Consider the following 144,179-nt stretch of genomic DNA (forward strand, 5'->3'; position numbering starts at 1 on the left):
TCGCTTAAAAACCACCTCAGTCCCAAACTGCGACATCATATCACCATACAGTAAAGCGACTTTCGTCACGGAAACTCAACACCAGCGTTGGAAAGAGAACATCTTTCGAGTGCCCAGCTCACTTTTAAGAACTATTATTCGTCCTAATAATGCAGGTTATTCAAGAAGCGTATGACAGGAATAGTAATTTCTGCAGCCCTACATTGCATATCGTCAGAAGCTCCGACCACAAAATTAGATTAGATGTACTTTTTGTCCCACAAATCCATAGTGAGGAGATCCTCAAGAATCCTCATCTCTTAAAACGAGAATACGAAATACATACTTGCAGCACAAAAGAGATTTGCTAATGTCCTTTCCACAGATTCCAAGTGTAAATGGTGAGCAAAAAGTAAAACAAAAGTTGAACTCATTTTCATTTAAGAGGTAATAAATAATTTGCCACAAAACATGTAAATGTGGTGCATGTACTAATGCTTTAATTATTTTAACCATGCATCATCAAAGATAAAATCAATTTATGATACTTATTTACAATGACCATGTTACTGTTGCACTGAAGATATGTAGGTCAGATTTTATGTAACACTCAGTTTATTTGATATGATAAATCGTCATCATTTGCTGGGGCCTTTGTCCCACTGCAATGTAGGGTTGGCCTTGTTTCTATGGATTTGGCGATGTTAGTGTTGCAGGGTGGCCAGATGGCCAGATGCACTTTCTGTCGCCACTCAGTACCCCCCCCCCCCCCCCCCCGGGACGGAAGTAGCCATCTAGTGTAAGCCATGGCGGGACATGGGGACCAGCCCAGTATTCACCTAGTGGGATGTGGAAAACCGCCTAAAAACGACATCCAGGCCGGCTGGCACACCGGCCCTCGTCGTTAATTCGCTGGATGGATTCGATCCGGGAGCAGCGCGCCTACCTGAGTCGAGAAAGCTAACCTGGCTGGTTATTCGATATGATCAATAATAAATATGTATCATTAAGGTCTACTCAATGGCGTAGAAGGAGTTGGCTGCCAATCATAGAAGGAGCTGGCCACCAATTAACCCCTTAGGCCTCTTTTAAACTTAATTGTAATAACAATTAAACTTTTAATGGCTTCTGGCAATTTACTGAAAATGCGTGCTCCTGAAAAATAGACACATTTCTGGACCGAAGTAAATTTTAAAGTAATTTACTTTAAATCCAAGTGAAGATTATTCTTATTTCTGGTATGATTCCATGAAATGAGTTGTTGATTTGAAAAGGGCGATTCAATCTTTGCCTTTTTTAAATTCAAATATGGCCCTTAAAATTTCTCAGTGGAACGTAAGGTTAACTCTTATTAACAGGAAATCTATAATGAAAGAAACAATGGGCCAACAGATTGCATTAGCAGTAATCAATCGGTGAAACGTGGTTTGTACTGAATATCCCTGTTCGCTTCAAAGAATGCAGACTTATACGAACGGACATTAAAATTGACAGAGGAGTAGTGCCTCTATCAATAAGGGATCCCACTGATTTTGGGAAGCTATAATTAAATCTTAATTTTTCATACACACTAGAACTGTTACTGAACTGCCAAGCTTAAGATGCGCTTTTCAGTGAAATCGCTATTCCAATTAAAATAGCCCTTGTACTTGAATTCAGCGTAAGGAGAAGCTGTTACTCCAACAACTTTGTAAATTCGGAACGTCTCTTGGTCTAAATACGAAGTTCTAATGGACAAAGAACTTGAAAAATGTGAGTCGATCTCTCATTAGAAGAAGCTTATTGCAATTTAATCAACTCAGTCAATAAAGAAACTTGAAAATCTGTATCAAGTCACAATAACTTTGCCTTGCTGTATGTTGTGAACGAGAGGAGTAGACCTTTGAACAATACCAAAAATGCAAACAAAGAGAACGTCGCCGTGCAAACATATCTTCAGCACAAAAAGAAATCTCAGATCGAATACTGCAGCAGAATGATCAGAGAAACTAGGCTCGTTAATGTCTGGAAGAAAGTCTGAGTCTTAGAAAACTGTGTAGAGAAATACTGCTGAACGTCGAGCCTCTGCTGGTGGAAAATTTTGTCGGTAAGTTTGCTCTTCCCTCTTGTCAGGTTCAACCAATATTTTGTCCGCAGGAAACACACATCATCCTCTCTCTAGTTCGTTCACCTGTCAAGAATTCGACAGTCCCATGTTAACTCTCCAAATACGTTGCGGCAGTTTAGTACTATTCGCTACGTTAATTCTCCAAACGAATTATTCGAAGTTGCCTTCCAGTGTACTTCACTTACTTTTGTGGATCTTTAATTGAACATAGACTAAGGAGGAAATCTAGAAAATAATACTATATTTTCCGTTCCTTGCACGCCAGTGACATTGTCTTAAAAGACTCGGTAAAATCATTTTAATCACTGCTTGGAATGCACGGAATTGCTAGCGAAGCGTTTGTCTGGTTTTCACGAAGGCCGAGGAACAACACATTTTTTATTTTTTAAATTGAGGCGAATGGGGCAACTGGAGTCGGATAATTGCAATCTCAGTGTACATTTAAAACAGGAAACTTATATACTACATCTAAAGCTAATAATTGGACCCAGGATTGTCATAAGCGATATACGATAAGGAGCTTTCTCAGTCTTTCGCTGTACGCTCGAATAAAAGACACCATGCATTTTAATTTTCCCTTTGTTCAGTACCGCGATGACGTACGTTTCCAAGCTTTAGGTGTCACGGCTAAATTTTATGCTGCTAATGTCTGCATTAAGATCGTTCTTAAAATCTACGAACTACTGTTTGACATTGAGTCTAACGTCTTAGTTGAGAACTTATTATTATTATACTGAAGAAGTGGCCAGTGACTTGCATTATTAAGTTCGAAATTAATACATACCCAGTCGAAACGACTACGAAGTTTCTGTGCATGCATTTCAATGCTCGTCTTTGCTGGATTTCATGCATAGTGAGGCTAATGGATTATATGACTAGCCACGAATTTGACTCATTCATTGGCCACAATATGGTGCAAGGCAACACCTAACAAGATACTGATTTTATATAGAGCCTTAATCAGACTGACGATTTATTATGGATAAATTTTAAACGATAATGCTAGTCTGAAACATCTTCATAAATGGGGCAAGCTTCAGTGCACTTGTTTTGTCTTGGCACAGACAGACCAACATCTACGAGTAAGTTCTTGGTGTAGCCCCTTCACTTTAGACTGAGTTGTATAAAAGTACATAACTGAGAAATTATTCTCTCAAAGAACTGAACACATTTATTTCGTTTCGATCAAAATGCATGTAAAAATCTACAGTAATACAGCAGTAAGTTGGCAAGAGAAGGTACCGCATCTGGAAGTCTCTTAACGTAACGTTGACATTTGTAGATGTATTGCGGTGCGCAAGGAACAACATTAGAAAGACTTTTAAGGAAAACTGATGCACGTAACATAAATGCAAAGGACAATTTTACATCTCAGTTCATCAGTATATAATTCTATGACTCTGGTATTACAACTCAACGGCACGTCGACAAGACATCAGATCAATTACACGTGTGGGATTTTACCATGATATTTTCCAACAACACCTCAATGCTGGAATTTAAGTGAAAATAATATATGCAGGTGCGGTGATCAGGAGGTGAGAGATGACGGTCATTTAATATTTAAATGCAATGAGTGTGCGAGAGACAGGTAACATTAACAAGGCGGAAGTACTGTATCCGATTAATATTCATTGTTTTTGGTATAGAATGTTTAATGACATTTATCATAGAAAGTTGCCTGAGGCTCTGAATTCCCTGTTGGTATTGTTAATTTCCGAGGGCACATTTTTGGTTACGAGTACGTTATTTCCAGCATTAGTCGAAAACTTTTTCTTAAATATTTCCAATTATTGTAACTTGTTTGTTATTGACGTGTTACACAGTTGAATAAGGTGTCGTGAATATTCTGAACATCAAAATCGACTGAGATTTTTGTTGTCAATGCCCTGGTTAGTTTGAATTTTGTCTTGCACGACGAAATGACAGATAAAATGTGGCTGTCGACTGTAGTGTCACGTATTACATCTTGGTTCACTGTATGTAAATGAAGTGAAGGAAGACGATGGAAGCTGACACCAAGACGTAGTCTTCTCTTGCCGAACAACGGGCCGTCAATATGGCATCCCAGAGGAATGATCGAAATACCACAAACAGTATCTCATTCGCTTATTTTGCAAAGACACTGCAGATGGGTCTAAGATTTCTCTAAAAATGCTGCCATTTGATTGTGTGAATTTCTTAAAGTGACGTACACAAACTAATGTGTATAATTTTTTCATCCTGTCGAATCGAGAGCCAGAGCTTCTTAGAATTTGGTGATTCCGGCAACGAAAGTATGATTTAAAGAGTGTGTTGTACTTATATTTGTCTAGATGGGAGTTTGCAAACCTTGCATGATATGTGGCGATCCTTCCTTGTTTCCAGGCGGGAGAAACGCGCTCGTGGAAATGCTACTGGAACTGAGCAGGGTCTGCTATTATCAGAGGCAGACTTGTCAGCGCGATCACCTGGCGGCCGCTACGCCGTGGACCTCAGCTCCATCTCTTTCTTGTCGAAAAAGGTGCACGTCGCTCCGTCCCAGCCTGCCATCAGCGATAATAATAGGAAGAAGATGCTGCCACAGGTAAGCAAGCTCAGCTACATTTTAAGCAACTATAATTTACTTTTTGCTAGGATAAAAGATGTGTGTATTAGAAGTCTTCTTGCAAATATTAATCATGGCTCATGTGTCACGCAAAATCTGTTGTTTCATTTAAGAACATAGGCTATTTTTGTTTAATTGCAAGCTGCGTGTGAGTGATGATATTTGTTTATGACTTGAATGGGAAAGGGCACTAGATGTGAGATTCAGGCAACGATTGGTTTTATAAATGTGTGAGGCACGACCGCGGTAGAAATGAGTACAAGCGCTGATCATGAGAAAAGTACCTATTTTTGAAGGAAACGCGTATTTCTGAAGATATAAGCATATATATGCACGGAATACCAAAAAAAATTGTATTTCAAAAATTGTGTGTTACAGTCGTATCTGATGCGCTCGTCACCAAAAAAGTACTTACTTTCATATGGATGCAAAGAAAAAGATCAATTAACTGCCTCAAATAAATTTTTTATCAAAAATGATGTATTGCATATGTATGCACGGAATTTCAAAAACATTTTTTGCAAAAAAGATGGAATTAATAACAAAATTTTCTCAAAAAATCATATTTGTTTACTTTGCACAGATATACATTAAACCTCGAATCACAGATTAGATAAAAACAGCTACCTCAAGTTAATTTGCAGCATTATGATAGATTTTTCGAACATGTTCAATGAAATTGTGGAATGGATTTTCCCCAAAACGTTGACGACAGAGAAATTCCGCCAGGTAGTTATTCAGCATAGCACGGTGAGTTCCGAAACGCCTTTTATTCTTTTCTTTAGTTTTTTGCCAGATTGACTCCACGTGATTTTTGGTTGCGGCATTTCCTATGGGTAAAGAACTCCGTGAAGAAATATATTAAAGTGTCTGCAGCATATTGGCATAGCAACATGAATAAGTTGGTGAAAGCAGACAGTTAGCTGATCTTTTTTTTTTTGCATCCATATGAAAATAAGTACTTTTTTGGTATTTCGTGCATATATATGCTTATATCTTCAGAAATAAGCGTTTCCTTCAAAAATAGGTGCTTTTCTCGTGATCAGCGCATGTACCTCCTAAACCGCATAAGTGCCAAACTAAATGTATGAGGCTTACGGAGACGGTTCAGTGAATTTATCAGTGGTTCATGGATGCAAATATTCAGTCCAGAAATTGTCAACTTTCACGGTGCATAGCAAAGTGGACAACTGTCAAAAGTGACAGAAGAAGCGAAAAGCGAAAAGAAAATAGCAGCTCCAAAATGCTGACATTTACTTTCCCTTTTTTATCTTTCACAAATAATTACTCTTGAAACCGTGGCTGTCGGACAACAGCTTCAGAAATTTCTCGAATGATTTCGATAATGATCAAAGAAGAGCAAGAAATGATACGTTGCACTGGACTTTCTACTTATGTTGTTGTTCGTTGTGGTCTTCACTCTGAAGACTGGGTTGATGCAGCTCTCCACACTAGGCTATCCTGTATAAACATTTTTACATTATCTGACATTTGTGTCCAATGTGATCAAGAAATATCACCGTTTAAGATTCGACAGGAATAATATATATGAGAATCTTCATACTGTGTGGTGAACATCTATTTCAACATAACAGATAACACTAGTTAACAAATTTAAATTTTTTTACTGCATCTGGTTTGTAAATGAGTGGATTTAACTAATTTTGGGGTGCCGAATACACTGCTGAAATCAGTTTTTCTCTATGACGTCACATCTCCTAGGTACACAGCAGAATAAAAAATCGTAATAGCGAAAATTGATACAATTAAGTCAAATAAAAATACACATTCAGAACGTTTGAAATCAATACTATTTTGTATGTATATATGGGCATGATGCCAATAAAAGGTCGAAATTAGTTTAAAAGATATTTTCACCTTTAATCGCCTTTGGTTTTTGAAAAATGCGATGACGGAGCTCTTCTTTTGTTCTCCGTTTCATCACTCTCCCTAACAAGACCCCAGCAGTAGTCACCCATCATCGAAGGGTTCCAGTGGCCTTGGTAACGGTGTTCCATGATAAGAATATCTTGGTGAAAGCGTTCACCATGTTCATCGCTTACGGCTCCCAAATTTTCTGGGAAGAAATCAAGCGACATTCTACACCCCATGTTCTTATAGTTGTCCAACAGATCATTCACAATGGTAACATAGTTTTTGACTTTTCTGTTACCCAAAAAGCCCTTCACAATTGTTTTAAAAGGAGACGAAGCAGCTAATTGTATATCTGTGAGTTTGGTATCAAAAGTTGGATCTTTCAGCAATTTTCTTATTTGTGGTCCAACAAATATACCCTCTTTCAGCTTTGCCTCACTTAATTTGGGAAACTTTTCTTTTAAGTGTTTGAAGGCCTCACCTTCTTTATCCAGAGCTTTTACAAAGTTCTTGATAAGCCCCAACTTGATATGAAGGGGAGACAAAATGATTTTATCGGGCTCAACCAGTGGGGTATTCTTCACATTTACGTTTCCAGGAACATATGTCTTCCTTGTAGGCCATCCCTTGACCCTACAGTGGTTCTTGGTGTCACGGCTGTCCCAAAGGCTCAAAAAGCAGCAGTATTTCGTGAATCCAGCCTGTAAACCTGTAAGGATTGCAACAACTTTTAAATCACAGCAAAGCTGCCATTCATGATCCTTATATTTGATTGCCTCTAGCAGCAAAGCCATGGTTTCATAATTTTCTTTCATGCCTGCTGCGTAAACCAAAGGTACCGGTGAAAATGGATTGCCATTATATAGTAGTACTGCTTTCAAGCTGGTTTTACTGGAGCCAATAAATAGTCGCCACTCCTGTGGATTATGTTGTACACCTAGCTGCATCATCTGACCATTGACATCTCTATATACAAACATTGAATTCTGCATATTGAAATATTGAGGAAGCATCTCTTGATATGAAACAGGGAATTTTGTCCCTGGAGTTAAAAGGTTCCGTTGTTGCAGTCTCGACCCCAAGAGTTCAGCTTGCTGTTTCGAAAGTTTTAGATCGCGAACCAAATCGTTCAGTTCCTTTCGATTAAAGAGCTGAGACGAAGTGTCTCGATATTGAGGGCAGTACTCTTCTATATGTTCAGTACTTTCTGATTCACTTGACATGTTGTTTGGTTGCGTGGCTTTCAAGTTACGGACAGGAACAGGCAACCCCTCATATGGAGCACAGACAAATGCACTGAAGATACATTTGGATACTTTATTTTATATCTAGTTTTTCTTGAATGTCACGAAATATTTGTAAGACTAGAAGTAACGGTCTGAATAATGGTCATTAGGTTCACACCACACCATCGGAACATCGAATGGCGTGGCTTGGGGTTTTCCTTTCAGCCACTCGGTTATGGTTGTAGTACAGGTTATGCAGGCAATATGAGGTGAAAGTTTTTATCTTGATCAATCAAATCAAAATACAATTTATATTCCTTCTTAACTAAATCAGTGATTGGTTTGCTTTGGGATTTTGGAGTGAATTTCCCACACACATAACAAAAGTTGTTGGGGTGGTTTAGACAGCAATGAGACTTACTAGTTGCCATTTTTCTTAGTGTAAGTTTTACACACAAAAAGTTTGCACTATCTTTCACAGGAAACACTCACTGAGGATCTCTTTCACACCACTGGATTATCACACCTACCATTTACTGACAATTTATAGATCTTCTAGCGCTCCTTTGCAAATCGCAAACAAACAATTCAACATCAGAACAGAAGAACAGCAAAAAGCGAAATACTGAATACGAAAATATAAAAATCTTTAAAACCTCAAAAATGGCACGTGACAGAACATTTTGATAGGTATATTTGGATTCCACTCACCAAAATACATACTAGTTGATGTATCACATTCTAGATGCAAGATGGCAGTTGACTAGTGTCATTTATAATTAACCCTCATGTCACTGATATAGAGATACATCATGTATGCCACTGTCTGCTCTCTACACGTAGATATTGTTTGGGTATCAAACATTTTAAATGTAGCTCATGGTGTTTACAAGACGCCCTTTAACTCATTTGTAACATTTTGTGTCTTATTTCCTAATACAACTATGTCAGCTTTTCCTGCTTTGATTCGACTACAGTCCATTACCCCTATTTTACTTGTGGTGATGCACATCTTACAAACTCTTTTTAAGAAATAATTCATTCTGTTCAACTGATCTTCCGAGTCCTATGCTGTCTCTGATAGAATCACAGTGTCATTGGCAACCCTCAAAGTTTTTATTTCTTCTCCCTGAACTTTAATTCCTTCTTCAAATTTTGCTTTGGTTTCCTTTACTGATTGCAGAGTGTAGAGATTGAATAACATCGGAAATGGCAACAACTCTGTCACACTCTCTTCCCAACCACTGCTTCCCTTTCATGCCCCTCGACTCTTATAACTGCAGTCTGGTTTCTCTACAAGCTGTAAAAACTTTTCACTTTTTATATTACGATCTTACAACCTTCAACATTTCAAAAATTTTAGTCCAGTCCATAGTGTCAACAGATTTCTCTAAATCTATGAAGATAGCTTTGCCTTTCATCAGACTATCATCTAAGATAAATCGTAGGATCAATACTGTCTCATGTGTTCCTATGTTTCTCCAGAACATAAAATTATCTTCCCCAAGATCAACTTATACCAATTTTTTCACTCCTCTGTAAGTAATTCGTGTCAGTATTTTGCAAACATTACCTATTAAACTGATGGTTCTGTGGTATCTGTCAGTACCTACCATCTTTGGAACTGGATTTATTACATTCTTCCTGAAGTCTAACAGTGTTTTGTCTATGTCATATAGCTTGCACATCAGGTGGAATTTTTGTTTCATGATTGGCTTTCGCAAGGATCTCAGTAATTCATAAGTTTCGTGAGTAGGACAGCAGTTGGTCACCAAAGGAAATATTGGGAGGGGAGTCATACCAAGAGGGGCGTTCAATAGGTAATGCAACACATTATTTTTCTCAGCCAATTTCGGTTGAAAAAATGCAGAATTTGTTGTAGGCCATCGTGGAATATTCCAACTTCAGCCCCTATAGTTTCATGAAGTTGCAATTGGTTTCAGCGCTATAGCCTTCAAAATGGCGTTTGTAACGGGGATGCGTCCCAAGCACAGAGCTGTCATTGAGTATCTTTTGTCGAAAAACCAGAGCATCGCAGATATTTTGGAGAATGTCTACGGAGACCTGCCGGTGAACAAAAGCAAGGTGAATCGTTATGAGGTGTTTGTCACCATTGTAACAAGTTCGCAAACGGGTCCGATCTCCCAACGTGACGGCCGACCGCACACAACTGTGATTCCTGCAGAGTTGGACTGTGCAGAAACTCTCTTTCAAAGTGATCGACGGATCACAGTGAAACACCCACTGCTCAACTGAATGTCTCTGTTGGTAGTGCTGACACATTCGTCCACTAGAAGGGGTTACTCAAAGGCGTGTGCCCGCTGCTTTCGCCACCGCCTGAAGGAAAACTATAAAGAGCAATGAAGGACCACCTGTGCGGAATTGCTTGCACACTACAAAGCTGATCGTGACAGTTTTCTGTCGAACATCGTCACAGGCGATGAAACATGGGTTCATCACTTAGGACAGGAAACAAAACACCAGTCCATGGAGTGACGCCATGCCAGCTCTACTCCAAATAAAATGTTCAAAGCCACACCCTCAGCCATTACAGTCATGGCGTCTTTCTTCTGGGACTCTGAAGAGGTTGTTCTGTTTGACGTCCTACCACATGGTGCAACGATCAACTCTCAAGTGTATTGTGGTGCTGTCAGAAAATTAAATAAACTACTTCAGTGTGTTCGTCGCCAAAAAAATGCAAACGAACTTTCCCTTCTCCATGACATCGCAAAGCCTCACAAAAGTCTGTGCACCAGAGAGGAGCTCACAAAATTTCGTTGGACTGTTTTTCCTCATCCATCCTGCAGTCCTGATCTCGCACCTTCCGACCTCCATCAGTTTGGCCCAATGAAGCCTACACTCTGCGGGAAGCAGAACATGGATGATGCAGAGGTTATTGATGCAGCAAGATGTTGGCTTTGACGCCGACCGTTATAGAGGTTCCATACAGACATACAGGCCCTCCCAGTAAGGTGGCATAAGGTCGTCGCATTGAACGGAGATTATATTGAAAAATAGAATTTGTAGCCAAACGAATGGGAAATTATATGGTGTATAGGAATTCTGAATTAAACCAACCTGCTTTCAGGTAAATAAAGTGTTGCATTACTTGCTGAATGCCTCTCATAGGTAACAGGACGCAGTAGGTGCTGGTTCATGTGTTTATGGATGCAAATGGAGAGGATGGATTCAAAGGCGTGTTTTGAAGAGAAACGAGAGTAAATGAGATAAATTGTAACTATTGAGCTACCATCCAAATTGGAAAATTTCTACATGGCAAATTATGAAGAAATGGTTATTAATGCTACATAAAAGCAAATGGAATTAACAGTGATATATAATTCCAAAAGAAATGTGTAGATCTTTTCCTGCTATATTGACAGCTGTTAGCATCAGTCTTTATTAAACAGTCATGTTCCAGAATTTGATCCAGGAAGCTGCTTATTATTAGCTAGATGTAGTGTTTATAAGGTGTCGAAAGTGTCCTCTTTTGTAACAGTCTTCTGTGGTATGCACATTAGTATTTGCGCAGGGGTCACAAATGTAGAATTCGTCTTTCCCAGGACTCATTTCATGCGTGAGTAGTTCCACAGCCACTATCCTATATGGTACCAGTTAAACTTGACCTGCAATGTGCTTGGAAGTTGGTGACCTTTATGTGCAGGTTTTGGTCATGCTCAACACGCTTTCAGAGGAGTTGATTTTTTTCTGTTACACAGGGTACTGTACAGTGGGTCGATTAGAAAGTGCCATTATTGGCCAGATTGATGCGCAGATAAATACAGGAATAACAACAATAAGTGGGTCTGTTTATTCAATCTACTCATTATCAGTTGATTTCTAGTACTTTTAAAAATTTACGAACGACAGATCCACAAGGGAACTTTTCTCTTTGACTCTGGCCCCCAGTAAAAGTTTCCACAAGATACTTGATGAAGTTTACTTGTGATTTTGATTTCCTTGCAATGTTTTATGAGTGAATTCAAAAAGATCGTTCTATCTAATGTGAATGGTATTTTGGGATCTTACTGTATCTTAATGTTCCCAGTTAAAAAAAAGTGGTCTTACCTGGTAAAATTTGACCTATGAAGAAGAATAGTTCTGTTTTAGCAGTGTTGTATTTGAGCCGCCATTTGGTGAAGTAATTTTACGGTTTGGGTAGGCTATTCTTGAGTTTACTTTCACAATTCTTGAAGTTTCTGCCTTGTGTGAAATTACAAAATCATCAGAATAATGCAATATGTAATTTGACAGATCAGCAACAACAATCACATAAAGCTTGAACAGAATTCGTGCGAGTGAGGATCACTGTCCATCTGCCAGCTGCATGTGTCATTGAGAGACACATAGGACCAGCTCTTAGATTTCTTAAGCAGTTACTTCTCAGCAGTATGCTTACCAGTCGTCAATTTCAAGAAGAAAATAAAATTAGGTCATGCGTTCTTAACTCGTCCCATTCCATAAAAACTATTTAAAGCCAAGGAGGTGTATGTGTAAAAATGTGGTTTCAGTGATACTGATTTCTGTCCTAAAGTCTGTGAATGGGCAATTGGATCAAGTACTGAAATTCTGAGACAGCATAAGATATTATACATCCAATAGTTTACGTGCGAAAGTAACAATAGAGTTCCTGTCACAATTCCTCAAAGCACACAAAAAAGTCACCTAATTTCTGATGGCGGCTCTGGGGCCAGGAGAAAACCTACCAGAATTCGATATTATAAATTACGCTGCACAAATGTGTTTTGTGGAACTTTATTCTCATCTCGAGCTTCATAACAGAACTGAATAGAAACGTTGGAATCGACCTGATTACCTTGTCCCGCTGGGAAGTGGTGTAGGGGAAGGTGAGGGAATTACATGCATGTGGGTAATCCCACGCAGGCTGATTTATGCAGTTTGAATATCACAAGCTGTTCCCAGTTGGTGCTACACCCTGCCGGCAGGAGTAACAACTACTATGCAGCTTACGCCAGCCATTTTCCAGTGCCATTGTTGGAGCAGTGAAGTATTGTTTATTTTCGGCGTGTCTGATGTAATTTTGGTCAGCTGTATTTTGCAAGGTAAGTGCTAGTATAAGTTGCTTTAATGTAATTCTTGCGTATCAACTACTAATCCTAGATGAAACCTTTAATTATATCTTAGATTTGTCCCGCTATTTGAATTAGGTGCCGAGTTATGCTTAGGTTAGTCATCGAACTTACGGTGGGGTAATCCCACGCAGCTGTTGAAGTGTGTGGTATTCCCCTTCCAGGTTATATTTTCAATACTAACGAGGTTTTTTTTAATTTCAGATGGGTAGATATTATAAAAGAAAAACCCAGAAAGCAAAATGGACGCAAGAAGAACTTTGTAAGGCTCTTGACGCCATCAAATCTGGAAGAAAAATAAGAGAAGTATCAAGAGCTTTCAGGATTCATGAAGCAACACTGCGAACGAGAATGAAGGTTAAAAATACCGAGGGTCCAAAACTTGGAAGAAACCCAACATTTTTGACAGAACAGGAAATTGAGATTAGGGATCATATTATTACAATGGCCAAACTGTTCTATGGCATTACATGCATCCAGCTGCGAAGATTGCATTTGAGTATGCAGAGGCTAACAACATTGCAAACAATTTTGATAAGTCATCTAGGTTAGCTGGAAAGGATTGGCTAGCTCTATTTTTAAAAAGAAACCCAAGTATTAGCATGAGAAAACCTGAAGCAACTAGCATTAACAGAATACAGGCATTTAATGAAGAAGAGGTTAATGCATATTTTAAAAATTTAGAACATGTCTTTGAAAAATGTAAATTTAAAGAGGGGCGAGTTTTCAATGTCGATGAAACGGGCATAAATACTGTACAAAAGCCTGACAGAATTTTGGCTCCTAAAGGTGTTAAACAAATAGGTGGGGCCATGTCTTGGGAAAGGGGGAAAAACGTGACTGTGATATGTTGTTTCAGTGCTGCTGGTACCTACATCCCCCCTATGTTTATCTTCCCCAGGAAGAGGATGTCAAATCTCTTAAGTAAAGGTGGACCAGTTGGAGCAATATATGGTTGTTCCGTCAATGGCTGGTCCAATGAGTCATTATTTTTCGAATGGATCCAACATTTTCAGAACAATGTAAAATCAACTATTGATGACCCTGTGCTGCTGATTTTAGATAATCACAGCAGCCACATTTCACTTGATATTTTTGAATTTTGTAAAAAACATACTATTGTCATAGTAACCATACCTCCACACACTTCTCACAAGCTTCAACCACTAGATGTAACATTCTTTTCCTCTTTGAAATCAGCCATCAATTGTGAATGTGACATGTATATGAAGTCACAGGTGTATCAAAAACTTACACCATATGAGTTAGCAGAACTTTTTAATAAGGCATATATTAAGGTCGCTACCATGGACAAAGGGCAGTCAAGGTTTAAGGCATGTGGGATTTGCCCTTTCAATCCAAACAAATTTCAGCATGACGACTTACAACAATGTGAGATCTTCAGAGATGTTGTCCTTGAAGATGAAGATGTTCCGAATGCAACAAATGGAAATGAAGTGATTGCATCTACAAACGAGCCGCATATCCCCAAAAGGAGTCAAGAACAGATTCCTGGCTCTTCAGCAGAAGATGTTCCACTTCTAGTAGGCCTAGAAGAGGTCACAACAACAACAACTAAAAGTGCATGTGTCAAGCACGTTAGTGTATTTGAAATATCTCCTGTTCCAAAACAAAAACAAGTTCTTCCTAAGACGAAACAAGCCAAGGGAAAGCCGAAGGGAAAGTCAGTTATCCTTATGGCAACTCCAGAGAAGAATAAACTGCTAACGGAGTTATCAATAAAGAAACGAAAAGAAGCCATGAAAAAGAAAGCTGAAGGAAACAAAAAAAGAAATCTTAAGGATAAAGCAGATAAGTGCAGAAATCTGCAACTTAGAAAAGTCTCAAAGAAGAAACAGACATTGTATAAGAAGAAACACCACCAAGAAAGTGAAAGTAACAGCGAGGATGACCTAAATCTGGACTTGCAGAACATTTGTGATGATGATGAAATGGATGATATTGATCCATTGGCGGTTTCAGAAGATGTCTGTTTAGTTTGTGGAGAGTTTGGGAAAGATGGGGAACTATGGTACCGATGTATTTATTGTAGCAGATGGAGTCATGAAGAATGTAGTGGCTGGAACACTCCAAAAGGTTACAAGTGCGATCTTTGTTGTATGAGAAAATGAACTCTTTTCACATCAATAAAAATGTAAAAAACGAAAATTATAAGAGATGTTTGTAGAATTACATTATTTCATTCTTAAATATACTGTTTACTATTTGTAGTAACTAATAAGCAAATAAAAATAGCAATTATTGTACATTTTTATGGTCTGTTTGTTTTACGTGTTATTACCAGTACTTTGCGTGTCATTACCCTCAGGTGTGGGGAATACCACGCATTTGCACTTTTTTTTATTTTAATGTTCAAAATTAAGGTACTGTATATAACAATTTACAGACGATTGGAATATGTGGAGAAATGTCCAGTCTATGGTATGTACTTATTTTCGTAGGTTTTAATGACGTAACGAATGGTTCACATCGATTTTTCCTTAGGTGCGTGTATTTCCCCCACTCTCCCCTATAACGAGTGTGTGATCCTTTCACTTATCAATATTTTCAGAGTCTGTCTTTGTCATTACGGAGTAGATTCTTGTGTTAGAATAGACTCTGAAACGATGCAGCTGTATGTATCAATTCGTCCGTTTTGAGTGTGGTACATCCACATCTTCCACTCAGGGAGGACACTTTTCTGTCTTAAAGTCTTTGATACAATACCTTTAACGTAAAGCCTAACATAGTTTCTGGCCTCATAGGCAGCTGTTTTCTCTTTCCTCTTTCGTCATGCTTAGGTGTGAGTTCTGCATAACTGAAGCAAGTCTATGAGTTTGATGTATTGTACTGGAAAAAATGCCTTATGGTTCTGCAACCATCCTCCAAGTCACTCACTCAGCTACAGTGATGTTGAACATCTATATCATGAAGTACAAGAAAATAGACATTTTCTGGGATACAATAAAGTATAGAAGAGAATAGCATTTAGAAGAACCAGTCCTCTTAGGATATGACCTTTTCATCTTACAGCTTAGATGAATTTTAAGAATGGATGGATATTACCAAACACGTCACTGAAGCGTTTCTCCTGCAGACAAAATGGATAACATAGTGTCAAGTTATAAAGTCCCCCCCTCCCATGAACCATGGACCTTGCCGTTGGTGGGGAGGCTTGAATGCCTCAACGACACATAGCCGTACCGTCGGTGCAACCACAACGGAGGGGTATCTGTTGAGAGGCCAGACAAATGTGTGGTTCCTGAAGAGGGGCAGCAGCCTTTTCAGTAGTTGCAGGGGCAACAGTCTGGATTATTGACTGATCTGGCCCTGTAACACTAACCAAAATGGCCTTGATGTTGTGGTACTGTGAACGGCTGAAAGCAAGGGGAAACTACATCCGTAATTTTTCACGAGGGCATGCAGCTTTACTGTATGATTAAATGATGATGGTGTCCTCTTGGGTAAAATATTCCGGAGGTAAAATAGACCCCAATTCGGATTTCCGGGCGGGGGCTACTCAGGAGGACCTCGTTATCAGGAGAAAGAAAACTGGCGTTCTACGGATCGGAGCGTGGAATGTCAGATCCCCTAATCGGGCAGGTAGGATAGAAAATTTAAAAAGGGAAATGGATAGGTTAAAGTTAGATATAGTGGGAATTTGCGAAGTTCGGTGGCAGGAGGAACAAGACTTTTGATCAGGTGAACACACGGTTATAAACACAAAATTAAATAGGGGTAATGCAGAAGTAGGTTTAATAATGAATAAAAAATAGGAGAGCGGGTTAGCTACTACAAACAGCATAGTGAACGCATTATTGTGGCCAAGATAGACACGAAGCCCATGCCTACTACAGTAGTACAAGTTTATATGCCAACAACCTCTGCAGATGATGAAGAAATTGATGAAATGTATCATGAGATAAAAGAAATTATTCAGGTAGCGAAGGGAGACGAAAATTTAATAGTCATGGGTGACTGGAATTCGAGAGTAGGAAAAGGGAGAGAAGGAAACATAGTAGGAAACCGCCTGGTAGAATTTTGCACAGAGCATAGCTTAATCATAGCTAACACTTGGTTCATGAATCATGAAAGAAGGTTGTATACATGGAAGGACCCTGGATATACTAGAAAGTTTCAGATAGATTATATAATGGTAAGACAGAGATTTAGGAACCAGGTTTTAAATTGTAAGACATTTCCAGGGGCGGATGTGGACTCTGACCACAATCTATTGATTATGAACTGTAGATTAAAACTCAAGAAACTGCAAAACGGTGGGAATTTAAGGAGATGGGACTTGGATAAACTGAAAGAACCAGAGGTTGTACAGAGTTTCAGGGAGAGCATAAGGTGACAATTGACAGGAATAGGGGAAAGAAATACAGTAGAAGAAGAATGGGTAGCTTTGAGGGATGAAATAGTGAAGGCTGCAGAGGATCAAGTAGGTAAAAAGACGAAGGCTAGTAGAAATCCTTGGGTAACAGAAGAGATACTGCATTTAGTTGATGAAAGGAGGAAGTACAAAAATGCAGAAAGTGAAGCAGGCAAAAAGAAATACTAGCGTCTCAAAAATGAGATCGACAGGAAGTGCAAAATGGCTAAGCAGGGATGGCTAGAGGACAAATGTAAGGATGTAGAGGCTTATCTCACTAGGGGTAAGGTAGATACCGCTTACAGCAAAATTAAAGAGACCTTTGGAGAAAAGAGGACCACTTACATGAATATCAAGAGCTCAGATGGAAACCCAGTTCTAAGCAAAGAAGGGAAAGCAGAAAGATGGAAGGAGTATATAGAGGGTCTATACAGGGGCAATGTTCTTGAGGACAATATTATGGAAATGGAAGAGGATGGAGATGAAGATGAAATGGGAGATACGATACCGCGTGAAGAGTTTGACAGAGCACTGAAAGACCTAAGTCAAAACAATTCCCCGGGAGTAGACAACATTCCATTAGAACTACTGACAGCCTTGGGAGAGCCAGTCCTGACAAAACTCTACCATCTGGTGAGCAAGATGCATGAGACAGGCGAAATTCCTTCAGGCTTCAAGAAGAATATAATAATTCCAATCCCAAAGAAAGCAGTTGTTGACACATGTGAAAATTACCGAACAATCAGTTTAATAAGTCACAGCTGCAAAATACTAACGCGAATTCTTTACAGACGAATGGAAAAACTGGTAGAAGCCAAGATCGGGGAAGATCAGTTTGGATTCCGTAGAAATGTTGGAACATGTGAGGCGATACTGACCCTACAACTTATCTTAGAAGAAAGATTAAGGAAAGACAAACCTATGTTTCTAGCATTTGTAGACTTAGAGAAAGCTTTTGACAATGTTGACTGGAATACTCTCTTTCAAATTCTGAAGGTGGCAGGGGTCAAATACAGGGAGCGAAAGGCTATTTACAATTTGTACAGAAACCAGATGGCAGTTATAAGAGTTGAGGGGCATGAAAGGGAAGCAGTGGTTGGGAAGGGAGTGAGACAGGGTTGTAGCCTATCCGCAATGTTATTCAATCTGTATATTGAGCCAGCAGTAAAGGAAACAAAAGAAAAATTTGGAGTAGGAATTAAAATCCATGGAGAAGAAATTAAAATTTGAGGTTCGCCGATGACATTGTAATTCTGTCAGAGACAGCAAAGGACTTGGAAGAGCAGTTGAACGGAATGGACAGTGTCTTGAAAGGAGGGTATAAGATGAACATCAACAAAAGCAAAACGAGGATAATGGAATGTAGTCTAATTAAGTTGGGTGATGCTGAGGGAATTAGATTAGGAAATGAGACACTTAAAGTAGTAAAGGAGTTTTGCTATTTGGGGAGCAAAATAACTGATGACGCTCGAAGTAGAGAGGATATAAAATGTAGACTGGCAATGACAAGGAAAGCGTTTCTGAAGACGAGAAATTTGTTAACATCGAGTTTTGATTTAAGTGTCAGGAAGTCGTTTCTGAAAGTATTTGTATGGAGTGTAGCCATGTATGGAAGTGAAACATGGACAATAAATAGTTTAGACAAGAAGAGAATAGAAGCTTTCGAAATGTGGTGCTACAGAAGAATGATGAAGATTAGATGGGTAGATCACTTAACTAATGAGTTGGTATTGAATAGAATTGGGGAGAAGAGGAGATTGTGGCACAACGTGACCAGAAGAAGGGATCGGTTGGTAGGACATGTTCTGAGGCATGAAGGGATCACCAATTTAGTACTGGAGGGCAGTGTGGAGGGTAAAAATCGTAGAGGGAGAACAAGAGATGAATACACTAAGCAGATTCAGAAGGATGTAGGCTGCAGTAGGTACTGGGAGATGAAGAAGCTTGCAGAGGATAGAGTAGCATGGAGAGCTGCATCAAACCAGTCTCAGGACTGAAGATCACAACAACAACAGTGTCAAGTACTGTAGAAAGAGATGCAGAAGCAGCTACTTGAAAATCGCAACTATTAGGGACGATGGGACAAAACCGGTGATGCTACGGGCTTAACATAGAAGAAGATTTCTTGGTATTTGTGAAATTATGTGAGAGAATTCATTGAAGGCGTCCAGTTTGCAGACATGGAGTGCCTTTAGTAAACTTAAAACGACTTTTGAAACTAAGCTTCAGATGTGTCTGAAAAGGAAAGTTTAGAATTAGTATATATTACTAGTTTTTAGATGCTGCAATGGGACCTCGGACTGCACAAGAGGAAACTATACGAAAAAAGTGTTTCCATTGAGCCCTAGAGAGATGAATCTTAGGAATTACGAGGAGAGAAAGGAAAATAAACACGTGTATTAGGAAATAGACTGGAACAGTAGTTGTATTGTGCGGACATTACACCGTGGCAGTCGGCCACGACCGTACACAAACGAGAACTTACACTCTCTGAGGGGAGAGGAGAGATGCGGGAGAATATGCCCTGCCTCCTTCTCGAAGGGCTCGCACCCTACATCAGCGTTCTGTCCTTCCATGAAAGCAGCACTTACATGACAGTCATAGGGATCACTGATTCCTTCTATTGTGGTGAGAGTCGCATTCGAATCCCTTTATGCACTAGGACTAGTCTCTTCACTCGTTTAAAAAAATAAAATAAAATAAAATAAAAATAAGCAGTCTGCACCACACAAAGGTTTTAATCGTGGCTACAACGCAATGGTTTGCTGCGGTTGGCAATGGTAGTTCAGGCCCGAATTCTACTGGTATCTTACGCAACCGTAGTTCAATACACTCCCCACCTAAAACTGCCACGATTTAGTGTCCACATAACACAGTAATTATGACTGTCGTAAAATAGGAATTGAAGTTAACGGGTCATGAAAACGGGCGTTTTGTTGGCATATCTACCGAACAAGTTTTTGCCTGATTCTAAGACATAAGAAACCATGGAGACGAGTGCGAAAAGTGCATGGATGATATTCATAAACATGCAGTAACTACATGAACGTTTGTATCTGTGGAATGTGATACTGGGAAAAGTTTAACGGAGGTCTTCATATCCAACAGCAGATGTCAAACGCCAGATGATGATGAAGGTTTGTTTCTCATCCACTCTTTCGTTAGTAACATACGTGCGGTCACCAAAACTTGAAGGAACTCTGTCCTATCTTCTTCGGTTTTTTTGGTGATGTATTCGTTTTTAAAACTGTTCTTTCTCTTTTAGTCCAAGTAACTCTCTTCCAAATTATCCATCGTGAATTCCACTTACTGGTGCCTCAGGGCAGACACTGATCTCATTTTTTTATTTCTTGTATCATTTCTAATAACACTGGCACTAGAGCCATCTGGAAAACAGCCACCGCTTCACTGTTCACAAAGTCGTGAAATAGTTAAAGCAAATTTATTTGCAAAATCTTACTCTCTTTCAATTATTTCTTTATAAATCACCATCCATATTTAACCGTCTACCATGCCTCATAACAAGTTGATAAATTCCATGTGCATAAGATTTTGCCACCTTAGACTGGAGGCACTACAAGACAGAATCTTGAAGTTCTTTGTGAGCACAAGTATTGGCAATAAAACCACTTTTTCATGTGCAAGTGGAATTTGAAAGCAATTGAAGTCAAGTCTAGACCTGTAGGGTAGATATTCAGAAAAGTTCCATTTGAACCAATGCAACAACTGAAGACTGAAACAGAAAATGCTGGAAGTGCCAAAATTGTGCAATGTCAGATTTATTGTGGAAATCATTGTGTGTGTCAATGCAAGTAACATGGAAAAGGTTAGTTCACAAGACATCTGATACATTGAAGAACCAAAGAAACTGGTTCACTTGCCTAATATTGTGTAGGGCCCCCGCGAACACACACAAGTGCCACAACACATGGCATGGCATGGAGGCGACTAATGTCTGAGGTAGTGTTGGAGAGAATGAATCTTGTAGGGCTAACCATAAACCCATAAGAGTACAAAGGGGTGAAGATCTCTTCTGAACAGCAAGGTGCAAGGCATCTCGGATATGTTCAATAATGTTCATGTCAGGGGAGCTCGGTGGCCAGCGTAAGTGTTTAAACTCAGAAAAGTGTTCTTGGAGCCAGTCTGTAGCAACTCTCAACGTGTGGGGTTTCGCATTGTCCTGCTGGAATTGCCCAAGTCCGTCGGAATGCACAATGGACATGAATGGATGCAGGTGATCAGACAGGATGCTTACATGTCACCTGTCAGAGTCGTTTCTAAACGTATCAGGGGTCCCATATCGTTCCAACTGCACACACCCCACACCATTACAGAGCCTCCACTAGCTTGAAAAGTCTGCTGCTGATGCAGGCTCCTTGGCTTCATGAGGTTGTCTCCATACCCGAACATGTCCATCTGCTCAATATAGTTTGAAACGAGACTTGTTTGACTAGGTGGCATGTTTCCAGTCATCAACAGTCCAATGTAGGTGTTGACAGGTCCAGGCGAGGTGTAAAAGCCTTGTGTCATGCTGTCATCAAGGGTACACGAGTGGGCCTTCAGCTCCGAAAGCCCATATCGATGATGTTTCTTGAATGGTTCGCATGTTGGCACATGTAGATGCCCTGCATTGAAATCTCCAGCAATTTGTGGAAAGGTTGCTCTTCCATCATGTTGAACGATTCTCTTCAGTTGTCATTGGTCCCATTCTTGCAGGATCTTTTTCCAGCTGCAGCAATGTCAGAGATTTGATGTTTTACTAGATTCCTGATATTCACAGTCCACTTATGAAATGTCATATGGGAAAATCACCATTTTATCCCTACCTTCGAGAAGCTGTGTCCCATCACGTCAACTATAACACCAAGTTCATACTCACTTAAATCTTGGCAACCTACCACTGTAGCAGCAGTAATCAGTCTAACAACTGCACCAAACACTTGTTGTCTTACATAGGTGTTGTTGATAGGAGTGCCGTATTCTGCCTGTTTACATAACTCTATATTTGAATATATATGTTCGTTTGGCACTTCAGTGTAGATGTAGGAGAATGGATGTTTCAGCATTAGTGATACGTCAACGCTGAACATGCCACATGCCTAAAGGCAGTGACTGCTTTAACCCTTGTCTCCCACCGGCGCATACGTCGCCTCAGGGAACTCTCAACCTCTTTCCCTCTCCTACCCTACCCCTTCTCATGATGTATTCCAAGATGGATACCTCAAAGTTGATGCTGATATTTAAACAATGTAATCAGTATTAAATAATTGCAGTACTTTTTTTCAATTCCAATAGCAAAAAGAACCACGTAATTACACTCTCACGGAATGTGCTATAAACATCTGAAAAATTTTCTAAGGGGTAATAGTGTGGCAAAGCCAGTACTGGTCCACTTTTGATATCAAATTGATATCAAATTAATTATGAAAATTAATTAATCGATCAATTAATTACCGCCTCCCCCTGATGATGTCATGGGTTTTCCCCAACCGGCACATGAGTCCCCTCAGGGAAATCCCCGCACCTCCCCTCCCCCTCCCGTAACGTAATCCAAGATGTCAGCCTGGAAAAAATGGCAGTAAATTCGCTCAGTTTGTGTTGAGCTGCTGGACTGGTAGCACCTCATGACAGCAAGCTAATATAGCATGCATAAGACATTGTTTAAACAATTTGTTTAATGAATATTGTTTATTTATTTCTGAAATCGCAATACACCTCGAAACTGATGCTGATGTTGAAACAATTTAGATGATGTTAAACAATTGCAGTACTTTTTTTAAATTCTGATAGCGAAAGAAGCCATGTCATTACACTTTCACAGATCACTTGTGCTCCATCCGCAGGAGCTGCAGCCGCTGGAAGGAGCCATGCGCTGGGCTTGTGGTACTGGCCGGGGTCCGAGATGCAGCAGCTGCAGGGCAGCATTAAGCACCTCCTCTCACGCTTGAAATACTTCAGCCTTCCTCCTCCCTGGTGCACTTTCTTTCTTTGTGACATGCCAATCATGCAACGTGGAGCCGACACCTCTCAGTAGCCATGCTGCCTTGCTCCCTGGGACGCTTCACACATTTTCGTGGGAAATACCCAAACCTTTCTTTGTGACACATATCACACACTTTTTGCAGAAAATACCTCATCCTTCATCTCTGACACACACTTTTTGTGGCACACTTGTGGGAAATACCCCACATTCCCCTTGTAGTTGAACATGAACTGCTTCAGGAGTTATTAAATCTGGTGTTTAAGCATTGTACAGAATATTGTCACATACTTATACTGAAGATGTCACAAATCTCCATGCATGTTGCTTCAGAAGATGTGCCACAGGAAACATTAATTTAACTATTCGCTTCACAACTTGAACACTTATCACAAAACTACTCCAAATACAACTGCACACAAAATACTGTGAGAGCCATAGTTGGAATATTTAAACAATTTGTGGGGATATAGTTTATGGAATATTGTATACTGTTTAAACAATTTGGACATTATGCTCCACTTCCTTGACTCTCTAAGTTAATGCAGACTTCACTCCAAAAACTTGTTGACACTCTACCTCGGAAGGATACACACATCATCAGATCTGCATACCCCAATGAGGAAAAGTTTCAACTTGTGACTAGGAAGGGACTTTTCCCTTATGAGTATCTGGATAGTGAGGTGAAACTTGGCAGGCTGCCCGATATATCTGAATTTACCAGTACTCTCACAAGCGAGGTCATGACTAGTGCAGATTATGAGTATGCTGTGACTGTCTGGTGGGAATGCAACATTGCCAGTTGGGGTGAATACGCAAGATTATATATGGACACTGACATGTGATTGCTTGCGAATGTTTTTAAAAAGTTCTGGAGTGTATGCATGGCCATGTATTCTCTGGACCCTGCCTTTTATTATACAGTATCTGGGTTGGCTTGGGACACAATTCTCAAGAAAATGAGGCGCAACATCAAACTATTGACCAATGCTGATGCTCTTCTTTTCTTTGTGCATGGGATTCACGGGGGACATTGCTAGTGTATCCATAGACGAGCCGATGCAAACAACCCATGTAAGTGTGTGGGGTTCAACACATTCCTCGATTAAAGTTATATTCTATATTTGGATCTGAATAACTTATAGGGGGACGCCATGATGCAGCCACTGCCAGTTGGTGGGTTTCAGTGGATGCTCGAACATGAATTAGAGGAGTTAGGTGGAAAAATAATGGGTCTGGTAGCTGGTTCTGATGTATGGTGTGTGGTGGACATATGTGGTGGAGGCAGACCTCATAAACCCTGTTAATGTGCATGAAATGACAAGCAAGTTGCCATTATGTCCAGAGCAACAAGTTCCCTGAGGAAGCACTGTCCCTAAACTGATGACAACTGTTGGCCACAAGCAGAGGTGTATAATTCATTATCATAATCTCCAACAGTGTCTCAGCTTAGGTACAATCACCTGGGCTATCTCATTCAATCAGTCTCCCTGGTTGAAGGAGTATGTTGAATTAAATACTAAAAAGAGGGCAGGGTTGAGTATTGATTTTGAAAAATATTTTTATTAGTTACAGAATAATTCCATTTTCAGTGAATCCATGCAGAATGTAAGAAGCAAATGTGATATTTTGATTAGGACCAAATGGGAGGGGCATTATGGCATAAGAAACTGCATCACCAGAATCAATTTCAAGTGGGTCACTATTTTCAATGAGAATTTCATTCCCATGGAGATGTTGAAGGTTTCAGTAGAGCTTACAAAACCTATATGGGGACATGTATACTGGACATTTCCAAACTCCACATGTACAAGTTCCACTATGTGTTTGCTAAAAGTCATTTCTTGGAACCAAAGTTACTTTATATGGAAAAAGATAGCTTCATCTATTGGGTGAAGAACTGCGATCCATGTGAACTAACAAGGTGTCACAGTATTGAATTTGACACATCTGGGTACACAGCCAGTAATCCTTTACAGTATTGTTCCTCAGAATGAGAAGGTTATTGACTTAACGAAAGATGAGTCAAATAGACTGCTGGTTGTGGAGTTCATGGGTCTAAAATCCAATATGTATGCATATAGGACAAGAGATGGGGCCACCCAGAGGCGGACGAAGGGTGTGCGACATGCGCTTTAGTACATTTTGGAGCACCTCCAATTAACTTATTATTAAATGGTGCTCTTGCCAACTACAGAAAGGGAAGTGGCACTAGTAGTACACCAACTAAAAAATAAAACTTCAGTAGGACTTGATGAAATCCCAGTCTGCGTAATTAAAGATTGTATAGACTCCATAAAGGGCCCATTAACAGACATAATTAATGAATCTTTTGAGTCTGGATACTTTCCGGAGTACCTAAAACAAGCAAAAGTTATACCTATCCTTAAAAACGGAGATGTGGAAAATGTAGAGAACTACAGGCCGATCTCTATACTGTCTATCATTTCTAAAATAATAGAAATACTAGTCAAAAAGAGACTGCTAAATTACCTGAATAAAAATAATCTTCTTCCCAATGACCAATTTGGTTTTAGGCCCGGAAAAGGCACACAATATGCTATAGCACAGTTCACTAAAGCAATTTTAGAAGCACTGGACAAAGGTGAAAATGTAAGTGGTATCTTTTTAGACTTGTCCAAGGCCTTTGATACAGTTGACCACAAAATCTTACTTCATAAATTAGGGCAAATAGGAATAAGAGGTGTGACAAAGAAGTGGTTCAAATCATACTTGGAAAACAGAGTTCAACGAGTTGAGATATCACAAGTTTCAAACAATTCCCTTATAAAACACCTGTCTGACCCAGAAAATGTGAATATAGGCGTCCCACAGGGAAGTGTATTAGGCCCAATATTGTTTCTTATATACATTAACGACTTCCCACAAAGTATCAGACATGGCGAAAAAATACTTTTTGCTGATGATAGCAACATAGTAATAACAGGTGAAAATCCAACACAACTGTCAGAAAGAGCAAACGAGGCTCTCAATGATGTCCACAACTGGTCATTAAAAAATAAAGTAACCCTAAATGTAAAGAAAACTAACTATATTAATTTCCAATTGAACAAAAAACACAATGCCACTAGAATAAAAGTTAATAATAATGAATTAGAATGTGTAACAAGTACCAAATTCTTAGGGATGAATGTAGACAGCCAACTGAAATGGACAAACCATGTCAACATTTTGGCAAAGAAATTATCCACAGCATGCTATGCTCTTAGAATCCTTGCACCGGTATGCAATAATACCTCTCTTAAAATAACATATTATGGATATCTACACTCAGTCCTCAGCTATGGGATCATGTTTTAGGGAACAAGTGCCAGTAACATACAAACTGTGTTCAAAGTACAAAAAAGAGCCATAAGGATAATAACAAATAGCAACAACAGGGCCCACTGTCTAGAATTATTTAGAAAGCTAGGAATTCTAACTGTTTCTTGTGAGTATATCTTTCAGAACATAATGTTCATTAAGAAAAATCTTAACATGTACAACACAAACAGCCTAATACATGACCATGAAACAAGAGCTTGTCACCACATCCATCTAGATAGAAAGAACAAGGCAAAGACGCAAAAAAGTATATTTTACAATGGGATAAAACTGTACAACAAATTACCACAAGAAATTAAAGAAATAAATGAGCCCCTCACTTTCAGACAAAAGCTTAAAACCTTTTTAGTAAGTAAAAGTTTTTATACTGTAAAAGAATATTTAACATAGATGTAGATTATTAGCAACATATGACATTATCACCAAAATATTATGTAATTATAAATATGTGTATGACTAGTTATAAAAACTACACAAAATATGAGAAACCTGTTTAATTGTAAATGTAAATGTGTGCTCATGTGTTGTAATCTGACGACATCCATACAATATTTATTGTTCCACGGATGAATAAATAAATAAATAAAATAAAATAAAAATAAAAAATTTTTCAGCTGCTTGAGATGGAAAACGTTTAGAGCCACTCATTTCAATGTATAAATTAAGTCTTCTGTTTGGGTGGAATTTTACTAGTAACAGTAGTGGCAATAATATTGGTATAAGAGAAACTGTATCTCTGCAGTAGCTGTAATCAGTGCTGCAATGTAATGTACAAATTTTCACCCAGTACTGGTAGTGATGTAGGAATATGCAATCAATACCGCAACATAAAGCAACAAAAAAATTTCAGCCGGTACCATTATCTGTAAAACCAAGAACTGTGAATATGTGTGTAGAAAAAATTTAAACGGTAATAAGAACTGCGAATTTAAAAGCAATATTGATTTGTGTATTGTAAAAACAAGATTTTTTAATGTAAAACAGTATTCTATTGTGAATATTTATGCCTAAATAAAAAATAAATTAATTGTTACCATACATCTGTTGTTATTTCACAAATTCATACCCTCAAAAGTGTGTATAAAGGTGGTGCCAGGTATTAGTTTGAAGCTTGAGGGAGGTGACGTTTAAGATGGTGAAAAACAAAATACATGAAATAGTGGTATGGGACTTTGCCTATTGTGGTGACCATATTGGGTTATGGGAGCAGACAGTGCATGTTCATGTACACTTCCAAACACACATAGCAAACACATATAAAATTATATTGCCAGTGCTCTAGGAAAATCACAGATGCAGTATCTGGGTTCAACTACATGGATCAAAGTGAAACCAGTAAAAAAAATACACACATATTATGAGGCAAAAATTCATTTATTTCTCATCCATGTTAAAAGTAATTCTACATTTTCATAAACAGACGTAGTAACACTATTTCCACACATCTTCTTCTTGAATCAATAGAGAGCAGAGCACCCATGGAATTCAAGGTCTTGAATAACAACAAACTTGAAGATTTGATGCATCCATGAGATCTTCTCCTTCCCCTTCATGTAGATGATGGTATCCATGTCGATAATAATTGAAGTGATGTCACCATATCTTTATAGGATATGCCAGGTTCAACCCAGTGAATTCCATGGTAGACGTATGTTAACCACTTTGCAGTCTTCCATGTTTCAGCACACTTCACATCCTTGAAAGACTTCCATGATGCAATGTTTGCTGAGAGTTATTTCAGCATCTTCTGTGTATGCCATGAATGCAACATCTTTAAATATGAACTGTCTGCGCTCATCATCAGAGAAAACCTGAGCACACCTTGAGATACCATTGTGGAATGCTCTGGGTATGCTGCAGCACATGTGCATTTATACAGCTCATTGCATAACACTGGTGAGCGGGGAGTAGTTAATCACACGTTCATTTAGCACTAGAGCATACACTGCAGTGTGTTCCAGGAAATTTGCCGAAGATTCAAATTCAATTCATACATCTATAGGACCAGATTTAATTATCTTGTTGTTTTGAGCTATCTGTTACAATGACCGGTGCCAGCTCCTTGAATTTCCATGGACTGTGTAAACATCCTCCTCCTTCTTCTTCAGCACTTTCAAAGTAAGAATCATGGAACCTTGCATACATGTCAAATGGTACTAGTTAGCTTGCAGTTGTCCGATACAGTGAAATCATTTGCTATATCCCCTCTTACATCAGTCTGAAATACAAGTTTGATGAATCTTGGTGTCTCCAGCTGAGAGGAGGTTTCAATAGCCTATGTTTGTCTGCTTGCAGTTGGAAGCAGTGGGTGCTCAATAAGCTTGTTGATTGTGATCATATTCTCTTCTTAAGCTCCTTGAAAGTATGAGTCATTATCTGTTGCACTTTGTACTAGAATGAGTACCCTTTTTTTTCTTGGGGGGGGGGGGGGGGGGGAGGGGCATCAGTCTTCTGATTGGTTTGATGCAGCCCACCACAAATTTCTCTCCTGTGCCAACCTCCACATCTCAGACTAGATTAGCACTTGCAACCTACGTCCTCAATTATCTGCTGGATGTATTCCAATGTTAGTCTTCCTCTACAGTTTTTGCCCTCTATAGCTCCCTCTAGTACCACAGAAGTTAGTTCCTCATGTCTTAACAGATGTCTTATCATCCTGTCCCTTCTCCTTGCCAGTGTTTTCCACATATTCCTTTCCTCTCCAATTCTGTGCACAACCTCCTCATTCCCTACCTTATCAGTCTACCAAATTTTCAACATTCATCTGTAGCACCACATTTCAAATCCTTCAATTCTCTTCAGTTCAGGTTTTCCCACAGTCCATGTTTCACTACCATACAATGCTGTGCTACAAACATATATGCCCAGAAATTTCTTCCTCAAAGTAGGATTTATGTTTGATAGTAGTAAACTTCTCTTGGCCAGGAATGCCCTTTATGCCAGTGCTATTCTACTTTTGATATCCTACTTGTTCTTTCTGTCATTGGTTATTTTACTGTCTAGGTAGCAGAATTCCTTAACTTCATTTACTTCATGACCATCAATCCTGATGTTAAGTTTCTCACTGATCTTTTTTCTGCCACTTCTCATTACTTTGGCTTTCTTTGATTTACTCTCAATCCATATTCTGTACTCATTAGACTGTCCATTCCATTCAACAGATCACATAATGCACTGGTGAATCATATCATTGTTACCCTTTCATCTTGAATTTTAATTCCACTCCTGAACGTTTCTTTCATTTCCATAATTGCTTCTTCGATGTACAGATAGAACAGTATGGGCGAAAGACTACATCCCTGTTGTACATCCTTTTTATCCAAGGATTATTATTCCCTCTTGGTTTTTGTACATATTGTATATTACCTGTCTCTCCCTATAGCTTACCTCTACTTTTCTCAGAATTTCGAACATCTTGCACCACTTTACACTGTTGAACGCCTTTTCTAGGTTGGCAAATTCTATGAATGTGTCTTTATTTTTCTTTAGTCTTGCTTCCATTATCAGCTGCAACAACAGGATTGCCTCTCTGATGCATTTACCCTTCCTAAAGCCAAAGTGATCGTCAACTAACAGATCTTCAATTTTCTTTTTCATTCTTCTGTATATTATTCATGTCAGCAACTTGGTAGCACGAGCTGTTAAGCTGATTTTGTGATAATTCTCGCGCTTGTCAGATCTTGGAGTCTTTGTTATTGTGTGGATGATATTTTTCGGAAAGTCAGATGCTATATTTCCAGACTCATAAAGTCAACACACCAACATGAATAGTCATTTTGTCGCCACTTCCCCTAATGATTTTATAAAGTCTGATGGAATGTTATTGGTCCCTTCTGCCTTATCTGATCTTAAGTCCTCCAAAGCTGTCTTAAATTCTGGATCCCATATCTCTTCTAAATTAAATCATGTTTCTTCTTCTATCATATCAGAGAAATCTTCTGCCTCACAGGGGAATTCAATGTAGTCTTTCCACCTACCTGCTCTCTCCTCAGCATTTAATAATGGAATTCTGGTTGCGCTCTTAATGTTACCTCCTTCCTTTTATTTTCACCAAAGGTTGTTTTGGCTTTCCTATATGCTGTGTCAGTCCTTCTGACAGTCTTTTTTTAGATTTCTCCACATTTTTCATTCAGTGATTTCATCTTAGCTTCCCTGTGAGATCGCCTGCTATACCCGCAGGACAGCACAGATAGTTTCATGTGTGGAAAGGGGCCAAAATGAGTGGCTGTAAGTTGCACTTGAACATACTACTTTATTCATGTGACAAACATTACAAGAGTAAAGAAAACATTAAAAACAGAGCAAGCCAAACATTAATTTTACAACTTAATTCCCAGATAAATGTGACATTCAATCTCACACCTCAAGGTCAAAACAACTTTAATTTAAAACCGGCTGAAGGCCAATCACTTAAGACTCAAAAACAAGAATTTGAATTTTAAAAGGCAGAAGGCCTCATCTTAAAACATTTATCTAAATTACGCTGGAGGCCCAAACAATCTCGTATCTTAAGGGCAAAACAACTTTCATTTAAAATTGGCTGAAGGCCAATAACGTAAGGCTCAAAACAAGAATTTGAATTTTAAAAGGCAGAAGGCCTTATCCTAAATTTCTTTAAATCAGGCTGAAGGCCCAAACAATCTCATGCCTTAAGGGCAAAGCAACTTTAATTTAAAATTGGCTAGAAGCCATACATAAACAAACAACAAGGACAAATAAGAAAAGGCAGCACATCAAACATTGCTCAGAAGTTTCCAAGGGTCGGCGTGCAATTCAAACACTAACGCTCGCTCAGGTGAGACTGGCAGTCGGCCCAACAATTCTCTATCCAATGGCAACCCAACCAACAGACAGTCAATGGAGCAAGTGACAGGAGAACTTCCACTCCACCTGACCAGCATACAACAGGAAGTTCAATGGAATAATGGAGAAGGTATGGGCACCCACAACGAATTACACATTCCGCCCCCAAGCTACACGCCATGCTGGACAGCCACAAAACAATGAGGAAAATACACTGCCTGAATTCAAGTCAATGGCCAGGGCAGGTAACCGGAATGTTAACGGTCACAAGGCAGAAGATTCAACTGGTGCACTTTAATTCCAAAATAATCAAGTTAAGTTAAACTTCATAGGAGGCGGCTAGAATTTCGTCAACTTGAAAACACACGTTGTTGCTCACGGAAATGTCCCAACAGCCCACAACAATATTAAAACAACACATTGTGAAGAGTTGGGGCTGACTGGAAGATTAAGTAAAGGCTCAACTTTTGTGTCCGAGATCGGTGAGCCACGGACCTCATAACAATGGGAACAGCCCCTCACACTCCGACCATGCGTGGACCCCGCCAGCGGCCCCAGCCAGACACACGCCACGGAGATTTCCTTGCTGCTCCACGCCAACTGACCAACTGCCCATCCACGGCCCAGCCGGAAACTATAAGCTCGATGCCTAATATACACTCCTGGAAATTGAAATAAGAACACCGTGAATTCATTGTCCCAGGAAGGGGAAACTTTATTGACACATTCCTGGGGTCAGATACATCACATGATCACACTGACAGAACCACAGGCACATAGACACAGGCAACAGAGCATGCACAATGTCGGCACTAGTACAGTGTATATCCACCTTTCGCAGCAATGCAGGCTGCTATTCTCCCATGGAGACGATCGTAGAGATGCTGGATGTAGTCCTGTGGAACGGCTTGCCATGCCATTTCCACCTGGCGCCTCAGTTGGACCAGCGTTCGTACTGGACGTGCAGACCGCGTGAGACGACGCTTCATCCAGTCCCAAACATGCTCAATGGGGGACAGATCCGGAGATCTTGCTGGCCAGGGTAGTTGACTTACACCTTCTAGAGCACGTTGGGTGGCACAGGATACATGCGGACGTGCATTGTCCTGTTGGAACAGCAAGTTCCCTTGCCGGTCTAGGAATGGTAGAACGATGGGTTCGATGACGGTTTGGATGTACCGTGCACTATTCAGTGTCCCCTCGACGATCACCAGTGGTGTACGGCCATGTAGGAGATCGCTCCCCACACCATGATGCCGGGTGTTGGCCCTGTGTGCCTCGGTCGTATGCAGTCCTGATTGTGGCGCTCACCTGTATGGCGCCAAACACGCATACGACCATCATTGGCACCAAGGCAGAAGCGACTCTCATTGCTGAAGACGACACGTCTCCATTCGTCCCTCCATTCACGCCTGTCGCGACACCACTGGAGGCGGGCTGCATGATGTTGGGGCGTGAGCGGAAGACGGCCTAATGGTGTGCGGGACCGTAGCCCAGCTTCATGGAGACGGTTGCGAATGGTCCTCGCCGATACCCCAGGAGCAACAGTGTCCCTAATTTGCTGGGAAGTGGCGGTGCGGTCCCCTACGGCACTGCGTAGGATCCTACGGTCTTGGCGTGCATCCGTGCGTCGCTGCGGTCCGGTCCCAGGTCGACGGGCACGTGCACCTTCTGCCGACCACTGGCGACAACATCGATGTACTGTGGAGACCTCACGCCCCACGTGTTGAGCAATTCGGCGGTACGTCCACCCGGCCTCCTGCATGCCCACTATACGCCCTCGCTCAAAGTCCGTCAACTGCACATACGGTTCACGTCCACGCTTTCGCGGCATGCTACCAGTGTTAAAGACTGTGATGGAGCTCCGTATGCCACGGCAAACTGGCTGACACTGACGGCGGCGGTGCACAAATGCTGCGCAGCTAGTGCCATTCGACGGCCAACACCGCGGTTCCTGGTGTGTCCGCTGTGCCGTGCGTGTGATCATTGCTTGTACAGCCCTCTCGCAGTGTCCGGAGCAAGTATGGTGGGTCTGACACACCGGTGTCAATGTGTTCTTTTTTCCATTTCCAGGAGTGTAGTGCAATGGTGTGAATATCAATACACGCTGCTGCTGCCACTTGCGGAGAGAGAGGATAACAGCATAATCGCAATAACGGTGGGAAACTAATCACAGAATAGCAACCAAGGTTTAATGCAAGGCATAACATGAGCCAGCCACAGCTCATGCTGCAATTTCTATTTATTATATTCCTTGTTGAATAGTATTCCTGTATTTTTCAATTCCCCTGAACATTTTGTACTTCTTTCTTTCATCAACCAGCTGAAGTATTTCTTCTGTTACTCATGGTTTCTTTGCAATTACCTTCTTTGTACCTATGTTTTTCTTTCCAGCTTCTTTGATTGTCCTTTTTGGAGATGTCCATTTCTCTTCAACTGTACTGCCTACTGGACTATTCTTTATTGCTGTGTCTACAGCCTTAAAGAACTTCAAGCATGTCTCATCATTCCTTAATACTTCCATATCTCACTCCTTTGCATTGCTTCTTCCTGACTAATCTCCTAAACTTCAGCCTACTCTTGACCACTACTACATTGTGATCCTGAGTACACCTTACAATCCAGAATCTGATTTCAGTATCTCTGTCTGACCATGATGATGTAATCTAACTGAAATCTTTGCTTATCACCCAGGCTTTTCCAAGCATACCACCTCCTCTTGTGATTCTCGAACAGAGTATTCGCTATTACTATCTGAAATTTATCACAGAACTCAGTAAGTCTTTCTCCTCTCTCATTCCTTGTCTCAAGCCAATATTCTCCTGTAACCTTTTCTTCTACTCCTTCCCCTACAACAGCATTCCAGTCCCCCATGACTGTTAAATTTTCATCTCCCTTTGCATATTGTATTACCCTTTCAATATCCTCATATACTTTTTCTCTATCTCCTCATCTTCAGCTTGTGACATCAGCATGTATACCTGAACTGTCATTGTCCTGGGACTATTCCGGAATCTTTTGTCAATTGAGAGATCATCATGACACTTTTCAATTACAGGCCACATGTCCTGTGGATACATGTTATGTGTCTTTAACGCAGTGGTGTCCATTGCCTTCTGCATCCTCAAGCCATTGATCGTTGCTGATTGTTCCGCCTTTAGGGGCAGCTTCCCACCCCGAGGGCAAGAGAGTGCCCTGAACAACTCTCCAATCCTCCACCTTCTTTGACAAGGCACTTTTCAGAATGAGGCCGACTTCTTATGCCAGAATTTTTCAGCTGCCATTGCTGATTATTAATCAAAATTTAAGCAGTGGCACATTTCAAACTGAGGACTGAGGATGTTTTGATTATGAATCAAAGATGCTGTTGTTTAACATTCATCTCCTCAAAGTAGCCCATAAGCATTTTTAGAGATATGCATGCAGAAAATCATTTGTACTATGCAAATGTTCTATCCACTCGATCATCTATGAACCATCCCAAATTTTCTAAACCTATCAAATCCATGGGTGATGTTATGCCAACAATGCATGTACAATCACTCTCAGACTCACCGAGTTCATAGTGTATCTCTTGAAACAGGAATGCTAAAGCAAATCATGTAGGCTCGGACCCCACTGTGGAGCTACCATCAATTTTCTTGAATGATCTCTCCAAATATATGAAACTCTTGGATGAAAGTGTCAGCGCATCTTGGTGAAATATATGAGTGCATAGCGTACAAACTGCCAGTGACCAACACAATTTTCTTCTTATTATTATCTATATTTTCTAACATGTAAACTACTTTTGAAGTGCCAAAATGTACTAGAACAAATAAACTGTCTACAAAACATCACACTGTGCAATGTACATCCAGTGAGACAGTCACAATTCCTCAGATTCATTGCCCATGGTCTTTGGCCTGCTGAGGAGCACCACAGTCCTGGGTCCGTGGATAAACCATGAAAATTTGCTCCATTACACCACACACAAACAGACCTGGCCTGCGGACAGATAGGTGCAACTAGATCTGATGGGGAGGGCCTGCACATTAGTGGGAACCAAAAGTCTTCAGATTGGCATGCCTGACCCATTACAGATACCCACAGAAACAGCCTTGGGTTTTGGCTCATTGTGAAAATCCACTCATGTGGCCAGCTGTTCACAAGCCACAGACAGCATGTTGATAAAATGAGACCATGGTGATCAATCCATGCAACACATAACTTGTTCAAATACTCTGAGAATAAATAATAATGAGGATAGGTAGCCCCTCACCATAAAGATGTTTTCTGAATTGCAGGCAGGTACATAGAAAAGACAATCACACTCTTAAAACTAGATTTTCAGCCATAGCTTTTGTCAGAAAATGAGAGCACACACAATCACTCAGACACAGCTCATGCACACATTACCACTGTTTCTGAGAATCAGATTCAAACAAACCACTCCTCAAGCCTCCCTGCCTCTCATCGGCAACTGCTAAGCTAGTGGCAAGAAGTGGTTGCAGCATTGACCACAAGCTGAGGTGGGTGCTAGGAAGGGGAGAAGTGGTAGGAATGAAGGAGTAGGGAAGTAACGCACATACTCAACTGCACCCAGCCAGTGGCAATGCGTGACACTAGAGTAAACAAACCATTTCATTTATTGAGACAAAAATGAGATTTTTCCAGTGTTTTTTTTCAAATTTCCCTGATTTGCCTGATGTGTTTTACACTCCCTGATATTCCCTGATTTCCAGAACCTGTGGCAACCCTGGTGTCAGACAGGACAAAAGTCATATGATGTTGATGGCTTTAATATTGTTTGTTTCAGAAGGTATCTCTGAAAGCGCTGGACTCAAGTTTTTAGTGTCTAGCCATAGTTCCTCGCCATGAGATCTTTGATATTATAGAGGAAAGGGGAAAAAATGTTAAATGCATGGTGCCTGAAGAAGTGGAAAATGTGGTGGCCCCAGCTAGAGCCAATAAAGGTGAAGGTGATTTCTTGGATCTGGCCTCCTTAGCAAATACACATCTTTAACACCAGTGAACTAAAGACAACCAAAGCTTCAGTAATATTTTTCACTTCAAGCTTCTAGTGAAAAATCATTTTGATGAAGCAGATTGTACTGGGCTGAGTTCTCCGTGTTCCAAAAGGGACAGAACTCTAGTGATCTGCCACCCTTATGAAAGGTGCCCAAACTTCCACTGTCAAGCAGATTAAGTGAAAAGAAAATAAGTAGCTGCTCACCATGATCCCATTTCTTGATTGAAATATAGAGCATCTTATGAATCTTTGTGAAAGTGGTATTGGAGTGTAAGAACTTGAGTGGGCATTCAGCATTTCCTTGGCTAAGTATCGTGGCACAGACAGACTTAACATTTTGATAAGTTTTATGGGAGGGGGTGCTCAATATCAAATGTTACTATTCAAAATGTGTGTAGGTGAAATGTCAAAAGTGTTTTCAAATGTCAAATTTATGTTTCATCAAATACAAATTATTTGTAATATAATTTCCAAAAGATTTTTCCCATTTTCCAAAATATTTATTTGTAGCACATTCAGTGTTTCCCACTTCCAATCTTCAATTCCAGTGTTAACCATGCAGAGAGTGGTTGATGATTGTTGTGGAGAAGCATGGTGCTGACAATCAACAGACAAGAGTGTCAGTTTCTTTGAATATTCTCAGTTTTCTTAATTTCTTAAAATACTCTTCAGAACTAATTGTATTTCTGCATTCCCTAAAATGCTCAAACAAGATTGCAATAGCATTCCTATACTGAGTAGCCATAAGATTTCTGGTAGACTTCAGATTGCTTGTTTTGGTTTGTTGGGCAATGCAGTACGTCCCCACACCCCCCAATTGTTGTTTTGTCTCTGCATAAGCATAGGAAATCTATGTCTCATCACCAGTCATGATTCTATTCAGTAGAACTGTTCATTCCATATTGTAATGAAAAAACAAGTACTGAGAAGCAATAATCCTTTTAGCTTTGTGGTTCTAAAAAATAAATTTAGGAATCCAACCAGCAGGCATACCAAGAAAACCAGGTTTTCATGAATTTGTCCATCAGTTTTCTGTATAAAACACAAGGACAGCCACCTTTGTCATCATCAGAATAATCATGATTCCACACTTAAACAAACGATACCACTTACTCATAATGCCTTCACTTACAATATACTGCCCTTAAGCGTCACAAAATTCATGTCGAATGTAAACATTGAGAGTTTTTGCTGCTAAAAACTGAGTAACAGGATGGATTTCATATTTGGTGGGATTTTTAATTGCACACCCATTTTGTACTCCTGCTGTATGCGAATGGGAAATGTAGCTTTCTCACATTGCATATGGCACAACCGATTCCAACACTGAACAAAGTATCACAGCTCCGAGAAGCAATGAAGGTGATCATCAGCAGGTTAATCATTACCGCAAGAGATCTATGACAACTGCACTATATGCAATTTGCTGACTTGCTCAATTTGTGAACTTCATTCTTTTGAATAAATCATCCAATTTTTGCTGTAATTATTTGTTTGTCTGTGCATGTACATCACATCTTCCAGTTTACATCCCATTCAGGTAATACTTTCACAGTGCATCACTTTTTTGTCCTAGAATGTATGTTAAGCATGATGGTCAATCTCTGGTAAGAGCAAGCAGATCATGAGGTTGCAGCTTGTATAATAGGATTACCTGTTGCATCAGGATAGGGTATTATTCACATCACCTACATCAAAGTAGGATTGTTTCCATTTTGCACTAAGACTGAAACTTTAATATTTTAATGTATTGCCCTGTTTTTTACACATTATTTATTAATAACACCAATTAGGAATTATTTTTGTGCTATAGATGTAATAAGTACATCAAAGGGGGAAAATTTAGCTATCATAGATAAGAAAAACAGTGGTCCAATTACAGTTATCATGCTAGTAAGAAGCACTTTATGTGTTGAAAATATCAAAAGACATTGTAAGAAATAGTTCATATGATAACATTAATTTATCTGACCACAGGGATACAAACTTACGCGACAAGTGCTAGATAGATTTGGTGGTATGGGAGAGTGTTGCCAGTCAATTTGTTGAAGGTTTCAAGCAGTGTTCATCTATAGATAAAATCTATGATTACATTTTAATCCTCAATATTATATAGGTCTCCAAGCCACTGAGTTTATTTTTAAAGTAGTCACAATAGGAAACTGTGCTACTATAAAAAAAAAAACTGTACTATTATGACATGGAGAATGATTATGTACAATTAAAAATATTGCACATAAAAATAAAATTGGAAGAACTTGATCCCTGTAAATATTTCTTAGTTTCTTAGCTCCCAACTCAAAGTTTTTTTAGGGAAGTTTCACGTTGACGTACTAGGAAGCTATTTTGCAGCACCTTTTGCACCATAATTTACTACTTCTTGATCTACCCTCATAACTTTGAAAAGAGCATGGTGATAAGGTGGCAGTTTTTGACTCAAAGTTACCATTTAAAAACATGTAAGCCACTGCTAATGTTTCTACTTCACCACATTATAATGCCTTGAGTGATTAGGAGGAGAACAGTTTTTCTATTACAGACAGAGTGACACAGGCAACTTGTGTGATGATGACAATTTCAGGTATGTTCAGTCAACGGTTGCTGCGGGCGGCCAGAGGAATATCTGGAGCGAATGGTGGACAGCGTTCTAGAGGCACTGTGTGAAACAAATCCTACTAAGCTGTGTACACTACTGCAGATGGAGCGTGATGAAGCTATGCTGAGTCGTGTGCTCAGTAGCCATAAGGTGCAATGGTTTATGCAACAGGTATGCCACTGAATCAGTTTTTCCCATGACAACAGCCTTGTCACTGTATTATAGAAGTACTGAATAAATTGCGTGTGCAATGGAATTGTCTGAAGAGAATGTAATCCTATTAAACATTTGTGTTTGTACCTCCCTTTCTGCAGTGACAATCCAGTACGCAGACATGTACAGGGAATGTTTATTTTCCGCAAAATACATTAACATTACACAAATTACAGATACAAGTTACTAGTAATACTAATCCAAAAAACCCATGTGGACAATCTACATAGATCTCTGCTCAGTGCTCTACACTGCTGGAGGGGAAATTGATTTTTATTCATTCTGTACGGCAGTTGCAGCACTCTTCCGAGGAAGATCGCTTCCCTCACCATAAATGCTGCTCACTGTTCAGTTTGCAAACAGACTGTAGCTCTCCAGCATTACCCTTTAGGTTCTCTCATGTGAGTAGACAAAAGAACTTCACTGGGCTCCTATTTATATACTGGAGCTATTTTCAGTTTATAAAGTGCATACTTATTTGCAGTTTATTAAATGAGTGGCTCAATGATAACACATCTTTTCTGAAAATGAATTCATTTACCTCTCTTTTGACAGGAAACTCAAAAATAAATAGCATTGAGTGCTAGAATTTTGTGCCAGAACCATGCAAAGTTACATTGGTTGTAACTGTAGTGACATAACACAGTCTAAGGAGAGTGTGATGTTGTGTCTGTTTACTATAAACAAAACAAAAAGCTAACTATGAAACAATTACAGTAGATCCTCTGATCATTTTTCAAAGAACAACCATTACAAAAAAGAGTGATGAAGAAGTTGCACAGCTCACACAATATGAAGTATATCCATCCCTTTGGAGTTTCTTAATGAAGGGGAAATGTGTGAGGGAAGAAATCCCTGTATGTTGCTTTTCCAGAGGACAGTTCTGCAACTCATGATGTAAGAATATGCACAAATGTTGCTGGGGGCAAAGGTCCGGGCAGACCAGTAAATAGGTTTAATTTGCCAAGAAGATTCACCATGCAGTAGGTGGAGACTTCTTCCTTCTCCACAACAAATGGAATTTTGGTATCAAGATTTCTGTACTTGTCAACAATACTTAGCTTATGTACTCAGACATTACGACCAAAATAGTACCATAGTTTTTTAATGGTTGTTGTACTGTCCACAGTGCAAAACAAGCATAACAGTATAGAAGCCTCACAAAAACATCAGTTGAGATTAATTTTAATAAAAGTTTGAGTGTCTTTGTTTGACAGAAGGATTTTTCATAAAAGAAAAGAACGAAACAATGTTCATCTAACTCCTGAGTGACAGTATGACAGGAAGAGGAATGGAAACAGTAGTTACTACAGGTTTTAGTAGTACTGGGATGCGGCTTAGAGAAAACTGCTCCTACAAACCACTGTCACAGTAACAGGGGAAGACTTGTTTTATGATACCCATTAAATTTGCTTGATCAGGGAATAATGCACACCTCATAAAGCCTGACAGGGTGTGAGATTGAACTGAAATTGGTTTCAATAAATAGTGTGCAACAAATTCCTTTTGCAAGTATTCCCATTCTTCATACTATTAGTGGCTGTGAAATGGACTCCACCATTTACAATAACAGTAAAGGAGGAATGGTTTACAAAGATTCCAAGGTAAATGAAGATAATATCCCACATTTTAACTAACTCATTAAGACCAGTAGAGAAGGTTGTACAGATTGGTGAGATGTTTCTAAAAATGCCCCAAGTTATGGAATATCAGCAAGAAATTGAATAACTCCAGTGCGGGGCATTATTAAAAGCATCAAAGAAGCCAAAACCAAACCTCACTCAACAGACACCAAACACAGATCTGCATAACAACACTCTTTTAGAGTTTACTTAGAGCTTCATTAATTTTATTAACGTATTTCTTTTACATAACATTCTTTACAACACCATTTCTTGTTCCTTACAGCAGTTTAGTGTCTTATAGATACAGAAATATGTTAACAACCTCCTATCCATGACCAAGTGGTTATGAAACTAAAAGGAGGAGGAGCAATCGCCCCTTCAACATATTTTGCTAATGTTCTACTGGGTGTGGGAGACAATGGGGATGCCAAAAATACTGTGGGTCTCGTGCCGTGATATGTGTACAAATGGTGCGCCATTACTCGATCTGCTAGATAATGTTGCCAATTATGATGAACCACTTGCCGATTTTTGAACTGTAAACATTCAGGATAAGATATTTCTAAGTAAAGTAGATTTTTCTAAGTATTGTAGATTTTTCTGTTATTTCTAAGTTCAATTAACATTAAATTTTGTACCCTGAAAATGCTGTTTTCAACCTACTGCATCACACATTGCATTAGTCAATGGAAAAATGAATAGGATCTTTTCTGTAGGAATATAATGTAATCTAATTTTGTACTAGGACACACTTTCACTAGATACCATGATTTTTGAGTTATTCAAGACAAACAGAAAAAAGTGACCTTTAAATGTTACTCACCTCCACACTTACTCTCCACTGGTTGAGATTTTTAGTATGTTCTTCATGGCAGTCCCTCCCACTACTGTACAAAAATCTGTGACAGCATAAATTATTATTTCCATATTTTTACTTCATTCACTGGACTATGTGCATACTTTTTCCTGAACAAGTACAGTGTTAGCTTGCGAGAGAGGAAGCTGAGACATCGGTCAGATTAAAGTTGCATGCCAGAAGACAGCCAGTGATCTGATATAGCAGCCAGCTTGAAAGCAGTGGTATTACTATGCTGGGACAACCAGTTCAAAATCCAGGGATCCCCAACTTGGCTGAAGTCAGAAAGTGATCATGTGACATCCCTCATTTGTGTGGTGCAGCCTTTGTCCTTACCAACAAATTTACAAAAACTTTGTTAAGGATTTTATCACATCAAAATATTTATGACAAGTAAGACTATAAATATGATTGCTGCTGATTTCATTCACAACAATTTAAGTTGTGCTCTTAGGTTCCTGCCTAAACATACTCTCTAAAATTGCAACATACGCAAAATAAACAGCAAAGTATTGATGAAAAGCAAGACTATAGACTTGATTGATCCTCATTCTACCTGCAGTAATTTAAGCTGTACTCTTAGCTTCCTGCCTAACTACACAATTAGAAATTGTGACATATCTGAAAATAAACATCCAAATATTTGTGATAAGTAGGAACATATATACAGGTACAATCACTGCTCGTTTTACTTGAAACAATTTAAGCTGTACTCTTAGATCCCTGCCCAACCACACCCTCTGAAGTCACCGCAAAAATGGTCAAATATTTGTGACAAAAAGGAATATAAATGTCACTGCCGGTTGTGTCACTTGCAGCAATTTCATCTTTAGTTTAGAATGAAGTCACAAAATGGAAGGAACTCAATACTGAGAGAGTACCCTCATTGTAAAAATAATATCCAATATTGCAGAACATACTTCTTTTACTCCCAGAACGTGTTACAAATGTGACGATGAAAAAAAATTATTGGTATGAACCTGATTTTAAACCTGTTTTGTTCCCCTCTATGGTACCACATCCTTAACCACAAAACCACAGATAGTATTTGTCACATACTACTTTAAAACTGTTAATGTTAAATTTTCTTAGCTTTTTTTTTTATAGATGATGTGTCATTAACTGACATTTAATTATAACAAACCACACCTAGAGGTGTACACCTTCATTGCACCTTTGCCTTAAAATAACATACAGTGATAACACACAAGTTATGATATGGAAACAACTGAAATACGATGAATCCAACATGACGGGTAAAATTAGCGAGTGAGGGATGTCAAGTGATTGCTTTCCAATTTCAGCTGAGTGCCAGACACACTTCCAATTTTAGTCACTTGTGCTGCAGGGACTGCTTTTATTGTTCATAAATCCAGTGCATCACAATTCATTGATTCTTAGAGGATGTGCAGATAGTAATTGCTGCATTATTAAGAAAACTATTCAGTGATAATAGCAGGGTGTAATAAGGCTATGACACCTGGGGCAAGGCACTGGACAAAAAAGATGAAGAAAGGAAAGGAAAAATTAAAAGGAAAAGAAAAATTAGTACAGTCAATCTGTAAAGTAAATTCTCTTGCTATCTTCAAATTATCAAGGATGGTTCTGTAAATCCTTCAGAGGTAAACAGATGCAAATCATTTACCTCGTTTACCCAGGTCAAAGATAAATCCACAGTAAGACTCAAGCATCAGTTAACTGAATCTGTAGAACTCAAAGACCTACACATGAGCAAATGTTGCAGATGGGGCTATGGTGGGGCTTTCATCATGAGTAGCGTATACACTTGCTACATCTGTGTGTGCCAAAAAGAAAAACAAAAAAATGTTTTGGCCTGAGCTACCATGGTAGGCTTTAAGAACTTATTTCACAAGCACTTCCAATAAAGGCCACCTAATTTACAATGTAATACTTGCGAGTAATCTACGAAGTGTAGCAATAGGTTCACAGCTTTGCTATTTATTGTTAAGTACGAAAAAGAATCAATATATTACATAAGCCCTTAAATATGTGAGTCATAGGTGCCTGCAAGAGGAGGGGCTAAGAGGGAGCACTTGCACCCTCCTGGTATCTGGGGTACAGACTTTTTATTCACTACAGAATTCTAGCAAGAAATTCTAGCAATCCTTGTCTGTGACTCTGCTAAACAGCAGATTTAACATGCTGACAGGAAATGCTGTGATTTTAGCAATGCCTACCTGTCTTGGAATTTTTTGGTTTTTCACTCCATTCATGAGAAATTATGGTAATTCCATGGTACAGTGGCAAATTTTGCACTATACTGCAGTCTTGATGGATGCAGACCTTTACAGAATAGTGCTTAAATAGTGCCATCAATCTTGCCTCTTTCTTTCCCTCATACACCCACTTACAAGTTGCAGAAAAGGATTAATCTAATACCCTGAAGCACAGATACCAGTAGAACATGAGCTCAGCACCAGTATACATTCTTGTTATCTATCCCCAACATCCTCAGGAATGCCCTCTCACTCCCACACAACAAAACTTCAATAGTAGTTCACAGTTTCTCTGTGGAGAAAGAGGGCTCATGATAGCTTGCAAATTCTACATTCAGAGGTATACAGCAGAGTCTACTGTAATTGCTCTGAAGATCAAAACTGTCTGTACTTAATCTGTTAGTCCAAAGTACAAACAGAAAATCCCATTTTATGCACTAGGAGTTAAAAGAAAAAAGTGTAAAATTTCAAAGTCCTCTCCAGGAACTGGAACCTTCTCAACTTTATGGAATATAACAAGGCACCACATGATGTTATACAGCTATGAAATTGGCAGTCCTGTTGGTATGCCTGCACAGTAACATGACAAATTGGAGAGATGAGAATTGACTTTGTCCTGTTCTAGTCTACTAGTACATTCTACTGGCCAATTTGAGTGTTGTTTTAAAAGATTTGTCATGTCCACCCAGTTGGTTACACACCCATGTAACCCAGGCATCATGTAACCAACTCAAAACTGTCTGGTTTTCAAAACATAGTTTATTCAGTTTTAATTTCTCTAATAAACATTAAATCATTGCTGATGTATCCAGTAGAACATGTAGCATGAAAGTGATAAAATAAATTCATTAATGTGATCAGATGTTCTATCTACAGAAAGGAAGCATTGTAGACAACATCAAATCTAATAACCCCCTTTTTTCCCAAAGTTTGCAGCCATTTCCTTCACTTAAAGGAGTATTCATGTTGATTATTTTTGTTGATGCCAAATAGGATGTTCTCAGTATTTCTAACTTTTTCTGCTGCAGATTTTTAATTTGCATTACATATCTCATTATGCCCCCCCCCCCTCCCCCCCATGAACCATGGACCTTGCCGTTGGTGGAGAGGCTTGCTTGCCTCAGCGATACAGATAGCCATACTGTAGGTGCAACCACAAAGGAGGGGTATCTGTTGAGAGGCCAGACAAACGTATGGTTCCTGAAGAGGGGCAGCAGCCTTTTCAGTAGTTGCATGGGCAACAGTCTGGATGATTGACTGATCTGGCCTTGTAACACTAACCAAAGCAGCCTTGCTGTGCTGGTACTGCGAACGGTTGAAAGCAAGGGGAAACTACAGCCATAATTTTTCCCAAGGGCATGCAGCTTTACTGTATGGTTAATGATGATGGCGTCCTCTTGGGTAAAATATTCTGGAGGTAAAATCTCCGGGTGGGGACTACTCAAGAGGACGTCATTATCAGGAGAAAGAAAACTGGCATTCTACGGATCGGAGCGTGGAATGCCAGATCCCTTAATCGGGCAGGTAGGTTAGAAAATTTAAAATGGGAAATGGATAGGTTAAAGTTAGACGTAGTGGGAATTAGTGAAGTTCGGTGGCAGGAGGAACAAAACTTTTGGTCAGGCGAATACAGGGTTATAAATACAAAGTCAAATAGGGATATTGCAGGAGTATGTTTAATAATGAATAAAAAGATGATAGGAATGCGGGTAAGCTACTACAAACAGCATAGCGAATGCATTATTGCGGCCAAGATAGACACGAAGCCCATGCCTACTGCAGTAGTACAGGTTTATATGCCAACTAGCTCTGCAGATGATGAAGAAATTGAAGAAATGTATGATGAAATAAAAGAAATTATTCAGATAGTGAAGGGAGACGAAAACTTAATAGTCATGGGTGACTAGAATTCGGTAGTAGGCAAGGGGAGAGAAGGAAATGTAGTAGGTGAATATGGATTGGGGCTAAGAAATGAAAGAGGAAGCCGCCTGGTAGAATTTTGCGCAGAGCATAACTTAATCATAGCTAACACTTGGTTTAAGAATCATGAAAGAAGGATGTATACATGGAAGAACCCTGGAGATACTAAAAGGTATCAGATAGATTATATAATGGTAAGACAGAGATTTAGGAACCAGGTTTTAAATTGTAAGACATTTCCAGGGGCAGATGTGGACTCTGACCACAATCTATTGGTTATGAACTGTAGGTTAAAACTGAAGAAAGTGCAAAAAAGTGGGGAATTTAAGGAGATGGGACCTGGATAAGCTGACTAAACCAGAGGTTGTACAGAGTTTCAGAGAGAACGTAAGGGAACAAATGGCAGGAATGGAGGAAAGAAATACAGTAGAAGAAGAATGGGTAGCTTTGAGGGATGAAGTAGTGAAGGCAGCAGAGGATCAAGTAGGTGAAAAGATGAGAGCTAGTAGAAATCCTTGGGTAACAGAAGAAATATTGAATTTAATTGATGAAAGGAGAAAATATAAAAATGCAGTAAATGAAGCAGGCAAAATGGAATACAAACGTCTCAAAAATGAGATTGACAGGAAGTGTAAAATGGCTAAGCAGGGATGGCTAGAGGATAAATGTAAGGATGTAGAGGCTTATCTCACTAGGGGAAGATAGATACTGCCTACAGGAAAATTAAAGAGACCTTTGGAGAAAAGAGAACCACTTGTATGAATATCAAGAGCTCAGATGGAAACCCAGTTCTAAGCTAAGAAGGGAAAGCAGAAAGGTTGAAGGAGTATATAGACGGTCTATACAAGGGTGATGTACTTAAGGACAATATTATTGAAATGGGAGAGGATGGAGATGAAGATGAAATGGGAGATACGATACTGCATGAAGAGTTTGACAGAGCACTGAAGACCTGAGTCGAAACAAGGCCCCGGGAGTAGACAACATTCCATTAGAACTACTGATGGCCCTGGGAGAGCCAGTCCTGACAAAACTCTACCATCTGGTGAGCAAGATGTATGAGACAGACGAAATACCCTCAGACTTCAGGAAGAATATAATAATTCCAATCCCAAAGAAAGCAGGTGTTGACAGATGTGAAAATTACCGAACTATCAGTTTAATAAGTTACGGCTGCAAAATACTAACACGAATTCTTTACAGACGAATGGAAAAACTAGTAGAAGCTGACCTTGGGGAAGATCAGTTTGGATTCCATAGAAATATTGGAATACGTGAGGCAATACTGAACCTAAGGCTTATCTTAGAAGCTAGATTAAGGAAAGGCAAACCTACGTTTCTAGCATTTGTAGACTTAGAGAAAGCTTTTGACAATGTTGATTGGAATACTCTCTTTCAAATTCTGAAGGTGGCAGGGGTAAAATACAGGGAGCAAAAGGCTATTTACAATTTGTATAGAAACCAAATGGCAGTTATAAGAGTTGAGGGGCATGAAAGGGAAGCAGTGGTTGGGAAGGGAGTGAGACAGGGTTGTAGCCTCTCCCCTATGTTATTCAATCTGTGTATTGACCAAGCAGTGAAGGAAACAAAAGAAAAATTTGGAGTAGGTATTAAAATCCGTGGAGAAGAAATAAAAACTTTGAGTTTCGCCGATGACATTGTAATTCTGTCAGAGACAGCAAAGGACTTGGAAGAGCAGTAGAACGGAATGGATAGTGTCTTGAAGGGAGGATATGAGATGAACATCAACAAAAGCAAAACGAGGATAATGGAATGTAGTCGAATTAAGTTGGGTGATGCTGAGGGTATTAGATTAGGAAATGAGACACTTAAAGTAGTAAAGGAGTTTTGCTATTTGGGGAGCAAAATAACTGATGATGGTCGAAGTAGAGAGGATATAAAATGTAGACTGGCAATGGCAAGGAAAGCGTTTCTGAAGAAGAGGAATTTGTTAACATCAAGTATAGATTTAAATGTCAGGAAGTCGTTTCTGAAAGTATTTGTATGGAGTGTAACCATGTATGGAAGTGAAACATGGATGATAAATAGTTTAGACAAGAAGAGAATAGAAGCTTTCGAAATGAGGTGCTACAGAAGAATGCTAAAGATTAGATGGGTAGATCACGTAACTAATGAGGAGGTATTGAATAGAATAGGGGAGAATAGGAGTTTGTGGCACAACTTGACTAGAAGAAGGGATTCGTTGGTAGGACATGTTCTGAGGCATCAAGGGATCACCAATTTAGTATTGGAGGGTAGCATGGAGGGTAAAAATCATAGAGGGAGACCAAGAGATGAATACACCAAGCAGATTCAGAAGGATGTAGGTTGCAGTAGGTACTGGGAGATGAAGAAGCTTGCGCAGGATAGAGTAGCATGGAGAGCTGCATCAAACCAGTCTCAGGACTGAAGACCACAACAACAACAACAACATCAACATCTCATTATGGGAATTCTGTATGAATTTTGCTGTAAATATTCCCCAGCTTTATTTCATAAACTGTTAGACACCCTGGGATTAATCATAGGAGAATGAAATCGCTAATCATTGACTCACAAATTAGGAATTAACATTCATATTAATAACAGGAAAAGATGTACTTTGCTTATACGTTTGCCATTTGGATATCAAAGTAACTTACCTAAAATATAGTAGTTCGCTTACTGTCAGTCATTTGTGCTACATTAAATATTGTGTACTACTTATTAAATTTAGTTCTTGGAATACAACACATTTTCCAACTCACAAAATCAGATACTGTACATCAAAAATGTCAATTTCAGAATTTTTCCCCCCCTTGGAAAAATTTCTGTGGATTGCCATGCTGAGAGTATGGATACTGGAGCAATATATGACCTTTTAGGAGCAGTCGTATCAGAAAGGATCATTCATCAAACTGTTTGATGAAAATTTCAACATCTGTGAAAGCAGAAGAGAGAGAGTAAATCCTTTAACAAATGAATGAGAACAACAAAAAAGGCTGATATAGCCCTTAATTAAACTTGTAATTACACTTTATTTATCCATTGACTGACAAAATTTATTTGCAACTAAATGTCCCATTTTAAGTAATAAAGTTAGTTTCAGACGTGTTGGTAAGAACATCACTAAACTATTCAGTATACAAGACTTATTCACACAACCTTGCTGATGTATCCAATAGAACATGTAGCTATTGCAAAAACTAAGCATTTTTCTCCAGCTAAAAATATTTAAAAAGTATGTTCATTATACACTGAGTGAGGAAAGTTATCTGTTTTAGGAGTACTGTCAACAGGAGGAAGGGAGTCTGTATGGTCACAGGATTGTTCAATTGGTGTGTGAATGTAACAGAATTTGTGAAAATCATTAACTGGCAGAAGTTGAAGCAAGATGCCATATTTCTAGCAAGAACATGCTTAGAAAATTCCAAGACCCCTCTTTCAGCACACAGACTAATAATATTCTTCTGTTCTTCAGCCAACTCTGTATTTTAATCTAGCCTTCTCACTCTTTTGGCTTCTACTGTTATATAACCAACAAACAGTTGCAAAGTGATGCATTTATGAACAATGTATCCATTCTGTGTAATAACTATAAAATGAGCAAGTCGTCGTTAAAAAGCATAAATTACTTACATTCTCATTGACATCGAATTCTTCTTTGGCAGGTTGTCTGGCTCGATGATCTCACTTCCTAATGGAGGGTTGGGTTGTTGCTTTCATAAATGTATGGCAAAATGTAATAATGAAGCAGGAATGGAGATTTCACTTCAATGTTTTAATGTGTGTCAATTCATTCACTTCATAGCACTCAAAACACTTTGCATAATTTGAAGAAAACATTTAGAACAACTAATATTCTATATAGCTCAACATGTTTGCACCCTTCTCATTTCATCTTAACTTACAAAACCAGATCCAGAATCCAACCAATGATGCCATCACACAACAAATACTAAACTGACAACTCAGTTACACCCAGACTCATGACTGCTTGTTACATATATAAATCAACAAGTGTACCTACACACAGAGTCGCATTTCTGATATATTTAAATACATCAAACTTTCATGTTACAAATATGTATGTATAGATCAAAATGACTGAAATTATTTCAAAAACATACAAATATATTTAACATTTCATTAATAAAACAATGATTAAAGGGAACAATAAATATTAAATTAATGAAGTATCAAGAAGGTAAATAGTTTACTATCTGATACTTTATAATCTACAATACATCATGAAAAACTAGGTGTGCTGAGCAGTTCCAGTACAGCATCCAACTGTAGGGATCATGCAAACAAAATTGGGCAATGGACAGCTCACACAGAGGCATACAGTCAGTCATTCTTACAAGTTCCATCTGCACATGGAACAGGAACTGACTTTAATGTCTGGTTTGATAAAAAGTATCCTCTGCAATTCACTTTAAAATGATTCACACAATATAGATGAATTTTATAGAAATATACATAGAAAATGAAAGAGGATGAAATATAGCTTTTCTTCTAGACCAGTAGACCAATTTGCACATAAAACAAATCAGGAAAATCACATTTAAGTAAGAAGCAAATTCAGGTCACTAAGCACATATATTTCATTAGCAGTTTACATTTTTACATGAATGTTCATACTTATTTATGTACATTCACTCATGATGTGCACGATTTCAGAGATCATGCATCCATGCAGAGCACAGGCCTGCTTATAGAGGCCACCTAGGTCAGTCCCCTGGCACACTCTGGTGAACCACCAAAGAAACAGTATTATTTAAGTGATCACAAACGAGTGCTCAGCCTATTCTGCAACCTGTATTACTGTTGTTCAATCAGTTATTCGTTGTATCTTCAGTGTTTCTCTATAAAGTACTATGTTCCATAAATTGCATTTATTCTTGCTATAGCACTTATGTACTACTTTGAAATTATCTTTCCATCCTTGTTTTGTCTTCAAATAATGTATTAGTTGCTATTTCACTTTTTATGTGATTATTCTTTGTTGTAGGTAACTTATTTGCAATGTTTTTTTATTCAGAATGTAAGATAATATCTAACTATATCTAAAAACAAAGATGATGTAACTTACCAAATGAAAGCGTTGGTATGTTGATAGACACACAAATAAACACAAACACACACACAAAATTCAAGCTTTCACTACCAACGGTTGCTTCATCAAGAAAGAGGGAAGGAGAGGGAAAGATGAAAGGATGTGGGTTTTAAGGGAGAGGGTAAGGAGTCATTCCAATCCCGGGAGCAGAAAGACTTACCTTAGGGGAAAAAAAAGACAGGTATACGCTCACACACACACACACACACACACACACACACATATCCATCCGCATGTATACAGACACAAGCAGACATTTGTAAAGGCAAAGAGTTTGGGCAGAGATGTCAGTCAAGGTGGAAGGCCTCCAGGCCTCAACCTCCGCTAATTTCAAGTTGCCGCTGCTCATACCTCACCTGTCATTCAACAACATCTTTGCATCTTTGCCTCTGTACTTCCGCCTCGACTGACATCTCTGCCCAAACTCTTTGCCTTTACAAATGTCTGCTTGTGTCTGTATACGTGCGGATGGATATGTGTGTGTGTGCGACTGTATACCTGTCCTGTTTTCCCCCCTAAGGTAAGTCTTTCCGCTCCCAGGATTGGAATGACTCCTTATCCTCTCCCTTAAAACCCAAATCCTTTCATCTTTCCCTCTCCTTCCCTCTTTCCTGATGAAGCAACCGTTCGTTGCGAAAGCTTGAATTTTGTGTGTGTGTCTGTATTTATTTGTGTGTCTATCAACATACCAACGCTTTCGTTTGGTAAGTTACATCATCTTTTTTTTTTAGATATATTTTTCCCACGTGGAATGTTTCCCTCTATTATATTCATATCATAATATCTAACTAGTTACATATAGATTATCATAAGAAGAAGTTTGGATTTAAATTTAATTAAAATGTGCCTTGGGAAGTGTGCAGTATTTGTTATGTGTAATGTCACAGTGATGAATTGCTTTGGTGGTAGGTTGCAGGGAGGGGGAGCGGCCCCACTCTACGTGCTTACCCCAGGGCCCCCATGGCAGAGTGATTTATAGACAGTTTCTCAGATGTATCTAGGCAAATGAATATCTGATTTGCTATCTCTCCAAGATAAATATAACAGCCAAAGTGGCAATACAAGTTTACCAGTTTTTGAGAGATGTCATAAACCATTTTCCCTCAAATCTTAGATTAAAATTATGAGGTCATGGTAGGAATGGAGTCCAGCCACAGAAATGTAATTAATAATTGATAATTGAAGTAACACAGGAAGAAGCAGGAGGGGGTTGTAAGATTTATACAGGTAGGTACAAGCAACACTTGAGTGTTGAAGATCTTTCATGAAATCAATTGGGAATCCCCAGAGGGAAGACGATGTTTGTTTTGAGAAACAGTGTTGAGAAAATTTAGAGTACAAATATTTTCAACTGACTGCAGAACATTTCTACTGTACATTTCATATAAGGGCGATTGGAGACAAGTTAAGAGAAATTATGGCTCATACAGAGGCACACAGACAGTTGTTTTTCACTCACTCCATTTCCAAATGGAACAGGAAACAAAATTACTAGTAGTGATAAAAGGCACCCTCTGCCATGTACCATAGAGTGGCTTGCAAAGGATGTATGTAGATGTAGCTGTAGAGAGATGCAAATTGTCTTTCATGGCTGTGTCCCTGGTAACTACAGGGTGTCCCCTGATGTGAACTGACAAACTGTTGAGGAGCTATCAGTGGCATGTGTATCAGTGCACTAACATCCACAGACAGGGCAAACACAGACAGAGATAATGCCCAAGATAAGGCCCAAGAAGCAAACCTACTTGATTGGGAGAACACACTTTTCTTTTAGCTAGTGTAAATGGCACACCACACATTGGATGGGTAGATGTGCTGGACACAAAGTTTTCATACAAAAGTACTTCGATATACTGTTTTGACCTAGAGATAAATGAACACCTGAGATACATCATATCTTTTTGATGTTAGAAGAGACTACATGTCTGGCAATGTTTTCGTTGTGAGGCTCCAACTGCCAGAGTAAAGTACACTGAGGTGACAAAAGGCAAGGGACAGTGATATGCACATACACAATTGGTGGTAGCATTGCATATGCAAGGTATAAAAGGCCAGTGCATAGCAGAGCTGTCATTTGTACTCAGGTGATTCATGTGAAAACGTTTCTGATGTGATTATGGTGACACAATGAGAATTAACAGATTTTGGTTGTGGAATGGTAGTTGGAGTTAGACGCATGGGGTGTTCTGTTTTGAAAACATCAGGGAGTTCAATATTCCAAGATCCACAGTGTCAAGAGTGTGCTGAGAATACCAAATTTCAGGCATTGCCTCTCACCGTGGACAAATGCAGTGCCCATGGCCTTCACTTGATGATAGAGAGCAGTGGTGTTTGCACAGAGTTGTTAGTGCTGACAGATAAGCAATACAGCATGAAAGAACCACAAAAATCAATGTGGAACATATGCTGAATATATCTGCTAGGCCAGTGTGGTGAAATTTTGCAGTAATGGACAATGGCTGCACATGATCAATCCAAGTGCCTTTGCTAATAGTGCAACACCACCTGCAGCACCTCTCCTGGTCTTGTGACCATACCGTTTGGAACCAAGATGACTGGAAAACCATGGCATGGTCAGATGAGTCTTAATTTCAGTTGGTAGGAGCTAATGGTAGGGTTTGAGTGCAGTGCAGATCCAACAAAGCCCTGTATCCAAGCTGTCAATAATGCACTGTGTAAGCTGGTGATGGCTCCATAATGGTGTGGGCTATGTTTATATGGGATGGACTACGTCTTTCTGGTCCAGCTGAGCTAATCACTGACTGGAAGTTGTTATGTTTGACTACCTGGAGACCATTTGCAGTCATTCCTACACTTCATGTTCTCAAACAACAATGGAATTCTTATGGATGACAATCAACAATGTCATTGGGCCGCAATTGTTCGTGACTGGTTTGAAGAACATTCTGGGTAATTTGAGCGAATTATTTGGCCACACAGATTGTGCAACATGAATCTCATCAAACATTTATGGGACATAATTGAGAGGTCAATTAGTGCACAAAATCCTGAACTGGCAACACTTCCACAATTATGGACAGCTATAGAGGTAGTGTGAATCAATATTTCTGTAGGGGACTTCCAAGGCTTGTTCATTTCATGCCACATTGAGTTGCTGCACTATGCTGGATCGAAGGAGGTCTGGCACAATATTAAGAAGTATCCCATCAATTCTGTCACCTCAGTGTAAAAGTAAAGTTGTACGACACAGTTAATAATGAGCTTCAAAATTGATACAGGGATTAATGAACACAGGGTCGTCATAGTGAGACTGAATACTGTAACCCCCAAATCCTCCAAAAATAAACAAAAAATATATCTATTCAAGATAAAAATTCACTTGACGCGTTCCTGAGAGACAATCTCCACTCCTTCCAAATTAATAACAGAAGTCTAGACCAGATGAGGCTTGAATTCAAAGAAATAGTATCGGCAGTAGTTGAGAGATTTATACCAAATAAATTAACAAACGACAGAGCTGATCCTCCTTGGTACACAAAACGGGACAGAGCAATGTTGCAGAAACAACAAAACAAACATGCCAAATTTAAACAGATACAAAATCCCCAAGATTGGCAATCTTTTACAGAAGATCGAAATTTAGTGCATAGGGGGAAATGATCACCACAATAAAATAAGGGAAATCAGAGCTGGTGCAGAAAGATATAGGTGTTTGTTCTTTCTGCATGCTATATGAGATTGGAATAATAGAGAATTGTGAAGGTTGTTCCTTGAACCCTCTGCCAGGCACTTAAATGTGATTTGCAGAGTGTCCATGCAGATGTAGATGTAGCTGAGAGACCCTGAGGGGTAGCTCCAGCCACCTAATTGGAAAGTTTTCCTTTCTTCTACAAACAGTGAAACCTTTCCTTCAAGAAGTGTGAGAGTTGTGTGCTAAATATACCTCTTGAGTGAAGGTGAGTGTATTGTGTGTGTGTGTGTGTGTGTGTGTGTGTGTGTGTGTGTGTGTGTGTGAGTGTGTAGTTGTCATCATGAATATTGGTCTGAATATCAAGTAACACACTGAATTTTAAGCCACAATATTTTAGCTCAGCATTATATGGATGTGTGATGGGTAGGTATGTGGCCGGGATATGAGATGTGGAAAGAGCCAGCCGATGCGTGGGGCCAAGAGTGTGCCTGAACTATTGAGGTTGGAGCGAGCACAACAGCTGACCGCTGAGCGGCAGCTGTCACCTGAAGACATGCTCAAGGTGAGCCAGAAACTGCGTAATGCTGGTTTCCGGATTGATCTGCTTGAGGACATCGAGAACATCATTGACGTTCTGTGGCATGCAGAGCTTGCCAACAGAAAATCAGGTGCTGATGCTAAACATGTTTGTGATCAGAGATAGATGCTCTTGTAGCACTAGAATGTTTCCTATCAAAACATGTTTACTATGTAACTGTTGATTATAAAAGTTGTGGTATGACATTATTCCATGTAACATGAACCAAAAATATTCTTGTGTCACTTATGTGATCATAGAAGACAGTGTACTTAGGAATACATGATGTTGGTCCTTCAGTCTAGTGACTGATTATAGAAACGCAATAGTGACCACTGTAAGAAGTCTAAGAATTTTTAACATTTTGCAGCCCTGTCAGCAACTGTGATAAATTAATATGTCAAAAATCCGCCTCAGTTATGAAATTTTACTGTTCTTTACCCAGGTTTCAGCTAGAGTAATCTAGCCTTCTTCAGAAGAATTCTTCAGAAGCAAATTTCAATAGTCATCTTTCAGATGTAGAACCACACTTACTAACTTTCATTTATGTTGCACGACTCCTTCTTGTTTTTTTTCCCCATCATTGTATTATACGGCACATAAATGTAAACAACATGAAGTACTTACAGATGCTGTGCAAAACATGACCTCATCTAACAAAAACAAAAACTGTATAAAATATCAGAAACTTCTTACAGTAAATATGTCAAAAATCTGCCTCAGTTGCGAAATGTTACTGGTCTTTACCCAGGTTTCAGCTAGAGTAATCTAGCCTTCTTCAGAACCATAAAGTAAATTAATACATGCCAGAATAAGGCATGGTCAAACATAATAAACTAAAGTACCATGGTACCACGTCAATCATAAATGCATAGCAATTTAGTGGCATAACATAACAACATTAGTCAAATTTCATGTTAACAAATTGATGCATTACTCCACGTATAATGGAAATTATTTTATTTCCACCTTCTCCTAACCCTGAGAAGTTCTCATGTTATGGACATATAACCTTGTTCATCCCCTCACAAGATCGTGCAGAACCATACAACATAACGGTGATCATATGTGGTTTTTTAATGTAACAAGCTGAACTTAAAGTCTAAGTAAATTTCTTATCAGCTGATAAGGTCTCGGTTTACAATTAATGTTCATCAGGATTCTATCTACTTAGTGCCTTGTTCTCTCACAAATAACACTTTAACACTATAGGTAATTTCCCAACACACAATATAAAGACAGCCAATGGCAGTCACCTTTGACTTTCCGTGTGTGCATGCACATGAGCCACCATCTTGCTCATTACATATCCGTGTGCCACAGTCAGTTCCAATGTAGCATCCACTGCTAGTCAACCCCTTTCCCCGAAGTGGGGCCGGGGCTGTTCCTCAGCTAAGTAATGTAGCTTGACATGGTACCATGGTACTTTAGTTTTTTGTGTTTGACCATGCCTTATTCTGGCATGTATTACTCTAGCTGAAATGTAGGTAAAGACCAGTAACATTTCGCAACTGAGGCAGATTTTTGACATATTTACTGTAAGAAGTTTCTGCCATTTTATACAGTTTTTGTTTTTGTTAGAAATGAGGTCATGTTTTGCACAGCATCTGTAAATATTTCAAGTTGTTTAGATTTATGTGATGTATAATGCAATGATGGAAAAAAAAAATAAGAAGCAGTCGTGCAACATAAATGAAAGTTAGTAGCTGTGTTTCTACATCTGAAAGATGACTATTGAAATTTCGCACAAATGTGATACTCGTAGTGCCACTATAAGGATGCAAATCAAGTTTGTTTTAAACACATTCTGCAACAGGCTTAGGCATTAGTTACCTTCAAGACTGGCACATCATACTGCATATACATCAGCAATTTGAGCAGCAGTTGGCACTACAGTGACACAATGAACTGTTACAAATCAGTTACTTTAAGGACAGTTCAGAGCCAAACATCCTGTAACGTGCACTCCACTGACCCAAAACCACTGCCATTTGTGAATTCAATGGTGCCAAGTGAGAGGTCATTGGAGGGCAGGGTGGTGGTCTGTTGTGTTCTTTGATGAAAGCTGGTTCTGCCTCGGTGCCAGTGATGGCCAATTGAGGGCATGCAACCAACCTGTCTGCTTGCTAGAGACATTGGACCTACACCTGGATTTATGGTCTGGGGTGCAGTTTTGTATGACAGCAGGAGCACTCCCTTGGTTATCCCATGCACCGAGACTGAAATTTGTATCTCAGTCTGGTGATTTGACTTGTCATGCTGCTATTCTTGAATGGCATTCCAGAGGTTGTTTTCCAACTGTGTAATGCTTGCCCACACACCGCTGTTATAACCCAACATGCTCTACAGTGTGTCGACATGTTGTCCCTTGGCCTGCTCCATCACCTGATCTCTGTCTCCAGTTGGGCCCATATGAGACACCATCAAACGATAACTCCAGCATTATTCACAAACATTGTTAACCATCCCTGTATTGTCCGAGAAAGTGCAACAGCCATGGAAATCCACCCCACAATTTGGCACATGTACAACACAGTGCATGCATGTTTGCATTCCTGCATCAACAATCTGGTGGTTACACTGGTTATTAATGTACCATTTCACATTTGCAATGCCTTATCTTGCACTTACATTAATCTGTGATCTTGCGAAGTTAATCTCTTAAATATGTTACCTAGACAAATGTATTCCCAAAATTTCATTACTCTACATTAATTATTTTTTGGTGATGAGATTTGTTTTCCATAGCTGTATATTAAAGCTATCTGGAATACATTGTTAATTCTTTGGGTGCAGAATTTTATGCTGAGTAAGATTCTATACATTCTTATAACTATTTAAATAACATGTGGACAGTTAAGCCATACTGGTCATCCCTGTCTTGTACGTTGAAACACGAGAAGGTCTTTTACCATCAAACATATAATACTTGCAAATGAATTAAGTTTCTTTAATGTCTTAATAATTTTATCTGTTTTGAAATCGATAATACTTCTGCTTAATTTGATTTCACTTACTGATTACTGTGCATAGTAGAGTACAGTGCTTTTAAATTCCAATCAAATATTTTTTCCTAGGTGCATGACCATGATTAAACTTATATTACAGGCTAGAGGTGAAAAAGCTGAAAAATATACCAAGATACAGTTCTCTCACCTACTGATAATATTGTCCCTCTATAATGTTAGGAAACACTAACTTAAAATGATTGAGGTGCTAAAAATTCAAATTTTATCACACTGGCTTTATATTGTTATTTTTAAAGTATATATTATATTAATATTTTTCATATATATTGCTTCCAAGCTTAACAGACAATGAATTAATTTACAAAGGCTTGTAATGGGAGTACTGAGCAACAGTTTTAGTAATGATGGTTAATGTTCAGCATATCCACCAAAGCAATATAGGCCAGTCTCTGTTTCACATGTAACATTGGCCTGGCACAATATCATTGTGGTGAACCGACAAAAATGGGTTATAGTCCTTGGGGTTATCAAACACCATCCTCTGAAGCAAGTGGCTGATTTCAGAGTTTACCAGCAGTGTCAGATATCCCAATCTATAAACAGTGTGTGTTATAACTGTGGCCGGATAGAAACCATTAACGAATTCCCTTAGTCATGGCTGAAAATTGCTTTGTTATGAGACAAAGATTACTGCATGATATCTGTAGTGTTCCTTCCTGACCAATTCCCACATGAACACTCCAGAGGGAATAGCACTATATTCCCTTTTGGAATAGATTTGAGTATGAGACCATTCTAGACTTCTTTCACAGAAATTGCCATGTCACAGTAAGTTAACTGGGGTACTAATATGGATATGGGAGCTAGAGACATGGTGAGCAAGTATATTTCCCCTTCTTTGTCAATGAACAAAATCATGTTCACTAGACTTGTTTGGGAAACCTATGTGCTAGCAGTGATCAAGTCGTAACAGGCTCTGTGATGTTTTCATTATCACTAAATTACAAATTTCCTGAAGCAGCACAGGTATGTCAAGATGCCACACTTGCTGTTTGAGGTGTCACAAGCATATGTTCAATGGAATCTGCAAGTCAACCCCCCCCCCCCCCCCCCCCCCCACACACACACACAGAGAGAGAGAGAGAGAGTGAAGCCACTGCTCATGGCATGCTTCAGTACCACTGCAGTTGCATGTGTCAACACCTAGTTTTTGATTGTGTCACTGCACTGGTGCCACTTTATGGCATACCACTAGAAGTTAAATTTCAATTGTGCTTAAGCCACATTCACATACACAACTAAATAGACACTGCAGCTTGTGGCATACTGCAGTGGCACCGTGAGCTAATCTACATTCTTTATGATGCAGCTTTCAGTATAGTGTCAGCTGGAATAATTTGTGTTGGCATTAATGTTATAGCATAGGTCATGTTATTCGAGTTGAGGCAAATATTAAATACAAGGAAAAGAAAAATAAAGTATTAGATCTGAAAATGTCCAGAAGTATTATGACAAGAACGGATTCTGAGTGTCTGAGCACAAGTGATGCAGACATGGAATTGGTACTACAGGCATTATTTCAGAGCCCAAGTAAATCAAGCTGCCAATCATCTCATCAGTTGCAGCTACCACTAACCATAGTGCACAAGAGACTGAAGCTTCATGTCTACAAGATGATGCATGCAATTCAACTCCATGACATGTCAAAGCTCAAAGCATTTGCAAATGGGATTTTGAGTCACATCAGCGATTATTCAGACTATCTGAAAATATTCATGGGCAAAGCTTGCTTTCAAGTGCTGGGAAGATAAACACACACAATGTAAGGATCTGGGCACTGAGAACCCCCACTTTATAGTGGATATTGTGCATGACAGTCCAAAGGTAAACATGTGATGTGATCTGCTTCATAACCATATGATGGGACTGTTTCTCTTTGCAGAGGCATCAATAACATCGCCTGTTTATCTGGACATGTTGGAACAATTTGCATTTCCACATGCTAAAGAACTGCAACCTGATGACATCAAGCTGCAGCAGGATTATGCCCCTCTTCACTGGACCTCAATCAGTAGAAGGGCTTTGAGTGAAACTTTTTCATATCTCTGGATTGGCAGAGGAGGACCTATTTCCTGGCCCCCAAAGCTTCCAGATATAAATCCATTAGATTTTTTTCTTTGAGGCTTCGTGAAGGATGCTGTCTGATAGACCCTGGTGTGGTGCCACGAACAGTCAAAAATGGTAATCAAATGATTTTATAGACTGCCTGAATCAGGAGCTGTAATGGTAGAGACTTCAGAGAGAACTTGCAGAATATAATTAATAACATTCCTGATCATGCCGCTGTAATAGGCAGAGATAGAGATTCATGTGACTCTACTCTGAGTGTGTTGTCCAAAAATTACTTTGAGCAGATAATAAGAGAATCACCTCATGAAGATAACGTCTCAGACAACCTAGCAACAAACAGACCTGAGCTTATCGAATCAGTTAATGTACAGGAAGGTATCAGTAATCATAAGTTTGTGATATCAACTATGACTACAAATTTTGCAAGGCATGTTAAGAAAGGATATGAAGATATTATTGTTTGGCAAGAGTGACAGGACACAAATTGGAAAGTGAGTAGTCAACATCAAATATGCAGTGCTGAAGAGGAAGAATTGGAGCATAAAAAGAAAAAATTCAAAATCATTGTTCATTATACCTTAAATAAGTATGATCTGAGCAAGGTCTTAAGGGATGTGAAAGATCCACCATAGTTTTAATAGCCATGTTATAAAACTGCTATGAAAAAAAAAAAGAAAAAGAAAAAAGAAAAGAAAAAGAAAAAAAAAGAAATAAAAAGAAAAAGATAGAGGGAGCTTCCTCACAAACTCAAGAGAAGTCGAAACCTAGCTGACAAACAAAAGCTAAACAAAGCGAAAACAAGTGGAAGAAGAGTAGTGAGAGAGGCATTCAGTGATTTTGAAAGCAAAATTTTGTCAACCGATCTTAGTAAAGATGCTAAGAGGTTTTGGTCTTACATAAAATCAGTAAGCAGTTCAAAATCCTCTGTTCATTCACACAGTGACTATACTGGTACTGAAACAGAATATGATGGAGAGAAGGACAAAACACTGAATTCAGTCTTCCAAAATTGTTTCACATGGAAGATCATGAATAGACCCTCCTTTCAATCAATGTATGAGTACTGAAATGGCAGATACTGAAATAGCCAATTGTGGAATAGAGAAGCGACTATAGTTGCTTAATAGTGTAAAAGCATCAGGACAAGATGGGATACCTCTAACATTGTACAGAGACTACATAAAAGAATTTGCTCACTTCTAACAGTAGTTTATTGTACATTGAAGGAGCAATGGAAGGCACGTAGCAGCTGCAAAGAAGTGCAAGTCATTCCCATTTTCAAGAAGAGTGATAGGGCAGATGCACGTAATTATAGGCCTATTTTTTTGTTGACTTCAATCTGTTGTAAAATTAGGGAACATGTTTTATGCTCAAGAATTATGACTTTTTGGAGAACAAAAATCTCCTCTATAAAGATCAACATGGATTCCAAAAACAGTGATCTTGTGAAAATTAGGTCACTATTTTCCTCCATAAGATCCATGGCACTGCAGACAATGGTGCTCAGGTTGATGGCATGTTCCTTGACTTCAGGAAGGCATTTGACACAGTGTCACACTGTCGTTTAGTGAAAAAAAATGGGTTTACTGAGTGTTGGACCAGATGTGCAACTGGGTGCAAGACTTCTTGCAGTCAGAAGTCAACACGTCACTATTAATGGAACAAAATTGGGAGATGCAAATGTAATTTCCAGAGTACCTCAAGGAAGTGTGATAGGGCCATTACTGTTTTAAATGTATATAAATTATCTAGAAGAAAGTGTCAGAAGCTCTTTAAGACTGTTCGCAGATGGTACAGTTGTCTATAAGAAAGTAGCAATGCCAGAAGACAGTATTGATTTGCAGACTGAACCACTAAACATTGATGAATGGTGCAGGCTCTGGTAGTCGACCATGAAGGTAAATAAATGTAACGTATTAGGAATATGTAGGGAAAAAAATTCACTACTGCACAATTACTCTATTGATGACAAATTGCGGGAAACAGTGTCTACCATAAAATATCTAAGAGTAACTATCCAGAGTGACCTTAAGTGGAATGACCACATAAAGCAAACAGTAGGAAAATCAGATGCCAGACTGAGATTCATAGGAAGAATCATAAGGAAATGTAACTCATCTGCAAAGGAAGTGGCGTAAAAGGCACTTGCTCAACCGAATCTTGAGTATTGTTCACCCGTCTCAGATCCTTATCAGGTAAAATTGACAGAAGAGATAGAGAAAACCAAACATAAAGTGGCACATTCCATCAGAGGATCATTTAGTCAGTGAGACAGCATTACAGAGATACTCAACAAACTCCAGTGGCAGGCAAATTGCAAGAGAGGCATTGTGCATTACAGAGATATTTCGAGAAAATGCTTTCATGTAGGAGTTGTATATGTAATACTTTCTCTCACATACATCTTGTGAAATGACCACAATGAGAAAATTCAAGTAATTAGAGCTAATACACAGGCTTACCGACAATCATTTTTCCCAGACGCCATTCATGAGTGCGGCAGGAGAGAAGGGGAGATCAGTTAGTGATACCAGAATTACACTTCACCACACACTGTTAGGTAAGTTGTGGAGTATGATGTAGATGTATAACTGTGAGTGCATGTAAACATAGACTTTCGTTGTTGTCAAAGTCAATAAAATTCTTCTGGGTTTGGGGCCGCATTGTCAGCTATAAAATTCTGATGTTTCGGCAACTGTTGCAAGACACCTTTCTCAGGTTGTACTGCTAACTGCTGAATTAGCACTTGCTTGGTTACTTATATACTATGGATGAGTGCTGTCATTGGATATGAGGGTGAGAAGGAAGGGAATTAGGTGTTCTTTTATTGGTCTTTGCATTGAGTGTTGTCATTGGTGGGAATAGGCATTTTCCGTTGGAGTTTCCTTCATTGTTTGCCATTGGTGGAAATCAGCGAATAGGAAAATGAGCGGTGAATGCAGTGTAACATTGTTTACTAACTGCTGAGTATTGACTAGGGCATGTCAGCACTCTGTGTACCCTACCCTGTTGTCGCCTAACGCATGCCTGCTGCTTTGCAGGAGCTGTCCTTCCACAAAACTATCACTGCTGGCAGCCAAGATGCTGATATTCAGTACCTGTCTTCTCTATTCATGTTGTCGGGTCACTTGGCTATTTCTATAGCCTCTCTAATCTTCCTCCTCAAACTAAACAGCTGTTTCACCAGTACATGGGCCTGTCAAAATTCAATCTTCATCCTGTACTGCTCCTGGTGTTCTAGCACTGTTGACTTGTTGTATTGTTTCAGACAGATATATCTCTCATGTTCAGATAACCTTGTGCTTATTGGATACCCAGTCTCACGTACATACACAAATCCACATTTGCACAAGATTTCATAAACTATGGCAGCATGAAGCTTGTCAATTGTATCATTTGTCAAACTCAGAACATCTTTCATTTTCTTGTTGCTACAAAAAATCGGCTTAATACCTGCCTGATAGAGAATTCTGCCCAGATATTCAGTAACCCCTTGTACATATGGTAGCAGGACAGTGTTCTGTGCTTCGTTCTGCACTTCCCTATTGCCCTTCTCCTTTGGCACCATAGTTTTAGTATCATCCTCATGTTGTAGCTATTGGCTCCAAAAATGGACCTGAGGTTCTGCAGTTCAGCTTTAAAATTGTGTTTGTCATTGATCCTGTAGGCTCTCTTAGTTAAAATTTGCAGGGCCAATTTCTTTTGCATAGGATGGTAGTGGGAGGATGCATCCGGGTACCTGTACATCTTGGTGGACTTTCTATAAACTCATTATCCAACACCCAAGATAATGAAATTGATGCAAGCACCACTGAAGCAAACTAGGATGAATTTTGACATGGCCTGAAGACTCTTTCCACAAAAGCCACAGGCACCTACAATGTGTGGTGTACCAAAGGTCCACAAAGAAGCCTTTCCTTTACAGCCATAGTGAGTAGTATTAACTCACCAATCTACAAATTAGTGAAAGAATTAGCTCTGAAGTTTAGAAATCTAGTGAGCCACACAGATTTATACATCAAGGACTCCACCCACTTTGTAGCTCTTTCGAAAGAAAAGTGTGTCTCGAGTAGAGATCTCACGGTCAGCTTTGACGTGAAGTCTTTATTCATAAAAGTACCCGTGATGGACACCATGAACATCTTAGAGGAATGCATGGAACCTGATATCTGCTAGCTAGTGTGCCACTGTTTGACAACCACCTATTTCATGTGGAAAGGGTATTTCTATGAGCAGACGGACGGTGTAGCTATGGGTTCTCCTCTATCACCTGTTGCAGCAGACATTTTTATGCAAGCATTCGAAGAAAAACAGCACTCCAGTCTACACCAATACGCCCAGAATGCTGGCTGCAATACGTTGACAACATGCTTGTCATCTGGCCACATGGAGAAGAAGAGCTTCAGAACTTCCATCAACATTTCAATCAGTAGCACAGCAAAATTTATTTTACCATAGAGATAGAAAACAATAGGGTATTACCTTTTCTTGATGTGGAAGTTTACCATAAGCCTGACGGGAAGTTTGGACACAGAGTTTTTAGAAAGCCCACCGACATGAGCAGGTACCTGTATGCATCCTCTCACCACCATCCTACGCAAAAGAAATCAGCCCCATAAACTTTAACTAAGAGAGCCCACAGGATCAGTGGTGTACACAATCTTAAAGCTGAACTACAGAACCTCAGGTCCATTTTTGGAGCCAATGGCTACGACATGAGAATGATACATAAACTATGGTGTCAAAGGAGGAGGGCAATACCGTCCTGCTACCATATGTACAAGGGGGTTACTGAACATCTGGGCAAAATTCTCTTTCAGGCAGGTAGTAAGCCAATTTTTCATAGCAACAACAAAATAAAAGATGTTCTGGGTTCAACAAAAGATACAATTGACAAGTTTCATGCCAATGGAGTTTATGAAATCAGGTGTGAATGTGGATTGGTTTATGTAGGTGAGACTGGGTATCCAATAAGCACAAGGTTATCTGAACACAAGAGATATACCCATCTGAAACAATACAACAAGTCAGCAGTGGCAGAACACCAGGAACAATGCAGGATGAAGATCAAATTTTGACAGGCCCGTATACTGGCAAAACAGCCATTTAGTTTGAGGAGGAAGATTAGAGAGGCATAGAAATAGCCAAGTGACCCGACAACATGAATAGAGAAGACAGGTACCTACTATCAGCATCTCAGATGCCAGCGGTGACAGATTTGCAGAAGGACAGCTCTCACAAAGCAGCAGGCATGTATTAGGCCACAGCGGCAGAGGGTACACAGAGTGCTGATGTGCCCTAGTCGATACTCGGCACTTAGTAAGCAATATTATGCTGTAGTCTCTGCTCAGTTTCCTATTCACCAATTTCCACCAATGGAAAGCAATAAAGGAAACTCCAATAGAAAATGCCTATTTCCACCAATGACAACACTCAATGCAAAGACCAATAAAAGAAAATCTAATAGCCTTCCTCCTCACCCTCATACACAATGGCAGCACTCCTGCATAGTATATAAGTACCTAAACTAGTACTCATTCAGCAGTTAGCAGTACACCCTGAGGAAGGCATCTTGCAACAGCTGCCAAAACGTCGTAATTTTATAGTTGACAGTGCAGCCTCAAACCCAGAAGACTTTTTTGAACTGTGGGTGCACTTAAGAGCACCAGTTTCTCGTGTTAATGAGGATATGCTACACAGGACATGGGAGGAACCGGAATATTGCTTAGCATCCTGCTTACAGATGGAACACACACTTAACTCTGTTAAAGCTGCTAAAACTTTAGGTGCACTGAACATTATGCCACAAACTGCCCCTTTCTACCTTTCCCCATTTCTGAAATACATGTGATCGAAACTGTTAAGATCATTTTGGAACATCATGTAGAATCTGCAGGCCCACTGCTAGTCCAAGGTTTTAGAATTTTATATTATTTGTTAATGCAGGCAATCCAAATATTCTAATTTGTACTGTCACATACGCTCTGCAGCTATTTCATTTTCTCCATATAATCCACAATTTCACTGCAACAGGATCTTATTTTTCCTGCACTGAACCTGAGGTGAAGGCTGCAACAAGGGAAACGTTATTGTAAGTAACTTACGAAAATATCATTTAAGGACGATTTTCTAATTAACAATCTATCATGTAAAATTTAATATTCATTATGGGCATGTATAAAATTATGCTACTCAGTTTAAGTTTTAAAAAAATGAAAATAATTTAAATCATTAAGGTTTGTTGACATTTCTCTGAACAAGTACAGTCTTTTTTAAATAAAAAAGTTGAGATTTTTTCCATGCTAAACCTCAACCCACCATCTATGCCACATAATAGATTGTCAACCGTCTCCTTACGCTGGAAGGCATCCAGACTTTTATAGCCCTGTTGTAATGTAATTAAGAGTCCAAACACTGTCCGATGCAGAGGCTAAAGTTTGTGGGAAGTATAGCATGGAAATGTGACCACAACTAGGTCACTAGACTGAGCTTTCTTGATGACATAGCTGGTAAGACGTCTTGTGTGATAGTCCTGAATAAGGAGGACTGGCACTTCTTTTGAAGGTTTGGCATGAAGAATAAAACTGTTCAGGAACTACAAATATTTTCTCTTTTGTTTGACTGTCAAGAGGGGTCTAGTGTTGCACCTTAAGTAATAGAATCTTCATATTGCACTTTGGAAATACAAACATTTGTGGAACATGATTCCCAACAACATTCATAGCAGCCACATTTTGACTCTCTTCATCAAATTTCTTGCTTGCAACTGATTGACACCTCTTGGAGCCAAAATTTTGGGTGGAACATGAACAGTTGTCAATTTGTTTCATTGCTTTTGTAAATTATATGTAGAGGGGAAGCGGAGTATTTTGAGATGCTGGTTTTGATATTTCCAAAAACTTCACCACATTGACTTGAATGAAGGTCATTGATTTTACCTGGTATTCTGTGTCTGTTTTATGCAACAATATCATATTGACATGCTTTTTTTTTTCTTTAATGTCTTAATCCGCTCATATCCTGCTGATTTTTTTATAATGACCAAACTGTTGAGAGGCCTAAAACCATGAATATGATCAGTTATACTAAGTATCTGCTATTTATCTACACTATAGGAAAATAAATTAGTCCACCCTTTTAGAGGTTTCCAATTCACTCAAGATTTATTGTTGCAACAGTGCATACAGAATACATGAAATGATTACATTTACAGATTGATAGCACAAGTGATTCTGAGGTACCAGCTATCGACCCATGCTGAAGCACCCGTATTAGTACATGGTGTAAAAAAGTAGATGCTGGTTCTAGCATCCAGTTGATCATACAGATGGCAACTATTGTCCTGGGATACATTATTCCAAGCATTCTCAAACTGTTCATGTAGTTCTGTAAGAGTTGTTGGTTGACGAGTCACACGAGTCTTTTCTCATACCATCATATCTCGCATGTGCTCGACTAGAGATAAGTCTGGAGATCATACTGCTCAGGAAAGATGCTGCATGTATTGCAGAGCATGTTGAGTTTCACAGACAGTGTGTGGATGAGCATTATCCTATTGGAACAACACATCACCTTTCTGTGTAAGAATGGCAAGAGAACCCATCTAATAACTCATGCATGTACCGAATGCTGGTTAGTTCCCCCTCCAGATACATCAAAGTGAATAAGAGTTGTAGCTTATCACAACTCAGACTCTAAGACCTGGGGATGGGGCCAGAGTGTCTTGGACAAATGCACTCTACAAGATAGTGCTCACCAGGTCTTCTCTATATGTGCAAATAACCACCACTTGCATACAGGCAGAATCTGCTTTCATAACTGAAAACCACAGTTTCCATCTTTCAAGTGATGCTCTGACAGCACCAGTCAAGCAGTCATGTCAGTGCTGTAGTCTGAGTGGAAGACGGACTAGAGATGTGCGTGCCTGCAGTCCCATGGCTAATAACCAGTTCACAACAGTTCATGTTGTCACATCTGGGCTCACAAGCCCTCTTATTTGTGCTGTGGTAGCTGTATGATCTGCCACTGCTGCCCTTACATTCAACATGAGGATCCTAGTGAGCATCTCTGCTGTGTGGATGTCCAGAACTTAGTCTACAGGTGTAAGAATGTTCACATGACCACTGATACCAGCATCATTGCACAACTGATGTAGCACATCCAGCTTGTGTGGCAATTTTCGAAAAGGACAATTCCACCTCTCGGAAGGCCACAATTTGATCCTTTCAAACTCACTCACTTGGCTGTACCAAGCATGAATACATCTTAATGGTGGCATGGTTGCCTGCTTGCTTCACATTTGCAGCACACTTAGCTTTCTGGCTATGAGCATTCCCTATTAAATGATAGACACAAATGACACTCTGATAACTATGCCACTACGCTATCTGTTGAGGGATGATGCTGAAGTCATTGTCAGTACATCTACTACCTCCAGATGGCATATGCTGTCATCAGATCAAAATTGACATTTTCTTTCCTGGTGTGCTAACTCTTTTTTCTGGCAGTGTATTTAGTGCTGCCTTAATATCTACACTAGTATACTGGAAGCTGCCAAAGAATAAGTTATCTACACAGTACAAAAGGTGTAAATGCAGTGAACACTGCTAACAGGAAGTTTCAGCATTTGAATCAGATAATATATCAAGGAGTAACTAATAAGATATGTTTTCCATTTTGTTTTGAATTTATGATGATTGTCAACTTTCTTGCATATCTGCTAGTAACTTGTTAAAGGTCCTACAACTGGGAAACAGAACACCTCGTTAGCATTTGTGTCATACATTGTGGTTGTTTAGACCAAAGTTCATTCAAATCTCATTCTTAGTATTGACCACTACTACTATCAGCAGATAAATGAATGGCAAACTGAGCACAATAGTTCCAAGACCCCTGAAGATGCTTTTTTTAGCTGTGTGGTTACCTAATTTATACAATATTCATTCACATTTATTTACTTTGAATACATCAAGTCCAAAAGATGTCACAAATCATTAAGAGAAACTAAGGAACTTTCTCCAAATTAATGCATTGGTAGATGTATCTAAGTGCAATGCTGAAATGAGCTCCTTCATTAATTCCTTTATGCTGATTCTGTCCTTAATTTTTTTTATCCAACAATATAGCAAGTAATTCTACATAGAGTGTTTTATTTAATTTCTGGTGTTAGTCTTTTATAATCTTTTAGATGCATAATACGAGTCTTGCTGGGATTATGATTTAAAGTGTTTGCTGTGAACTTGTATCATCTGAATTGTCTCTGGTATTGATGAATTTAAGCTCTTGGTGAATATGCATTTGTCATCATCACTTTTTGAAGGGCCACTGGTCCTCACTTCTGTGTGTAGTTTTACCCTCATTGTGTGTTTAGTTAATGTGATTATCTGCTTCCCCTTGTGATGGTAAGACTCTATCCTCACAAGGCAAACGCCATTAATGCCATATTTTAGTTTCTCAAGGTTTATTTTTACTGTAGGCAGTGGAAAGAGTTCTAGATGATCCCCAGTATGAGCACTGTCAAAGCTGGTGATTGACTTGGAAGACATTAGTAGTTGTTCTTGCACATTCATTTCACATTATTTGATGACTTTCTGAATGCTTGCGCAAATAATTCTGCTTGGTTTCTAGTGTCCGTGGCTAGTCCCTCATAGTGAACATATTTCATAAATTTCTGTCCTCAAAACTTCTTCTGGTACTTCCATTAAATGAACGTTATTTATTATTTTGAATTGAAATGCAAGCTAGAATTATGCACTGATCCATAGATATTTATGCATTTTTACTGTAGGTGTGTTTCTCTTCCATAAATCCAGGAAATGTCACAAACAGTGTGCGAACTCAAAATGTTTTGTGTCAAATGTAACAAAATTGTCAAAATATAGAATTTGTGAAATGACCTAAATGAAACACATAAATACTAGTTCCAGACAATGAATTTATGTTAGAATTAAAAATTTTCACTGATGGTATTTGGACAGCGAGGGGAGGAGAGGTGGTGGCATAAAGTTCTTAATCACCAGATTTTGCGCCAATGTTCTGGATTAAATTCGAAACCTCTCCACAGAGCCTCATGAAATGTAGGGATGTGACACTGTTGATGGTGGCCCATCCATCAGATGGGGACATTATGCTTGGCAGCTGCCTTGGTGCTATTTGCAAGGAGTAGGCTATATGCCAGAAATGGGTTTTATCCTCTCCTTTCTTCATCATCATCATCATCGTCATACAAAAAAGACTTAGAACATGTAAAAAGAATGACAAGCAACATATTTACAAAGTATTAAAGATATGAGTGAGAACACCATACAACAATGTCATACAGTTAAAGATGTCTTTGAGAACCAAAAGACACTGTAATCTCTTGAAGACATTCTTCCATAACCCTCCATTGCAGTTTGTCTGGCATATGATGACATAGTCCCAGTTGCATTTGCTTTCTGTATACAGGGTGGAGAAAAATTGTGTCACGAAATTTTAACCCTGGATAGCTGATGCAAGTAGGAACCAAACTTACTACTGTTGTGTAAGTCGACAACACACCAGTTTTAAATTGCGGAAACTTGGCACCATATGCTCCACTTGGCCATGGGATTGCCCTGTTGCCATTCATTGATTGATGGTCAGTGCTATGGTTTTCGGTTCACACATACAAATGTTCCTCGCCCTGTCACTGCCCCAATGTGATATGCACACATGTCAAATAGGTCTTGCATTTGTCTCCACCTCACATCAGAGGCATTCATGTTTAAGCTTCACTTCGGAGCACACACATGTCACAAGCAATTTATTCATACAGTAAGCATGGTGGCACAGTATTTCTTTGAAGAACAACAATATATGGTTTTTGTTTATGGAATGGCCAATGGTAATGCACAGCCAGGCACGGCCTACATCTCAACAGGAAAGGGAAGGGGAAACTGGCTGGGGTAATAGCAGAAAATTTAGGGGGGGGGGGGGGAGGCACTGCCATGAATGGTAAAATACCAGTGGTTACAGGTGTTGAAGCAGCACCTTTTTTAGGATAGATAAGACAGAAAGATGTCAAGTTCTACGAGAGGTCAGGATTGAAACAAATCTTCAGTTTAGGAAAGAAATTAAACAGCACAATTCGAGCACATTGGATCACCAATCACAGCTGTCAATTATAAATTTTCACCAATCACCAGAAATTTTATCTCCACCAAGTTGTATCTCAGTCCTAGGTAATTGCATTGATGAATTAAAGTCACCCAACCCAGCTTACATAATCTGCCTCTCTGAACACCATGTGACCACTGGTATAGGAACTAGGCCTAAGCACAATGAGAAACTCAGACAGGAGAGTACTGCAAATGTTAGAATAAGAAAAGGTTCTCATAAAAGTATAATTAAAAATAATGTAAGTATATTTCATCAAAATATTGGGAGTTTAAAGAATAAAATAGATGAGCTTCTGGTTTGTTTAGAAGATTTAGAAGCTGAGGATGAAATAGATATACTATGTCTGTCTGAGCATCACATTGTTACTGATATGGATAAGGTAAATGTAAGTGGATATAAGCTCTCTGCACACGTAATGAGAGACAATATGGAGAAAGGAGGAGTTGCCATATATGTCAAAAGTTATCATTGTGCAAAAAGTATAGAAACAAAAAAGTTTTGTGTAGAGAAACATATAGAAGCATGTGCCTGTGAGCTTAAATTAAATAAAGGCACATTTATAATTGTAACTGTATATAGGTCCCCATCAGGAAATTTTCATCTATTTCTGAAAAATTTGGACTCCTTGCTATGCTATCTGTCAGACAGGGGGAAGCAAATTATTATTTGTGGGGACTTCAATGTAGATTCTCTGAAAGAGGGTAATAGGAAAAATGACCTTGAAGTATTACTCAGTTCTTTCAATTTGACACCCGTTATTGATTTTCCTACTTGGGTCGTAAAGGATAGCAGCTCACTGATAGATAACTTCTTTATAGACCAAGATAAGTTTAACCAGATAAATGCTCAGCCTGTTGAGAATGGTCTTTCTGATCATGATGCACAGGTAGTTACAATATATGACATAGCTCCATTCAGCAATACTAAACAGTCCTCCAAAGTAGTACTACGTTCAGTCAACGATTTAACAATTGCAAATTTCAGGGAAAGCCTACAGCAGTTAGACTGGGATGAGGTGTACCGTGAACCTGATGCCAATTTAAAATATAATTTATTTCATGACATTTTTGCAAATGTTATTGAAAACTGCTTCCCCAAGAAAATAGTTAAATATACTCATAAGAAACCTTGTAACAAACTATGGCTTACTAAGGGTATAAAAATATCTTGTAACCGGAAAAGGGAAATGTATCTGACAGCAAGAAAGAGTAGTGACCCAGAAACTATCAAACATTATAAAAACTACTGTGTTATATTAAGAAAAGTTATTAAAAAATCCAGAAGTATGTGTATCATGTCTGAAATCAGCAACTCTGATAGTAAAATTAAAACAATTTGGAATATTATTAAAAGAGAAACATGTCAACCAAGAGCACAGGAAGACAGTATTACCATCAAATTGAATGAAAACTTTACGAACAAAAAGTCAGAAGTTGAAAATATTTTTAATACTCATTTTCTAAATGTTGTGGATATAGTAGGATCCAGGTGTTCATTAGAAGATGCTAGGCTGTTAATGGAAGAGGCCATACCTATGCAATTTGATAGAATTGAAATCTCACCCACTTCTCCCTGTGAAATTAGGAAAATAATAAACTTGCTTAAAAGCAAAAACTCATATGGAATTGATGGCATTTCCAGCAAAATACTAAAAGCTTGTTCTCAACAGATAAGTAAGATTCTCAGTCACCCGTGTAATAGCTCTCTGGAACAGGGCATTTTCCCTGATAGACTGAAATATGCTATTGTTATACCTTTGCATAAAAAGGGGGATAGATCTGATGTCAACAATTACCGTCCAATCTCCCTTCTAACAGCTTTATCCAGAATTTTTGAGAAAGTAATGTATTCAAGAGTAGCTTCACATATCTGTAAAAATGAAGTACTAACAAAATGTCAGTTTGGTTTCCAGAAAGGTTTTTCAACAGAAAATGCCATATATGCTTTCACCAATCAAATTTTGAATGATCTGAATAACGGAACACCACCCATTGGGATTTTTTGTGATCTCTCAAAGGCTTTTGATTGTGTAAATCATGAAATTCTGCTAGACAAGCTCAAGTATTGTGGCATGAGTGGGACAGTGCACAAATGGTTTAATTCGTACCTAACTGGAAGAGTGCAGAAAGTTGAAATAAGCAGTTCTCATAATATGCAAAGATCAGGACATTCCTCAAACTGGGGAACTATCAAGAATGGGGTTCCACAAGGGTCAGTCTTGGGTCCTTTGTTGTTCTTAATATATATTAATGACTTGCCATTCTATATTCATGAAGAGGCAAAGTTAGTTCTCTTTGCTGATGATACAAGTATAGTAATCACACCTGACAAACAAGAATTAACTGATGAAATTGTCAATACTGTCTTTCAGAAAATTAGTAAGTGGTTCCTTGTAAACGGACTCTCACTGAATTTTGATAAGACACAGTACATACAGTTCCGTACAGTGAATGGTATGACGCCATTAATAAATATAGACCTTAACCAGAAGCATATAGCTAAGGTAGAATATTCCAAATTTTTAGGTGTGTCCATTGATGAGAGATTAAATTGGAAGAAACACATTGATGATCTGCTGAAACGTTTGAGTTCAGCTACTTATGCAATAAGGGTCATTGCAAATTTTGGTGATAAACATCTTAGTAAATTAGCTTACTACGCCTATTTTCACTCATTGCTTTCATATGGCATCATATTTTGGGGTAATTCATCACTGAGGAATAAAGTATTTATTGCACAAAAGCATGTAATCAGAATAATAGCTGGAGTCCACCCAAGATCATCCTGCAGACATTTATTTAAGGATCTAGGGATATTCACAGTAGCTTCTCAGTATATATACTCTCTTATGAAATTTGTTATTAACAACCAAACCCAATTCAAAAGTAATAGCAGTGTGCATAACTACAATACCAGGAGAAAGGATGATCTTCACTATTCAAGATTAAATCTAACTTTGGCACAGAAAGGGGTGAATTATACTGCCACTAAAGTCTTTAGTCACTTACCAAATAGTATCAAAAGTCTGACAGATAACCAACAAGTATTTAAGAAGAAATTAAAAGAATTTCTGAATGACAACTCCTTCTACTCCATAGAGGAATTTTTAGATATAAATTAAGATAAAAAAAATATTTAAAAAATAAAAAAATAAAAAAAACAAAAAAAATAAAAAAATTTGTTATACTAACTTAAGTATGTTGTTAAATTAACTTAATTATGTCATGTATTGGAAAATTTGACTCGTTCCACATCATTACGAAATATCGTATTCATGATCCATGGAACTAGTATTAATCTAATCTAATGAAGCTCAATGGTTGTATGAGGTACGTTCCACAGTAAGAGGCCACCTACACCCGCAAACGTTTACAGCAATTCACCAGCGACTTGGCGAAACAGACTCATTAGCAGGATCTCATGGTGATGCTGGAAGACCTCGAGCATGACGGAATGCTGCACCATCCATTTAGTTTCCACTTTGTCCAAGACCTAAATCATGTGGCAGACTATGAACACAGGTTAGGGTTTTGCTGGTGGTTTCTGCAATGTGTTGCATGAGATCCTGACTTCCCTGCCAATGTGTTGTTTACTGACGATTGCACCTTCCATTGGGATGGCCTGTACAACACTCAAAATGTTCATTACTGGGCAAGGAGAAATCCTCACATCATGTATGTCCATGGACACCAGGACCAATTTTCTCTGAACATTTGGGCAGGCATTGTGCATGACCATCTGATTGGGCTGGTCCATCTACTTCCTTGACATACTGGGGGAAATTACTTTCACCTTTTGCAAGAAACTCTACCCAGCCTGCTGGAAGATGCTCCCCTGGTCGTACGGCTATGCATGTGGTTACAGCATGATGGGGCACCTGCACGTAACAGTCGTGCTGTGCACGGATATTTAAATGAACTCTTCAACGGCCAGGTAATTTGAAGAGTGCTCATAGGGCATGGACCCTGTGATCACCAGACCTCATGCCACTTGACTTTTTCCTGTGGGGATTCTTCAAGGTTCTAATTCACCCACCCAGATGTGAACCACCTAGAAACAAAGAGGAGTTAATGGACCACATTCAACATGCCGTCAATCACATCAGGGAAATGCCAGGAATCTTTGAAAGAGTTTGGTAAAACATCGTTCGATGTTACCAAGCTTGTGTTGTGTCATAGGGTCACCAGTTCGAGCACCTGCTTTAAGTAAACAATGTCCTAGCTACAAAAAAAGCCCTTTGCAGGGCCGACACAATTTGAAAAACCTTTCTGTATGCAAACCAACTGCTGTTGACGGGTTTGTTCCTGGTACGTCTTATCATGAAACTGCAATGGATGTGTCAGGACCCCAGTGGATTCATCCCCAGGTGCCCAGAGTGGAAGGCTGGTGCGCTGCCACTGAGTGTGTGGGCCGCCTTGGGTACACCGCCAACTCCGGCAGCCAAAGCATTCACGGTCATGTGCTGTCCATAGCATCCAGCAACAGGGCAATCCCCGCGGCCAATCATAGCACTTGGCACCAATTTTATATAGTTTAAAAATTTTATGTTGTCAACATACACAACGTTAATAATTTTAGTTCCTATTGGCATCAGCTGTCCAGGCTTGAAATTACGTTACACAATTTTTTCTCCACCCTGTATAGACAATGCACACAATTTTACAGTGCTGCAGTTGTATCTGTAGAAGATTTGCACAGCACTACTGTAGATAAAACATTCTCAATTTATATTTCAATTCTATAATGGGAGTGTTGTTTTATGATTTTTCTCTAATTTGTGGAAACCAGTGCAGACAATGTAACAAAGGTACAGGTACTTGTAAACTACAAACCTATTTTGTTGATATACTTACGCAGATCAGAAGCAAAATTTGACTAACAGAGGTGAGTGAAATAGGAGATGGTTAGACACTACATGCCATGCAAATCCCCAGTTAGATACCTCTCACAACAAACATACTACTATTAACATCTCATGTGATACCTTCATTGATAAAATTCAACCTCCAGTAAGTAGTCTAATTAATGCTCTATGATGCACAGACATGAGACTCATCAGCACATTCTAAAACACAATCAAATACATAAGGTATTGTTTTTGTTCTTCAGAGAGTGACCTGACATCAGATGTGGAGTCAAGAAAGTGGACGCCATCTGTGACATCTTACTCGACCAGTGATAGTCTGTCAACACAGCTCCCTCCAGAATGTGCAAAGCTGGCAACAGCCAAGAAGATCTCATGCAATCTTGAGCAAAAGGCAAGACAGCAGCGTGTATGGCAACAGCAGGAGCAGCATGAGCAGCAGCAGACACCATCTCTGCTGAGCAGGCTGAGTGCAGTCATGTCCACACACAGTGATGATCTGCACCAAAAGGTCCACTAAGTTGCTCTAATATTTTGTAGCTATGATCTCATATAATCTCTTCAAATAGAGGATAAAAAAAAAATAAAGGCCCAACTACTTTTGTAGGAACCCAATGTAACTAGAACAAACGCAGCAAAATTATTTTACTGATAACAACAATGGAATTCCTGGATGGAATAATATGTAAAATAAAGGAAAGGCACCAGTCACCTGTAGCTGACTGATGGGTGGCACATAAACATGCAACAGAAAACTATCCATATTAGGTTCTGAGCTCTTTCTCTTTCTCTAGTAGAAGTACACACATTCATACCTACACTCACACATACACTCTAACACATATGCCCCTTGCCATGAGACTGACTTGATTATTGATAGCAGTTGCCTACTATTAAAATTTCATGTGATACCTTCATTGATAAAATTCAACCTCCAGTAAGTAGTCTAATTAGAGATCAGGAGGTGGTAAGAAAGGAGGTATGAGGTGAGGATGGGGTAGTGGGATACTGTAAGGCAGGTCTTTCCACAGATGTCTCAGCAGATGCACAAAGAGATGAAAGAAGTTCAGGGGTTGGATCATATAAGAGGTAGGGAGGAAGGGATGTGGAGGAGGGGAGAGCGAAGAGGGAAAGGGACGAGAGGAAAGGACAGGAAAGTGGAGATAAGGAGGGAAGAGAGAAAGGTAGAAGGAGACTGGACAAGGGGTGGAGGGGGGGGGGCGGGGGGGGGGGGGGGGGGGAGAGAGAGAGTGAGAGAGAAAATGCCCAAATTGTGGGGTGGTGGGAGGGAAGAGTGCTGGGAGAAATTAGTACATGATCTGAACAGGGAAGAATTGGCATGGGCAGAAGAGAGAAGAGAAAAGATAAGGTGAGACAATGGAAACATATCAGCAGAGGTATAGGCAAGGAAGATTACGAGAGCATAGTATATGCTGGACAGGAAATTCCCAGCTGTGTGCTTCAGACAAACTAGTCCTGGAAGCGACTGTTCAGATGGCTTGCATAGTGAAGCAGCTACCGAAGTCCTTTGTGTTGTGGTGTGCAGCATGTCTGACAACTGGATGGTCAAATTTTTAGTTTTCCACAATTTGGGTGTGACCATTCGCACAGGTAGACAGTTGGTTACTTGTCTTGCCCACATACAATGCTATACAGTAATCACAGTATAGATTATATATAACATGGCTGCTTTCATATATAACATGGCTGCTTTCACATGTGGCCCTGCTTTTTTTGTGGGGTAGGAAACGTCCACATGAACCATGGACCTTGCCGTTGGTGGGGAGGCTTGCGTGCCTCAACGATATAGATAGCCATACCGTAGGTGCAACCACAATGGAGGGGTATCTGTTGAGAGGCCAGACAAATGTGTCGTTCCTGAAGAGGGGCAACAGCCTTTTCAGTAGTTGCAGGGGCAACAGTCTGGATGATTGACTGATCTGGCCTTGTAACACTAACCAAAATGGCCTTGCTGTTCTGGTATTGTGAATGGCTGAAAGCAAGGGAAAACTACAGCCGTAATTTTTCCCGAGGGCGTGCAGCTCTACTGTATGGTTAATGATGATGGCGTCCTCTTGGGTAAAATATTCTGGAGGTAAAATAGTCCCCCATTCGGATCTCTGGGCGGGGACTACTCAAGAGGACGTTGTTTTCAGGAGAAAGAAAACTGGCATTCTATGGATCAGAGTGTGGAATGTCAGATCCCTTAATTGGGCAGGTAGGTTAGAAAATTTAAAAAGGGAAATGGATAGGTTAAAGTTAGATATAGCGGGAATTAGTGAAGTTCGGCGGCAGGAGGAACAAGACTTTTAATCAGATGAATACAGGGTTATAAATACAAAATCAAATAGAGGTAATGCAGGAGTAGGTTTAATAATGAATAGAAAAATAGGAGTACGGGTAAGCTACTACAAACAGCATAGTGTACGCATTATTGTGGCCAAGATAGACACGAAGCCCACGCCTACTACAGTAGTACGAGTTTATATGCCAACTAGCTCTGCAGATGACGAAGAAATTGATGAAATGTATGATGAAATAAAAGAAATTATTCAGGTAGTGAAGGGAGACGAAAATTTAGTAGTCATGGGTGACTGGGATTCAAGAGTAGGAAAAGCGAGAGAAGGAAACATAGTAGGTGAATATGGATTGGGGCTAAGAAATGAAAGGGGAAGTCGCCTGGTAGAATTTTGCGCAGAGCATAACTTAATCATAGCTAACACTTGGTTTCAGAATCATGAAAGAAGGTTGTATACATGGAAGAACCCTGGAGATACTAAAAGGTATCAGATAGATTGTATAATGGTAAGACAGAGATTTAGGAAACAGGTTTTAAATTGTAAGACATTTCCAGGGGCAGATGCGGACTCTGACCACAATCTATTGGTTATGAACTGTAAATTAAAACTGAAGAAACTGCGAAAGGGTGGGAATTTAAGGAGATGGGACCTGGATAAACTGAAAGAACCAGAGGTTGTACAAAGTTTCAGGGAGAGCATAAGAGAACAATTGACAGGAATGGGGGAAAGAAATACAGTAGAAGAAGAATGGGTAGCTTTGAGGCATGAAATAGTGAAGGCAGCAGAGGATCAAATAGGTAAAAAGGCGAGGGCTAGTAGAAACCCTTGGATAACAGCAGAAATATTGAATTTAATTGATGAAAGGAGAAAATATAAAAATGAAGTAAATGAAGCAGGCAAAAAGGAATACAAACGTCCCAAAAATGATATCAACAGGCAGTGCAAAATGGCTAAGCAGGGATGGCTAGAGGACAAATGTAAGGAAGTAGAGGCTTATCTCATGAGGGGTAAGATAGATACTGCCTACATGAAAATTAAAGAGACCTTTGGAGAAAGGAGAACCACTTGCATGAATATCAAGAGCTTTGATGGAAACCCAGTTTTAAGCAAAGAAGGGAAAGCAGAAAGATGGAAGGAGTATATAGAGGGTCTATACAAGGGCGATGTACTTGAGGACAATATTATGGAAATGGAAGAGGCTGTAGATGAAGATGAAATGGGAGATATGATACTGCGTGAAGAGTTTGACAGAGCACTGAAAGACCTGAGTCAAAACAAGGCCTCCGGAGTAGACAACATTCCATTAGAACTACTGATAGCCTTGGGAGAGCCAGTCCTGACAAAACTCTACCATCTGGTGAGCAAGATGTATGAGACAGGCGAAATTCCCTCAGACTTCAAGAAGAATATAATAATTCCAATCCCAAAGAAAGCAGGTGTTGACAGATGTGAAAATTACCGAAATATCAGTTAAATAAGTCACAGCTGCAAAATACTAACGCGAATTCTTTACAGACAAATGGAAAAACTGATAGAAGCCGACCTCGGGGAAGATCAGTTTGTATTCCGTAGAAATGTTGGAACATGTGAGGCAATACTGACTCTACGACTTATCTTGAAAGAAAGATTAAGAAAAGGCAAACCTACATTTCTAGCAATTGTAGGCTTAGAGAAAGCTTTTGACGATGTTGATTGGAATACTCTCTTTCAAATTCTGAAGGTGGCAGGGGTAAAATACAGGGAGCAAAAGGCTATTTACAATTTGTACAGAAACTAGATGGCAATTATAAAAGACAAGGGGTATGAAAGGGAAGCAGTGGTTGGGAAGGGAGTGAGACAGGTTTGTAGCCTTTCCCCGATGTTATTCAATCTGTATATTGAGCAAGCAGTAAAGGAAACAAAAGAAACGTTCGGAGTAGGAATTAAAATCCATGGAGAAGAAATTAAAATTTGAGGTTTGCCAATGACATTGTAATTCTGTCAGAGAGAGCAAAGTACTTGGAAGAGCAGTCGAACGGAATGGACAGTGTCTCGAAAGGAGGGTATAAGATGAACATCAACAAAAGCAAAACAAGGATAATGGAATGTAGTCGAATTAAGTCGGGTGATGCTGAGGGAATTAGATAAGGAAATGAGACACTTAAAGTAGTAAAGGAGTTTTGCTACTTGGGGAGCAAAATAACTGATGATGGTCAAAGTAGAGAGGATATAAAATGTAGACTGGCAATGTCAAGGAAAGCGTTTCTGAAGAAGAAGAATTTGTTAACATCAAGTATAGATTTAAATGTCAGGAAGTCGTTTCTGAAAGTATTTGTATGGAGTATAGCTATGTATGGAAGTGAAACGTGGACGATAAATAGTTTAGACAAGAAGATTATAGAAGCTTTCAAAATGTCGTGCTACAGAAGAATGCTGAAGATTAGATGGGTAGATCACATAACGAATGAAGAGGTATTGAATAGAATTGGGGAGAAGAGGAGCTTGTGGCACAACTTGACTACAAGAAGGGATCGGTTGGTAGGACATGTTCTGAGACATCGAGGGATCACCAATTTAGTATTGGAGGGCATCGTGGAGGGTAAAAATCGTAGAGGGAGACCAAGAGATGAATACACTAAGCAGATTCAGAAGGATGTAGGCTGCAGTAGGTACTGGGAGATGAAGAAGCTTGCACAGGATAGAGTAGCATGGAGAGCTGCATCAAACCAGTCTCAGGACTGAAGACCACAACAACAACAACAGGAAACGTCTCTGAGTGGACCACGGTAGGAGGTGGTGAGTTTGTATGATACAGGTCTTGCACCTGGGTCAACCACAAGGGAATGGGCCATGGGGTGCAGAATTGGGAGCAGACCTGGAACAGTGGTGGGCAATCTGCAGGTTGGGTGGGCAGTGGAATACAACTTTGGGTGATGTGGGCAGTATTTTGGGTAAGATATCCCTCAATTTAATGCACAATGAGACATAGTCAAAGCTCTGGTGAAGATGTGGTTGAGCTTTTCAAGGCCAGCAGCATACTGGATGATCAGAGGAGTCCTGGTCAGTGGCTGGCTTGTGCATTGGGTGTCTTTGTGGTTGCTTGTGTAAATGTTTGTATTTCTACTAGAAAAAGAGCAGGAGCTCAAAAGCTAGTGTAGTTTTGTTGCATAGTCTATGCACCAAACATCAATCATCTGTAGGTGAGTAGTTGCCCATCATTTTACTGATGGACTTTTCTCTCTGAAGTGTGCTTTGGAGACAGTAATTCAAACTATCAACAATTGAAAGTTATGTCTGTGTCATCTTTTATGTATGCCTTAATCAATTCTGCCACTGGGGTTCCCCTTTCTTCACTGCAACATATCATCTTGTGTAAATGAATTTAATCTTCAGCTTGCTATTTTAGTTCACATGAAGTCTTTGACCAAGCATGTGGCCCCACAGTAAAACCTGAAATCAGGCAACAGGTGATCTTAGAGACCAGAAAATAAGACCAGATTGTGAGAGTCCATTGTTAAAAAATTGTCACTGGTTCAGCAGCAGTGTGTGTTGTCACACTGTCCTCTTGAAATAAGTGTAGACATCAATATCTTGAAATACAAAAAAGGGACACACAATGCAATATACCAACCCAAATTACAATTTTTCAAAGAGTGCAGCCTGACAGCCATATGTGGCGAGCACCATACTGTCACCTTGAAGTTGTGTAAATGGCATTTCACATACATGGCTATCAGATTCCTGTCTGTCCAGAACAATGAACTCTTTGGTCGCATAACATGTGACATGATAATAGGTCTCAGCTAACACCCATAACTTCTCCAAAAATTCATTGTCCTTGTTTATGTTTCTCTTTACTTGTTGGCCGTTTGCCTCTTTTATAGGGAAAGGTTGAAATCAGTATGCAGAAATTAATGTACATTCTCACACACTAATGTGCCTGCAGCTGCATCTTACAGCTTGAATGACGTGTATTCTATAAGACAGATGTAATACAGCCTTGATACTTGTAGAGTATATTACATTTTGGTCATCCAGCCAGTTTATTTCACCTCCTCAGCTCTCAATCCTCTTTGGAGTTCGAATCCACTTCTTTATTGTAAGTTGCAGTGACACCATACTTAGAAGAAACATCAGTTCTGCACAACCTACAAACTACTATTGTCTTTGTGAAGCATTTTTCTGTCAAAAGCTCACAGTACTGAACAGCAAGGTCAGCTGTGACTCATAGTCCCTCTTCTCAAGAACTTCCTATTGTACAGAGGCATCACAGTTTATTTATAAAGCCTCATTGTTTTTGTTATTTTATGTTATTTCAAATGATAGTCATAACTGCAAAAGAAGGTCTACATTCTGTTACAAACTGTTTGTGAAATGTTTCATAACTACTGGCAGAGATTTGTTATTCATTAGTACCAGTAAGTACTTCTGATTGTGAGTAAGTGTTATGCTTTTTGAAATCTCTGAACAATATGTTCTTATACATAAAGATGGTTTCACCATGGTGGAGATGACAAAATACTTTGTTCAAATGTGTGGTTTTGTGGTGATATGTACTAATATAATTCTTTTGAGCTTCTAGTCATATCAAGTGGTTTAAAATCCATGAGCCTTTGGCCAAGTACTCCTTGGCCATTGTTAAGTGGTGACTGTCCTTTGGTTGTTGTTGTTGTTATGTAGCTGTGCTGCCTCCTGTGACATGACTGGTGCTCGCTCCAGCACCATATTAGGTAATGTTTTTGTAGTGCACCTGCCATGCCTGCTACAACATTCCAATGGCTGGGTCCCAAGCCATGCTTAGCTGTAGGCTTTTTATTACACTATCCTTGAAACTGTTAGTCCATGTAACAACAGATGTTTCTTTGAATGCAGACATATTGCACTTGAAAGCTCATGGCTTTTAAACTACATGGGTGGAAGCTTGAGGGAATTATATCAGAATACTTTAATTATTTTGCATGTAGACTGCACAACACAAGACATTATTATTTTGCATGTAGACTGCACAACACAAGACATTAAAATAATTTATAGTACTCCACCATGTTATGGATATATATACAAAAAGAAGTTCATAGAAAGTTTGTGTCTGTTGGTCATGAATTCATCTTGATAATAAATATCACTCATAGGAATATTTGTGCATGAGAGGATGAGTATACAGTGCGTGACAAAAGAAGTGAAGCATCCAGAAGAGGAGGAGAAAATGAAATGAAGCTTTACAGGCTGAGAGGGTACATGACATTATTTCAGTGATTAAAAGATTGAGTCAAATTTACAATGCAAACTTTGCAATATACACCCTAACCTTTGACTGGTACAGATGTACTATCTACATTCCGTGCTAAGCATTGCTTGTTGCTACCTGTGCTGAGAGGTGGCATTCCTGCCACTATGAAATACTTATCATCCAATTTTAAGAAGACAGTTCAATGGGAAAATTTGATTTTTCCACATTTTATAGTCAGACATCATCATTCAATAAGGGGCTTAACCTTTTTTGTTATTCATCATAGCTACTGTGCTGCATTGTTGCATGAAATTTTAAAGAGTTTGAAGAGGTAGGAACACATTGTGTAAACTTTGCTCGTGGTTGATTTTAGCCCATATATTGTTGTATATGAAATGCAGATAAGAGACATAAATTTTATTTAAAATTCAGAACAGATCAATGTCCCATTTTGTCATCAAGTTATTAATTTCATATCCTGCAGATGGTTGCACACTGTGCTCATATTTCCATTCTTACACACTGGGGTTCATTTGGTTGTAACAATCATTGTCTAAGGGGCATTCAAAAAGAAACCAGTTGGAGGCATAATTACAGAAACCAGTACCTGTAAGTTACAAGCATAGACCCCGGCTGTTGAGACACTTATCCCACTGCGACACAAGGCAGTGAATGGCTGTCTCATAAAATTCCTGGGGCTGCGATGTTAACCAGTTCCGCACATACAGCTGCACATCATCGTCCGAGGTGAATCATTTCCCCCGCAGAGCCTTTTTAAGGGGACCAAAAATGGCGTAATCACAGGGAGAGAGGTCCAGACCTTATGGAGGGTGGCTGAGAACCTCCCAATTGAATTTCTGCATGAGTGCCACGACTTTGTTGGCTGTATGAGGCTTTGCATTGTTGTGGAGCAGAATGACCCCATGGGTGAGATTGCCTGGGCATTCACTGTTGTCCTGTACTGCAGGAAGGGAATCAGAAGGGGGCCACCTTTCCTGCACTCGTGTGGACGGCAACATCTAGCTGTACGTGCAGAACTGGTTAACATCACAGCCCAGGGAATTTTTTGAGAGAGCCATTCACTGCCATGTGTCACAGTGGGACAAGCATCGCAACAGACAAGTTCAATACTCCTAACATACAGGTACTGGTTTCTGTAATTATGTCTCCAGCTCATTTCTTTTTGAATGCCCCTTATGTTTCATAAATGGTTCATGATACTAAAACAAGGCTTTTTTTTGCAAATGATAGCATTCAAAGAGGCACACGCGTTGCACAATAAACACTTGAAACTTTTTTTGTTCATCAAGATGTGGAAATAACTTGCAACAGCAAGGGGATTAGCAATTAGCAGTACAGGATAAGTAAACATGTCAACAGCATTTTAAGGGAAGCATAGGGGCTGCATTTAAACATATCCTCAGCACCTGGGGAGTGGTGGGGCATGACAAGTTATCTCGTCCACAGCAGCTGAAGGGTTAATATCCAGGATACTGGCACTGGGATGGAGTTGACATTTGAGCTTCTCCCAAATATTTCCTATTGGGGACAGATCTGGAGATCTAGATAGCCATGGGAATACCTCAAAATTATGCTGACAGTTCATAGAGAAACATGCCATATGTGGATGAACATTGTTCTATTGAAAAATGGCACCACAGTATTCTTGTATGAAAGGTAACATATGAAGATGCAGAATGTCAATGATGTACCAATGTGCCATCAGGGATCCCTCAGTCACTACCAGCTGTGACCTGAAGTCATATCTGATGCCTCCCCACACAATGATGCCAAGAGTAAAACCACTATGCCCTTCCAGGACATTGGAGGAATGGTACTGCTCCTGAGGTTGCTGTCATACTCATCGACAATGGTTATCCAGATTAGTGCAAAACTGCAGTTCATTGCTGAACAATGTGTGAAACCATTCAACAGCTGTACATGCTTTTAAGCCAAGGAATCATTCAGAAAACAGTCATTTGTGTTATAGTGTTTGCAGGTGGGACAGTAATTTCCTAGTCTGGCTGCTGGTAGTGTCTTGACCAATGCAGGATGACATAGAACGTTACAGAGAGTCCATTACTTGTCCTCAAATGGTAGGTGCAGGGGTTACAATGTGCTTGGTGCACAATATGGTGATCCTTTCTTTTGGTGATCAGACATAGTTGACTGGAACCTCGATGATGTATGTGCGTACCCTCACATTGCCATACAACCCAATGTTGGCTCACTGTCATGACTGAATGCCAAAAAATCTGAATATTGCATAATTTGACCAGGCAACCAAATGGAGACCCTCAGTGAGACCCTTTTCAAACTCTGTCAGATGCTGATAATGCTGTCTCACATGACTATGCAGTATCCCTGTGTTCTTCACAGTGATAACTCAACATCTGGTAATGTTTATTCCCCTTATATAGCCTACTACTACTATGAACAACACTAATGCACTCTGGTGGCTGTTCTACCTATCACAGAGAACTGCAACTTCAATCATTTACATATTGCCACTGTTGTATGCATGCACAAAGTTACACCAACATCTGATCATGTCTTCTGGGTGCTTCACATTTTTGTCAGGCAGCGAATTTGAGAGAGGTTATATTTTATACCTCCTTGAAGCTGGTTGGTCTCTTTAATTAATTATAGAATGCATGTTATGCATATAAGGCTAGAACATATTTTGTAAGTATAAATAATGTCATACTGTTATTTCTGACATTAGCAAAGGCCATCATTGTTATGGCTCCATGCAAAGAAATTGTAAATAAATAAATTAATAAGTGAACAAATACTGCCAAGACCATCCCAAGCATCATATGACCACATCACTATCATTCAGGTTGCACACAGTTACCTTTGGGCAGGGGCGTCCAACCTTTCAGCTTTCCTGGGCCACACTGCACGAATAAGAAGAAGAAGAAGAAGAAGAAGAGTATTTGTGGGCCACACATAGTACTACACTAATAGAAAAAATAAAAACAATGGGATGGTCTCAGATAAAGGGATTTTTTTAAAAAACTGATTGTGTGTTGGATGCTTACTTCTTGGCCCACTTTGATACTTCCTTTGGGCTGCATGCAGCCAGCTGGTCGCTGGTTGGACGTTCTGGCCTTAGGGGTTTTAACTGCATTCTATGACGCTATGTTGCACCAAGATAAAACATAGCTTTACACAACTGGCACATCAAAAGAATATAGATTGTTTCTATTCAAGCAAGAGTGAGTTCTTGGGTCCCTTTATAAAAAGTATTAAAATTAGTTCTGTGAAAATAGCTTTGCCAATGGCCTTGCCACAATGGTAACACTGGTTCCCATCAGATCACTGAAGTTAAGTGCTGTCGGGCTGGGCTAGCACTTGGCTGGGTGACCATCTCTTCTGCCGAGCACTGTTGGCAAGTGGGGAGCACTCAGCCCTTGAGAGGCAAACCAAGGAGCTACTTGATTGTGAAGTAGTGGCTCTGGTCTCATAAACTGACATACGGCCAGGAGAGTGGTGTGCTGACCATTCCGCATCCAGAGATGCCTGTGGACTGAGAATGACACGGTGGCTGGTCGGTACCATTGGACCTTCTTGGCCTGTTCAGGCAGAGAACATAGCTTTACACAACCGGTACATCAAAAGAGTGTAGATCATTTCTATTCAAGCTAGAGTGAGTTCTTGAGTCCCTTTATTGAAAGTACCAAAATTAGTTATGTGTGATGACTTTAAAATTGATTTTAAAAGTGATAGTGCAAGGAAAAGAACGCTGAAAGATCTCCTAAATTCATATCACCTGATTTTGACTGTATTCTTTCCTGCCAGATTATGCTGGAAATCTCACCAAGGCCTTCACAGACAGGCACTATCCCCCAGAAATAGTCTTCAAACAGATTTCCCATGCCATTTGTGCACACACACCCAATCCTCCAGTCATCCCCAAGAGCCAGCTACAAAAAGAGTGCAACCTTCATACCCCAATACCATCCTAGAATGGGACATTTGTACCACATCCTTCATCAGCACTTTCATTACGTATCATCATGCCATGAAAGAGGGACATTCTCCCAATCCCAACCCTTTGCCACAGGGATCATATCCCTCAGCACTTCGTATCTTACTACATCAAAGGCTGAGCCACTGGTGAAAGCAGCCACGTTGTATACCAGCTCTGCTGCAGCCACTGCACAACTTTTTATATTGGTATTACTACCGACCAACAGTCCAACAGAATGGATGGCCACTGGCAAACTATGCTCACTAGCAAAGTAGGCAACCCTGTGGCACAACGTATAGCTGAATATAACATGCTTGATTTCAATAGCTGCTTCACAACCCAGGCCATCTGGATCCTCCCCTTCACAACCAGCTTTTCTGAACTGCGCAGATGAGAGTTATTCTTACAATGGATTCTCCATTCCCGAAATTATCCCACCTCAGCCTAGAGTAACCTACTGTCCCCACCTCCACCACCCAAAGCTTCCACCCCCTTTGTCCTAACACCTCCTTCCTTTTCACAGTCCCTCATCCTCCTTGTGTCCTGCTCTCTCCCGAGGCACCTGCCCATTCTTTTCCCCTCCCTGCTCCTCACCATTTCTGTGCCCCATTTTTGCCTCCACAGCTCACCTCCCAACATTGCATGGCAGTCTCATCAGGCCCCATTTAGTCCTGCACACCCTGCTAGACAGCACTTTTCTCTCTTCCCCACCCATACCCTGCTGTCCCTCCCCCTTCCCCACCCCACTCCAGATTGCTATTCACGTGACTGTCACATTCCAGTTGGAGCTGCCAGTGGTAACAATCTGTGTGCATGAGGTGTGCTTGCGAGTGCAAATGTGTGTGTGTTTTCTATGATGAAGAAAGCTTTGCCAAAAGCTGTAATGTGGAATGGTCTCTTTGTTGTGCCTGTCTGCAACTCAAGCAGTCATCTTTACAGTGAGTAGCAATCTGTCCTTTTCCTAATATTGTTGATATTCCAACCTGGAGTTTCCACTATTTGAAATACACCTCCTTGACACTGACAAGGAACAGACTGAGTCATTAATTAAATCACGAAGGGTTCTCATGGACATGATGAGGTATTTAGCCAGATACTAAGGCAGAGTGCTGCACATATTAGCCCAATACTTAGCCACATTTGTAATTTTTCCTTTAGAAATGGTCATTCTCCTTAGAAAAGGAGAAGGGGATAATGTAGACAATTTCAGACCTATTTCTACGCCATTACTGTTTGCGGAAGTTATTGAAATGGCTACACATGTATAAGGGTAAGTGATCACTTCATTTCACATAGTATGTTGTCAAACATATAGTTTGGTTTAAGAAGGGGCTTAAAAACTGAAAATGTTATAGTCTCTTTTCTCAGTGAAGCACTACAAATCATCTTTGATTTAACTAAGGCATTTGACTATGTGGGTCACAAAATATTACTGCAGAAGATGGACCATCAGGGAATAATAGGAGTAGCTCACAAGGGTGGTTCCTCTTCTTTAAGAACAGACAGCAACAGGCCATTCCCCACAGTATTGAGAATGGTAAAGAAGTGGCATCTGACTGGGGCATGGTTAAGGAGATGGTGCCAAAGGGATCAGTGTTGGGACTGCTGTTGTTTCTTATGTACACACGCAACATGCCTTCTGATATGAGGGTTGATTCAAAAATATTTCAGTTTGCTGATAGATAACACTAGCTTGGTAGTGAATACTGTAGACTGTAACATTGGTGATGTATCAGATACTGCAGTCCAAGAATAAGTTCACGCCTTGCAGAAAATAAATTGATGTTAAATCACAGAATGACTCAGTTTTTACAGTTTCTAGCACACAGTTCAACTAAAACTGACATCTGATTACACAGAATTGGCGTATGATTAATGATTCTGAACAATTCAAATTTCTAAGTGTTCAGGTAGACAGTAAACAGTCTTGGAAAGCCCATGTTCAGAATCTTGCTCAAAAAACTGAATGCTGCTATCTTTAACATTAGAACAGTATCTGCAATAACCTCAAAACATTAGTCTACTTTACTTATTTTTATCAGCTTCTGACATATGGCATTATATTCAGTGGTAACTCTTCCTATTCACAAAGGGTATTTTTGGCTCAGAAACAGACAGTTCATGTAATTTTTGGTGTAAGTTTGTAAATCTCTCATTGACACCTGTTCAGAAGTCTGGGAATTGTGACACTGGCCTCTCAATATTTATTTTCTGTAATGTTGTTTGGTGTTGACAATATGAGCTTATTCCCAAGAATCACCTTCTTTCACTCAGTTACTACTAGGCAGTGTTTTGCTGCATACCTTTTCCTAACCACAGGTATCAAGAAAATCTTAACAGTAATCCTCACACTCACAAGTCTAAGCTGAAGAATTTACTCATGGATCACTCTTTCTACTCTGTTTCTGGGAAAAAGTTAAGCTAATGCCTGTGAGTGTTGATTGTGGTAATATATACTCACAGCTTGTCATCTGCATAGGATTTGCAAACATTTTATTTATTTATTTATTTGTGTTAATTTCATGTACTGACTCACTCCATGACTGCAGAGATTTGCTCCTCAATTTGTTTCTATGGAACTAGATGTGTGTGTGTGTGTGTGTGTGTGTGTGTGTGTGTGTGTGTGTGTGTGTGCGTGTGTGTGTGTGTGAGAGAGAGAGAGAGAGAGAGAGAGAGAGAGAGAGAAGAAGATAGCCTATTAGCAAATATGACATTTATTGTTACAGTTTGTCATAAGAGACATTGACATGTATACAGTACACTACATCATCTGATCAGCTGTTTACAAAAACTTGACATACCAGTTTGTTGATGCATTAGATAATAAATATAGCAAAACAAATTATTTGTGCTGCTGTAATGACTTAATATCATACCCACCTTCTTTCTTCCTCCCAAAGTTTATTTCAATTGGTTTAAACTATATATCTGTCAAAGTCTGTATGTATAACCTTCAGTTTGGTTAGTCCTCATTATAACTTGAAATTTTTAATCAGTTACAGTTCCTCAACTATTACAATTGTTAGTTTAAAGATGAAAATCTACTTTTGCCATGTTATTAATAACTAAGCACAAAAAGGAAAACATGATATCAGACTGCAATTTCAGTAAAAGCAGAAAGAAACTGAAAATTACTAAATTAACACAAAGTCATCTCAACCTCACTTTTTTATCTGTACATAATTTATAATGCAAAATAAGACAGAAATTGTCACTGATTGTATCTACAGAACCAAATCTATGTAAGAATGATTTAATACTGTATGAACAATAGGGAAAGGATAGATTGTTACTCATCACATAGAGATAGTGTTGAGTACCAGTCAGCCACACTAAAAAGAGTACTATAAATTTGTAAGCTTTCAGATAAAATTCTTCCAGAGACATGGAACTCTCACACAACAACTCACACACATGACTACTGTCTCTGGCACTAGGGCCCAATTGCCACAGCAACCAGAGAATGCAGGTATTTGTGTGGGAGTTGTTGTGTGAACAAGACTTTGCCCGAAAGTTAAAATATTTCTAATATTCTTTTCATTATGCCTGTCTGCAACTCAGTGCCTTCTTTATGTGATGACAGGCAATCTATACTATCCTTCCCACATTATTGTTATTCCATCCTAGACTTTCCACTGTTTAATTCAATACGGACTGCAAGGAAATTAATCAGAGGAATAGTGGTACTACCTTAATTACCTAAGTTACTGAAAACACCATTTGTTTGCCTTACTTAAAAATGTTATAAGAAACAAACTGTTTGCCACCTTTAAAACAAACATTGTTAATCTGTAAAAGGCAGCTGTGGATATAACTTGAATTCCTTTTTTTACACCTATTCTCTGCAAACTATTAAGAAGTGCAAGGCTGAGGGTCCTCCTATTGTACTGCATGTTAGGGTTTTTTCTCATTCCATTTCCATATGGAGGACAGGAAGAGTAGCTGCTTATTTGCCTCTGAGCATGCTGTAATTAGTTATTTTTGCAAATCACAGTCCTCAGATGCTCAGAAAATGGTAAAATAGATTAGATCTACATCTACATCTACATACATGCTCGACAAGCCACCATATAGTGCTTGGTGGAAGGTACCCTGTGCCACCACTAGTCATTTTCTTTCCTGTTCCACTCACAGATAGAGCGAGGAAAAAATGATTGTCTGTGTGCCTCTATATGAGCACTAATTCCTTGTATCTAGTCTTTGCGGTTCTTATTTGAAATTTATGTTGGTAGCAGTAGGATCATTCTGCCGTCAGCTGCAAATGGTAGTTCTTTTAATTTTCTCAACAGTGTTCCTCAAAAAGAATGTTGCCTTTCCCTTCAGGGATTCCCATTTGAGTTCCCAAAGCATCTCCATAACACTTCTGTGCTGGCTGAACCTATCAGTAGCAAATCTGGCAGCCCACCTCTGAACTGCTTTGATGTCTTACTTTGATCTGACCTGGTGCGAATCCCAAACACTCCAGCAGTGCTCAATAATAGGTTGCACAAGCATCCTATATGTGGTTCCTTTACAGATGGCCCACACATTCCTAAAGTTTTACCAATAAACCAGAGTCGGCCATTCATCTTTCCTACCACAATCCTCACATGCTCGTTACATTTCATATCGGTTTGTAACTCTATGTCCAGATATTTAAACAACATGACTGTGTTAAACAGGGCACTACTAATACCATATCCAAAAATTTTGGGTTGTCTTTCCTACCCATCCACATTAACTTACATTTTTCTATATTTAGAGCCAGTTGCCATTCATCACACCAAGTAAAAATTTTGTTCAAGTCATTTTATGTGATCCTATAGTCACTCATCTTCAACACATTCCCATATCCATGGCATCATCAGTAAATGACTGCAGATGGCTGTCCACCCTCTCCATCAGGTTATTTAGATATATAGAAAATAAAGTGGTCCTATCACACTTCCCTAGGACACTCCTAATGATATGAGATGCAAGATAAAGAAAAAATTTTGTAATTTAGATAAAAGTCATAGTAATCTGGTACAAGAAAGCTAGAGCAGGAATTTGGACATGTTTGCAAGAATGATCCCCTAATGTTCCAATAACATACAATGTCTTGTACAGAACACAACAACACATACCAAGATATTGAGTGTATTTGTTTCCTGTAGTACTCTACTTAGTTAATCCATTGTTCACAGGTAAAAGCAGATGTTTCACATGCAGAGGCCATCAGCAGTGGAGAGACAACTGGTACATTCCTGCAGCGTGCAGGCAGTGCAACACACCAAGGTATTCTATTGTGGTTATCACTCCATTTTCAGTTACAAACTAACATTCATGCATCACTTTTTTTTCTAGTGCCTTTTTCACTGAATAGCAACCATAGTTGATAAACATTTCCCACTGTTTATCCTTTCTAATGAGCTATAGAATGCAAGTCTTTCTTTGTCTGCTCCTGCACTTCTCACAAATATCCCCTGCACTTGACACAGGTCTTGTCTTTAAACAGTTATTATTTATTGAAGTACTGAGACAAACCCACCTTGATCATTTCTGTCTCCCACTCTCTCTCCAGTCTAGCTTCATCCAAAAATTTTCATTCCTCCCAGAAGAAGAAACATATTATTTCAAAAGCTACCAGTGCTGTGATGTATTTTTGCTCTATCTTTGTAATTTTAACCTTGTTAATACTCCTTCTCAAGCTGCTGAACTGAACTATCAACATCTCTTGCTGGATGTTTGTAAACTGTTAGTATTATTAGCTTGTGTGATTCCAGCTCCAGTCATGGTGTACAGCATTTAATGAGTTGTAGCAAGGACTCTCCAAGTGCATTACATTAGAGCGGAAACTAAAGCTTTTGAAAATTTGCATCGTGGTGTGTGCTTCTAACATAGAAGGTTCTATTGTTTCTTTTACTGCAGAATTTCAATAAGATAAAAGAGTGGGAGAGGGACTAGTACATTTAACAGGCATATGAGAGTAATCACAAAGTTTTAATTATCAAACTGGAAAAAAATAAAGTTACAGAAATAATATTTGTTTATTTTCAGGTATATGTGTATAGTTCTTGTATATATTGAAACCCACACACCAAAGTGCTGCAGCATATCTTTGAAGGACTCACAACAAAATGTTACAGCCTACTGATGAATTAGAGAACTGTACAGTAATTCATTATCTACATTTGAAGGGACACAATATTTCAAAAATTCATACTGAGGTTTTAAGCTTATGACAACAATGCACCATCATTTTGACACAGTGGATAGGTGGGACAGTAGCTTCCAGTGTCCTCAGACAAGTATATTGATTAAGAACTAGTGGCTGACCATCTGTCTGTGAAGAACAAGGAGTTGCAAAAGAGATAAAGATCCTGGTGACCAAAGACAGATATATCACTATCAAGGTGACTGTGGAAAAAATGAAACTTTGTTGTGGACCTTCACGACATTTTGAATGTGAGTAATGATGTCACCCATTGGGCTCCGATGGATTCTGCAACCCACTCATAAAGCCCACTGGATCTAGGCAGCAGCAGAAATGTTTCATCTCTTTCAGGAAAATTCAGTTACGTCTTTAAATATTTAATGACCATAGACCAATGGCTAGATGTATTACTGTGATCCTAGGACAAAGGAGCATAGCAAACTGTGGAAACATAGATTCCCCTACACCAAGAAAGGCAAAGACCTAACTATCATTGGGCAAGATGATACTGTGTGATGTTTTTTGGGTTTGCCATGTTGTGGTGCTAACAGATTATGCACAACTATCACAAGAGCATACTATCAAAATCTCCTGATGGGGTTATGTGATACTGTCGAGTTGAAGCATCATCAATCATCACCTCAGGGGGTGTTTCTGCTCCTTGCCAACACCCCACCACATACTGCAATGGGCACAGTCACACCCTAACTTCCCCCCCCCCCTTCTATTATTGTAACATAGCATTCAGTGACTACTTTGCCTTTCATTGTGGAAAGAAACCATTGTGTAGCAGGCATTTCCATAACCATGAAGGTGTGAGTTTTGAGGTGTAACATTTCCTGAGCAGCTGAAGTCCAAATTTCTATAAGCAACGTCTTTATAGTGTCATACACTGCTGGTAAATATGTGTCATGATGAAGGGTGAATAGGCAAAGGAGGGCAAACACTATTACCAAGTTTCATGGTTACAGCTCGATTAAAACTTTATGACTACCACTCTTAGTAACTGTTATCTTAGTAGAGACTGTACTAAAGACTAGACATTTACAAAGAAAAAAATTAAAAACTTAATGGAAAAGAGAAATGGTAGTGCTGGAGGCAGTTTTCACTCATATTCAGTTCCATATATTTGGCACAAAGAAGGGGGTGTTGTACAACCTTCATTTCCTGGCTTTGCATATCATTTAACCTCTAAAAAGTTGCAACATTACTGACTTTAGTTGCACTAGCTGGCAGATCAACTGCTAGGTGCTAAAACAATTATTAAATAATCAAATCAGCACCCTGAAAGTTAATTTTCATTTAATGCACAGTTATTGTCACTGAGCACAGTGATGATGACCATGTTATACATAATCAGCTCCAAAATTATCACTCAACAGGCCAGAAAATTACAAAGGCTTCATATAATCAAGTAGCTGTACTGCAAGAATCTTACTTTATTAATGCTCACCTTAGACTTTATGCCAGGGACAGTAGCTGATGCTGAGTTTCAAGGAACTTTACACATTGAAGAATAATTGCAGAATGACCATGGTTTCATTCACAGTGCCTATTTAAAATCTGGTACTGGAAAGTTTTTAGAGAACATTAAAATTCAGAGCTACTGCAACTGATTTACAGCATAAAACATAGGAACTGAAGGCGGTACCTTTACAAATGTGGCACAGAACAGACTTTAATGTAATTGGATGGGTGAGAAAGCTCTCACCAAGCAACGCCAGGAGAACACACACATAAAAAAGATATTATGTATGCAAACTTTTGAAGCCAGCCCTTCTGGCAGAAGGGTTGAAGGGGAAGGAAGAAGGGTGAAGGAAAAGGAGAAAGGGATAGAGTTCCCAAAAGTCAGCCAGAAGCCCAGGTCAGATAATTATCCAACCACCTTAGTTCAAAAACAGATCTCCAGGGCCATCACATCAAATCCTGGTACTGCCAGTCACTCAAAAAGAAGCAGCACTTGTCACTCAGTATTATCTTGGTCTTTTATGTATTACTCAGCTACCATGACTCCCTAAAATCATGTCCTGAAATGAGGTCCATCCTGCTTGAAATTTTGCCTGTCACACCTAGAATAGCTTTTCATCACCCTCTCAATCTCCGCAATATGCTTGTCACATCCCAAGCTCCTTCTGCACTCATCTCCATACTCTATGCCTCCTACCCCTGTGACCATCCTAGCTGCAAGATTTGCCCTATGCACCCTCCTACCACACTACCTATACCAACACTGTAACTGGCGAAACATATACTACCAAAGGGAGAGCCATCTGTGAAACGACATGTCCTATACCAGCTGTTATATAAACACTGTTTGGCGTTTTACATTGGCATGACTACTATCAGGTTATCAGTTAGGATGAATGGGCATAGGCGGAGAGTGTATACTAGCAGCACACAATATCCTGTTGCAGAGTATGCAGTACCACATGATAGTCATGACCTTGGTGTCTGGATTCTTCCCTAAGAGACCTGTTTCTCAGAGCTCCACTTGTGAGACCTGGGGCTACAACATGTCCTTGGTTTTTAACACCCACCTGGTCTTAATTTACGATAATTTCTTTGGTCTCAGCATTTCTTCACAGTAACCATTCCTTTCTTCACTACATTTTAGTTTCCTACCTCTTTCATTTTCAGATCTTTCTATTTTTCGCCATTCCTCTCCCACCTGTATCATATACAGTGCACGTAGCTTTTCGCTCTTATTGCCTCATGCATGATGTTTTAGCAGTAATATATGTCTTGCACATTACCTTATCTTCCACCTTTAACCTCTCAGGTTTTCAAATCTCACTTGGTGCAGTCCCCAGCAATCAGTCTTTCCTTCTTGTCCTGTCCAGTAACTCTCCCCTGACCCACGGTTCTGGGTGACTTTTCCAAAATCTACCACTTTTGCTAAATCTTTCCAGCCTTTATCCTTCACCCCTCTTCCTTCCCCTTCAACCCTTCTGCAGGAACTGGCTCTGAAAGCTTGCATAATTACAACCTTCTTTTATGTGCATGTTCTGCTGCTTTTTTGGTGAGTAGATTTTTTATCTATCCAATTACCTTATATTGTCAAAAATTGATCGTTTTCATCACTATTTTATATGTTATTCTAGTTAAAATAGAAATTTCTGAATGCCAAAAAGTTACAGCTTCAAGAAAGTAAAATTGTACTTTTGAAAAAAATTACATTTTAACATTTGAACATTTTGTAATTTTTATGGTACAATAATTATGGATAAAGATATTTCTTGAATTATATAATTACCAAACAAGACAAGATATTCTTTATAAAGAAGGAAATCAAGTCTTCAAATAAGGTATGTTAAACTTAAAACAAACAATTATTAGCAAGACCATATATTTAAGTACGTATATCATTCTGTTTCCTGAAACAAAATGTGTCTACACAAACTACTTATTCTGTTATCTTCATTCATGTGCAAATTACACTCTGACTAATAATCTTTAGAAAAATATGACCTGAGAAGGAATTCGGATGCTTCACTCAATACACAGTTTATGTATCAAATCTGTAAAAGAAAAGTAAAAGAAAAAAAATAGCATTTATGTTATGAGGAATATCACAGTAACTTTCATCAGTCAGTTCTCCACCCAATTTTGATTATACAAATAGATACTGAAGATTACTTACTGGATAATGTAACAGATAAAAACAATCGAAAAGCTCTTGTGGTCACAACATAACAGAATATATCAAATGCTATTAAACAACCTGCTGTTTAAAATGGAAAACAGGAGAAATCTTCACACTACATCATTACAAACTATATGTGTGAGACTGATCTCACAATATTTTTATAAAAATTGTTATTAATCTTGTTTTTTACGCAAATATATTGATTTAAATTTCTGAGAATGACTCATCTTTGGCAAGTGGGCACAAAAGTAAAAAAAAAAATTTTGAATGATGCTTCCACTGGCTTGTCTCACTAAATATCGGTGAGTTCCTTCTTCCTTTCACTTTTTGATGTCTCAGTCCCTCACTCTTCACTTGCACTTACCTGATGTGACTTCACATCACATGGCTAGTTTCTTTTCTTTACTTGACCACCATCGTCCACAAGTCCTTTGGGTGGTCTTTCTTGAGAAAGTTACCATCTTTCAGTCTCCATTTTCTAATCAAAATGCATATGAAAAAGACACAATAAAACTTACATTAGTAAATACACTGCCTAATAACAAAAATGAAGTACTCAGAAGACATCATTGGATGTCAATGTAACTTCACCCACATACACACCATGAATGGGTACGTAACTGATAAGAGTTGTAATTCTATGTTACAGGTAGACTGGCCACCTAAGTGAGTAAGCTTTGCTTGTGTTTAGTGTTGTTACCAAGCCTGGTAAGGTACATAAGGTGTGTGAACAGCATCAGATGTCAACTGATCACTGTGAAGGACAAAGTGATGACACGTACTCTTGTGACACGGTGTTATCAGCTCTTGACAGAGTTTGAAAGGGGCTGCATTGTGGGTCTCCATTTTTCCAGCATTTTGAATCATGAAATATCCAGATTTGTGAGGCATTCAGATGTGGCAGTAGCCCAACGTTGGACTGCATGGTAATGTGTGCTCTGGCATACTTGTTGTCAAGGCTCCAGTTGACCATGCATGACCAACATAAAAGAGGAGCACTGTATTATGCACCAAGCACATTATAAGAACCTTCACATCTGTACCATCCAAAAACAAGTCATCCCACACTGTTCATAAGAAACTACCAGCAGTTGTACTAGGGAATTGTGGTCCCATGCATAGACTGCCATTAACATCAAAACACAAATGGCTGCACTCAGAGTGGTGTGTTGACAGGGAAGCATGGACTGCTGATGAATGGTGTTGCATTGTATTCAGCGAGAATCAAGATTCTGCACCACCCCTGACGACCATTGCTGGCGATTTCCAGAAAACTGGAAAGAGGACATGCACAGTGGCGTTACTCACAGTGGCATGATGTGGAGAGCAACTGGGTATGAGTGCTGGTCACGGCTGGTAGTGGTTGGGGGCAACTCTGATGACAAAATGGTTTATCATGGACATCATGCATCTACAGATGTTACGTATCATGTGGCAGTATTGTAGTACCATTTTTCAACAAGGCAATGCTCATGTACACATGACTAGTGTCTCTACAAACTGCCTACATGTAGTTTGAGGTACTCCAGCAATTAGGCAGACCCTGAGACCTGTCCCTGACAAAACATGTGTGAGAACATCTTGGAATTCATCTTTGCCCATGTCCCAGAATCCAGGATATCAAGGAGCATTTATAAAAGTTGTGGGCCAGTTTGCCACAGGAGAGGATACAATGGCTTCATGATACTCTTGCCAAACAAATCAGTAGGTGCGTCCATGGCAGATGAGATGCAGTGTCATACTGATCAGTAGGTTCATACTGCCAAGTTATTCATTTATTTGACTCAATTTTTTAACCACAGCAATAACATCACAGATTGCAAAGTTTTTGTTAGGCAGAGTATTTTCAATTACCATGCTCTTCATGTTCAGCACGATAGTTGTACAAATTTGTATGATAAGTATGTAACATATAATTATGTGGTTATGTTCATAGAATATTACCCCCACATAACATGAAAATTTATTAATCTCGTGTTTAAGACACCAATGAACTAAGTATTAAAGCAAATCTCTAAGTTTCAAAATTCAAATGTTTCATGCTTTTCAGTTCTGTGAAAACTGTTGTTAATTACTGTCAGGCATCTTTCCATGTTATATTATTTTGACTAGATACAAATAAAAATTTCTACACAATCAGTGCCATAAATCACTGATACAAAAGAGAAGATAATAACCAGACTATGTGAGGAAGGCAAGTACAATAATAATCTGAAGAACATTCATAGAGTACATACATCAACTTTAATTACAATTAACCTTCACTGTCTTATAGTTTTTATGGTTTATCTTAAATTACTGAACTTCTTGTCATATTTTTGAACATAAGAGACTATTTTTACCTCACTGCCACCATTTTTACATACACAAACCAAATGTTGTATCAAATAACAAAGCTGTTCATTCAGAACAAACTGTACTTCTTTGTACAACAATGGAAAATCCAGGAATGGATGTTACAATATTATGAAAAGGATAGCTGCTACTCACCAATAGTGAAGAGACAGGGTCGCAGATAAGCACAACAAAAGTACTGTCAGAAAGTAAGCTTTCAGCCAACAAGGCCTTTGTCAGAGATAGAATACACACACACACACACACACACACACACACACACACACAAATGCAACTCATGCACACATGACCGCCATCTCTGGCTGCTGAGGCCACACTGTGAGCAGCAGTACATGATGGAAGATGCATCCGGGTGGTAGGAGTAAGGAGGAGGCAGGGATGGCAGGGTAGGGGTGGGGGATGGATGGTAAAGTGCTGCTTGTGGGGTCATACAGCAATGAAGTTGTGAGGGAGGGGAGGGGGGTATGGCAGCTAGACACAGTCAGGGGTTAGACGGAAGGCGGGAGGGGTGGTGGGGGCAGTGGTTAGTGGAAAAGGAGAGAGGTAAAAAGACTGTGAGTGTGCTGGTGGAATAGAAGACTGTGTAATGCTGGAATGGGAACAGTGGAGGGGCTATGTGGTAAGGATAATGACTAACAAAGGTTGAGGCCAGGGGGCGGGGTTACAGGAACATAGAATATACTAATATACTGCAATTCAGAAAAGCTAGTGTTGGTGGGAAGGATCCATGTGGCACAGGCTGTGAAGCAGTCATTGCAGTGAAGAACGTCATGTTGGGCAGCTTGCTCAGCAATGGGGAGGTCAAACTGTTTCTTAGCCACAGTTTGTCAGTGGCCATTTATGTGGACAGATAGCTTGTTGGTTGTCATGCCCGCGTAGAATGCAACACACTGGTTACAGCTTAGTTTGTAGATCACAAAACTGGTTTCACAGGTAGCCCTGCCTCTGTTGGGATATGTGCTGCTTGTGACCAGACTGGAGTAGGTGGTGGTGGGAGGATGTATGGGACAGTTCTTGCATCTAGGTCTATTACAAAGATATGAGCCATGAGGCAAAGGGTTGGGAGCAGGAGTTGTGTAGGGATGGACAAGGATATTGTGTAGGTTCAATGGGCAGTGGAATACCACTGTGAGATGGGTGGGAAGGATAGTGGGTAGGACATTCCTCACTTCTGAGCACAATGACAGCTAGTCGAAAACATGGTGGAGAATGTGATTCAGTTGCTCAGTCCTGGATGGTACTGAGTCACGAGGAGAATGTGCTCCTCTGTGGCCAGACTGTGAGACTTTGGTGGATAATGGATGACTGGAGAGATTAGGCATAGGAGATCTGTTTTTGTACAAGGCTGACGGAGTATAACAGCTGTGAAGGCATCAATGAGACCCTCGGTGTATTTCAAGAGGAACTGCTTGTCACTTCAGATGCGATTGGCCATGAGTGGCTAGGCTATATGGAAGTGACATAGATATGGAGTAGGTGGCAGCTGTTAAACTGGATGTATTCCTGGTGGTTGGTAGGTTTGATATGGACAGGGGCATTGTTGTAGCCATCTTTAAAGTTGAGGTCAACATCAAGGAAAGTGGCTTGTTGGGTTGAGCAGGACAGGTGAAGTGAATGTGGAAGTAGGTGTAGAAGTTCTTGAGGAATGTGGATAGGGCAGCCTCACCCTTGATCCAGATCATGAAGATGTTATCAATGAATCTGAACTAGGTGAGGGTTTTTGGATGGGTATTTAGGAAGGATTCCCCTAGATGGACCATAAATAGGTTGCCATTTGATGGTGCGATGTGAATGCCCATAGCTGTATCCCAGATTTGTTTGTAGGGAATCCCTTCAAAGGGGAAGTAATTGTGGGTGAGGATATTGTTGGTCATGGTGATCAGGATGAAGGCTGTAGGTTTGGAATCCATCGGATATTTGGAAAGGTACTGACCAATAGTGGTACCGACATGGGCATTAGGGATGTTAGTGTGAAGGGAGGTGGTGCCAATAGTGATGAGGAGGGCACCAAGTGGTTAAGGAATAGGAACTGTGTAGAATAGGCGAAGGAAATAGTTGGTATATTTTATATAGGATGGTAGGTTCCAGCTAATAGGCTGAAAGTATAGACCTATGAGAGCAGAGATACTCTCAGGGGGGCACAGTAACCAGCACAATGAAGCATCCTGGGTGGTTGGGTTTATGGACTTTAGGAAGCATGTAGAAGGTAGGAGTGTGGATGTGTTAGGGGTGAGGAGAGAGATGGACACTGGGGAGAGGTTCTGGGATGGGCCTAAGGATTTGAGGAGAGACTGGAGATCCTACTGGATTTCTGGAGTGGGGTCACTGTGGCAGGGTTTGTAGGTGGATGTATCTGACAGCTGGGGGAGTTCTTCCACCAGGTGACCATTGCAATTCAAAATAACAGAGGTAGAGCCTTTGTCAGCAGGTAGGATTATAAGGCTGGGATAAGTTTTTAGGTGCTGGATTATGGTCTTTCTGCAGATGTAAGGTTAGTTTGCATATTGAGGAATTTGGGGAATGATGGTGAGGCAAGGTTTGAGATTAAGAAATACTGGAAAGTTAGCAGAGGGTGATCTGGGGGCAGTGAGGGTGAATCATGGTTGGATGGAGGAGTGAAATGAGTCAGGCAGAGTTCAACATTGGTGTTTGGTTGAGTCTGATTGCTGGGTTGGTGACAAAAAAGTGTTTCCACTGTAGGTGTCGGGAGAAGGATAGAAGTTCATTACCAAATCCTGTCGAATTTGGGAGCTGGGCAAAAAATTGAGGCCTTTGGAAAGGACTGATACTTCTGCGGGGATAACGCTTTTCGAGGAAAGGTTCATGACTGTGTTTTGGGTCTGTTTAGGTTCTGGATTCTGTATGGTGCTGGGAGAGAGTTTTTGAGGGTGAGATAAATGTAATAGATCTTGTCAGCTATAAGGGGATGTGGGGAAGGTTTGGAGGTTGTTGTAGTGGTGGTGGATAGTGGTAGTCCAAAGTGGGAGTAGGAAGTGAACAATTTGTAACCGTTTTCTAGCACATTACTATACTCAGTGTCTGTCCTTCTTCCTCTTCTTTCCTGTGTTTCTCTTGTCATCTTACAAACTGCACTGCATGCTCCACTTATGAGCCATGCTGTATCAACCATGGTGGCTCCACACAACAGATAGCTACAAGGTCATGCTGATTGTTGGTGCAGAATCTCATGTCCCACATTACTCCCACCGATATCATTAATCCAATATCTTGAACACTACCTTTCCCAATGCCCAACAAATTTGACCTACAACCTCCTTCATAACCACCATGACCAAATATATCCTCACCCACAATTACTTCTCCTTTGAAGGCATTACCTACAAACAAATCCAGGGTATGACTATGGGCACTCACAAGGCACCATCCAATGCCAACCTGTTCATGGGCCATGTAGAAGAATTCTTCCTAAACAACCAAAATCCCAGACCCTTCATCTGTTTCAGATTCACTTATGACATCTTCATGATCTGGATCGAGGATGAGGATGCCCTATCCATATTCCTCCAGAACCCCTACACCTATTCCCAAATTTGCTTCACCTGGTGCTGCTTAAGCCACCTTCCTTGATCTTGACCTCCACTTCAAAGAAGCCTAGCCACCCATGTCCATCACATCTGAATGAAAATTGGTCCTCTTGAAATATACTAAGGATTTCACTAAGACCTTCACAGACCATAATACCTACTCAACCTTGTGAAAAAAACAGATGTCCTGCGCCTAATCTCTCCACTCACCCATCACCTCCCAGAGACTCACCTTCTGGCCACAGAGGAGCACTCCCTTCTTGACTCAGTACCAACCAGGACTGGAGCAACTGAATAACATTCTCCACCAGGGTTTTGACTATTTCTCATTGTACTCTGACATGAGGAATGTCCTACCCACTATACTTCCCACCCTTCCTGCAGTAGTATTGCACTTCCCACGGAACCTACACGATATCCTCGTCAATCCCTACATAACTCCCACTCTCAACCTTTAGCCTCGCAGCTCATATTCCTGTAATAGACCTTGATGCTAGACCTGTCCTGCACATCCTCACTCCACCACCTACTCCAGACTGGTCACAAGCATCACCTACCCCATCAGAGGCAGGGCTACCTGTGAAACCAGTCATGTGATCTGCAAGCTAAGCTGTAGCCACTGTCCTGCTTTCTACATACGCATGACAACCAACAAGCTATCTGTCCACATAAATGGTCACTAAAACTATGGCCAAAAACAGCTGGACCATCCCCTTGCTGAGCACGCTACCCAACACGACGTTCTTCATTTCAGTGACCGCTTCACAGTCTGTTCCATCTAGATCCTTCTCACCAACACCAGCGTTTTTTGACTGAACTTGTGGGAACTCTCCCTGCACTATATCCTACATTCCTGTAACCCTCCTGGCCTCAATCTTTGTTAGTCATTGTCCTTACCCTCTAGCCCCTTCCCTGTTCCCATATCAATACTATACAGCCCTCCATTGCACCAATGCACCTCTCTCCTTTTCTGCTAACCGCTTGCTCTCTGTCTAACCTCCTGACTGTGCCTAGCTGCCCTACCCTCTCTTGACTTCATCCCTGTATGCTCCCAAAGCAGCACTTTACCATTCCCCACCCATAACCTACTATGCCTCCCCTTTCCCAACCCAGCTTTCTCCTTGCCACCACCACCTGCTTGTGTCTCCCATCATGTGCTGCTGCTCACAGTATGGCCTCAGTAGTCAAAGACTGTGGTCATTTCTATGTGTATTGCATTTGCATGAATGTGCATGTTTGTTTGTGTGTGTGTGTGTGTGTGTGTGTGTGTGTGTGTGTGTGTGTGGTCTTTTCATTGTGCCCATCTGTGACTCAGCATCTCCTCTAGTAGCAATTATTCTTTTCATAATATTAATACTTCTTTATACTTTTACAAAGCATTCTTTTGATAGAAAGTGAACAGCAATTAGTGTAAAATATTTTAATTTTATTGAAACAGTCTTGACCCCAACAGATGTGTATTATGGTTGGCAGTTGGTTTTGATCTGTGATTTAGACCACCGTCAGGCCTCAGACATTATAATACAACAGTAACACATATTCAGAGGGATTTCTATAAAAAGAGGTGATAATATGGCTAAGAACATCAAGAGCATAAGCTACCGTATATTAATAACAGAATAAAATGTTATACCCATGATGGCGGCATGCGGCAGTGGACAGAACAAGATCCATAAGAACATGTACATCAACTGCCAAATAATACAGTATTATTTGAGAATATATACTGTAATCCCCATCTATTGCATATGGCATTACATCATTGTCAGCCATCATGTAATTATTTAGTGAAGCATGTTACATTAAATCACAGTTAAAATTTAAAAGTAATGGTTCACAACAAAATCTGTCCTAATCTTTTTAAATTAAAGAAATGCTATGACATGATTTGGTTGGTTTTGTAAGTAGATTGCCTGCTATTGGCATTTGTATGAACTCATTGACTGGAGTCATAGAGATGGCTTTATTGGTTACCACAGCAGTGGCATGCCAATATCAACAGTTACACTCTGACAAAGCCTGCAAGAGACACTGTGGTAGAGGATGGAAAGCTAAGATGGTGGCAAGTATCCTTTGGTGTGGAAGTCAATCATGTTCCTGTTGTGATAGACAATAGTAACGAAGAAACCGACTGCCACAGTTAGGCCTCCAGTGGTCAGGAGAAACAGTTGAAGAGATCACTTGCAAAGATTGTACCCTATTGTCACAGAACCTGCTAAAAAACTTTGCATTAAAAACTAAAGACTACAGAGGGGCTGAGCAGATGATGCCTCTGCATGATGTGGCACTAAGAAGACATGATTATCCAATGAATCATTTATTGCAACAACTTTACAAAAGGGTGGTGCACTATTGGCCCTAGTTGCCTCCTGTCTTTGTCACAGACTCTCCGTGTCGGACACTGTGCCAGTCCTTGCACCTGTGTCCTAGCAAGAAATCATTCCTCTTGCATTAATAAAGATGCTGCCGGCTGAGGGAGTGTGCTCGACCCCAATCCGTGCCTCTTCTTCTCTTGACCATCCCATCTACAGTGTGGTCTAGGCGGCAGGCGTTGAACCCAGTACTACCGGACTGGTCGTTGACTCCCGTCCCACACTTAGAGAATACAGCATCTCACACTGCACTGCCGTTGATAGTTCATCAGCTCTCATATCAGAAGTGGTTGGTGTGGCACAGCGTGAAGTTCATTAGTGGAGTTCAGCTCTGCAGAACTCCACAGCTGGCTGGTACTATGCTAGTTGATCTGAGACAAGACTTACTAAAACAACGTGGTCATGGAATAAGATGTCATTGACATGAACTCCATCATTCCCACTGACTGAACCATTCTCCCTACTTGGAGCTGGGGCTCTGGTATTCAAAGAGCTCTCTGTAGTTCTGTGACATGCGGTTTACTAGTGATGACCACATGTGGTCTCGTTATTCTGCTACCCTTGCCTTAATTCTCCTTAGCAGCTAGTTAAATTGATCTACGAGTGTTTTCCCTAGCTGTGGCTACTCTTCTTGTGGCATTCCAACATGCAAAAGAACGTGCATGCTATTTTGCTTAGCCACTGTCCTTCTCTGTTTTCCCACTGTGTGCGCCCACTCTCACTCAGCTACTGCATTACATCATCCAGGTATGGCTTCTTATACACTGGCAAATTATTCCCTGTTGGTATACAATGCTGTGTGATCGGTGTTGCTGGTAGTGGGCCATTTGAATCAAATACATCTATATATTGCAACAATAAATCTTACATGCCTTCCTGTTCTCCATCCTTCAAGTGACTAACCTTGTTCCATACTATATCTGCATGAATGGATTGTTTGATGCTACGATCACCATGTAACCTGTCGATATCCTCTTTGTCGAGTACCTCTAAGCTCGCTACAAGTAAACCTTTTGGGAGATCCACTTCATCTGCCCCAAAATTATCCATGCTAACAGGAATCATCAGTTCCCCACTAATACCTGATATGCCCACAAGAGCCCTCCTTATATAACAATGCATTTCATCCAGTGTCTCATTGTTCTGCAGTGGCTCAACCACACAGAATCTTTCTCGTGTAACATCAGCGTCTACCTATACCCATACTAACTTCCCTGTACCAGCAGGTACTTTGTCACGTGTACCTATTCTTAATGCACATGTATGCAGTTCATTTCATAACACCTTAGCTAATGGTGCACCTTGCGACATTGTAACCCTTACAGCTGTTGTACCCATTGGAAACAAGTTTCTGCCAAGTTCAACTGTGCACTGCAAAAGATTAAATTTAGCGAGATGCCTATCCAGGAATTCAAGTCCAAGAATCACAGAATAACCTTGTCCTACAGACGGCAATACTTCTATTTGCTCACAGAATTCTGTATTTCCAATGTGAAAAACGAGTCATGTTGTCCCTAATGACACCACATCGTTGTCTCAACTTATACCTTGGAGTCACCAAATTTCTCCTATCCACAAGGTCTAGATTAACCACAGAAATATTTGCACCTGTATCAACCAAAAACTTATACTTCTTAACTATTTAGGACGCCCATCAAACAACAATCCATCTCCGCCTTAAATTCTGCAGTATTTTGATTTATTGCAGTATTCTGATTTATTGGGAATACTTTCCAATGAATGAAACATTCCCGGCCCAGTTTAACGTGCCCTGTCATTTGCTTTCACCATTCTGCTTTCTACTCCTACATTCATTCACCCTATGGCAAAAATGCCCACACTCATAGCATTGTACCTGTTTGCATTGTGCTCTGACATGTCCCTTGTTTCCTCAATGATAGCAAGTTTTCTCTGCAACAAACAATTGTTTCTCTGTGCGTCCTCACATCGCACTACCTACTTCCTGCACATACATGGCAATAGACAATGCTGCAGCTAAAAAATCTGGATCTCCCATCCCAAATCATCATGAAAATCCTAACTCATCATGAAAATCCCACAGAAATACCCCTCAAACACACATCTAAAGCCCTGTTCTCAGATTCCCTGAGGATAACACGATCAGCAACTGGATTTCCCATTAATTCATGTGTCTGAGCATTCACCTTACGTATTCGGTCCGAAAAATTTTCTACTGTTTCATTTGCTTTATGAGCTAACTCACTCAATTGTTCTCTAAAAAACCTATCACTATTCTGTTTATGGTACCTGTGCTGCGAACCTTCAGCTAATTGCTTAAATGAAGTTGTTTTACCAAGTGTTTCATGATACATGACATACATCTTTGCTTCATCCACAAGGCACAAGTTAGCCATCTGTAACATAACCTCATCTGACCAATTACATATTCTGGCTGTAGCCAAGACATCACTAACAAATACCATGACATCCTCAGTTGTCTTCTCAGAGAAAGGCATAGTAAAGTGAGCTACAGAAAAATCTACTGCAAAGTGATATTGCCCTACTGAAGATTGTGTTTCACAAGAACCTGGTTGTGAATTTTCTGTGGCTTGCAAAGCCTCTGATTGCGCCTTTAATTCCTCATGACATACTTTCTGCTGTCCATTCTCTTCTAGAAAATGTGATACTTGATCTGTTAATTCAGCTATTGCCTCACTGGTAGAAACCAGTCTGGCATTCTTGTGCAATTTACTACTATCAAACCACAACACATAACAGATACATGTGACACTACACACAGGACAGACAACAAACTTAACACTGTAATACATAAATGACAACGAATTACGGTCCACCTGACAATTTAACCACCCTAGATCAAACTCCTTGCACAACTTAACACTAACACTTATAAATGACCCAGTCAACTTATACGGCTTAAACCAGCTTGACGCATGCTAATGAACACAACTTACAAATACTATTACATAGAATTACTATTTTCTCCATCCCATATCCACATATTACTAAAATAGTGTGGATGAATATGTGTGTGTGTGCGAGTGTATACCCGTCCTTTTTCCCCCCTAAGGTAAGTCTTTCCGCTCCCGGGATTGGAATGACTCCTTACCCTCTTCCTTAAAATCCACATCCTTTCATCTTTCCCTCTCCTTTCCTGATGAAGCAACCGTTGGTTGCGAAAGCTAGAATTTTGTGTGTATATTTGTGTTTGTTTGTGTGTCTATCGACGTGCCAGCGCTTTCGTTTGGTAAGTCACATCATCTTTGTTTTTAGATATATTTTTCCCACGTGGAATGTTTCCCTCTATTATATTCATAAAATAAGGACAACATATACCTTGCAGAAATGCAACCTGTGACATATCCATAAGAACAGGAAAAATGTTTTTATAATGCTCACGACAGTAAAGTTGCTGCTGTAAAGTCTGGAGTCTCACTACTATGATCTACTGCAAGCACTGAGGCAGAGCACCTCTGATACCCAACCTCCAGATGAAAATAGTGAAGTTGACACTTCTGACACCAGTTAACAGAGGGGCCAAGTCAATGATGCCTCTGCACTATGCAGGGAATCGTCTGGAAGTGCTTTTGGTGCTAAGGAAACATGATTGTTCAGTGAATCGTTTATTCTGACAACTTTACATAGGGTGGTGCACTGTTGGCCATAGTTGCCTTCTGCCTTAGTCACGCACAGACTCTTGGTGTTGGATGCTGCGTCAGTCTTTGCGCCTGCATCTGAGTGAGACATTGTTCCTCTTGCATGAATACAAATGCTCAGCCCAGCCTGGTACAGCATGGATACCTGCTACTGTGCCTCTTCTTCCCTGGACCACCCCATCTGCAATGTGGTGTAGGTGGCAGGTGTTGAATCTTGTACTGCCAGCCTCTTCACTGTCCCACACTCAGAGAATACAGCACCTGGTACAGCACAGCTTCTGATAGTTCATCAGCTCTCCCATCAGTAGTGGTTGGTGTGTCACAGCATGAAGTTGATCAGTGGAGTTTAACCCTGCAGCACTCCACAGCTGGCTGGTACTGCACTGGTTTATCTGAGACAAGACTTACTAAAACCATGTGGTCATGGATTGGAATGTCATTGACGTGGTCTCCATTGTTTCCATTGACCTGAACCGTTCTCCCTACTAGGAGATGGGGCTCCGGTATTTAAGGAGCCCTCTGTAGCTCTGTGATGTGTGGTTTACTAGCAATGACCGCATGTGGCCTCATTAGTTTGCTACCCTTGCTTTAATTCTCTCTTAGCAGCTAGTTATATTGGCCTATGAATGTTTTCCCTAGCTGTGGCTATTGCTTCTTGTGGCATTCCGATGCATGAACGAACGTGCATGTTATTTTGCTTAGTTGCTGTCCTCCGTTTTCCCACTGCGTGTGCTCTCTCTCACTCAGCTACTGCAGAGTTGCAGACTGTGCTGCCCATCTGTCTTGCATCACCGTGCTTCCTGGTCTGTCGTTAATCATGGCATAACCATCCTATCTTACGTCAAGGTGTTTGAACACCATTAAAAATTTTATAACTTGGAACCTGTATTACTCTGTGCCGTAACAAGACATTATCATGACTGAAAAAGTAAGACACACAAAAAACAATGAATCAGAAGTTGACAAAAGTATTAATAATAAACTCAGAGAAAAAAGCTGGAATAACTAAAGCAGTAGAGGCAATACTCCAACTGTAGTTAGCAGGATTGATTATATTTCTAAAACATTATAGGTTTATACTGAAAATGGCTTTATAGAAATTGATGGTGTTTCCACCCCAAAAATTTCATGCTAAGATTACAATGTTTATCAATGAAAATAGTCGTTCAGGTCATGGAATTACTAATTAAATCCTTGATGAGATGGAAATGTATGCACATTTTATGGTTGACAAACTGTTTTCTGTAACAGTCATTAATTTTTTACTCATGTAACTAACACACACTTTACATACGCTAAATGTGCTTCTTTTTATATAGTTGAAAAACTGTTATCTACAACATCATTCATTTTTGTATTGATGTAATTAATGTGCTTCCTTTATTACATGAGTTTCTGTCACCAGTAAATGTGGGGAAGATTTTACACTCTGTTTTTTTGTTTTTTAAAGCATCTGGAAAACCTTACTCTCACATTAAATCACACAGAATTTATGTATAATGCCATTGTACTGATATATTATAGGAAACATTTTATGTAATGCTAAGTAGTATGTAGGGATTTTGAAGCTAACACCTGTCAAAGCTTCTAATCAGGTTCTGTGACAGTAACGTACAGCCCTTGAGTGTGGTTGCTTCAACTGTTTCTTCTGACCACTGGAGGCTGAAATGTGGCAGTCAGTTTCTTTGTTACTATCGTGTGTTGAGGCTGAAACATAGTGAATGACTTATAAGCCAGTCCTCAGCTGCTTCCTAAACTTTCCAACCTCTACCACAGTGTTGCTGGTGGGCTTTGCTGAGGTGGAGCTATCAATTTTGACAAGCCATTGCCATGGTAATCAACACAGTCATCTCTGCTATGACTGCTGTCATGAGTTCACAAAAACGTCCATAGAGTCTACATCAAAACTGCTGGAATCAACATTACATTTCCTTTTTATAAAATGATTATGAAATGATTTGTTGTGAACCATTTTGTATTTAATCTTCATATATATTTTTGTATCTATTTTACTTGTAATTTACTGTATCATTTAATGTAACATAACTCACACAAAAAGTACATGATTGACTGTCAGTGATGTAATGCCGTATGCGGTGAATGGAGTTTACACTATACATTGTTGAGTAATGCTGCCTTATTCAGCAGTAGACATCAGTGTTCTTATCGATCTAGCTCCATCCACCAGCACCACTGCCATCATGGGTATAACATTTTATTCTGTTATTCCTGTAGCTTTTACTCTACTATCATCTCTTTTTATATATTATCATCCATATTACCATATCTTTTTATAGAAATCTCTCTGGATATGTATTACTATTGTACTCCAGTGCCTACAGACTAGGTGGTTAATTGATACACTGAAATCGGTTGCCAACTAAAATAAATGTCTGTTGTGATCAAGACTATTTTAATAAATTTAAATTTTTTTTTAAAGTCCCTCATACAGACAGTTCGTGATTTCTGTTATGCCATTTAGATGTTTATTACTTTACTTGGCCTACTCACTGATGTAGTGTATTCGCAAACATTAACTACTGCAGAAATGAGTTGCATGCCGTGTAATACTGAATACCCTTCATACTCATATACATTATTACTCCATTATAACTCCATTATTATTTCATCGAATACGGTACTCCTTCACTTCATCTTTAATACATAATCATTTAAGTACTCCCTCATTACTTCATTATCATCTGTGTTACTCCACTGCTATCCCAGTATCCATAGAGAACAAAATATTCCTGCATTGCCTCTACTTCTACTAAATTTACTTTATTTTCTACTAAATTTACTTTATAAAATAACGCTTCACAGACAATAAATATAAATAGTTGTCACTTATAGCTTCCTCACTGATGAAGTGTATTCGCAAATATTAACTACTGCAGAAATGAGTTGCATGCCATGTAATACAGATTACCCTTCACACTCATATGCATTATTACTCCATTATAATTTCATTATTATTTCATTGAATACTTCTTCATTTCATCTTTAATATATAATCATTTAAGTACTCCCTCATTATTTCATTATCATCTGTGTTACTCCACTGCTGTGCCAGTATTCCATAGAGAACAACACATCCCTGCATTGCCTCTACTTCTTCTAAATTTACTTTATAAAATAACGCTTCACAGACAATAAATATAAATAGTTGTTACTGACAAACAATTCCTTTTTGTTATAAAAATAGTATACATGTTAATCAATTTCATACTGTGTTACACAGTTTCCTTTACTCGAGCCTGAAGTGCTCTATTGTAGTCATGACAAATATTATTATGAGCAACACATCTCATTTTCTTATATCTGAGCACATACCTCTAGTAATATTTTCACATACTTACACAAAGGGCACTAAAATCAATTATAAAAGATCTTTCCTGTTACTGCTGTACCACACTGTAGGTGTTTCTGTGATTTTTCCTTTTATGTTTTCTGGCACAGTTCACATTCTGCTCACCTCAAGTTTTATTAATTTTATCTGAAAGAGTTTTGTTATTTTGTCCAAAATTTCACTACAAATGCAGAGAGAGAATGCAACTTTTTTTCCCAATATCTTAACTAAAATATCATTAGCATACTTCCTCTGAATTTTAATTTCATTGTCTTTACTGCTGCATATGAATCAGAGGTTGTCACTAACAGTGACTGTTATGTATATAGTTCTCTCTGCCTGACTGGATAATGCTGGTATCTACGTGTTGACTGTGTTTGTTAGGTATCTACGTGTTGACTGTGTTTGTTATGGTATCATATCAGTCAAGAATAAATGTGCTTTCCAAATCCACTGGCATCTAATTATGTCAAGTAGTCCAGTGGGTTTATTCCTACAAGCACAGATGAAAACTCAAAATTTATTATACTAAAATTCAGTTGTGATTAAATTTTGACTGATGGTAGTAGAGGAAAATTACTTTCCATTATATCTGAAGACAGAGTAGTGGAAGAATAGAACGAACCAACAAATGAAGATTGGATTCATCCAGCCGTGAAAGCACAATGTACCAGATAGTATATTCACTAAAGAGCAATAAGACTGTTGTCTACAGCTGGATCACTCTCATCTTGTAATCTGGTGTGACCTGCTTTCCTTTTCTAACCTTTCCCACCCTACCCCTTTCCCCTTCTTGAGAAAGAAACTAATTATTCTGAAAGCTAGGACACTGTTATGTAGTTTAACATTTACTTTTTTTTACATGTCTGTTGGCAGTACTCAATATTTCACCTCCTGAACTTAATAACTGGCTAGCAATTCTGTCTCATAATTTCTTGGTTGAATTGTAGTTTAATAAATATATGAAGGACTTACAAGTTGTATCAATTGTTTTATTTAATGTCTATGTTCCAAGTATAATTACTATGTAACTACTATCTATGACCTTTCTGAAAGTCACTGATTTGACGAGTTCACAGAAAAAAATGTAAATCAATAAATTCATAGTTACAATGATGATCAAAATACAGTACTGTCCATCAGCTGAAAAACTTTTATCAGTGGCTTCAGAATTAAGTTTGTCTCTGTAATACATTTTTTTCTATTGTTTCAGGTGCACCGATAACATATTCTTATTAAAAAAAGGAATAAATGTGTTTTTCTTCATCTTTTGTTACTGAAATGAGATAAATTCTCTAATGGACAACAAATAAATGATAGCATATGGAAAAGACAAACACTGAAATTAATAAATCTCAAATCATACTATGTTTTTTGGACTGGGACTGCTTAAGGACTTTTCCAACACAGGTTTCTGACAAACAGAAAAAGAAAAAAAACTGTACACAACAGAACATGCAAAACTGAATGTATTACAAAATTTTTGCACCAATTCAAGAGAGAGAAAAACAACAACATATGGTTATAAATAATGGTAGGTATAAAGATAACCACTCACCATATAGTTGAGAGCTTGATAGGGACATTGATAATATTGCACTTTCAACAAAGCTTTAGGTTCCTATTTTTGTTAGTCTGTTAACTACAGGCAAGAGTGACTTAAATACAAATTCAATCTTATTTACATGGGCATCCATCTCTTCAGTGCTTGAACTATACTGGTCTAGTTTACTCCTACTCTGGTATTCCAGTGGGGCAACACTGAAAGCCTACTGGAGAGCATGGAACTGGACTTCAGATACTAGGTGAAGTAATTAACACCAACTCCAGTGCTGCCTGCTGTGGCAGCACACACCATTCTGCTGGCCAATTAGAGCTCATGGTTGCCCAATAAGTTCTGTCAGGCAATGACACAACACGCAGTGTAGTCACTGCAGTATGATCTTGTTTTTGTAATGCACCACTGGTTCCTGGTCTCTGCATCACTATTTCCCAGATGTTCTCTCTCCAGATTATTTTTTGGACTTTGTTTACCTGCAGTGCCATCTCTATTTGTCCATGTTCTCATTGTTAGTCTTTCCTGATTGCACACAACAGTCTGCTGTTGACAGCTCCAGAATGGTTAGTCCAGCCCAAATCCACAAGTATGAACATCTGCCCCCAGTTGCAGTTGATAATCGCACACACTTTCGAAATCACATAGGTAGCAAATAAGTGCTTCTTGATTTGATCCCAAGTAGCAATGATGCAAATGCCACATCACTCCACAGAGATGTGAAGTACCCACAAAACAGTTCCATGAAGGTGTGATTGTGGTTCATCAGTATCGGATGTATCAATGACCTCTGAACAGCCAGTAATACCTTGATGCGTATGCATTGGGGACTTCTACCATGCACAACACAGCAACATGCAGAGTGTCTTTGTCAATGAGCATGCACTTGGTGGAAAAGATGGGCATCTCCCAAAAATTCACGGTAAACTCTCAAGACAGTCAGATCCAGTTCCCTGCTTGTGTCAAGGGGAGGTGCATAAACTTCAGGCAGCAGTTTCCCCACGTGATCCTTTTGCCAACCGGCTACTTAAAAACTTCACAAATTGTAACAAACATATCCATCTCCAGGTTGACACAAGCTCAACTAGGTTCCCCAGAATTAGCCCCACCCTCCCATAAGTTGGTAGCATATGGTGAGAGTTCAGCGCTCTTCTGGGATCAGTTCACAATTGCCACAGTTTACAAGAAGATCACACAGCTGATAACACTATTTTTTGTTAATGGTCACTCAGCTGGAAACATGCTCAGTCTGGATGGCTTTCCATTGTTTTAATTCTCTATCAGTGATGAAGTAGTCTCTGACATGGTTGCCTTCCAGGAACTTGACAACCTATGCGCCACAATGACACATATATTTGAAACTGACCTGGGGTGCATCACAGATTTCCAGGCTTATACCTCCTCACAACCAGAAGTGGTAACCTGTTTCTGTCGAGTGCCTCCCCTCTACTTCGACCATCATTAGTTATTTTGCTCTCCAAATAGCAAAACTCATTTACTACTTTAACGTGTCTCATTTCCTAATCTAATACCCTCAGCATCATCCGATTTAATATGACTACATTCCATTATCCTAATTTTGCTTTTGTTGATGTTCATCTTATATCTTCTTTTCAAGACACTGTCCATTCTGTTCAGCTGCTCTTCCAGGTCCTTTGCTGTCTCTGACAGAATTACAAAGTCATCGGCGAACCTCAAATTTTAATTTCTTCTCCATGGATTTGAATTCCTACTCCAAATTTTTCTTTTGTTTCCTTTACTGTTGCTCAATATACAGATTGAATAACATCGGGGAGAGGCTACAACCCTGTCTCACTCCCTTCCCAACCACTTCCTCCCTTTCATGCCCCTCGACTCTTATAACTGCCATCTGGTTTCTGTACAAATTGTAAATGGCCTTTTGCTCCCTGTATTTTATCAGAATTTGAAAGAGAGTATTCCAGTCAACACTGTCAAAAGCTTTCTCTAAGTCTACAAATGCTAGAAATGTAGGTTTACCTTTCCTTAATCTTTCTTCTAAGATAAGTCGTAAGGTCAGTATTGCCTCACGTGTTCCAACATTTCTATGGAATCCAAACTGATCTTCCCCGAGGTCAGCTTCTACCAGTTTTTCGATTCGTCTGTAAAGAATGTGTGTTAGTATTTTGTAGCTGTGACTTATTAAACTGATAGTTCGGTAATTTTCACATCTGTCAACACCTGCTTTCTATGTGATTGGGATTATTATATTTTTGTTGAAGTCTGAGGGTATTTCGCCTATCTCATACGTCTTGCTTACCAGATGGTAGAGTTTAGTTAGGACTGGCTCTTCCAAGGCTGTCAGTAGTTCTAATGGAATGTTGTCTACTCCCGGGGCCTTGTTTCAACTCAGGTCTTTCAGTGCTCTGTCAAACTCTTCACGCAGTTTCATATCTCCCATTTCATCTTCATCTACATCTTCTTCCATTTCGATAATATTGTCCTCAAGTACATCACCCTTGTATAGACCCTCTATACACTCCTTCCACCTTTCTGCTTTCCCTTCTTAGCTTAGAACTGGGTTTCCATCTGAGCTCTTGATATTCATACAAGTGGTTCTCTTTTCTCCAAAGGTCTCTTTAATTTTCCTGTAGGCTGTATCTATCTTACCCCTAGTGAGATAAGCCTCTACATCCTTACATTTGTCTTCTAGCCATCCCTGCTTAGCCATTTTGCACTTCCTGTCGATCTCATTTTTCAGACATTTGTATTCCTTTTTGCCTGCTTCATTTACTGCATTTTTATATTTTCTCCTTTCATCAATTAAATTCAATATTTCTTCTGTTACCCAAGGATTTCTACTACCCCTCATCTTTTTTACCTATTTGATCCTCTGCTGCCTTCACTACTTCATCCCTCAGAGCTACCCATTCTTCTTCTACTGTATTTCTTTCCCCCATTCCTTTCAATTGTTCCCTTATGCTCTCCCTGAAACTCTGTACAACCTCTGGTTTAGTCATTTTATCCAGGTCCCATCTCCTTAAATTCCCACCTTTTTCCAGTGTCTTCAGTTTTAATCTACAGTTCATAACCTATAGATTGTGGTCAGAGTCCACATCTGCCCCTGGAAATGTCTTACAATTTAAAACCTGGTTCCTAAATCTCTGTCTTACCATTATATTATCTATCTGATACCTTCTAGTATATCCAGGATTCTTCCAGGTATACAACCTTCTTTTATGATTTTTGAACCAAGTGTTAGCTATGATTACGTTATGCTCTGTGCAAAATTCTACCAGACGGCTTCCTCTTTCATTTCTCTCCCCCAATCCATATTCACCTACTATGTTTCTTTCTCTCCCATTCCCTACTCTCGAATTCCAGTCACCCATGACTATTAAATTTTTGTCTCCCTTCACTACCTGTATAATTTCTTTTATCTCATCATACATTTCATTAATTTCTTCATCATCTGCAGAGCTAGTTGGCATATAAACTTGTACTACTGTAGCAGCATGGGCTTCGTGTCTATCTTGGCCACAATAATGCATTCACTATGCTGTTTGTAGTAGCTTAGCCGCTCTCCTTTTTTTTTTTATTCATTATTAAACCTACTCCTGCATTACCCCTATTTGATTTTGTATTTATAACCCTGTATTCATCTGACTAAAAGTCTTGCTCCTCCTGCCGCTGAACTTCACTAATTCCCACTATATCTAACTTTAACCTATCCATTTCCCTTTTTAAATTTTCTAACCTACCTGCCCGATTAAGGGATCAGACATTCCACACTCCGATCTGTAGAATGCCAGTTTTCTTTTTCCTGATAACGACATCCTCTTGAGTAGTTCCTGCCCGGAGATCCAAATGGGGCACTATTTTACCTGAGTATTTTACCCAAGAGGACGCCATCATCATTTAAACATACAGTAAAGCTGCATGCCCTCAGGAAAAATTACCGCTGTGGTCTCCGCTTGCTTTCAGCCATTCACAGTACCAGCACAGCAAGGCAGTTTTGGTTAGTGTTACAAGGCCAGATCAGTCAATCATCCAGACTGTTGCCCCTGCAACTACTGAAAAGGCTGCTGCCCCTCTTCAGGAACCACATGTTTGTCTGGCCTCCCAACAGATACCCCTCCGTTGCGGTTGCACCTACGGTACGGCCATCTGTATCACTGAGGCACGCAAGCCTCCCCACCAACGGCAAGGTTCATGGTTCATGGAGGAGGGGGTTGTTTATTCAATTAATTGGCTTAAATGTAAAATTTTTATTTCTGTTCACCAGTTACATCATCATATTAATTTTTTCATTTGCTCTCATTTTTCTTCCTATCATTCTTTTTCCATTTGGAATCTTTGTGCATGTAAATTTAATTATTTTTAATATAATGGAAGGAAACATTCCACGTGGGAAAAATCATATATAAAAACAAAGATGAGGTGACTTACCGAACAAAAGCGCTGGCAGGTCGATAGATACACAAACAAACACAAACATACACACAAAATTCAAGCTTTCGCAACAAACTGTTGCCTCATCAGGAAAGAGGGAAGGAGAGGGGAAGACGAAAGGAAGTGGGTTTTAAGGGAGAGGGTAAGGAGTCATTCCAATCCCAGGAGCGGAAAGACTTACCTTAGGGGGAAAAAGGACAGGTATACACTAGCACACACGCACATATCCATCCACACGTACAGACACAAGCAGACATATTTAAAGACCAATATGTCTGCTTGTGTCTGTACGTGTGGATGGATATGTGCGTGTGTGCTAGTGTATACCTGTCCTTTTTCCCCCTAAGGTAAGTCTTTCCGCTCCTGGGATTGGAATGACTCCTTACCCTCTCCCTTAAAACCCACTTCCTTTCGTCTTCCCCTCTCCTTCCCTCTTTCCTGATGAGGCAACAGTTTGTTGCGAAAGCTTGAATTTTGTGTGTATGTTTGTGTTTGTTTGTGTATCTATTGACCTGCCAGCGCTTTTGTTCGGTAAGTCACCTCATCTTTGTTTTTATATATGATTTAATTATTTTTATTTATCTAGCAAAATATTTAAATGTTGGAAAATGTTGGTCTACCTGTTAAGAAACAAAAGACAAGAATAGTTTGTTACGTTGACTGAGCAATGGTGCCAAAATGAAATTTTTGTTACAAAGTATACATTTTTTTTAATAGCAAAGTCCAATTCACAGTTGCTGTCACATCACCTCCCGTCAAAACACTCAGCAATGCAATTCAAATAGCAGTATCAACACTGGCCATCATGTCACACATCACCATCGAGGTTTCTTAGGAAGAAAATTTTGACAGTTGACATTATTGTCTGTTGTTGATCACGTGACTCCAAAGCTCATTTCCTCCAATACAGTCATGTGCTCATCTCCACACTTCGTTTTGTCATACTTTTTGTGGTTGACATCAATCAGAAAAGAATCAAAGTTAACCAGTACCTAAAATGATAAAGGAATTGCAGTCATTCTTAGTTTGGAAATTATTATAAAATTACTGAAAATAAGTGGCCAGTGCAAAGAAGCTTTTGTGTGGCTAAAGGAGCCATTAACATCTGGCCACATTTCATGCTATGAAAAATTCTTTATTCTGTGCTGAAATAGCAGTAATTTTGCAGTCGGGTGCATGATTTTGCTGGAAGTAAAACCTCCTGTTGTATAAGCATCCTGTCAGCTGAACAAAACTGAAAAGTATTACTCAGTAACAGAGAAGGAATTGATGAGTACAGAGTAACTAACCTGCTGCTACCTGGACTTAAGGTGATTCCACATTGCTACTGACCATTTGACATTGAGATGGCTTATTAATCTTTAAGACACAGTGGAAAAGGCTTACAAGATGGATATTGTATCTCAGTGAGTTTGGCTTCAATGTGGGGTATAGGGCAGGGAAAGTGCATGGTAACACTAATTTTTTAAGCTGGAAAACATGTGTACTTCAGTACTTTGGAGTGAGTGAGAAACTGATGAGCCATGCACAGTGCAAGGAAACACAATGTAAGAAACTGAAACATGCCAGCAATTCAAAAAATAAGATAGAATCATTTGTCAGGAAACGTGAGGTAATCAGTAAATTTTGGGCCAAGCACAGCACACAATGGGTCCTAGTTGTAGGAGTACAACTGTTCCATCATTGCAGAATTTTACTGGTAGGAAGACAACAAAAAGAAAGGTGAGGAGTACACAAAGAGCTTTACTCACTGAGGTCAGCATGTAAGACAAATAAATTACTATGGTGGTTACTGGAAGCAAATAAACCATTCCAGATAATCAGACTAGACATCTGTGATTCATTCAGGCAAATTTCAGCCTTGAATAAATAAATATAAAATTCCAAATCAAAACACATTCAGCTGTCTAAATTTCTACTTTTCTTTTATTCATACTGTCAGTTCCAGTGTAACATTATGCTACCTTTGGACCCTTGACCAATGTATAGGAAGAAACCCATCTCTTGCACAATCAAAGTAGGGGCCAGCATACAGTCACTTGTAACTGTAGACTTCTTTATAAGACAGTGATCCCTTCATTCATCATTTGGTTGGTCTGGCAAAACTGGAAATTTAGGGAGCTGAAGTTGTTTTGATCTGACACTTTATATTGAACAGCTGATGTCCAGCAAAAATCTTGCATGAAGATGGATTTATGGAGACAATAATAAATAGGCCCTGATGATGACTGACCAATTCTCAAATTACTTTACAATACAGATTATAACAGATCAGAGTTGAGACTGCTGCTTTTGCTATGATGTTTCAATGGCTATTAAGCTTAGGATGGGTGAAACAATTGTCAAACACCAAGGTTCAAATTGCATGTCAGAACTAATGACACAACTGAGCAGACTTATTGCAAACAAAAAATATAGGTGGGCCATACGACACGAATACAACTGTCACACTAAGCAAATACACCATATTGTCAGCTAAAGATTCAGCCACTATGTAAGTAGCCTACATAATGACAGGGACGAACTCTGTCCTTATGTAGTAGCTGCTTACAATTCCAAAGTGCATGGAGGACACAGGAATCTCTCTGTACAAAGTGATATATAGCAGGAAATCGCCCTCACCTTCTGAATTACCAAAACCACTGCCAGGGGAAGATGTATTTTCTGTACAAACCTTTGCAAGGAGACCGAAGGCTATTTGGAGACAGGTAAAGGGTGGCTCAGTGATGGTAAAAAGGGGCAGTAGAAAAGGAGGGCACATTTGCAGAATACCGAGTCATTGGGTGATATCAAACAACTTGAATACCTCTAAGAATAAAACAAAGAAATTCATCAGAAGATTCACAGGGCCACTCCATGTCATCAACATGCCACTCCCAGTCAACGTAAGATATGGTTCCCAGCAGGACCACCATTGTCCGTGTGGACTGAGTTCAACCTTTTGCAGGGGTCCCAGAGATACTGCTTCAGGGATCCACTGACCCAGGACTGTGTGGGAGAGTGACACCCATAATGACCACAGCAATGAATATTGGCATGAGTTGTTCCTGAGCAAAGGAGAATTATCAGAAAAAACACTGATCTATGAGAATCAGTACATACTTTTCTATATGTACTGTGGACTTGAACTATGTCAAGCAGAGGTGCAAGACAGCCACAAGTTTTAGATTACTCATGCTTCATTGTCTAGTGTAGACTGTGTTTCATTTATGTTTGAGAAAAAACATTTGATGAGCAAAGCTGGTGAGCCAGCAAGGAATTGTTGTGCCTTTGTCTTCCTAGACATGTAAGGGACATTGCACTGGTGCATCAGTACTTGAGCTTAGCTCCGAAGACTGCCCAATGGTTGCTGGGTATCCAGACTGAGCTGATGACTGGTTCCACACAAGCATTAAGATATATGAGTTACTCTCAAAGCTTATACCTAGAATAACAGTAATTAGAAAGGATTCACATTTCTAAGACAAATACATAATCTTTTCATTGCTATTAGGATTAAGGACTTTGTGTACAGAAAGGGAGTTGTGGGGGATGTAAAGGATCCAAATTCAATTCCTGGTACTGCCAAGGACTTTTCCTTGGTGGGAGGACTGTTACAGGGTGCACTCAGTTTTGTGATGCCAATAAAGTAAATACTTGAATGAGAAGTAGCAGTTCCTTAGTCTGAAAAGTCAGCAAAGCAGCTGGGAGAGCAGTGTGCTGACCACATGCTCCTCCATACCACATCCACATGAGCGCAAGGCAGAGGATGACATGGTGGCCTTCATGACGTGGATAAGAGGCTCGGTTTTTGTGCAGGAAGGGAATGTGGTGAAACATGAACCAGATATAGAAGAATGGGATGTCTGACAATATATTGGGAGATTGCTATATTTCTCAGTGATCAGTCCTCTGAACACTGCCCTCAGGAATCCCTGCAGGTCATGGCCACTGGCATTTGGACAAGATAGCAATAGTACCTGGCAACTATCATGTGCAGCTGCAATCATGTTCCAGAATATAAGTATTACAGTAGCATGAATATAGTGAAAAGTGACTTTGTGACTGCCTTTCCACCAGAAACTATAAATACAACAGGGAATTACAGAAGCGTAATCCTTCACAGTCTTTATACAGCAGCATGTGTTTCTTTTACATTGTCAGTGCACTCCTAATACTCATTTAGTGGTAATAAATAACTGCTCTCCATGTACATACGAACAGAGCTGTGGCAAAATTATCAGTTTAACATTACTCATGGGTATTATGCTGCAATACCTTTCCTCATAATTATTATTTCTCAGGATCTTTTCTGTGCCCTTGGCAGTCAGTATGAAGAATTCTTCACATAGCCTACCACTTACTTCCATAAAGACCAGTCCGCTAGGAAGCTCTGCTGTCATGTGAATCCCAAACATCTTCCAAATCTTTGTCTGTTGGTGAGCTGGTTCACTTCACAAAAGTATGTAAAATTTTCATTTTGTGTGTTCAGTGCCAGGTTGAAATTGATAATCAATCAAATAAGGAACTTTGTTGCCTTTATTACAAGTGTTGTGTTCATAAAGTGTCACTGCAATTCTACAATGCTTACTTAAGTAATCAAGTGAACAATCTGTCATTTTATACTGCTGGAATGACAAGTATCATGTATAGGAGAAAATAATATTGTGTTACTGTAGTTTATCGCCTTTTTTTCCAAGAAATTCTTATTTGTCTAATGATAAAATTGCAACATGCAACGAGCAAGGTTCAACATGACACAGCATTTTTTTCCTTTCTTATTTTATGAAATTACAGATAGCACTTGTGCTCACACATTCTGTAAGTGGCAGCATAGAACTGGAAGGCAAGTCTGTTACTGAGGACTGAACAGTCTCCAATGACACAACAGCTTTTAATTTCAATATCAACAAGAAATTGTTGCAGCACTGTATTTTATCATTTGCCATCAGTATATTTTCTAAATGTCTCCAAAGTGCAACTACTGTCATAAAGCAAGAACACAGAATTGAAAATAATGGGAATGATGACACTACAACGAAAGGGAAATTTACATTTCAAGTCATTAAATTCTTTGACCCAGGCAGTTAGAAAATGAAGAGAAAATGAAGGTTATTGTTGAAGGTTAAAAGTCAACTTTGAAATTTGATATTTCACTGAAGAACACAGGTGAAGACAAATTGTAGAGCCATCAGGAACAGAAAAAGGAACAAAAAGTTTGTTTTTCTTCCCTCTCTCTTCATAATGTGACTCCGCATAATTGGTATAAGACATGAGAGTGGGATTGTGTATGGACAGTTAGTTGTTATTTGCATGTTCTGTGGCTCATAATTGCAACCTCTTGCTATGCTATGGAGCGAGTTGGTTTTACAATAATAGTAAATCTTCCCAGCTCGTGGTCTTGCGGTAGCGTTCTCACTTCTTGCGCACGGGGTCCCGGGTTCGATTCCCGGCGGGGTCAGGGATTTTCTCTACCACGTGATGACTGGGTGTTGTGTGTCTTTCATCCATCATCATTGACTCGCAAGTCGCCGAAGTGGCGTCAACTTGCAATACGGCGGCCGAACTTCCCCACATGGGGCCTCCCGGCCAACAATGCCATACAATCATTTCATTTCGTTTTTTTTCCCAGCAAAAAATATGGCAATGTGTTGACCATTTACATGGTTTATTAGTCTGTAGAGGCAACCGTGATGAATCTAAATGGAATTTTTATATTTTATGAAGTTGCCAAGACCGTCAATAGTTATAGCTCATTACTGATAACGTGATGTAATATCTTTAATTTTTTTTTTTTTTTTGTTTTTTGTTTATTCTTTGGTAGCAAAGATGTGATGATTCTGGGATAGCTGCTAAGTAAGAAGTCAATAAAGAAGTCTTAAGCAGACCAAGTGGCGTGTGTTCTTGGTGATTTAAAATTAGACTAAATATCGTCAAGCAACATCTTTTGGGAACTCCTGCAAATATTACGTTACAGCAGTTATATTTGGTGACTCCGACGTGATAATAAGAAGATATGACGACAAACAGGAGTGTTTCCGAAGATCGCCTGGAAGCAAACAAGGTTAGCATCAAAATTCCGCCTTTTTGGAGTGAAAAACCCGAAATTTGGTTCTATCAAGTAGAAGCACAGTTCAGCATTTGCAAGATTGTCACAAAAGAAACTAAATTTAACCACCTAGTGTCACAATTAGAACCAAAATGCATCGAGAATATTTAGGACATTATTTGCGGCACAGATGCGTTTAAATATTCGTTGGCTAAGGAACGTCCACTGAATATTTTCAAAGAAAGTGAAGATAAGCGTATTAAGAGATTAGTTACTGGAATTGATTTGGGAGACCAAAAACCTAGTCAGTTATTACGCAAAATGCAAGCCTTGGCAGGTGTAGATGTGTCAGAAAAAGTCCTAAAGACACTTTGGCTAGAAAAACTTCCGGATTCTATAAGGAACATTTTAATTGTCAGTGACGAGGGACTCGAAAAGGTGGCTATAATGGCTGATAGAATAACAGAAATAAATCCCCGTAACGAATTGTTCGTCACAAAAAGTGGTGCTTGTAGCCAACAGGATGTTTCGATAATAATGAGTGACTTGATGACAAGAATTTCGGGGCTAGAGCAACAAATGGCCGCGATGTCAACTGGTTATCGAGGCGGGTCTCGTAACACAAGCTGTGAGAGTCAATGTAAAAGAAGTCGTAGTAAGTCTCGAAATAAATACAATCCCAAGGGCAAGTACTGTTATTACCACTTTCGCTTTGGGCAGAACTGCAAGCCTGAAAAATGCACACCACCATGTAGCTGGACTGAAAAGGGAAACGCGACCCAGCAGCTGAATTAGCGGCAAGTTCTGCTGCCCAAGTCCATTGCCGCAAAACCCCTTTATTTGTAACCGACAAAAAAACGGGATTGCAATTTTTAGTCGACAGTGGGGCGTATGTTTCTGTAATTCCTGCTCACGCAAATGTTAATGGTAAGTCACCATATAAATTGTATGCTGCAGATGGTACCGAAATTCCTACATACGGAATCGAACTTCGTACTATTGATCTGGGACTGCGACGTCAATTTAAATGGCCATTTATAGTTGCGAAGATCAATAAAGCTATATTGGGTGCAGATTTTTTGAATAAATTTCAATTATTAGTAGATGTCCATAATAAAAGATTAATAGATGATGTAACCAAGCTCAATGCTGAGGGTAAAGTTATGCCAATCTCAAAGGACAACGTCCTGAGCACCATGAGCCAAAACACTAAATTTACAGATCTACTGTTACAGTATCCAGACTTAGCTAAACCTAATTTGGTACCTAGCGAAATTAAACATGACGTCAAACACTATATTACCACTGAAGACCCGCCTGTGTTTTCTAGGACAAGACAATTAGACCCAAAGCGAATGGCGATGGCAAAACAAGAATTTAAATTCATGTTAGACAGTGGCATCATTAGACCATCTAAATCTGCATGGGCAAGTCCTCTCCATATTGTACCTAAGAAGGATGGCTCAATACGTCCATGTGGAGATTATAGACGGTTAAATGAAAGAACAATCCCAGACCATTATCCTGTACCTAGAGTAGAAGATTTCCATTGTATTCTTCAAGACAAAAACATATTTTCTAAAGTCGGTCTCTTTAAGGCCTATTATCAAATACCTATTGCTGAAGACGAAAAGCACAAAACAGCTGCAATCACACCATTTGGACTGTATGAGTTTAATGTCATGAGCTTTGGCCTGCGGAATGCACCTTCAACGTTCCAGCGATTCATTAATGAAGTTATGTTTGGGCTAGATTTTGAGTTTCCTTACCTTGATGACATTTTAATCGCCTCATCCAGTATTGAAGAACACCGAACACACCTGAAGCTAGTCCTGGAGCGATTGTCTAATTATGGACTTCGAATCAACATATCAAAATCAATCTTTGGAGTAAATGAAATTGAATTCCTGGGATACTGGATAACATCAAAGGGATCCCGTCCACTACCTGAGAAAGTGCAAGCAATTTTAGAGTATAAATTACCTGACAAATTGCATGAGCTCCGCAGATTTCTTGGCATTGCCAACTACTACCGTCGCTACCTTAAAGATGCGGCACAGACTCAAGCTGTTTTGCATGACTATCTTAAGGGAGCAAGAAAGAAGGATAATAGACAAATTCAGTGGACTGAAGAAGCAAATAAAATGTTTGAGAAATCTAAACAAGATATAGCAAGTGCTGCATTATTGGCTTTTCCTAACTCGGAGTTACCCCTAGCATTATGCGCAAACGCATCAGACATTGCTGTTGGTTCTGTGCTCCAGCAACTGGAAAATGGAAACTGGAGACCTGTTGCATTCTTTTCACAGAAACTGAGCAAATCACAGAAGGATTACAGTACCTATGACCGAGAATTATTGGGAATTTACCTTTCTGTAAAAAAGTTTAAGCATTTACTGGAAGGAAGAGACTTCATAATCTTCACTGATCATAAGCCACTCACATTTGCTTTCAAGCAAAACAATGATAAGGCATCTCCTCGACAGATGAGACAGTTGCAGTACATTTCACAGTTTTCAACCGATATTTGTCATGTCAGTGGCCATGACAATATTGTTGCAGATGCCCTATCCAGAGTTGATGAAGTAGTAATACTGGACTATGATGAAATTGCCAAAAATCAGCAACAAGATCAAGAACTACAGCAACTCCGAACTGGGAACAACTCCTTAAACTTCAAGTCATATCAACTTCCATCAGGGAAAACATTGTGGTGTGACACATCCACTGCAAATATCAGACCCTATATTCATCAACGTTTTCGTTATCAAATATTTCTTCATTTTCATGGTTTAGCTCATACTGGTATAAAGACAACAGTGAAACTGTTGAGTAGCAGAGCCATTTGGTCAAACATCAAAAGTGATGTGCGACAGTGGACTAAATCCTGTGTCAGTTGTCAGAAAACCAAGGTCACTCGCCACACAAAACCACCGCTAGAGAAGTTTGAAGAGCCTGATGAATGTTTCAGCGTTGTACACATTGACCTCATCGGACCTTTTCCTCCTTCTAATGGCATGACTTATTGTTTAACTTGTATTGACCGTTTCACATCTTGGATGGGAGTCATACCACTTGAAGATATTTCAGCTGAAAAAGTAGCAACAGCCTTCTACCAGCACTGGATTGCAAGATTTAGTGTACCATCACAGGTAATCACTGACACAGGAACACAGTTTAGATCGCAGTTGTTTAATAATTTGGGCATCGTATGTGGAATGAAAATTCAGCACACAACGCCATATCATCCTCAATGCAATGGTAAAATTGAGCGACTGCATAGAACTCTGAAGTCTGCAATCAAGTCCAATAACAGTTCTAATTGGACAGAAATTCTGCCTACTGTTCTATTGGGGTTGTGCACTGCAGTGCAAGAAACATCGAACCATTCCATTGCACAGATGGTATATCGAAAAACTATAAGACTTCCTGGTGAATTTTTTGAAGAGCCCACTACAAATATTGACCTTGATTCATTTGCAAAAGCAAATGCTTCATCTGAAGCCTAGTAGGCCTGCACAAAACAAAGCAAGATCAGTATTTGTTCCAAAAGATCTGCAAACCTGTTCCCATGTCTTCCTGAGATGTGACAGGCTTAGGAAACCATTAGAACCTACATATGATGGTCCCTTTCCTGTCATTTCAAGACGTGAAAAATATTCACTATTAAAAGGAAGTGCAAACACATAAATGTGTCGGTGGACAGACTTAAACCACCTTATCTCCTGCAAGAAAAATGGGAATCAGAGAAGGAACTTCCAAACTTTTCCAAGGACACTGAACCACAACATCCCACAGAGGAACCATCTCCAAATATCAAGAGTGTCGAAGTCAGGACGGATTATAAGGTTCCCACCTCGATTCTTAGAGCAGTTATCTCTGTGGAGAATTAATCAAATATCATACCAGACATTGTAAAAAGTTTTTGTATTTATTTTGTATCATATCTTTTGTCATTCCAATATATTTTTTATTGTTTTATGTTAATGTTGTGCTGATTTTTTTTTAAGAAAATTCCTTCATCACCATGTATTAATTCGTAACCATGTTACTGGTGGGGGAGTAGTGTAGAGGCAACAGTGATGAATCTAAATGGAATCTTTATATTTTGTGAAGTTGCCAAGACCGTTAATAATTATAGTTCATTACTGATAACATGATGTAATATCTTTAAATTTGTTTTTTTTGTTTTTTGTTTGTTCTTTGGTAGCAAAGATGTGATGATTCTGGGATAGCTGCTAAGTAAGAAGTCAATAAAGAAGTCTTAAGCAGGCCAAGTGGCGTGTGTTCTTGGTGATTTAAAATTAGACTAAATATCGTCAAGCAACGTCTTTTGGGAACTGCTGCAAATATTACGTTACAGCAGTTATAAGTATTTTTCCCCATTTTATGCTCATACAGTGATTTATACTTAACCATGTTCAGTGTCTCTCTTAAACACATTCAGTCATACTACCACACACACTGAAATTCTTCTATGGAGTAGAAGGAGGTGTCAAGTAGATGCGATTTCACTTTGTGTTTGAATTAATTTTACTGTCTATAAAATTTTCTACATCACTGAGTAGGTGATCAAACATGTTTATTCCTAAATACTCCACTCCTTTCTACGCCACACTAAAGTTGAGTAATGGGATAATTGGCAATATTATATTTGTGAATGTTACTGTGGTTTTCAAACTGTGGTTGTTGACAACAAACCTCATAACTGTTGTCATTATGCCTAACTGTTTAAAGAGATGTCTGCAACAGGTTCCTGAGCAAACACTACAAGTTACCCTCATAACATGCTTTTGTGAAACAATTATTTTATCAGTGGTGAGTTACCCCAGAATATGATGCTGTAACACAATAGTGAATGGAAAAGCCAGTCAACTTTTCGACATTTTCGTCTGTAAAATTCAATATTCTTCGTAACAAAAATGTTGCTGCGTTCACACTGCGCGCCAGGACGGAATGTATTGGCCCAGCCTACGCAGTGCGAGCTGCTATCCTGGGTGTTCATACCACATTCTAATAAATACAGTCATGACACACACTGCTGTGAAAGTCGCTACTGTTTGACAGCGGTTCACTCCAAGCGGTGAGAAAGCAATCACACGCGTCGTAAGGATAACGTTTTCTTTTTGTAAATAAATTTCTTACGTAATTAACATAACAGTTGTTTTATCTTGCATTCCATGCATTAGTGAGTTATCAAGAGACATGAAGTATCGTAAAATACACGTACAAACAGCCAAGTCACACTGATTCAGTAATTTAAAACTCATTCATGAAGAAATATATTCAAATATGTCAATTATGCAGCTTATTCCGCTGCAAGCAAGAGAATATAAACACATTTCGTGCATGCGAAGCACATATATCTGTTTTTTCTCTGTTGTTATTGTCATAGGCACTTTCCTTGACACTTAAAAAACTTTTATGGATTCCAGTGATTCACCGTTTCGTACACTTCACTAAACTTTCTAATACACGAATATTTTTGTAAATATAATTCCTTTTGCTTCGAAAGTTAATGCGTTGAAGATTCTTGCCGTTTGTGGCTTATATTTAGCAACAATTATGGAAATGGTTTCTCCTGTTGTAGTGTAACGACGTATTAGTTTTCGTTTGATATATGTATGACCATGTGCAGACTTCGTCACCTACGTCAGTTACAACCCACTTCAAAAATGATTCATATTCTTTTAAATTGTCATAGGATGGTTCTTGAACGAAACTGTAAAACATCCGTTGAGTCGTGTGCAAAGAATTACATCACTTGGGCCAATTGGTTTTTGTAACTTTTCCGAATTTAAATTTCGTTTGTTTCTCCTCAGAAATTATATTGACACACGTTATCTTGATCTAATCGATATCAGAATCACACATTAAATAAACTTTTTAGATTCAAAGTTTCGGCGAACGCCGTAAGAATCACGAATCTTGTCAAATATATTATTAATCCGTTGACATAATTCTTCATAAATAAATCTTCAAGACACGTGTTTCAACTTTAGTAGCATACACTATTTTATTAGCTTCCTACACATACAGATGTGAACTTGAGCGTTGAGAGTTAGTGACTGACATTTCAATAAGATTAAGCTCTATATGACGTCATTGTTGTACAAAAAGAGTATAAAACTTCATTTTTAATTTTTAGAAGCACGACGCAACAACTCGATTCCAGGATCTTCTGTTGCTCCTTGGCTGTCGACCCGCGACGTATAGCGGCCAGCAATTTCCTCTCTGGTCGCAGCAACGAAGATGCTGTCCCCGTTCGTTGCGCCGCCCTCTCCGTACATGAAACACATAAAAAAAATACGAAACTTTTAGATAATTCACATCTATTACAAATAATAAGAAAACACATAAACAAAACTAAATTAAACTTATAGTCACCTGCAAACTGGGCTGACTTTGGTGGATGGGTGACGCTTAATTTCGTCCCACTACATACCCCACCCACAAGCTCAGTTTGTCAGGTTTTAACCGAAATTAAAACTTTTCAATATACAATATTTAACTGTTAATACATTTTCCTCACATTTTACGTAACCTAGAGTCCTTGCTATTAGATAGATTTAATCCTTTTAATACGATATTGTTGTGACTATTTGTCATTTACTCTTAATTGTGCTATTATGGTAATTCGTAACCAAATATAATAGTTAATAGTTGCTAATAAATACTAATTTAGTACGTTCTTTAACGTTGTACATTAGGACAGAGCGTTCAAATTGTGATAGATTAGTTTCAGTTTCATTTATTTACTAGAGTTATTCTTTCCAAGAATGTATATTACTAATAAGTTTCTCACAATAACTAATAGTACTATTTACTTAACGTCATTCTCTTCCCTAATGCCTTATTTATGCCTGAGGTCAAGAAGAAATCAAGCAAAACTTTCTTTAGAATCTCGGCACGGCTTTCTTTACCTTCGGACACCTTGTTGGGTAATGGCCATTTATTTAGGAGAAACAAGCGAGAGAGCCCCGTTTGGTGTGTTCTATATTAACACTATTACAAACCTCTATTAAAGGCACTCTGCTATGTTCTCGTGAGCCATATAGCTCTGGACGCCCATGGTCCCTAAAACTATTAACCATCCCCTTTGGTTCCTACTATCCGAGTAAATTTAAAATACGCAAAATTCCTTTAGACCTAAGAGCAAAATTTCCTCCATATAAATCCCCCTTTTGGTTATCTTTCTCTTTTTGAAGTACCAGTAGATTATTGTAGAACACTTGTTTAAGCTTTCTGTTCCATTCTTTAAGATAATACGTAACTATCACGAAAACTTCACATGAATAAACTATGAATGCTCTTCCGTGTGTAACATATACTAATTATTAACTTATTTAGGAATGAAGGGTTTCATTTGATCAACACTATATAATCCTTTAATTACACCTGATGAAGGTTCCATAAGAAGTAATGCTTTGGGATGTACAATCTTATGTACAACATATGGACCTTCAAAGATAAAGAAGAATTTTCTACATTCCTTACCGATTTTAGAACTTTTAGGATGAGATCGTACTAACACAAGATCTCCTACCTGAAATGAGGGTTCTATAGCCTGTTGATTATAACTTTTAATTCTCCGTTCGGCATTTTTTACAATCTGTTCGCAAACTTTTTCGTCTGGAATGCATTGTTGGATCTCATTTACCGGTGGCCAAGGTAAAGCAGCTAGTAAAGGCTCACCTATAATTCGTTTGCCTAAAATTTCTATAGGTGATAATCCCGTCGTTAGGTGAGGCAATTCATTTAATATCTTTTCGAATTCAGGCATTAGTTTGGCCCACCGAGTATGTTTATGTGCACAATAAGTTCTACATAATCGTCCTAATTCTTTCATGACTCTTTCTACTAAATTACTTTGAGGGTGATATTTCGAAATTAAGATATGTTTGATTCCATATTGTTTTATCATATCTTGAAATCTTTGACTAATAAAGGCACTACCGTTATCAGACATAAGTCGTTTAGGAATGCCCCAGTTAACAAAGTAATTTCGGGTGAGGCAGCGTATAACGCTTTCTGTATTCGCTCGTTTCAAAGTATATAGCTTCACATGTTTGGACCAACATTCCATTACAACAAACACATAAGTTAATCCTCCTGAACTACGAGGCTGAGGGCCGAAAAAATCTAATGACAGTAGATCCCACAAACCTCGAGGAATTACAGCATATAATTTATAACGCTTGGATTTATTATTAACTTTAACCTTTTGACAGGTTTCACAAGCCCTAATAATACTTCTCACAATACGGGACATATTTTTGAAATAATAATACTTCATTAGATGTTTAATACATTTATGAATTCCAAAATGCCCGTAACCTTCATGAATATAAGTAATTAACTCGTCCACAACAGTTTTTGGAATGCAGATTTTCCATCTCTGGTGTTCCCTCTGTGCTTTCCAATACAACAAGTCGTTAAAATATAACCACACACCCCGGGTGTTAACTGTTTCGTCCCCATTACTAAGATTTTGTATAAGGTCCCTATATTGATCGTCATTTCTTTGATTGCATCTAACAGCAGTTACTATCCGTTTAACCTTACGTTCGTTCTCCTTAGTTAAAAGGAAATAAACATGGTAATTTGTTCCTGGTTCTTCTGCAATATTAATATTCTCCATTCCTACGGGAAGCCTCGACAAAGCATCTGAAACTACATTCTGAGATCCTTTTATATACCTAATTTCGTACTGAAATTCTTGCAAGCATAATACCCAACGTAATAGCCTACGGTGAAGTAACCGACAATTGTTCAAAAAGATTAAAGCCTGATGATCAGTATATACAATTGTTTTTCTTCCCATTAATAACCCTCTAAATCGTTGAAAACCCCATACCACTGCGAGAGCTTCCTTCTCGGATACAAAATAATTTCTTTCATGTTTATTTAAAGTTCGACTAGCGAATCCAATAGGCCGATATAATCCCTCTTCATTGGTCAGATCACCTTGGAATATTACACAAGACACACCATAATCAGAGGCATCCGTACACATACAAAAGTCCTGATTGAAATCTGGGTGGTATAACATTTTGGCTTTGGTTAACGCTCCTTTTATCTTATTAAAAACTTCCTCTTCCTCTTGTCCCCAGAGCCATACTGACTTCTCTTTCAATAAATCTAGTAATTTAGGATTAACAATATCCTGCCCTGGAAGAAATCTTCTCAGGAATCCTACCATTCCTAAGAATGATTTCAATTGTTTCCGATTTCTAGGACTCGGGCATCGAGCAATAGCTTCAATACGTGCTGGGTCTGGCCTAATACCTTTACGGTCCACTATATGCCCCAAAAATCTCACTTCCTCCTTTCCGAAGTAAGACTTAGATAATTTTAAAGTAACTCCTCTGTCAATTAAACGGTTAAACAATTCCCGTAATATCGTTACGTGTTCTTCCCACGTTTTAGTAGCTACCAAAATATCATCTACATATAAAATAATCTTTTGTAACAATTGCTGACCCAAAGCAGAATCTAATGCCCTAATGAAAGTTGACACTGATATATTAAGTCCAAAAGGTAAAACTTGGAACTGATATGATCTGCCTTCAAAAAGAAAAGCCGTATATTGCCGTGAATCCGGGTGTAATGTTACTTGATGGTAGCCGGCGGTTAAATCCATTGTACTCATATAACGAGAACCAGCAATCTTAAGAAGTACGTCCTCCATAGGAATAGGTCTGTCTCTTTCCATCTCTATAATTTTATTTAATTCCTGGGCATCCAGAACTAGTCGTACCCCACCAGTGGCTTTCTTAACTACCCACAACGGACTGTTAAAAGCGCTACATGATCGTTCGATAATGTTTTGTTCTAGCATCTTACTTATTTCTCTACTAGCCGGTTCTTTGAATTGTACTGGAATGGGATAAGGTTTCTTAAAGAATGGTTTTTTATCTTTAATCTTAAGTTTACAAACGTAATCTTTAATTCTCCCCGGTTCATCTGAGAAGACGACTCTAAATTCTAACATCAAAGATTCCAACTCTTCCTTTTCTTGTTCGGATAGACAATTCGTAGAATAACATTTTTCTTTCACTTCGGTTTCGATACTATTACTAGCCTGACATTGGTATACTGCATACTCAAGATCACTAAAATCTGTTAATAGATTCATGGTCGGTGCGTACTTAATCTGTAAGGATTCGTAGCAATTTTCAGGTACTTGACTATTAGAGAACCTCACTTTAAAGGTACATGCCTCCTTATGGATGGTTAAGGAAGAGTCTTTAAAATCTAATATAGCTTTATATTTAAACAGCCAATCTATACCTAAAAATATGGCCACATTTAAGTTGGCTACGACGAGTACAGAGTGAGCAATTAATTGTTTAGCAATTTCAAAAGTTACATAAACTTCCTCAGTAATATTTTGACTTCTTTTACCAGTAACTCCTATAATTTTCACCCCAGTTACAGGTAAAGTCGGGAAATTCCAATATTTTCTTTTAAGCTGAAATAATTCTTTGGATAAAATACTTACTTCGCTACCCGAATCAACTATAATATTTACTTCGGTATCTTTAATATAACCTTTAATAACGGGTTTATAAGTTACATTCTCCCTTATCTGATTGTCTTCCTGAAGTAAATCTTGTTGCCAGTCACCGTCCTTTTGGCAGCTTAATGATAAATTGCAATTGGGTCTTGTATAATCTTGACCAATAGTTCCCTTTAGTTGACCCGTACTAAAGGACTTTACTAGTTTTCCGAACTTTCTATGATGACGTCACCTACCACTTGACCTTCATTAATTACTTGAGGATGATTTATCTCATGATCGTTATTGTGTAATTTCCGCACTTTAGAGTTATTACCACGATTTTGTTGGCTCTCTTTATCTTTAGATTGACGTTTTATATAACAGAACCGGCTATGATTGTTGTTATTAGCTTTTCGTGGTTCTGAATTATTATTATTATTTCGAGGATTGTCATTTCTACCAAATCTAAACTTCTCGTCTTCCCTTTCTCTATTAAGTATATCTAACTGCTCTAAATATCCTAACAATTCGCACGGCTGTGACCATTCTCTTTCTATCATTCTTTCCTTTACGTAATACGGTAACCTACTAATTAGGACTCGTATTAAATGACTTTCAATAATTGGTTCTTCAACTAATTTAGCACGGTTTAAATGCCATTCAAAATAATTCCTATAACCTCCCCACCGTTTAGAATATGGAGGAGGGTCTAACAACTCTAAAGTTAAGTGTTGTTGTTTTCCTCTTGACCAATAATTTTGTTTAAACTGCTTAACAAAATCATCCCAATCCCTGAATTCAGTTCTATGCAGTACTGCCCATTCCGCAGCTTCTGCTTCTAAATGTCCTATTACAAATTGAATGCGTTTTTCATTACTCCATTTAGGAGATAATGATGTTTCAAAAGCTTTTATAAAGATTATAGGGTGAAGTTCGCCTCCTGGTTTGAATACAGGAAATCGACTTGCTACATTTGAATTTGTCGTTATGTCATCCAGACATTCTGCGAGAGAAATAGTCGGATTTTGTTTAGATTGCAGAGACGGAGTTGCATCGGATTGCTTGCCGTGATTGCTTTATTCATATTGTTGTCGTCCGAGCTAGCAAATTCGATGCGACTGTTGTCTCTGATTATGTTATTACCTCTGCTACCTGAAATGTTCTCGTTATTATCTAATTCCGATAACCGTTTAGTAATTTCCTGTATCCGCATTTCTGTATTGGATACGCGATTAGCTAATATCGATTCTTCACTGTGCTCACGATGTGAACGCTCTGTACCTTCATCAATGTTATTATCTTTGGCAGTCTCAAGGTTACTGCATATTTCAGTAATTAAAAATTTCATGTTTTCGATTTCGGTATGGTCCTTTTCTACTTGATGAGTTAATGTCTCTAATTCTACATTATCTATTGAAGAAATCTCTACAGGTTTGGTAGAGACCTCTTTAATAGATTTCAATAATTCTCTGCGAACAGTTTCTGTTTGCATAGAAAATTCATCTCGTAACATATCGTTATTTTTCTGTATTTCATTTACAACTAAGATATTGACACTATCTAGTCTCTCGGTTAAGTCAGTGATATCGTTTCGCATGCGAGCTTTTTCCTCGCGCGATTCCTGGATATGTTCTTCTAACCTTTTACAATTATCAGCAATCTTATTACTAAGTCCTACTAATTTTTCCTGCATTTCAACTTTAGAAGACTCTATTTTACCACTTAATTCTCGACTGGTTTCATTAAGATATTCCTGTAACCTGTCTGTAGATTTTGTTAGCTCCCCTTTAAGTCTAGCAGTAGATTCCTCGTTAGACTGTTTTAACTCCTGTTTTAGTTCCTCTTTCAATCTAGCAGTAGATTCCTCGTTAGACTGTTTTAATTCCTGTTTTAGTTCCTCTTTTGATCTAGCAGTAGATTCCTCGTTAGACTGTTTTAATTCAGCTAGGAAATCCCCGTTAGATTGTTTTAATTTAGCGATCGCCCTAAAAAGGGATCTCATGCTCCTATCGGACATAGATTGCTCTTCGTCTGACATTTCATTTCCCGACATTACTGTATGAAATTAACTATTTACACACGCAGACTTGCAGTCAACAATCCTGTAAAAGGCACACTCCCTATGTACAACACTCCACTTCCAGCTTGAAACAAACTCACCGGACACTAATATTGTAATTTGTAGTTCTCGATGATCAGTGTGCTGCTATGGGGCTGCAGAAGAAACAGCTGTCGATGCAGCCGCTGAGATGCTGCGACCCCGCTTCCGCAACCGGCCAGGACGCTGAGTCGAACACCGGAACGTCACCGGCTGCCACCACGTCCGGCACCGCCGTAGACAGGCGAAGCCCTCAGCAACACCTCTAATACCAGCCGGAGGAACACCCCGAAGCTGACGTACTGGGCCTATTAGTTTAGTGAGAAAAAAGGTTGTCGGGTTTTGCAGCGTTCAGCTGCTGCCCAACAGACGCGCCTTCTCGTGGAACAACTGCGTGACCGTACTGCTTGGCTGCGCTCCGTCAGATGCCCACACCCGCGAAGTCGCCGCTGGCTGGTGAAGGCTCCACGAAAACTCGCGTTGACTTCCGAAGGACTCTGGATGCTTTGTTTCGTACCTGTGTGCCTTAGTTGCACACCGGTCCTGTTTCTAAGGTCGCCACGGTGTAGTGTAACGACGTATTAGTTTTCGTTTGATATATGTATGACCATGTGCAGACTTCGTCACCTACGTCAGTTACAACCCACTTCAAAAATGATTCATATTCTTTTAAATTGTCATAGGATGGTTCTTGAACGAAACTGTAAAACATCCGTTGAGTCGTGTGCAAAGAATTACATCACTTGGGCCAATTGGTTTTTGTAACTTTTCCGAATTTAAATTTCGTTTGTTTCCCCTCAGAAATTATATTGACACACGTTATCTTGATCTAATCGATATCAGAATCACACATTAAATAAACTTTTTAGATTCAAAGTTTCGGCGAACGCCGTAAGAATCACGAATCTTGTCAAATATATTATTAATCCGTTGACATAATTCTTCATAAATAAATCTTCAAGACACGTGTTTCAACTTTAGTAGCATACACTATTTTATTAGCTTCCTACACATACAGATGTGAACTTGAGCGTTGAGAGTTAGTGACTGACATTTCAATAAGATTAAGCTCTATATGACGTCATTGTTGTACAAAAAGAGTATAAAACTTCATTTTTAATTTTTAGAAGCACGACGCAACAACTCGGTTCCAGGATCTTCTGTTGCTCCTTGGCTGTCGACCCGCGACGTATAGCGGCCAGCAATTTCCTCTCTGGTCGCGGCAACGAAGATGCTGTCCCCGTTCGTTGCGCCGCCCTCTCCGTACATGAAACACATAAAAAAAATACAAAACTTTTAGATAATTCACATCTATTACAAATAATAAGAAAACACATAAACAAAACTAAATTAAACTTATAGTCACCTGCAAACTGGGCTGACTTTGGTGGATGGGTGACGCTTAATTTCGTCCCACTACACTGTGTTGAGAAACAGGTTTATTGTTTTTGACGATTTATCATCATGTATGTGTAGTTATCGCTTAACCCTTAACTAAAGTAGTGGCAAACATCGGACACAACACCATGGTGCGGTTAGGGATACCGACTTATAAAAAATATTGGGGGAGGGTTCAAATGGTTCATATGACTCTGAGCACGATGGGACTTAACTTCTGAGGTCATCAGTCCCCTAGAACTTAGAACTACGTAAACCTAACTAACCTAAGGGCATCACACACATCCATGCCCGAGGCAGGATTCAAACTTGCGACGTAGCGGTCGCGCGGCTCCAGACTGAAGCGCCTAGAACCGTTCGGCTACACAGGCCGGCTTGGGGGAGGGGTGGGGGGCATACTGGAGGTCTTGCCCCGGAAAATTTTCTAAATTTTAGATGAAAAATTTCGAGTTTTAAACTTCTTTTAAGCATTTTAGAGTCATATGATCAATATTAGAACCCCGAAAACTGGACTCTCGATAACTCGACACTCCGGGAAACTCGACAAGCCTAACACATTTTTTGGCTTTGAAAAACGCAACAAAACAAACACGCACGGTATTTTCGTAAAAAGCTAATTTAATTTACAGCAATAACCTTGCTTATAGACTATTACAGTCCAGTGAATATATAGCTCTGAAAAGACTGAAATTATATTTAAATAAATCCTAAACATTAAAGGAACAAAAGGTAAAAAGTTGCTGTCGCACAGTAATAGCAGTTTGATTAATAAGTGAAATAGCTAATATAAGCTTACTTTGAATAAGGCTCAGAGTTCATTAAATGAAAACAGTATCTCAAAGTTAATGCTTCAGTACATTTAATAAAGTTAATACAGTATGCCTAATACTTTCAGTCAAAAAGTATGTAAATAGCGTGTTTTAATTGGGTCAGACACCCTAAAAATATTTAAGTATTTGAAAATAACTAACACAGTAATATAGTACTAAACTAGTGCTAATATTTCGAACCTGAAAATTTAACATTATGTGTGTATTTAGATCTCTATTTTATAAAGATTTTTAATATTGCTTAAATGCCATTATTAGGGCTAGAGTGTCTTTAGAAAGGTCCATATGTCGACCGTCTGACTGGATTACTGACTATGAAGTCGTTGGTGACTGGTTGGATATCCAATTCATCCAAAACATCTCGGTGGGCATGAAGAACAGCCAAGTTGTTCAATCGCTTCTGTCCCATTCTTGATCGGAGGTATGACTTCAGACATCTAAGAGCGCTAAATGATCGTTCTGCTGTTGCTGTCGTGATTGTGACTACGAAGTCGTTGGTGACTGATTGGATATCCAATTCATCCTAAACATCTCGGTGGGCTTGAAGAACAGCCAAGTTGTTCAATCGCTTCTGTCCCATTCTTGATCGGAGGTATGACTTCAGACATCCAAGAGCGCTAAATGATCGTTCTGCTGTTGCTGTCATGATTGGAACTACTTGGAGAAGCTTAATGCACTTCACTACTTCACACAACATTTTTCCAACTGCAGGCTCTAGATTATTTCTTATATCACGCATGCTTTTTTAAGACCAGTTGTTTTTTATTAGCGATATCGGCTAACATATTCAAGTGTAAGCGCAGTCTCTCAATGTCTAGATCTTTTTTGAAAAACTCAGTTGATCTTTTTCAAATTTGTTTCATCTCTGTTTACTAAAAGCAAGCACTCTTGTTCAACTGCAATGATCTGTGTGAGTCCAGTTGAAGCAAACTGCTCAGTAATGCAAGACTGCACCGCTTCACAAACTTCAATGTAAATAGCATTGTAGTATTCTCTTAGGGTTTTGAAAGTGTGCGGCGAGCTGGCTTAGTTGTTTTCATATTTCTTTGGTATACCTCGATTCCAAGGAAGCGAAGGATCATTAACTTGTGAAGATTTTTCTTTTTAACACAATTCCCAAAAGTGTTCAAAACTATCACGCCTTCCATTCAATATACAAATCAAGCCCTCTTATATTTTTTCAGATCAGCAGCACTTAGATGAGGGCACTGAATTTTTCATTGACATTCTCTACTGGGTTCATTGCATGGGAATAAAGACGCAAAAAGAAATAAGTACTGAATTGTAACATTGAATCAAGGTAGCCTGCACATTTGTAACCTGCCTCTGTTTTGTCCTCTGCAGAAAATGTTTCAAAAAACTCTAGAAGTTCTTCAAAGTTTTTCAATATTCTCAAGACACTAGAAGCTCGCATAGTCCATCGATTTGGTCAAATGGGTCGTAGACCAGCTTGGTCGTTGGCGCTCTCACGGTGTATGCCTCTGAAAAGTCCCATCCTTTTGTTGGATTCCCTTACGGTGTTTATTAAGTCCTTGGTTAAAGCCATAATATCCCTCATAGACGTAAGATGGCGGAGACTGTCTGCAACTGCCAAGTCTAAACTGTGAACAGTGCAGTGCACATAATGTGCTTTTGGTTATATATCCAAAACTAACTTTTTTAAGTCCTTTGGACCTACCTCTCATATTCGAGGCACCACCATAGCACTGCCCTCTTAAGTTATCCATTAACAAATCAAGATGAGCAAAAAGTCTTTTAAAATACTAAACAGAGTTTGTGATTCAGTGTTGGGGGTCTCGTGTAAGCCAATAAAGTCTTCGTTGATGATTAAGGAACCATCAACAGCATGAATACTAAATGACACTTGTTCGTGAATCGAAGACTCACTTGTATCATCAACCATAATAGAAAAAATGTTCAGTCTTCTTGATTGAAGCCAATACCTTTCTCAATACAGACTTTCCTAGTAGATCAATGATCTCATTTTGAATATCTTGGGGCGTCCACTTATACCCCGAACGCCCTAACCAATCTTTAAACTCAGGTGTGGCATCCTTCCAGATTTGAAAAAATAAATTGAATGTGTATCTTCTTGCCCTCTAATTGCTAGTCCTTGTTGGCATAGAAATTGCGTGTTAGTAAAAATTGTCTCAAGAGCTAAACGGCCTTTCATCACATCATTTTCTAACTGTTCATTCAATTCACACTTCGGTTAGTGATAGAATTTAGTTTCAGAATATCTTCTTTATGTGTAAACTATTTTCATGAAGACGGGATTTTTCCAAAGCCTTTTTCCAGTTAGAAAACCCTACGCAAGTAAATGCATCTTCTATTTTTAAAGAAAATTGTGATAGATTTTTAGCATCTGCCTCTTTGCATGTTTTGCGAAAAAATTTTCCGGTAGATGCTTCATATTCTATCCATGTATATTTGATCAACCAAGACTTCTGAAATGATCTTGCCTTACCGGATTGTCCAGGTTTCGGCTGTGAACAGTTCTCGCCTGAAGACGACGAAGCAACTGACAACACAATAATTGTTGGAGGTTGACTTGCAGTATCATCAACCTCCAATCGCGCCTTTCCGGTAACAAATTTATCCATTGCAACCTTAATTTACAATACACCAAGAGACTAAAGTAAAAGAATAAAATATAGTCATATAAAACAGTCCACTAGACACTAAAGTCAGAACACTAAACACGTCTGCAGCATGCACTGAACAAAACTATCCACACTGAATGACTGGGCTTTATATAGCTGCAGCGTCATAATGTCTCGAAGCATCAACGCGACACAAGGCAGAGGATTCCAGGCGCTTCTGCTTCAGTCCTTCTGATGTCGCTCTGGCCACAATGCTGGCCCGCCAGCACCAGACTTTACCCGAAGGTTCGAGGACCGGGACAAATTCTATGTGTGCCCACAGCACCGTAACACTATCATGATTCACACCACTCATTTTCAGTTAACCTGCTTACTACCATAATAATTATTTGTTTTAACTCATTACTGAATGTATTTTAAAAGGTAACCATCATCAAACAAGGAAAATAAAAAATTCCAAAATAATTTTGTGATTTTACAAAGCATAATATAACTAATAATTTTCTTAAATGTAATGTTAATAATTTGAATCCCATTTAAAACTTCTCTGTTTTGCATATGACAGAGTCTTTAATGCAACATAAATAAACATGAAAACATAAAACATTAACGTTAAATAATTATTGATAAACTGGCATTCAGATATGCTTACTGCACATCTCATAAACTAATACAGTTATATGGTTTTTTTCATAAGCTAATAACGAAATTAATGCTTCGATAGATTTTGTATTTCTTATTGAGGAACTAATGGAAAAAAAACTGTAAACGTTTTTAACCTGAAAAAATACCTCATGAAAAATCAGAGCCCTCCAAATCACAATTTTTCACAACAGTGTTTGCAGACCTGGGAACAGCACTCCATGCATTTTGGTCTCTTGCAGATGTAGCAAACATGTGACGTCTTCCTTATCTTGCTGGCTGGGCAGATTCTGCATGTTTTCCTATTCCTAGGACATAATTCTCCTTCCACTGCTTCTTCTGTTGGAGCATCGGGGCCTAAAATCTGGTGGCTCATTAGTCGTAACTCCTGCAGAAGTCGTGGCAGGAGCTTCATCTGATCCCTCTTCTGAAGAACATATGCATTTACTGTGCTGGTGTCCAATAAACAGTAGAATAAACACATCGGGCAACATCGAGTTCTTCGACTGCAGGAGTATGTGGAGCTCTTTTTGTCAAGTTCATTGACACCTCCTTTCGGGGCGTTGTAGTATGATATTATTTCTGGTTTCTGAAAAGTCAAATCCTCAGCGGGGCTACGATCCATGGAGGAGGCAAGAAGAACCACTTTGTTTGTCTTTGGCACATGCGAGAACACAGTGGTGTCTTGAGTAAAATCGTACAAAGACGAACCAACTGGCCTTTGCTTATTTGGTTGGAAGGCTTGCGGAATCTCTCTCTTAGTCTTTTTTAGAGTTCCAACAAAAGTCAATCCTCTTTTCCTTAACTCTTCTACATCCTGTATTAGCTGAACCAATTGTCAGCAGTAAAGTTGCAATTACTGCCATAGATTGGTTTACACAATCGCAACAGAAACTGCGTTGGTATCATCAGTTTCTTATCATTGTCCAGCAAAGTATCGCCATCAGAGCCTTTTCCAGTGTACATATACCCATTATAAAAGTAACTGGTCCTTGTATCACACAAGGACATTGTTCTTAAACCGTTTTTACCAGGCTTCTTTGGCATGTAGACCACAAATGAGCATTTACCATGGAAGGAAACTAGTGGCTAATCTACAGTAGTAGATGTGCCAAAATTGAAATAAATTTTTGGAATTTTCCACAATTTTTTTTAAAGAGAAAAGAGGCTGCTGTTATTTTGTCAACTTCGAGACTCTATTTTCTAGTTCGAAAGTCATCAAACCGTAAGCACTTCAACAACATTAGGAAACGGTTCCTAGACATGACACATTTGAAAATTTCCCGACCTGA

At 39.3% G+C, this 144,179-nt stretch overlaps 1 protein-coding gene across 1 annotated transcript; it reads left to right on the forward strand.

Annotated features, from left to right (window-relative positions):
* Nucleotides 1-5,334: 5,334 nt before the first annotated feature.
* On the forward strand, nt 5,335-114,156 carry LOC126457338 (uncharacterized). Its single transcript, XM_050093555.1, has 6 exons — nt 5,335-5,423; nt 38,960-39,145; nt 55,003-55,243; nt 76,500-76,765; nt 92,905-92,995; nt 114,033-114,156. Exons 1-6 carry the CDS (start codon nt 5,340-5,342, stop codon nt 114,056-114,058), a joined length of 894 nt encoding a protein of 297 aa, XP_049949512.1. The 5' UTR covers nt 5,335-5,339; the 3' UTR covers nt 114,059-114,156.
* Nucleotides 114,157-144,179: the final 30,023 nt, after the last annotated feature.

Source organism: Schistocerca serialis, chromosome 1, assembly GCF_023864345.2.
Source record: "Schistocerca serialis cubense isolate TAMUIC-IGC-003099 chromosome 1, iqSchSeri2.2, whole genome shotgun sequence".
Lineage (NCBI taxonomy): Eukaryota > Metazoa > Arthropoda > Insecta > Orthoptera > Acrididae > Schistocerca > Schistocerca serialis.

Coding starts and splice junctions, on each gene's coding strand:
- LOC126457338 (XM_050093555.1), top strand. CDS start 5,340: ATGTTCAATGAAATTGTGGAATGGATTTTCCCCAAAACGTTGACGACA. Junction 76,766..92,904: donor GTGATGATCTGCACCAAAAG/GTCCACTAAGTT, acceptor CATTGTTCACAG/GTAAAAGCAGATGTTTCACA. Junction 92,996..114,032: donor AGGCAGTGCAACACACCAAG/GTATTCTATTGT, acceptor CTATTGTTTCAG/GTGCACCGATAACATATTCT.